The sequence below is a fragment of the Adiantum capillus-veneris genome, chromosome 28, assembly GCF_014529385.1.
Source record: "Adiantum capillus-veneris isolate H3 chromosome 28, ASM1452938v2, whole genome shotgun sequence".
Taxonomy (NCBI): Eukaryota; Viridiplantae; Streptophyta; class Polypodiopsida; order Polypodiales; family Pteridaceae; genus Adiantum; species Adiantum capillus-veneris.
Genome location: NC_140958.1, coordinates 87,987,050 through 88,131,228, shown reverse-complemented (window position 1 = coordinate 88,131,228; position 144,179 = coordinate 87,987,050). Strand labels below are relative to the sequence as shown.

Here is a 144,179-nt window from a genome sequence, read left to right as displayed (position 1 = left end):
GTCAGCAGATTTATGCATAGCCCAGGGTCTAAGCATTGGCAGGCTGTCAAGAGGATTTTCCGCTACCTTAGTGGCACTTTACATCTTGGCTTGTTTTATCCCAAGGGGGGATCATTGCCGCAAGACTTACATGCTTTTTTGGACTTAGATTGGGCTGGTTGTTTTGACATGCAAGTGTCCACAAGTGGTTTTTGTTTCATGATTGGCAGTTCATGTATATCATGGTTGATCAAGAAGCAACCTGGCCACTTCGAGTTGTGAGGCTGAGTACAAGGCAGTCTTCACAGCTACGGTTGAGTGTGTATGGCTCAGACGCCTTATGGATGATTTGGGTGTTGGACAGGACACTGCCAACACTATCTACACTGACAGTCAGAGTGCATTGACAGTTGCGAGGAACCAATTTTTCATGCTCGCACAAAGAACATTGAGGTGCATTACCACTATGTCAGGGAGAGGCTCTCAATAGGAGAGATCAGCTTGGCTTATGTGCCAACACAGGACAACCTTGCAGATCTTTTCACAAAGGCATTGTCTCGTGAGAAGCTTGAATCTTTCCGCAAAGCTTTGGGCTTACTCCCCTTTGTGGACTGATCATGTCCTCAGGGAATGGCACTTCCATTTACTCATGTGCTAGCTCTCGTTCACCGCATCACTCCAAGGGGGATTTGTTACCATATACATGTGGTAGTGATGTGTGTGAACACACTAGGACCGCTGGGGCATTTTTTCCCTCTTTAGAAGGTTTTTTCCCCCGAGCATTGTATATACGCCCATCACTCTAGGGCTATCTAACTTTCCATTGTACGCTAAGTTATACCTTCTCTATTGTGTGCCTTGAGCTTCCTTCGTCTTCTCCAAGTTGTGTGTGTTTCTCTGCAACCCTAATTCCAACACTGATTAGCAGGAACTATCCATCCATGCGCACTAAAACGTTTAGAAAACTTCTTGACTTGGAAGAGGAGTCCACCAGCGGCTATGCCCTCACATCTGTTAGGGAGAAAAAAGCGTTGGTTGAGGATACCTTAGCCCAATTGTGGCAGTTATAGGGCCAAAATAGTTTTTTGGACTTTTAATACATTGTCCCATTTCCGCTGTGAGACAGGACTACGTCTTCTTCTAAGGCTATAGACCCAAGCCATTGTCAATGGTAAAGGTCTATTCCTTGGATTTTTCTTGTTTAGAGACTCTGATTTTTATCAGACCTAGAGACCTGTCAAGGATCCCATCCCGATCTTGGTATTGGCGGGTTGGGGACCTTACAAGTGGTATGAGAGCGTGTGTTAATTAAAGTCTTGGACCTAGGGAAAAGTTAAGGTGTTAGGTTGAAATAAGTGATCTTGATGAATTCCAGTAAAGAGATATTTGATTAAAAAGAGGGAGAGAAAGAAAGAAAGAGAATTATCCCCCATCTTTGCAGGAAGATTTCCATCAGGCCTATTGCAAATCCATGGATTTGTTACGGCAATAGCCGCACATGCGGTCTTGCGGTCCTCTGGACACTGCGGATCGGGAGTCAGGAGTCATGCAGTATGCGGTGGCCGGAGCGGCAATTCTTCATAGGATATCATGGGACAGGAGTGTGTGCACCGTTCCCGATCTGCGCTGGAGCAGCGGTTGTATATGGAGGGGCATACCTGTCTTTTGATGTAACTTAACCAATCTCTATGATATTCATGGCATCATCTATTGTACTTTGTGTCTAGATTATAGATGAATGAAGCAAGGGTTGTTCTATGTCTGTGTACTTTGTACTTCCTTCTCTTGTCATTCTGTGCGTTGATGTTCATATAATGTAGCTGCGGGTAATCATTCCCGTAATGCCTATTGCTCCTGTGTGGGCAATAGCCATTACATCTGGCGACCACGATGCGTGATGAACGGCCTGCGATGAATATGCATGCGCACTAGGCCGCAGGGTCCGCCTGACCCTGTGGTTCCAATTGTAGGAAGACGTCGGAGGAGAGGCGGTTCAGATGAATTTGTTTTTTCTTCACCGTAGATTGAGGAATCTGTATCTCCATCACCAAGCCCAGTGCGTGGTAGGAGGTTGCGGCGAGCGAGACGTACTCCGCGCAGTCATTCATGTCCTCCTGTCGTACGTTCACCCTCACCCACACAGCTTGCTCCACCACCGTCTCCGGTAAGCAGTCCGGGAGTATCTCCGCCACTGTCCCCACCTCCTAGTGCTCGTCATCTTTTTCCGGGGGGAGGAGGAACAGTTGGGCAAGGAGTGATGGCTCATCCTTAGATTAAGTATAGTCGGTTTTGAGGTCTTTCGAGTGAAGACCCGGATGCACATTTACGCCAATTAAATAAAGCTTATGGATTGAATCATCCTGGGGTGGTGATTTCTCTCCATCAACAGTCAGTTTTTGAATCTACACTCTCAGGGAAAGCTGCAAAATGGTTGTCCAAATATCCTGATGATCATTTCCAGACCTATGCTGACGGATCCATAGCGTTTCTACAAAGGTTTTGAACGGAAAAGACAGTCCCTCAACATTTGGAGAAGCTTCGAATGCTCCGGCAGAAGTCATTGCCAGTGGAGGATTACGCTGCAAAATTTCGGATGCTTTTGCAGAGGGTACCTTAGGCACAAAGACCGGCAGCAGAAGTACTGAATGACTATTTTTTACGGGGGCTCAACAAGGATCTCAGAACGGCTATGGCGACAGTGGATAAGGTAACTACTCCACTGAATACTGTAATTGCTAGGGCTGTAGTAGCAGGAGAGGCTTTAGAGGATACGGAACATCCAAAGAAGTCAAAGAAGAAAGATAGAAAGAAATCTCATCGGAAGTCACAGGACAGTGGCAGTGATAGTTCGGAGTCAGAATCCGCAGGATCTGATTCCTCGGACTCAGGCAACAGCGATTCAGGAAAAGAATCGGAAGAGACACCACGGAAAAAATCCCAGCGTCACGGGAAAGGTGTATCCTCCGGATCGACGGAATCGGCTGCAGTGGCTAAAAGTCTGAAGGAAATCTGGTATACCCAATGTCGGAATCCGGGCCATGCTGCTCAGGAATGTGCAATGAATCAGAAGTGGTGTGCGATTTGCACGACCAATACTCATAATACAGTGGAATGTTATTTCAATGGCCGGGGTCATCGGAGACGAGGGGACTCTTCTACTTGGCAACAACCACAGATAGGGCAGGGACAAGAGCCTGCTGTGGCAATGGCTCATGCTCATACACCAGAGCCGCCTCTGCAAGGTCAAGCAGGAGGACGGGGTCAAGGGGGAGGACGAGGCCGCGGAAGAGGTGGTCGAGATCCTAATCGCCCCAAGACATGCCTTTTCTGTTTGGGGGATGGTCATTGACGATCTGTGTGTACTGAAGCTATGGAATATGATCGGAAAAAGCAGGAACGCGCTGTAGGGAAACAACCTAGTGTGGCTATGGTTCAGATTGAAGGATTGGAGGAGTCTGACCCAGCGGTTTCATTAATCACGCGATCGGGTAAAAATGTGGTTCCAACTCCCGATGTGAAAATTCCGGATTGGACGGCTCAGGAAGAGGTGCGGAAAAAGACTGTGTCCTGGTTGCCACAATCCGCACCATCAGTAAAGACAGCAAGACCATCGACTATGCCAACCACTGTAGGCCTGGAAATAAGGGAAGGGAAAGCTGGAATTAAGGGTGATATTAAAGAACAGGAGGAGTGGAATTCAGTTTGGAAAGAGGTTCTTGTTGGGGTATAAAGCCCGATGTGGTCGCCCAGGTAAGTGGGCGGGCCGCCAGGTATGTACACATATTCTTTTGTTAAAACCTAATAAGAACTCACTATGCTCTACACATTACAGTAGAGCGAGTTCACCATATCGTCGTGCTCTTCTTCTCGCACTCTCTCTCGCGTCACACTTCCGCTCGTACTCCTTCAACTGGTATCAGAGCTCAGATCAAGGCTCGGGGCAGCACTGCAGAAGGTAGAGTCACCAGCTCAGATTGGAGTGAAATTTGACAGGCGAAGACACGGCCCCAAATCTCGTGGACGAGCTCGAAGGGCTCGATGTTGTCAGAATTTCATTCTGAGGTCATCTCGGCCACCGTTCGGCTTCGACAAAGGTCTGCGCAGGCCATTTTCGACTACGTGGTCTCGACGGGTACAGATCCAACTTTGCAAATTTGGGATTTTCGGCCTACGACTGCAGGTGCTGAGGATATCGACACTCCCAGAGTGTTGATTTGTGGCTATCTACACATCGAAGGACGGCTCACAATTCTTGGAGGCGTGTCACATAGGACACGGGCGCATCTACACACAGACTGTAGGCGACATCCACTAGTTCATCAGGTAGCTTGTGTTTGCTGCTTGATATTCCAGATTTCATCCTGACATTGCAGGTACTTCCACATGGGATGTATTGTCAGAGATGATGTATGTATGTTGAGGGTTTGCTGGCTGTGAGTCACGCAGCAAACAACCGCCGTAGCGGCTACAGCATACAGTGGGAAATTTGTAAATGTATGACTTTGTGGGAAGTCTATGTACTGTCAGATTTACTGCAGCCTTTGTTGAGGGTCGAGTGAGGTTTTATTGAGGTGGGGGATTCTCGAATGTTGAGATCCTTTCGGTGATACAGGTCTTGGAGCAATCCCTCGAGCACCCTTAGATAGGCAGCTAGGATGTATTGACTGTGAGTTAGACAGTTGGGATTGCATCTTTGATTTACTGCCGTTGAGGCATTGTCACAGTCTATGCTTATAGGACAGTGACAGGACAGTCAAAGACAGTACAGGTGCAGGACAGGTTTACCCACAGCTTACAGTGTCAGAGAGACAGTGTTTTTTGAGTTGTTTTTTGGTCTGTTTTTTAGTACACCAAATCCATTTTACAAAGGAGACTCTGCCAAAATTTATGCAGAATCTGAAGCTTTCTTGGTTCATTTGACATGTTGATATTGGTTCAGAGGTCAGTTTACAGGGGAAACTCTGTCAAATTTTTCCCAGGAAAGTAAACCACTGTGAAGCGTAGCTATGGCCGGATCACAGGACACTGCTCTTTACAATATCAAGAAGCTGGATGGAACCAATTTCCCATTGTGGAAGAAGCAGATTTGACACGTGTTGGTACAAAAGAAGCAGATAAAACCTATAAAGCTCAAGGGGATAAAACTAGAAGATATGGACGAAGATGAATGGAACGAAATGGATGAATTGGCACTTTCTACCATTATGCTAACTTTGGCAGAAAGCGTTTACTTCAATGTAGCAGACGAGATGTCGGCTTATCAAGCATGGTTAAAGCTGAGTGATCTTTATGAGAAGCAGAGTGCAGCTTCACAGGTATACTGGCTTAAGAAGCTTGTTGACTTGAAGATGAAAGAAGGGACACCCATGTCCAATCATCTGAATGAATTCAACACAATCTATAATCAGTTGTCAGCTCAAGGTGTCAAGTTTGATGAACCTGTTAGAGCTATGTTCCTGTTGATCACATTGCCGGAAAGTTGGGACACTTTTCGCACAGCTTTGAGTAATTCTGCACCTCCAGATGGTTTGAACATAGCAGGTGTAGAAGGAATTCTGCTTACTGAAGAAACCAATAGAAAGACAATGGACAAAGGCAAAGGAACAGCCTTAGTTGTCAGGGGAAGGACCAAAGAAAAGTACAAAGGTGGAAAGAGGAATCAGTCTCGTAGCAAGTCCCGCAGTGCTAAAGGCAAGAGTGACATAGAATGCTACCATTGTGGCAAGAAGGGTCACATGAAAAGAGACTGCAGAGAATGGAAAGCAGAAAAAGGCAAAGAGAAAGCTGAAGCTGATGGTGAGAAGAACAAGTCCTCAGTGAAGATTCAAGAAATAAATTTGACAAACACTGTTGCAGAGGATGACAGTCTAGTGTCAGGAGACATCTACTTCTTGAAGAATACAATGGACTCAGCTCTTCTTACAGCATCTGATGGAAATGCACTGAGTGACTGGATTATAGACTCAGGGGCATCACTTCATGTGTCTCCAAACAAGGAGTGGTTTACCTCTTATGTGACCACTAAAGATCATGGGCAGACATGTGAGATCTTAGGTGTTGGAGATGTTCAATTGAAGTTTCAGAATGGCTCTTCTTTCACGCTGAAGAATGTGAGACATGTTTCCGCAATTACAAAGAGCTTGATCAGCACAAGTTTACTTGATGATGCTGGCTACGTCACCACTTTTGGACAGAACATGTGGAAGATATCCAAGGGTTCTATGACAGTAGCACATGGAGTAAAGTCTGGAGTACTTTACATGATTTATGTATCAAATGTCTCTAAAAATGTAATCAATGTAACCGAGCAGCCGAACGTTTCTTTGTGGCATAGCCGGTTAGGACATATGTCCAAGAAGGGAATGGAAATCTTGTATCGTTCTGGTTATTTGCCTGGCTTTTCATTTAATGATTTTGAATTCTGTGAACATTGTCTGTATGGTAAGCAAACACAACAGCCACATAAGCATAGAAGCAGTAGAAGAGATACACAGTTGGCACTTGTTCATAGTGATTTGTGTGGACCTATGCCTAACCTATCTCTAGGGGGTGCTTCTTACTTTATGACATTTATAGATGATTACTCGAGACAAGTATGGGTTTACTTTCTCAAGCACAAGGATGAAGCGTTTAGTGTTTTCAAAACGTTTGTGACACTTGTGGAGAATCAGAGTGGCAAGAAGCTTAAATGCTTACGCACTGACAATGGTGGAGAGTATGTTTCAAAGGCCTTTCAGGACTTTTGTGAGTCAAAAGGTATAAAAAGTGAACTTACTGCTCCTTACAATCCTCCTCAAAATGGTGTTGCTGAGAGGATGAATAGGACCATACAAGAGAAGGTCAGAAGTCTATTGTCTAATGCACAGCTGCCAAATGGGTTTTGGGCTGAAGCTGTATCAACAGCTGTTCATCTTGTAAATAGATCTCCTAGCAAGGTTTTGCAGAAGGATTCAATGCCAGAGATGGTATGGTCAGGATAAATGCCCTCATACAAGCATCTCAGAGTCTTTGGCTCTGAGGCATATACTCACGTTCCAAAGGAATTTAGGAACAAACTTGAGCCAAAGAGTAGAAAGTGAATCTTTCTAGGCTATGGTAATTCTGGTGAGATGGGGTACAGACTTTGGGATCCCGAATCCAGAAAGGTTGTCCGCAACAATGATTGTTAACCCTCACGGCTCACGGACACCCATCACCTACGATGGACGCGTATTATGTATTTGGTAGAGTCAGGTACCGGGCTTGTCGGTCCAATAGGGAAAGGTAGAGTGATCGCCGATGAGAGGCGCACTTTAACTTGGACATTCAAGGGATTAGTTGGTTAAGCATGGGCGCCCAAGTGTGAATGGGGTGAGCTCCTATAAAAGCCAACTAAACCTAATTTTTACTCATTCTCTCATTTGTGCAATTGAAGAGTGCTCTTGCTCCATCTCCATCTTCTTCTTCTTCACCTCCTTGTGTGTGTGTGTGTGAGAGAGAGAGAGAGGGAGAGTGTGTGTGCGATCGAGCATTACGAAGGCACGACGGCGGCGAAGCGGTTGAGCGCGGCACGACTGCAGCTTCTTCTTCATCGCGGCGAGGAATCCACCACGAAGGCGAGCGTAGAGCGGTGAGTGACACACCCTTTGTTTCCTTGAGCTTGCTAGTTTAGGCTTGTTGTGTGCTTGGAGCCGTTTGTGGCTCGCATACGGTGTATTGGCAAGTCCCTTGCTTCGACAGTGCGGCAAGGAGCGCACATTTTTGGCGCCGCTGCCGGGGATATGCAATACACTAAGCTCTGTTAGCACTTTACGCTTCCTTGTGGTGCAATTTCTATCATAGGAAAGGCAGGGAAGGAGTGTGTGGAGATTTCTGTTTTTTGCGTTTTCTGCAATTGCTGTCAAGTTTCAATTTCTGCTATTGTCTGCGTTTTTTCAATTTCTGCAATTTCTGCATTTTCAAGTTCGGCGTTTTCAATTTCTGCAATTTTCTGCATTTCTGTCAATTTGCTGCAATTTCTGCGTTTTTTCTGCATTTTCTGCAATTTCTGCAATTTCTGCATTTTTTCCAATTTCTGTATTTTCTGCATTAAAAAAAAAAAAAAATTGGAAAAAAAAAAGTTTTTTGAGGAAAAAAAAATAAATAATTCTGAGAAAAAAAATAATAATAATAATTTTGGAAAAAAAAAATTTTAAAAGGAAAAAAATTCGGAAATTAAAAACGCGAGCGAGTGGGCGGCGATATTTTTCGAAACTAAAAAACGTGACTCTTAAAACGGACGGGTTGGTTTGTATAAAAGATAGATCGGGATCGGGATCATTTTCCCAAGCCCAAGCCCAAGCCCAAGCCCAGGCCCAGGCCCAGGCCTCAATCCTCAGTCCTATGATATATACTAGACTCACTCTTATATATATACCCTACTCCCTCAAGAGAGAATGAGAGCATGTGGGACAAGTCCTCCACTCTCCTCCTTTCTCTTCCCACTTGCACCCTTAGACTTTCTAGTTTGGGCCTAGTTCCCTACTGGAAATTGACAGTTTTAGGGATTCCGAGGGCATAGAGTGACCAAACGGAGGGCTGTAAAGCACGGCACGACCCTCTGACCGATACGCTCGTTTTGAGCTATCACACGGCCCATTCCACGACACGCTCTAAAAAATCTAGCAAAAAAACAAACAAAAAACACGCTAAAAACTAGTCACAAGGCCTCCTAGAGCAGCTTTTTGACACCTTAGGGTATCAAAAGCACATGCACTTACGCTCTGGGCGGGTGCTAGAACACGAGCATATTGAGAGTGCCTCTGTTCATACGGACACCCATTACCCATCCACGATAAGCTCTAGACCCTCAGCGGGGACACAAGGTAGCACCACCCAAGACCCTAAAATAGCCGCTAGTGATTCCTCCTCCGACTCAGAAATCATGGAAGCATACCCTACCCAAAACACCGAGAGAGAAGGCCATGCACCTCCCGAAGCTCCACAGCCTAGTACTAGTATGTTTAGCCGTTTCATGGAAACATTAGGTAGAGCTACTCGCTCGGAACCTGAGGCAAATGAAGCACACAAAGGGGGTGGGGAAGTGGACTCTCCTTTCACATCGCACGTGGACCCCACACCCCCAAAGAGTGTCCATGTGGATATCCTACCAACTTCTTACCAAGAAGGCCCTGTTGAGCTGCCTCCTTCAGAAGTTCCCTCTAGAGTACCGTTGGTGACAAGTAAAACCATGGGGAGCAACATTGCTTCTACCTCACAAGAAACCGTTAACACGTCGACTCTAGAAGGATTGTTCATTAATGATCATTGGACATACGACCTCCACACTGAGGTGTTGACGGATCTACACTCTGGCCACGCCTACCATGTAGGATGGATAGAGATTGTACAATCCACCTCTAGTGCCACGAGCATCGAAGATCAACAGAAAATGATCTGTAATGTTATCCATGGCATTATTCAATCAGAAAGGCAAAACCGAGGGGTAAATATACTCTCAACTGGCCCCATGAGATTTCTGGATACGAGCAAGGCTCAACAGCCTACTCTATCTCAAATGGAGACTCCTCTAATGAGCCCCATGGACCCATCTTACGTCATTTCACCTGGGGTCTCTATGCAATCTGAGCCTCCGAGCAAAAACTTTAGCTTCCCTAACTTGGCTCAACCCTCTATCAAGGAAAACACAGTGCTCACTCCAGGGATAAGCCTGACAGAGAATGTACCGATGACATCTACGGTTAGCGCAGTGCCACTACCTAGTGTCGTAGTACCTAATATGGGGCCTCGACCATATGTGCCTCTAGCCCCTTATGCACACATGGCCCCCACACCTCCAATAGTACCACTTGCTTATGCTCCTCGAGTGCCACTCCCTAGCTCTTATCCGAGTGGACCTATGCCCGGTTATGTTCCATATCCTGCATCATCTATACATATGCCGAGACCGGTACCCGTTCCTCTCCCACATATGATTCCAAGAGTACCTCCACCGGCCCTACCTCCTCACATAGGTGACTTGGCAGTGTTTGCTCAAACCATAGGTCGATCTATCGCGGAAAATATGCGTCATGCATCTGATAGAGAGCCTAGAAGTAAGGCAGTACAAATTGCCAAACTCACGCAAAAATTCAATGGGGACGAAGATGCTAGGAAACACATTGAAGTGTTTGAACAAGTATGTGATTCCTTAGGGGAACGCAACGAACTACATAAGTGCAATGCCTTAAGCTTGACATTAAGTGGGAAGGCTGGAGATTGGTATAGGACCCTAAGGGTGGACGAGAAAACAATCTACCCTACCCTTCGAAGGTTGTTTCTAAAGGAGTACATACGAGAAGGTGTGCTTTGGGGTGTAGCATCTCAGCTACAGAAGGCCGAACGTAAGGAAGGAGAGTCAGTAAGGGACTTCATTAGTCGTCTAAAGCACTTAAACTCTCGCTGCCCTGTAAATCAGCGCTTCAACAATAACCAACTGCTTGATCGATTCATTCGAGGGTTGAGAAATGAAGGAATCTATAATGGACTAGTGATTAGAGGTATCACAACCTGGGAAGATGTCACTGCCAATGCAATCCAATTAGAGGACAACTTGATGATAGCAGGCATGAGGGTGTCTACTGACACGAGATCCACTAGCTCACAAGCCATTGAGTATGAACCCATGACTGCAAAGCCCATTTCCAATGAGCCAAAGGTATTTGAGACATTCTTGACAGACCTCACCAAGGCAATCCAAGAGTCTCTTAAGGATAATCGACCCCCTCAAAATAGTCACATGTATCCAAGAAGGGAGCAACAATGGTGTTCCATTTGCTTAGGTCCACATAGCACTAGTGAGTGCCCTACGTTTAGAGTAAAATTTAATGGAACTTGCAACGCATGTGGTAGGTATGGTCACCAAGCTAAGGATTGTTTAATGATCAAACGTATGATGGCAAATAGACCACCTGTAGCCTGGACGGATGCGCCTCGAGCTCCTGTATTGATGCCTACTCCACCTGTTGAGCAACTACCGCAACACATGGTCCCTAGACCTCAAAATGTTGTACAAGCTACACCGCTACCACCTCCTGTGCTAGGACCGCAGCCCCCGCATCCAAGAGTCGCCCCTATGAACCAAGTGGGTTGCGAGCCATCAAATGCTTATGCAGATGGTTGTGAGGAGGAAATAGACACTAGTATTGCCTACGGACTTGATACATTGGAAGAGTGTCCTATATACTACATGGAAGATTGTTGGGGACAAGTCAAGCCGGTTTATCAAGTTGCTGCTCTCGCATCCAGAGCTCAAAATATCAACACCCAGGCTAGGAGGCCACCTCTTCAATGCTACGAGTGTGGTGGACCACATCGAGTAGCGGAGTGCCCTATTAGGCTGCAAAAGAATGCTGCACAGATGCAAATGAATCAAGGGAGCACGTCTGCAATGCCAATACTCACATGTAATCGTTGTGGCATAGATCACTTGATTGCCCAATGTCCCTATAACCCAAATGCGCCTAAAATCACACCCCTGAATTTGGTCGAAATTGCTAGTGTGACGTCGCCAATACCACCCGTCGCACCCGCTTATGCGATTACACGGTCCATGCTTCAAGGGCCAGGACATATCCTCGAAGAGAGAGATACCGCGTCAGTTATCCAAGCAAAGAAAAAGAAGACACGAAGGAAGAAGTCGCAGAATACGGAAAATTCAAAGCCAAGTTCCAAAACAAACATAGGAACAGGAGATGACCCCGTGTATATGAATGACCTCGAGGATGATTCAGATTCAGTCGAGACAATGGAGACTAGAACCAATACCACAAAGGGAAAGACCGACAAAGAAAACCGTAACATGGAACCAAATGAAAACCGAATAAGAGAAAACCATAAAGAGCCTCTGAAAACACCACAAGTGTTTCCAAATCCAATCCACGACCCCCAAGATAAATCGCAGGGGCAAAAAGGGAAAAATCGTAAAAAGAAGATTGGGACGTACCCAAACCCAGTAGATGAGATTAAGCAGGTGAAACATCTAAGAGGTTTAGTGGAGGAGACTCAAAGGAAACTAGAACCAGAACCCATGCATGTAAAAATTCATGACACAGTGTTTCCCACGCAAGTTCATCCACCCCACATGAACCATAGACCGTTAGCCATATCTAGTATCATCCAAGAAGGGAGTGAGGACAGGACATCAGAAAGTGAGCATACACCCTTCTTGTTGGAAAGGATGTTTAACGAAGGAATACCTGATCCCATTGAGGAATATGAGATTCCATCCTCACCAGCTCCTAGTCAAGGACCTACACCCTGCAAAACGCCAATGAATGTTGCCAAACTAGTGGACTTCATGTCTTCTGAGGTCCGAACCACGATCATAGCAAAGCTGTATGGAGATCCTGAGTTATTCCTTGCACTTCGAGCATTCCTTAACGGAGAGCTACGAACGGGATTACCGCAGTTTGCGCAACCAAATAGGCCTGACTCGATTATGATTGATGAGGAAAATCATGTGCAATCACTTGACTTAGATGGACACGAGTCTGTGATCGAGGTACCCATTAACGAATTAGGGCAGTATTTTGAAGGCGACGAGTTTAATGCGACCCTACCCATCACTACCAAGGGATTCACTATAAAGGGAATTCTTGATGGTGGTGCGGGAGTTAGCATCGTTACAAAAGATTGTTGGGAATCCATGGGAAAACCCCGCCTCAGTGTTACTAACATTGTGGTAAAGATGGCAAATGGTACCATAGCCAAACCTATGGGGATGCTCAAGGATCTTAAGATCAAAGTTCTAGGACACAAGGTTCGACATACGTTCATTGTAATGGATTTCTCTAAACACCTTATGTCATATGAAATGATTTTAGGACGACCATTCATGAGGGAAGCACAAATGGTTCACGATTGGTCTAAAAATCATGTCTATTTGCAATTCCAAGACTCTGTCCTTAGAGTGGATTTGGTGACTGGTAAGGTACACCCCTTAGGGAGTAAAACCATTATTGATCATCGCTCTGACACCACAGTTCACTCGACCCCACTACAATATTGTTACACTTGTAAGAAGGATACAGACATTGGCCAAGATTCTCCTTACATGGATGTGTTACCGGGTATGACGGAATCAGAAAATGTGGATTGGGTCCACCTAGCATCAACCATAGACACTTGGGGAAATAGGGGGACGACCTGGGTAACACCTGAGGGGGATGAAATGCCTATACCCTTAAATATGCTACAAGCAATGTATATCGCTTCTGACAAGACTCATCCTAATGTAACGAAGAAAACATACAAGTGGGTCCCTAAAGCTTCTTTAGTGACCATAGCTAGTGCTAAAAAACAGAAGCCTTGTAAGAAACGTACCACTCGCTCCAAGAAAAGTAAGAAAATGTTGCGATGGATCCCTAAACGACTATTGGAAGCCCAAGGATACTATGAAGGAAATGATCAAATCTGGGTGCCCAAACGTAAAGTGTACTCTTACCTGTCACCTGGCCCATGTAAACCCAATCCTGTGGCTCCAAAACAAATTGAAAATCGCGGAAAGGAAAAAATCATGGAATGTTACACACCCGTTCTAGAGCTAGTTTGGGTACCAAAGAAAGAACGATTTGTTCCACCTAGCTCAGGAACAGGGAAATCAAATGAATCTTCTTGCTCTTCATGTAGTTCCTATATGCAAATAGAAGCTTCGACACAACCTCCACCTACCACTGTACATATCCATCCAAGCACGAAAGAGTTTGCACCTTCCGGGGTAAGTTCACCACCTACAACAACGTTGCAAATAAAATCCTGGGAGAGTACCTTACCACCCTTGCAGCTTGACGAGGCACCTAGGGTAATAGAAAACTACTGGCAAAAATCCTCACCTATTACCAACTGGAACAATTGGTTTCAAAGGGTGACAAGCTCATTTCAAACGGTATGATCTACCCAAGGAAGGGGGGAGTGTTTGCTGACAGTCATCATTCATTTGTTTCCCTCTCAACCTTTTTCCCTGACCTCTCAATCTCCGATCTTAGGGAATGTATATATATAGCCTTATACTCACAAAAAAACAAAAATAGTAAAGAGCAAGAGCGCCTAGCAATGAGAGAGCACCCTATCAGATCTTACATATAAGTCCAAATTCACCGTGTCAAGTCAAGCAACACACAAAAAAAACTCTTATGTTTTAAAGGCCTAACCAAATCTATCTGTCTTGTCAGAAATGGCTACTTCACCAGAGGCATGCACTTCTATTTTTGATGAAAGGTACCCCTTGTCTTTTCAACAAGTGTTCTACGTATGCTACCCTATACTTTCTTGCGAATGGGATTTGATAGAGAGCCTTGCATGTGAGAGAAATTTTGAGGAGTTAGAATGGCTGATACGTCTATGGCTAACTAGTGATCCCTACCCAGTAGCGAATGTGTCTCCAATGGCACATGCTTATTCTTTTGCACAAGATGAGTATCCACGCATCACGAGGTTCTTGATTAGCATGCTTGCACAAGAGGATGATGAAGAGGAACTAATAGAGACCGAGGAAGACTATGGCCTCACGGACAACGATTTTATTTATCTAGATGATGAGGATAGAGGCCTAGCCTTAGGGTGGCCACCCGGTTTATATAATATCCTCTTTCCTTGATTCTAAAAGGGGTGACAGATAGGTAGGTTAGGGGTCTAGATTGTGTTTTGAGTTTGTTTTTTAGGAGTTTTAATTTTTCCCACTGATGTGCCTCCTGGAGGTATTCCTTTAGTTTCCTAGTGTGTACAGGAGCGTGTTGCTATTGATAGGATTTGGACCTTCATGGAACCTTCAAATCAAGCGCGACCATCAACACAAACAGGTATTTCTTGTCCATTAGCATTGCCCTTATCTTTTTGCATCTATGTTTGTCTGCTTTGATTGTGATTGGTAGCATAATATTCAGTGCATTTGCTTAGTATCAAACATTTAATTCAATGTAATTTTTTGTCATAATCACTTGTCTAGGTTTAAAAATCAAGCAGTCCGACTAAGCTAGTTTGACTAAGCTAGGTATTAGAAATCTTCTCTTAATACCATGGGGAATGCCTTCCTAATAAACAATGGTTACTTAGGTTCTTAATCCGATTTAGGCAGCATTGTATGAAATGTACTAGGGCTTTCTAGTGGGCTTAACCCTATTGACCTTTAGCGTAAGTATTATAAAGGGAGTTTACTAATGTGATGAGCCTCGGGAGGGTAACAATGTTTTATGACCCCCCAAAGTTACAAAATTAAAATGCTGAAAATGAACAAACAAAAAATCAAAGTGCCACAATGTAAAATTTTAAGCTGGAAGAGAAATCTCAGCTTGATTTGGTACTTCACTCACATGTATCGCCTATGGTACTAGAGCCCTAGAGGTTCCCAGTGTGGGCGCTTTTCCTTGAAAAGCAAAAAACCCAAGGCATACAAAATAAGCACACACATCATAATTGAATCACTGTGAAAAGACCTTGGGGGGTCAAAGAAAAAGTAATCAGTCAGGTGATGATTTCATGAGAAATTCCTTTTATGGTAGCTTAACTACAAGGTTTTCTAGATATAGCCTCTAGTCAGCCCTCGAACATGAATACTTGGCTCTCGCGATTAAACAACTTAATTGACCACTGAAAATTAAGAAGCTTACCCATGGTATTAATACTTGATCTCTAGTGCTTTTCGACCGTCAAATTAGCGACCCCAGACTCGTTTAATTTTCTACCTTTACATCTGTTTATGCATTTGATTACATTGCAATTTAATGTTCATTGCTACCAAATTGTTTGAAATTCTTTGACCAATCAATGTGTCTACCTAAAAATGCATATGCTTTTTAAGAGAATGCAATTACTGTGCCAATGTTGTTTGATTTTGCAGTGACTGAAGAAGGCTAAGGACATTCATCTCAAATGCTCTTCCACCTCGACGATCCAGCTTCAACTCAATAGCTTCCGAGGACGGAATCTACATCAGGAAGGGGGGCATGTTAACCCTCACGGCTCACGGACACCCATCACCTACGATGGACGCGTATTATGTATTTGGTAGAGTCAGGTACCGGGCTTGTCGGTCCAATAGGGAAAGGTAGAGTGATCGCCGATGAGAGGCGCACTTTAACTTGGACATTCAAGGGATTAGTTGGTTAAGCATGGGCGCCCAAGTGTGAATGGGGTGAGCTCCTATAAAAGCCAACTAAACCTAATTTTTACTCATTCTCTCATTTGTGCAATTGAAGAGTGCTCTTGCTCCATCTCCATCTTCTTCTTCTTCACCTCCTTGTGTGTGTGTGTGTGTGAGAGAGAGAGAGGGAGAGTGTGTGTGCGATCGAGCATTACGAAGGCACGACGGCGGCGAAGCGGTTGAGCGCGGCACGACTGCAGCTTCTTCTTCATCGCGGCGAGGAATCCACCACGAAGGCGAGCGTAGAGCGGTGAGTGACACACCCTTTGTTTCCTTGAGCTTGCTAGTTTAGGCTTGTTGTGTGCTTGGAGCCGTTTGTGGCTCGCATACGGTGTATTGGCAAGTCCCTTGCTTCGACAGTGCGGCAAGGAGCGCACAATGATGTTGACTTTAATGAATCCAAATATCATTCTAAACCAGAGAGGGTTGAGGAGATTAGAAGAGTTGTCTTCCAAGAAGATGGACCTGCACGTGCAAGACAAAATGTCAGGGCTCAGAGGAGCAAGGACAAGATAGAGTGGAACCACAGGTTGTGGCTGAGCCTGAGCCACCTATTGTGCATAGATCTGGACGTATCACGCGACCTCCTGATAGGTTTGTTCCATCTATGAATTATGTCATGTTGACTGGTTGCAATGAGCCTTCATGTTACAAGGAAGCAGTGCAAATGAAGGACTCCGGGAATTGGCAATTGGCCATGCAGTCAGAGATGATAGCTCTGCATAAAAAAAAGACATGGAAGCTAGTTAAATTACCACAGGGCAAAAAGGCTCTACCTTGTAAATGGGTTTACAGGTATAAGATCACCGCTCATGATAGTCAGTCAAAGTACAAAGCAAGGCTTGTTTCCAAGGGGTTTAAGCAAGAACAAGGCATTGACTTTGATGAAGTCTTCTCTCCGGTGGTCAAGATGACTACATTGAGATGCTTTCTTGCATTGGTTGCCATATTAGATTTGGTGTTGCACCAAATGGATGTCAAGACAGCGTTCTTGCATGGTGATTTAGATGTGGAAATTTACATTCAGCAGCCAGAAGGGTTTGTTGAGAAAGGCAAGGAAGATTGGGTATGCCAGTTGTTAAAGAGTCTTTATGGCTTAAAACAATCACCGAGGCCATGGTACCATAAATTCCACAAGTTTATGATTTCTCAAGGCTACAAACGTAGTGAGTTCGATCACTGTCTATATACAAAGAAGGCTAAGGATGGTAGTTGGTTGATCCTTATTTTGTATGTGGATGACATGTTGATTGCTGGCAAGCACTTGGAAGAAATTTCAGCTTTGAAGTCAAAGATGGCAAAATCGTTTGACATGAAAGACATGGGTGAGGCAAGTCATATACTCGGTATGCGCATTGAGAGAGACAGATCAAAGAAGTTGATTTGGTTATCTCAAACAGAGTATATTGACAAGTTTTTGCAAAGTTTCAATATGGAGAAGGGAAAGGCATTGAGTGTTCCATTGCCACCATATGTGAAACTTAGCAAACAAGATTGTCCTGTGTCTGAGGAAGAACAGGCTGAAATGGATAAGATTCCATAGCGTTTGCAGTGGGTAGTTTGATGTATGCAATGATTGCTACTCGCCCACACATTGCATTTGCAGTGGGAGTAGTAAGTCGATACATGTCAAACCCAGGCAAGAAACATTGGGAGGCAATGAAAGGAATATTGAGATACCTGAAAGCTACAAAGAGTATGCGTATATGCTATGGGAGTCAGGAGCTAAGTGTAAAGGGTTTTACAGACTCAGATTGTGCAGGTGACTTAGACAACCGAAGGTCTACGTCAGGGTATGTCTTTACATTGGCTGGTGGAGCAGTATCATGGCGTTCTAGATTACAAGATTGTGTTACTCAATCTACTATAGAGGTTGAATATGTTGCAGCATCAGAGGCATGCAAAGAATCAATTGGCTTAATCGACTAGTAACAGATTTGGGAATCAAAGAAGAGATACCTGTGTTATATTGTGATAGTCAAAGTGCTATACAATTGGCTCGCAATCCAATTTATCACTCAAAGACAAAGCATGTGGATGTGAAGTATCATTTCATCAGGGAAATGCTCGAGGATAAGAAACTTCAGCTTGTCAGAGTTCACACCACAGAAAATTGTGCTGATCTACTTACAAAAGGACTTCCCTCAGAGAGCTTTGCGCATTTTCGCAAGCAGTTAGGTGTAGGGTAGTACATCACTTCTCTACATCTCTTGTATATTAGCTTGTATAGTAGCTTCTCTCACACTTAAAGTACCACATTGGACTTTAAGTGGGAGGTTGTTGGGGTATAAAGCCCAATGTGGTCGCCCAGGTAAGTGGGCGGGCCGTCAGGTATGTACACATATTCTTTTGTTAAAACCTAATAAGAACTCACTATGCTCTACACATTACAGTAGAGCGAGTTCACCATATCGTCGTGCTCTTCTTCTCGCACTCTCTCTCGCGTCACACTTCCGCTTGTACTCCTTCAGTTCTCACGTCACCAATTCAAGTACCTCTGGGTTCATTGTTGAAATTGGTCCCGAATTTCCATAATGCATTGCTGCGACAAACGGCCACTGAGCTGAGGGAAGTCGCCATTGGGAAGGTTGAAAGCGAGGATCATGATTCAGCCCCGTTGCCAACCAATAGGATCACGGATAGCCGTATTCCGGAACTTTCAGTTCGATACCATGGCACATACATTGACAAGGTACTCTTGGATGGAGGAGCGGGGGTAGACATTATCACCCAAGCAGCATGTGAGCGTTTTGGTCGCAGTGATTGGGAGCCTGCACCTTTGTAGTCCGCATGGCAGATCAGCGAAGAGTGCAACCAGTGGATTTACTTTGGGGTATTGTTTTGGATGTAGCGGGCTTTTCCTTTGTTGTTTCCTTAGTAGTTTTGAATATTGAAGATCATAATCAGGATTATCACATTATCTTGGGGAGACCCTGGTTACGACAAGCGAGGGTAAAACATAATTGGGAAGAAAATATGCTTACAGTAAAGAAGGATAAAAGAAAAGTGCGTGTGATGTTGGGAACATGCCGACAACCAGTTCAGGCAGCATGGCCGGTGATAGCAGAAACAGTTAATATGGTGGAAGGATTAGAAGAGGATGAAGAGGAACAATTTCTCAAAGCGAATCCGGATTTGGTTTCTCTATACCTTGCGGATATTTCTCTGATTCCGAAAGGGCATTCGGTGGGGGTTTCAGGAACTCCAGGAGGAATAGGGAAGCCCCAACAACAGGTGCTTCCAAGTCCTAAGTCACTAGAGGACGTGATGCAGCAAGAACGAGCGTTTGAGGCGCAAATGGAAAGAATTACAAGGGTTAAGGAAGATGAATTAGAGAAGGTTTTTCTTGGGGAGCAAGCGGAGTCGCAGCCCATATACATTAATAAGCAGTTGGAAGCAAGTTTTAGAGATGATTTGATCAAATTACTGACAAAGTTTAAGGATGTTTTCGCATGGGAATATGCGGACATGCAGGGATTGGATCCTAAGTTTTATCAGCATACGATCAATCTAAAACCGGATGCGGTGCCCGCGAAGCAGCATTCGTATAGGATGAATCCGAATGTGGCAAAGCAAGTTAAATTGGAAATTGATCGCCTGTTGGAAGTGGGTTTTATTACCCTTATTGATAATCCGGAATGGATTTCTCCAATTGTGGTAGTACCAAAGAAAAATAAGCAAATCCGAATTTGTGTGGATTACCGGAAATTGAATGCCGCTACTGTTCCAGATCCTTTTCCTCTCCCGTTTTTGGATTCCATTTTGGATGATGTAGTAGGACATGAGATGTATACTTTTCTGGATGGCTTTAGTGGATATAATCAAATCAGAATGGCATTGCGGGATCAACCAAAAACAGCTTTTATTACCGCACGGGGAGTATTTGCCTGCACAATAATGTGGTTTGGATTGCGGAATGCACCTTCCACTTTTCAACGGGATATGTTTCAAATCTTTGGGCCTTACTTGACGGATTTTATGCGGATTTTTTTGGATGATCTCAGTGTTTTTGGAGCACAATTGGAGTATTTGCAACAATTACGGTTATGCTTTACGAAATGCAGAGAGGTAAAATTCAATTTGAATCCTTTAAAGTGTGCATTTGTTGTTCGCAGTGGCAGGCTCCTGGGGGATATCATCTCTGAAGACGGCATTTCTGTGGATCCGGATACAGTTGCTGCAATTATGGAAGCGCATGCACCGCGGAATCAGAAACAGTGCCAGATTTTCCTGGGTCAAGCCCGATGGCATGGGAGGCATTTACGGTTTTTCGCGCATTTGGCAATCCCGATTACTCAGGCAGCTCATGCTATAGATTTCGAATGGACACAGGAATGTGATTTGGCTTTTCAAAGATTAAAGCTGCAGCTCTCCAAAGCTCTGATTATGCTGGAACCGAATTGGGGGCAGGATTTTCATGTGTTCGTGGATGCTTCGGATCGCGCTATTGGCAGTGTGTTGATGCAGGAACAAAGTCAAGGATGGTTCCGACCCATCTATTATGCCAGTAGACGATTATCATCTGCAGAAAGAAATTATTCAGTAACGGAAAGGGAATGTTTAGGGATGATTTATTTCAGTGAAGAAATTCTGGCACTATCTGTTGGGCTGACGGTTTTTCTTCCATGTGGACCATTCGGCTCTGTTATACCTGGTAAGGCAATAGAATTTGACGGGAAGATTGGACCGATGGGTGCTTCTGTTGCAGGAATTTGACTTTGAGGTCATACACAGGCCAGGGGCTCAGCATGCGGTGGCTGACTACCTATCCCGGCTAGACTCTAGAGAGCCACCGACGGGGGTCGCTGATGAATTTTCGGATGCATCTTTGTTTCTAACAAGAGTCGCTGCAGAAGATATTACCGTCCCGAGTCACGTAAGGGTCATTCCGAGCATTCCATGGACATGGTATGAGGAGATGTTTCGGTACTGCAGGATCTACAGTCTAGGCGGAAAAAATGGCTGGATCGCCCGAAAGCATGGCAATTTGTTCGAGGACAGCTGGTCCTTGTCTTCAATTCCTCTCTCGGGAAGATGCCGGGGAAGCTTAAATTAAGGTGGTCAGGACCATTTTGGATTTTTCAAGCATGCGGGCCTATTTCTTTTTATTTGGCGGATTTGCGGGGGGAGGTTATTTCTATGCCGGTCAATGGTTTGAGACTGCGCCATTATGTTTCACCTACCACGATTCAATGCCCCTTTGCTGCGGTACAAGAGCCGGAAGCTGCCTTAATCATGATTGGGGATTCTTTTGCATGTAATCTTGGGAAGCGGGAAAAGATCTATGATGGTTGCGACACCGTGGATCGCCCTATTTTGGGAACTCATTGTGGAAGGGTTACTATTGGATGCAGATGTTTTTTATTGTGGTTCTCTAGTTTCGTGTATCGCGCGCTCTTAGTGTTTTATTCTCTGCTCCTGCATCTCATCGCCACCATGATAGCTTCTCTTCTGCAATGTGTCCCTTTCACTCCCGTGCAGCAGCTTGCGCTTCGACGATTGGACCCATGGCTGCAAGACTTGTGGCTGCGTGTGTTTGCCAACCTAGACTGGCAAGGAATCCCAGTGCACCTGCAGGCAGCACGTTTGATCGAGCAACTCGCGGCTGGTGATATGGTGGTCCTCAACAATCAACAGATACAGTTGACAGCAGAAAGAATCTCAAGATGTTGTTGTTTACCCAACGATGGTATGGTGCGAGCTTCCCATGTGATCCCTGCTACAGATGTGGAGAAGGAATTTGGCTTGAAGGTCAAAGGGGAGTATAAACTGTCAGGGTTGTCAGATGTGGCAACCAGGGATGCATATCGGTGGTTCCTTGAGGCGATTTGGCTACAGGCCAAAACGTATACTATTTCGACCAGAGCTAGAAATGTGTTGCATTCGGCCAACTTTGGGCCAGTAGCTTGGGCAGCAGTGGTCAGAGAGCGACTGCTGGCGGAGTGACAACGAGTGATGGCACAGTTGGGGAGGGGTACCCCAACCAATACAAAGGTGGGCCAACTGCTCACATTGATTGATCTTTCCTTTGAGAGAAGTGTTTCCTCTCGCCCTGCGTCCTCTTTGCCACTTTGAAGATGATCGCTTGGTGGTCCAAGGCACTAATCCTCCTTTGTTGCAAACACAAAGCTTGGTAGTGCCGGCGGAGAGGGAAACACAGCAGCAACAGGTGGGTACTGTGGAATTGCTTGGTTCATCGACGGCGGTGGTATCCTCTGGAGCCCAGGAGATGGCCACTGCAGGTGTAGGATCAGCAAGCCGTAAGCGCGGCCGTGAGGAGCAACAATTTTCAACACCACCTCCAACAACTGCATCTCCTGTTGCGGAAGATTCTGCGGTGGCTCACTGGCGCCGCCAAATGTAGGAAAGAGTTAGCAGTACCACTCCCTTGAGGATGAGCTCTGCAATTGCGGACGTCCCCGCTCAACCGAAAACGTCGGGTATTACGAATGCGGCTGCCTCGACGGGAGGTATTCTCCTCGCAGCGCTACCCTGGGAGGCTATGGAAACAGCGACCCCTGCTGACCAATTACAGGCACGCGGCACCTTTTTTAGCAGACTTGCAGAGTCTATTCGTGCGGCCTGGCCAGCCCCAGCCACAGAGGGACGAGTCAATGAGCTGGAAGCGCAGGTAGCGACTTCGCAGACTCGGATTGACGATTTAAACACTCAGAATGAACAGCTGACTGCCACTACTCGCCAGCAAGGGGCAGAAATACAAAGATTAAGAGGGGCTAATGTTGAGTTTGTAAGGTCTATTCAACAAGAACTTCTTCAGTTGAGAACACAGCATAGCCCAGCTTCTTACTTAACCTCGCACCCTGGCGATGTAATGATCAACATGACTGATTTGGATGCATTGGCAGTGGAGATGCAAGAGGATCTCCGAACTTTTTTAGATAATCAAATACAAAGCTGGAGCACACGCTTGGCTGCGGAGGTGGGAGCACAGCCACCCGCTCAGCAGGTTGTGGTGCACCAACCCGAGTCATCCAACACTTACAGAGGTAAGAGTGTTGTTCCAGAGGGTTTTGATGTTGTTGATTGGGCACAAGCTACAGAGGATTGTGCTGAACCCCAGGCTCATGTCTCTCGTTTGCAGAAAATGATTCATCGATTTCGTAAGGAGAGGTGCAGGGTCTGTTTTTGGGTGGAGACCTTAGTTCATTCCTTTTCTCTCAGTCTCCCACCTTGCCCTCCATTTTGGGATGCTCTTAATCGCTACCTTACTCGTTATTATCCATTGCATACACCTCTTGCTGAAGGAGTATGAGCGGAAGTGCGACGCGAGAGAGAGTGCGAGAAGAAGAGCACGACGATATGGTGAACTCGCTCTACTGTAATGTGTAGAGCATAGTGAGTTCTTATTAGGTTTTTACAAAAGAATATGTGTACATACCTGGCGGCCCGCCCACTTACCTGGGCGACCACATTGGGATTTATACCCCAACAACCTCCCACATAAAGTCCAATGTGGTACATTAAGTGTGAGAGAAGCTACTATACAAGCTAATATATAAGAGATGTAGAGAAGTGATGTACTACCCTACACCTAACTGCTTGTGAAAATGCGCAAAGCTCTCTGAGGGAAGTCCTTTTGTAAGTAGATCAGCAGGGTTTTCTGTGGTGTGAACTTTGACAAGCTGAAGTTGCTTATCCTCAAGCATTTCCCTAATGAAATGATACTTCACATCCACATGCTTTGTCTTTGAGTGATAAACTAGATTGCGAGCCAATTGTATAGCACTTTGACTATCACAATATAACACAGGCATCTCTTCTTTGATTCCCAAATCTGTTACTAGTTGATTAAGCCAAATTGATTCTTTGCATGAATCTGATGCTGCAACATATTCAGCCTCTGTAGTAGACTGAGTAACACAATCTTGTAATTTAGAACTCCATGATATTGCTCCACCAGCCAATGTAAAGACATACCCTGACGTAGACCTTCGGTTGTCTAAGTCACCTGCACAATTTGAGTCTGTAAAACCCTTTACACTTAGCTCCTGACTTCCATAGCATATACGCATACTCTTTGTAGCTTTCAGGTATCTCAATATTCCTTTCATTGCCTCCCAATGTTTCTTGCCTGGGTTTGACATGTATCGACTTACTACTCCCACTGCAAATGCAATGTGTGGGCGAGTAGCAATCATTGCATACATCAAACTACCCACTGCAAACGCTATGGAATCTTATCCATTTCAGCCTGTTCTTCCTCAGACACAGGACAATCTTGTTTGCTAAGTTTCACATATGGTGGCAATGGAACACTCAATGCCTTTCCCTTCTCCATATTGAAACGTTGCAAAACCTTGTCAATATACTCTGTTTGAGATAACCAAATCAACTTCTTTGATCTGTCTCTCTCAATGCGCATACCAAGTATATGACTTGACTCACCCATGTCTTTCATGTCAAACGATTTTGCCATCTTTGACTTCAAAGCTGAAATTTCTTCCAAGTGCTTGCCAGCAATCAACATGTCATCCACATACAAAATAAGGATCAACCAACTACCATCGTTAGCCTTCTTTGTATATAGACACTGATCGAACTCACTACGTTTGTAGCCTTGAGAAAGCATAAACTTGTGGAATTTATGGTACCATGCCCTCGATGATTTTTTTAAGCCATAAAGACTCTTTAACAACTAGAATACCCAATCTTCCTTTCCTTTCTCAACAAACCCTTATGGCTGCTGCATGTAAATTTCCACATCTAAATCACCATGCAAGAACGCTGTCTTGACATCCATTTGGTGCAACACCAAATCTAATATGGCAACCAATGCAAGAAAGCATCTCAATGTAGTCATTTTGACCACCGGAGAGAAGACTTCATCAAAGTCAATGCCTTGTTCTTGCTTAAAGCCCTTGGCAACAAGCCTTGCTTTGTACTTTGGCTGACTATCATGAGCGGTGATCTTATACCTGTAAACCCATTTACAGGGTAGAGCCTTTTTGACCCGTGGTTATTTAACTAGCTTCCATGTCTGGTGTTTATGCAGAGCTGTCATCTCTGACTGCATGGCCAATTGCCAATTCCTGGAGTCCTTCATTTGCACTTCTTCCTTGTAACATGAAGGATCATTGCAATCAGTCAACATGACATAGTTCATAGATGGAACAAACCTATCAGGAGGTCGCGTGACACGTCCAGATCTACGCACAATAGGTGGCTCAGGCTCAGCCACAACCTGTGGTTCCACTCTATCTTGTCCTTGCTCCTCTTGAGCCCTCACATTTTGTATTGCACGTGCAGGTCCATCTTCTTGGAAGACAACTCTTCTAATCTGTAATGGAATTTTCCTATTCAATTTGAGAGTAGCGGAATTTAATGAGAGTACTTTCAAGAAATGATTTTGTGAGAATAGCGGGTTGACATAATTGAAGATAGCAACATAATCATAGCAATTAGTTAACTTGGCATAGACAATACTTTTGCAAGAGAGATAATTTACAGAACATGACAACAGTTGAGGACCGGATTTATGTGGAGCCGGTCCCCCCTCCAATAGGCATTTGTATTATGATTTCTCCCATAAAGAGAGACTTGTTACAATACATTCTTTGTGTTCCTTGTGACCTAGGTGAAGCAATGAAGATGGAAAGCTTCATGCATCACCATCATAGCATAACCTAAACTTGAAGAAAGCTTTAACTATACCAAGCCTCAGTCCCAAGACCTCAAACACCTTCGAAGGTGGAGAGAGATAGCAGGGAATGAGGGTAGGGAAGAGGAAGAAGAAACATTTCGTAGGAGAAAGAATTAGTTCCTCACTTATCATACTCTTGTTGCTAGCATACATAATAGCATAGTAATGAAGAAGAAGGAGATGGCAAGCTTAAGCATTGAAGCATGGCTCTTGGATGGATTTGCACTCCATAGCCAAGAGTGTTGGTGTAGGCTCTCAACCTCTACTTGTTTGGAGAAGGAGAGGGAGCTCTTGCACTTTGTATAGTACACAATGAGAGTGTTTGTGAGTGTGTGTGGGTGAGTATACCCCCTAAGCACCCCCCTAGCTTGCTTGGGTTGACCCCCCCTTGTAGCTCATGCTTGAAGCTCATTGGACCCCTCCAGGCCTAGCCAATCACAAGCAGGAGCCATTACAAGCAACATGGGTAGCCTTGGGACAAGTGTCCCCCTTTCCCCTTTGAGAGAGAGGACTTGATAAATGCAAAAACAATTAGATAATTCAAGTAATTTATCATTGGACCCCTTTGAAGCCTAGCCAATAGGCTTCAAGCAACACATGAAGGTAACATGGGTAGGGACCTGACATGTGTCCTTGCTTCCTCTTCAAGCTGGGGCTTCCCTCGTGAGTGTGAGTGTGTGTTCTCTCTCTAATCCCTAGGAAAAGGGCTCGCCCCCCCTCTTGTAGGGATGCTTTTGACTTTAGGAGCTCAAGCACCTTAGTCATCAAGCATGACAAAGCACTTGGACTAGGGGGTATTCCCACAAGCATCTCAGGAAAGCATGTCAAGGCACCTCAAGCACCTTAATCAAGCGGCAAGTCAAGCACCTCAAGCATGGAGTAAGTCAAGCACCTCAAGTAGGACAAACACCTCGAGCTTGGGCCGGGTTCCCACCTCAAGCTCAGCCCTAGCTTACCTAAGGTCAAAGGACTTTTACACACATTATGGGAGGTCTTCAATGAAGCTAACCCTAAGGTCTTATGCTCCATTGGTTAGCCTTGCTCTTGATAGACCATCTCCCATTTGGGCCCCTTTACTATTGGCCCCGTGTTGAGATAGATCTATAAGCACATATCTATATCTTAACACTTGTTCCCATTTATTATCCCACATTAAGTGATCAATTTAATATGAGAAAATCATTTGGGTTGGTTAGATATTAGATTTTATGACATTACCGCTCTCTTGAAATCATAGTCGTCCTCTACTATGAGGTAGAAGAGATAAAGCCTTAGTCATTAGTCAATCGTACTTAGCGGGTAGAGGATCCCTTTTTTACCCTACGACATCTTTCCAAGATGGATGACTAATCCATTTGGTGCTTGGGAGACATAGCTGCCGCAAGCATGTCTGCTCTTTAGTCCATTTCATTCTCCCAAAGTAGAGTGACAAATTCTACTTGGTGTTTGAGAGACGTCGTCATCACAAACATGATTCTAAGCATGCATACTAGTTAAATTTGTGCACAATTAAAAAGAGGATTAGTCTTACAAGACAAAAACATGAGTCATTTAAAAGAGAGTTGTACATTTGCTTACTCTAATGTAGCATTGTAAGCATTGACAAGGTTCATACTATCCTTAAGTTGTACTCCTTGCATCCATTTAGCATCTTCAAAAGGATAATTTTTGAACTTAATAAGATACCGTCATATTATCTTACCATGTCGTAGTACCTTATCTTCATGCCAAAGGACAGCTTCGGGTTGTAGCACCTCTTCTTGGTCTTCAATTTCGGGAGGGTCTTCAATAATTGGTTCAATTGGTGGCTCTCCTTTGTAAGGCTTAAGTAGGCTTACATGAAAGGCATTGTGTATAAGCCAATGGTTGGGCAACATGAGTTGATAAGCCATCTCATTGATAGGCTTCAAGATTTGGAAAGGACCATAGTATCTTTTTGCTAGTTTAGCATAATACTTTTGATGGCCCGTAGGATTTTTGCCCGTTGTTTGCCTTAATCAAGCCTTAGGAAACTTGAGTAAGACCCAATCATTTTCGTTGAACATTAAGGCTCTTCTGTGCTTATCAGCAGCAGCTTTTTTCCTTTGTTGAGAGATGGCTATAGCCTCCCTAATCTTTTGAAAAGATTCTTGTAGGTCACGGCTATATTCATCGGCGGCGAAGATCTTCCCATGTACTTTGAGTAGCAAGGGACTTTTAGGTCTTCCCTCTATGATCTCGAAAGGTGCTTTCCCGGTAGAAGTATGGACAATATTATTGTAGGCATACTCTACTAGAGGTAAATACTTTTCCCATTGTGAGAGTTGATCTACTTTGGTAACATAAGTCTTGAGTAGATTGAGTATCGTAAGATTGGCTATCTCACTTTGGCCATCCGTTTGTGGGTGATATGCCGAAGAGAAATTCAATCTTGTTCCTAGATTTTCAAAGAGACCTTTCCAGAAATTACTAGTCATTCTAGGATCTCTATCTGACACGATGGATGTGGGTAATCCATGGTGCTTGAAAATCTGAGATATGAAGAGAGTTGCCATTTGATGTGCCTTAATAGTCTTTTTGACAGGAATAAAATGTGCTTGCTTGATAAACCTGTCGACTATTGTCCATATTCCTGTGTTCCCATGGATAGACTTGGGTAATCCAAAGATGAAATGCATGGATATACTCTCCCATGGTGAATTTGGAATAGGCAATGGCTAGAGTAATCCAGGTTGCTTCCCTCTATCATACTTGGTCTTTTGGCATACTACACATTTTGAAACATACTCTTGTATGTCCCCTTTCAGGGTAGGCCAATAGAAATACGTCTCTACTCCTCGGAGAGTAGGTTGAATACCTCTATGCCCTGCATATGGAGGAGCATGGGATTCATACATAACCTTCTCATGAAGGGAATGGGTAACACATAGCCTATTTCCGTGGAGAAGATAACCATCCTGCAAGGTGAATGGTTCCTCTTTCTTCCCCAAAGCAAGGGCTGACATTATGTCTCTAAAGTCAGGGTCAGTAGCATACTCATCTATCATAGAGGATAGATCATTGTGAGTAGCTATAGACACCGCATTAACTTTTGGTCGTTGTGAAAGTGCATCGGCAACTTGATTGTGCTTACCAGCTATGTGAGCAATATGGAAATTAAATTGCGAAAGAAAATTTGCCCACCTCATTTGTTTGTCAGAAAGCTTGGTTTGCGTCATGAAATAATTGAGACTTTGGTGATCAATTCGTAGGATAAATGGAGTCCCCAATAGGTAGTGCTTCCATGTATCTAGGGCATGTAGAATAGCTAAAAGCTCTTTCTCATAAATGCCCAAGACTCGTTCATCACTATTGAGCCTTCGGCTCTCATATGCTATGGCATGCCCTTCTTGAAGCAAAACCGCTCCAAGGCAATCACCACACGCATCACATTGGACCTCAAATGGCTTTGAGAGATCCTGAAGCATGAGGACTGGTTGGGAAGTAAGCTTCTCTTTGAGTTTTTCAAAAGCATTTTGCTCCTTAGCAGTCCATACAAACTTAACGTTCTTCTTTGTTAAGTCGTGTAGTGGTCCTGCTACTTGAGAGAATTTTGCTATGAAGCGTCTATAGTATGCACACATACCAATAAAGCTTCTTAGCTCATGTAGATTCCTTGGGTTAGGCCATGATTTTATTACCTCTAACTTTGATGGATCCATACGAATACCATCGTGAGAGATAATATGACCTAGATATTGAATCTCCTGAAGGAAGAATTCACTTTTCTTTTGGTTGAGAAAAAGTTTGTTCTCCCTCAAGGCTTGAAAAATCACTTGGAGATGTTGCTTATGTTCCTCCAAAGACTTGGAGTAGATGATGATATCATCAAAGAACACTCCAGTGAATTTACGATATGGTCGAAAAAATTTCTCCATGAGACGATTGAAAGTAGCTGGTGCATTAGTCAAGCCAAAAAGGCATGACTAGATATTCATAAAGACCAAATGTTGTGCGAAACGCGGTCTTTAGGATATCTTCATCCACTATCCTTATTTGATGATAGCCACTCTTAAGGTCAATCCTACTGAAGTAGGTAGAGCCTTGTAGCTTATCAAACAGATCTTCTACCCGAGGCACGGGAAATCTGTTTTTGATAGTGATATGGTTTAGTGCTCGATAGTCCACACACATACGGTATGTACCATCTTTATTTTGCACTAAAAGGACTGGAGAACAAAAGGGAGAGGAACTAGGCCTCACCATCCCTTTGTCTACCAATTCCTGTACTTGCCTCATAATCTCCTCTTGTTGAGCTTGTGAGACTCGATAAGGAGGTTTGTTAGGCGGTGAGCTTCCTGGAAGGAGCTCAATACGATGGTCATCATCCCCTCGTTTTGGAGGTAGGTCCATAGGGATATCATCGATGAACACATCTTGGAATCCTTTAGAAAAGTAGACAAGTCTCACTCTTCTTGATTCCTATCATTTTCATTTGATGAAACATTATTAGCTTTTAGAGACTCTTTGACACAAATCATGTACGCAGAAACTGAGCTCTTCATTGATTTATCAAAAGAAAGAGGATTTACAAGTGGAATAGTGCGACCACGCTCACTAGCATCTATATACATGTTCTTTCCCCTGTAGGTGAAGTAAATTCTGCTTTCAGGGAACTTCATGTTGGCAGCCATGCGATCAAACCATGGTTCCCCTAGGATAACATCCTGATGTTGGAGAGGAGAGATGAAGAAGTCTTCGTTGTCGACATAGCTTTGGACATGAAGCCTCAACTTCCCAATCAAGGGAGTAACGAAGGCTTGTTGTCCCTTGAAAGCTGCATCAGTTGTTACTATATCTCCCATCTCAAAAGCTTGAATGCCCAACTTGGTGGCCAACTCTATTGATATGAATTTGAGAGTAGAGCCAAGGTCAAACAAGATGAAGGCATCATGATCTCTTACCTTTCCCCAAGCATAGGAGAGTGATGATCCTTTGCAATGAGCATCCTCTTTTGGAGCTTCGATGGTGGAAGCCCTAGGAGTTTCATTGCGAGTATTCTTCTTGGGGCAAGAACGATAGCCATGTCCTTGCTCCCCACACTTGAAACATTTATGGTCCTTGCGAAAAGCTTCAAGCTCTTCAGGAGAGAGTTTGTTTTTACCTTTGTAAAATCCCTTCTCCTTGGACCGATTGTTGTTGTTGTTGGAAGTGCCTTGGGAATTATTTTGTGCATTGGATTTCCCCTTTGCATCATTTTTATCTTTGTTTTCCATGGGCTTGACATTACGTCTAGCCCCTTGATGGAAATTGATGCGTGAAGCAACCATGGTGTGATGGATTACTTCGGTAATAGTATCAGGCCGTTGAGAGTTGATGTATTCGGCCATCTCTTCAGGTAATCCCGCACAGAATTGTTGTCTTTGCTCAGCAAAGTCTATCTTTTGAAAGACAGTAGCTTTGAGATGTAAATCCCAAAACTTGTCTACATACTTGTTGATAGACTCATGAGAGAGAAGCTTCAAGCCGCGCCATTCGGTAAGAACTTTATCTTTAGTATCGCTTGGAAGAAATTGCTTCATGATGGAAACTCGTAGACTTTTCCATGTCTTTGGGGCTTCTCCATTGCCACGAAGGCTAGCCCACCATTGACGAGCTGATTTTTGGAAGTGCATAGCTACATGGCGTAGCTTGGAGGACTCTGTGAAGCCCTCGTCCCCAAAGGCCGCATCTAATTGTTGGATGAAGGCCAACACTTTGTCGGTAGCACCAAAGGTGCCATCGTAGGTGAGAAAAGAGATACTCTTTCCTCCCTCCTTGAACTTCTTTAGCTTTTGTGACCTTCGCCATGCAGGAAATGATTTGCGATGTCCTCCCCTCTTGTATTCTCTAGGAGAATAGCCATAACTTTCATCGGAAGAGGAGGAAGGTGAAGAAGAAGGAGAAGAGGGTGACCTCTCCCTAGCCCTTTTCTTCCTTTGTTTCCTCTCTTGCCTTTCAGAGTGATGAGGAGAAGGACTATAGGTTGCTCTTTTCCTCTCGGGAGGAGTAGGCGATCGTCTAGACCGCCGTCTTTGTGGAGCCACCTCTTCAGAAGAACTTAGACTTTCATTGCTTTCTTTCTCTTTGGATTCCTCCTCTCGAATGGGAGAGAGTCTTCTTTTGGGGGTCTCTTCAAGAGGCCTCCTAAGCTCTCTCTCCTCTGGGAGAGGAAGGGAAATTCCATAAGCACGAAGTTGTTGAGTAACTTCGGCTTGCAAAGCAGGGTTGCCCATAGCTTACTGCAACCTAGCGACGAGATAATTCACAAACATGGGAGCATCATCATTAGCACCTTCATGTGCAAAATCAAAGCTATCAATGTTCATTCTACTCTCTTGATTATTGTCAGCCATGTTAACAAAATTTATGTTTATACTTAGTGTATGCTTTGGCAGTTCAAAACCTTAGTTGCCACTCCTCTTAGCCTTTGAAAATCTGCTCTTAAGTATCTACACCCACGGCTCAAAGTGGTTAATTATAGAGAGTAGAGGAGTAGGTCTAACATAGCACAGTTGCCAAGGGCTAGCTCCTTTCGGACTTCTTATGGCTCAATAATGGTAAAGCCGTAGGCAAGTCTAAAAAGACTCCATTATTAAGTCCAAAGCTCCCGAGGTGTGCACCATCCCCCACATAGTGGGCTTAACAAAACCGATATTAGATCCCAGTTCCACTTACTCTATTATAATTAACAGCATCAACCATTTATAAGCTACTTAAGGACGTCTCTTCTTAAGCAAGAAAAGAGAAACCAAATGCTCTGATACCAATGTAATGGAATTTGCATATTCAATTCGAGAGTAGCGGAGTTTAATGAGAGTACTTTCAAGAAATGATTTTGTGAGCATAGCGGGTTGACATAATTGAAGATATCAACATAATCATAGCAATTAGTTAACTTGGCATAGACAATACTTTTGCAAGAGAGAGAATTTAGAGAACATGACAACAGTTGAGGACCGGATTTATGTGGAGCCGGTCCCCCCTCCAATAGGCATTTGTATTATGATTTCTTCCATAAAGAGAGACTTGTTACAATACATTCTTTGTGTTCCTTGTGACCTAGGTGAAGCAATGAAGATGGAAAGCTTCATGCATCACCATCATAGCATAACCTAAACTTGAAGAAAGCTTTAACTATACCAAGCCTCAGTCCCAAGACCTCGAACACCTTTGAAGGTGGAGAGAGATAGCAGGGAATGAGGGTACGGAAGAGGAAGAAGAAACATTTCGTAGGAGAAAGAATTAGTTCCTCACTTATCATACTCTTGTTGCTAGCATACATAATAGCATAGTAATGAAGAATAAGGAGATGGCAAGCTTAAGCATTGAAGCATGGCTCTTGGATGGATTTGCACTCCATAGCCAAGAGTGTTGGTGTAGGCTCTCAACCTCTACTTGCTTGGAGAAGGAGAGGGAGCTCTTGCACTTTGCATAGTACACAATGAGAGTGTTTGTGAGTGTGTGTGGGTGAGTATACCCCCTAAGCACCCCCCTATCTTGCTTGGGTCGACCCCCCCTTGTAGCTCATGCTTGAAGCTCATTGGACCCCTCCAGGCCTAGCCAATCACAAGCAGGAGCCATTACAAGCAACATGGGTAGCCTTGGGACAAGTGTCCCCCTTTCCCCTTTGAGAGAGAGGACTTGATAAATGCAAAAACAATTAGATAATTCAAGTAATTTATCATTGGACCCCTTTGAAGCCTAGCCAATAGGCTTCAAGAAACACATGAAGGTAACATGGGTAGGGACCTGACATGTGTCCTTGCTGCCTCTTCAAGCTGGGGCTTCCCTTGTGAGTGTGAGTGTGTGTTCTCTCTCTAATCCCTAGGAAAAGGGCTCGCCCCCCCTCTTGTAGGGATGCTTTTGACTTTAGGAGCTCAAGCACCTTAGTCATCAAGCATGACAAAGCACTTGGACTAGGGGGTATTCCCACAAGCATCTCAGGCAAGCATGTCAAGGCACCTCAAGCACCTTAATCAAGCGGCAAGTCAAGCACCTCAAGCATGGAGTAAGTCAAGCACCACAAGCACCTTAATCAAGCACCTCAAGCAAGACAAACACCTCAAGCACGACAAGCACCTCAAGCAGGACAAACACCTCGAGCTTGGGCCGGGTTCCCACCTCAAGCTCAGCCCTAGCTTACCTAAGGTCAAAGGACTTTTACACACATTATTGGAGGTCTTCAATGAAGCTAACCCTAAGGTCTCATGCTCCATTGGTTAGCCTTGCTCTTGATAGACCATCTCCCATTTGGGCCCCTTTACTATTTGCCACGTGTTGAGATAGATCTATAAGCACATATCTATATCTTAACACTTGTTCCCATTTATTCTCCCACATTAAGTGATCAATTTAATATGAGAAAATCATTTGGGTTGGTTAGATATTAGATTTTATGACAAATCTCCTCAATCCTCTCTGGTTTAGAATGATATTTGGATTCATTAAAGTGAACATCATTGCTGCGGACAACAACCTTTCTGGATTCGGGATCCCAAAGTCTGTACCCCATCTCACCAGAATTACCATAGCCTAGAAAGATGCACTTTCTACTCTTTGGCTCAAGTTTGTTCCTAAATTCCTTTGGAACGTGAGTATATACCTCACAACAAAAGACTCTGAGATGCTTGTATGAGGGAATTTTTCTTGACCATACCATCTCTGGCACGGAATTCTTCTGCAAAACCTTGCTAGGAGATCTATTTACAAGATGAACATCTGTTGATATAGCTTCAGCCCAAAACCCATTTGGCAGCTGTGCATTAGAAAACATACTTCTGACCTTCTCTTGTATGGTCCTATTCATCCTCTCAGCAACACCATTTTGAGGAGGATTGTAAGGAGCAGTAAGTTCACGTTTTATACCTTTTGACTCACAAAAGTCCTGAAAGTCCTTTGAAACATACTCTCCACCATTGTCAGTGCGTAAGCATTTAAGCTTCTTGCCACTCTAATTCTCCACAAGTGTCACAAACGTTTTGAAAACACTAAACGCTTCATCCTTGTGCTTGAGAAAGTAAACCCATAATTTCCTCGAGTAATCATCTATAAATGTCATAAAGTAAGAAGCTCCCCCTAGAGATAGGTTAGGCATAGGTCCACACAAATCACTATGAACAAGTGCCAACTGTGTATCTCTTCTACTGCTTCTGTGCTTATGTGGCTGTTGTGTTTGCTTACCATACAGACAATGTTCACAGAATTCAAAATCATTAAATGAAAATCCAGGCAAATAACCATAACGAGACAAGATTTCCATTCCCTTCTTGGACATATGTCCTAACCGGCTATGCCACAAAGAAAGGTTCGGCTGCTCGGTTACATTGATTACATTTTTAGAGACATTTGATACATAAATCATGTAAAGTCCTCCAGAATTTACTCCATGTGCTACTGTCATAGAACCCTTGGATATCTTCCACATATTCTGTCCAAAAGTGGTGACGTAGCCAGCATCATCAAGTAAACCTGTGCTAATCAAGCTCTTGGTAATTGCGGGAACATGTCTCACATTCTTCAGCGTGAAAGAAGAGCCATTCTGAAACTTCAATTGAACATCTCCAACACCTAAGATCTCACATGTCTGCCCATTGCCTAGCCGAACATGATCTTTAGTGGTCACATAAGAGGTAAACCACTCCTTGTTTGGAGACACATGAAGTGATTCCCTTGAGTCTATAATCCAGTCACTCAGTGCATTTCCATCAGATGTTGTAAGAAGAGCTGAGTCCATTGTATTCTTCAAGAAGTAAATGTCTCCTGACACTAGACTGTCATCCTCTGCAACAGTGTTTGTCACATTTATTTCTTGAATCTTCAGTAAGGACTTGTTCTTCTCACCATGGTCTTCAGCTTTTTCTTTGCCTTTTTCTGCTTTCCATTCTCTACAGTCTCTTTTCATGTGACCCTTCTTGCCACAATGGTAGCATTCTATGTCACTCTTGCCTTTAGCACTGCGGGACTTGCTACGAGACTGATTCCTCTTTCCACCTTTGTACTTTTCTTTGGTCCGTCCCCTGACAACTAAGGCTGTTCCTTTGCCTTTGTCCATTGTCTTTCTATTGGTTTCTTCAGTAAGCAGACTTCCTTCTACACCTGCTATGTTCAAACCATCTGGAGGTGCAGAATTACTCAAAGCTGTGCAAAAAGTGTCCCAACTTTCCGTCAATGTGATCAACAGGAACATAGCTCTAACAGGTTCATCAAACTTGACACCTTGAGCTGACAACTGACTATAGATTGTGTTGAATTCATTCAGATGATTGGACATAGGTGTCCCTTCTTTCATCTTCAAGTCAACAAGCTTCTTAAGCCAGTATACCTGTGAAGCTGCACTCTGCTTCTCATAAAGATCACTCAGCTTTAACCATGCTTGATAAGCCGACATCTCGTCTGCTACATTGAAGTAAACGCTTTCTGCCAAAGTCAGCATAATGGTAGAAAGTGCCAATTCATCCATTTCTCTCCATTCATCTTCGTCCATATCTTCTGGTTTTATCCCCTTGAGCTTTATAGGTTTTATTTGCTTCTTTTGTACCAACATGTGCCAAATCTGCTTCTTCCACAATGGGAAATTGGTTCCATCCAGCTTCTTGATATTGTAAAGAGCAGTGTCCTGTGATCCAGCCATAGCTACGCTTCACAGTAGTTTACTTTCCTGGGAAAAATTCGGCAGAGTTTCCCCTGTAAACTGACCTCTGAACCAATATCAACCTGTCAAATGAACCAAGAAAGCTTCAGATTCTGCAGAAATTTTGGCAGAGTCTCCTTTGTAAAATGGCTCTCATGTACTAAAAACAGACCAAAAAACACTGTCTCTCTGACACTGTAAGCTGCGGGTAAACCTGTCCTGCACCTGTACTGTCTCTCACTGTCTTTTCACTGTCCTATAAGCATAGACTGTGACAATGCCTCAACGACAGTAAAGCAAAGATGCAATCCCAACTATCTAAATCACAGTCAATACATCCTAGCTACCTATCTAAGGGTGCTCGAGGGATCGCTCCAAGACCTGTATCACCGAAAGGATCTCAACATTCGAGAATCCCCCAGCTCAATAAAACCTCACTCGACCCTCAACAAAGGCTGCAGTAAATCTAATAGTACATAGACTTCCCACAAAGTCATACATCCACAAATTTCCCACTATATGCTGTAACCGCTGCGACGGTTGTTTGCTGCATGACTCACAGTCAGTAAACCCTCAACAAACATACATCATCTCTGACAATACATCCCATGTGGAATTACCTGCAATGTCAGGATGAAATCTGGAATATCAAGCAGCAAACACAAGCTACCTGATGAACTAGTGGATTTCGCCTACAGTCTGTGTGTAGATGCGCCCGTGTCGTATGTGACACGCCTCCAAGAACTGTGAGCCGTCCTTCGATGTGTAGACAACCACAAATCAACACTCTGGGAGTGTCGATATCCTCAGCACCTGTAGTCGTAGGCCGAAAAATCCCAAATTTGCAGAGTCGGATCTGCACCCCTCGAGACCATGTAGTCGAAAATGGCCTGTGCAGACCTTTGTCGAAGCCGAACGGTGGCCGAGATGACCTCAAAATGAAATTCTGAGAACATCGAGCTCCTCTGGCTATCCCACAAGATGTGGGGCCGTGTCTTGGCCTATCTAATTTCACTCCAATCTGAGTTGGTGACTCTAGCCTCCTGCAGTGCTGCCCCGAGCCTCGATCTGAGCTCTGATACCAGTTGAAGGAGTACGAGCGGAAGTGCGACGCGAGAGAGAGTGCGAGAAGAAGAGCACGACGATATGGTGAACTCGCTCTACTGTAATGTGTAGAGCATAGTGAGTTCTTATTAGGTTTTTACAAAAGAATATGTGTACATACCTGGCGGCCCGCCCACTTACCTGGGCGACCACATTGGGCTTTATACCCCAACACTTGCTCCTCTGCCACAGCCGCCTCAATCTATCTCCTTGCCAACACAGTTTATTCCTCGGGCTGCCTGGTCGGAACAAATTGAGATAGATCCACGTCTTTTGGATGAGGTCTATCGAGTCCATACTGCAGATTTTCGGGGCTTTGGCTATATTGATGTTTCCTCTTCACCAGAGTAGGGTGCAGAGCAACCACCGAAACCTTCCAACCGGAGGGGCTGATTGTGGGTTCGCGCAATCCACCGTGCGTGCCAGGTGTTACGGCATTAGCCGCACATGTGGTCCTGCGGTCCTCTGGACACTGCGGATCGGGAGTCAGGAGTCATGCGGTATGCGGTGGCCGGAGCGGCAGTTCTTCATAGGATATCATGGGACAGGAGTGTGTGCATCGTTCCCGATCTGCGCTGGAGCAGCGGTTGTATATGGAGGGGCATACCTGTCTTTTGATGTAACTTAACCAATCTCTATGATATTCATGGCATCATCTATTGTACTCTGTGTCTGGATTACAGATGAATGAAGCAAGGGTTGTTCTGTGTCTGTGTACTTTGTACTTCCTTCTCTTTTCATTATGTGCGTTGATGTTCATATATAGTTGCGAGTAATCATTCCCGTAATGCCTATTGCTCATGTGTGGGCAATAGCCATTACAGGGTTTCAACGTAAGGTTTATGAGAGCTTGCCTATCCCGACACTATTCAAGGCGAAAAAGCGTGATGAAGTGGCTAGATAAGAGATTTTCTCCTTCCACTTGGAGGATCAGCTGGTCAGGATCTGGTGAAATTTTCTTCATTAATGCGGGAGAGTTAGAAGATTTAGAAATAAATATGAAGAGACTCAACTGGGCCGAAGATCTTCAAGTGATTGAAGTATACTTTTTCATTGGAACGGATAATCTAGAGGAAACCCTTGTAATAGGTGATGTCCAAGTATCACAAAATCAGTGGGTGTTTGATCAGGTTTCTAAAGTAATCTACCCAGGTAGAATTAGGCCCATAGGTGTAGGCCCTAGTTTTAATGGACCAAAAGATGCTGTATATTTTGATCCTTTATCTAATCCACCCAAAGTCCGCAAGATTCTAGTGTAAAACTGTCGTCACCCTTGTACATAGTAGGACCTTCATGGATGGTATTAACTCTTGTACATATTATGGTTCTCACGCGTATGCTATAATCAGTTTTGTTTATGGCTTGGTGATTGTCTTCATCCTGTGTGCAAAAGTTTTGAGTATGAGATAGGTTAAAAGCATAAGTAAGAGAGACTTCATCTGGTACTAAATTCCACTAATTCAATCTCAGGGAAATACTCGACTAAATAGCCTTTAGACTGTTAGTCAAGAGAAAAAATTAATACTAAAGCAAGTTCAACTCCCTACTTTCAAAGGAGAGGGACCCAATTTAGAGCGAGATGCCGAAGCCTGGTTAGATGCTATGGATGACTATTTCAAAGCTGCAGGAACTTCTCTAGAAAACCAAATAATGTTGGGTATGTTCCGTCTCAGTGGAGATGCCAAACTTTGGTGGAAGCAACATTGTAGAAATAATCCCACGAGTAGTCCATCTTGGGAGAAAATGAAGCAGGCAATCAAAGAACGTTATCTCCCTCCTGCACATCAGGCTATCAAGATGAACGAGTTCTTTAGTCTACACCAGCTAGGACTTTCATTAGAGGAGTACTACACCAAGTTTATGTCTTTACGATGCTATGCTCCCCAGATGACCATGGAGCAACAAATTGCCCGTTTCTGTCAAGGCCTCAACAAACCCGTGAGTACACGTCTCGAAGCCATGAGGCCTGCATCAATACAGGATGCCCTTCTCAGGGCTAAGCCTCTTGCAGCCGAAGGAACCAACTCCATAAGGAACTATAATGGATTTAATAACTTTAGGGAAAGAGCCAAGGGAACTTTCAACCAAGGATACCAACAACGTGGACTAGCTGCAATAGTAAACCTAGAGCAGACCTTCCCAAATGTTAGGTGCTATGGATACAATCAAATGGGGCACTATAGAAATAATTGTCCAAAGAGAAAAACCCTTGAACTACTGCTAGAGCCATTCCTCAAAATCATGGAGATAATGTAAGAGGAGGTAGAAATGGAGGACGAGGTAGAGGAACAGCAAGAGGAGCCAGATCTTATGCAATCATAGGAGAACCAACCTTATGAATAAGAAAGATAAAAGAGCCACTCACTTGGCCATAGTTATCAATCTTAGAGCTTTGTAAACCACTATAAATCAATAATGTAAAAACTTGAGTTACTTATATATTGTAATGGTATACATGATTTTCTTCTCCAAAAGTACTTAATCAATCTAAAGTTAAGTTAGTATTCAATCAAGAAATTAAGGGTAGATCTAGCAAATGATAAAGAGGTTCTCGTTAGGAAGGGAAAATTTGAATCTTAGAAATGAGGTAGTTATCAAGAAACCAACTCACATTTTTGTGAACACGATAACCTCCCTGGGAAAATGACCTAGATATGAAAGTATTAAGGTACGAGACTAATAGCAAGCCGAAAAGAACTCTTTTATGATACTTCTTAAAACCCTTTTACATATTGTTGGTCAACCAGGTTAGAGCACAGAGGGGGTACCTCTGGTGCAATGGTGGGAGCTTGTGCCGAATGCAGATTGCTCAGAATGGCAAGAACACGTCGAGCGTGTTCAGATTGGCAAAGCTGAAATACATGATATTTGTTGAACGTTGATTGCTCTGAATGGTCAGTTGGACCGAGCGTGTTCATGTTAACAAGGTAGATATATGGAACTTTTATGGAATTGATTTAACGTGGTTTCTAAGATAATAAGAATGGTTTGTAAAGGTTTTTAAGATGGGCTCAACACTAAGAGTTTCTTGAGGAAAAATTGGCTAGCAAGTAACTCCAACCAGAAACTAGAAAGAACTCTTAGAGTAATCAGTAACATTTGGTAAAGTGGAAAGGTTATCCCTTCGAAGATGCCACTTGGGAGGATGAATTTCTCTTCTCAAAGATTTTCCCAATTTCGGTTGAGATGAGGACATCTCAAATTCTTAAGTTGGTGTGATTGTAAGGTTTCCAGTTTCTGAAATTTTAAAGATTGTATAAAGATTAATTCAACTGATATGATTATTGAAAAAGCAATGGACAATTGTCTGACCATGGCAAATATTGGTATTTTTGGAATCTTAAGCACAACAAACCCCGGGCTAGAAATTTTCAGAATAGAATTCCGATAAAATCTGGAAAAGTTACGGGCCCTGAAAGGTTACACTAGGAATTCAATTAGTTAAGAAAAATTGGATGGTTTCAGTAATTATTATTAACAAAGACTTTCTTATTCTAAGGTTCTAGAAATTAATGATATTTCCAATTTTCAACATTAAAAATCAGTGAAAATAGTAAAAATCGATTCTGGAAGTTGAGGGGGGCTGTGTGGGGTAATGATGAACTCTCCCAGACCAGATTTAGTAGTAGGGGGCGTTTTTTGACCTATAGGGCTGCTTGGGATGCAAGTTACTGCCATTTTTCAGCCTATGAGTGCCCAGAAACCTATAAATATGACCCTTGCTTCACAATTTCGGATAGACTCGGAGCCTTGGCACACTCTCTCTCATCTAGAGATACCGCTACGCAAAAATCACTAGAGATTAAGCTCTAGTTGATTAACTTAAACGGTAATTAGCCTAATGCTTTTTAATTAGCAAGGCTAGGTTAATCTATTTTCTTATTAAATTAAAGATTAGGCCTATGTATACTCATAAATCCTCTCTTAATTAAATATTCTCTGCTGATTGTTGTAATTAAGCTTGGAAATATTAAGCTAATTAATTATCCTATCATATTAGAACTGAAATTATCTAAATTAACCATAAATTAATGGAAAATATATTAATTAAGTTTAGATTAAGCTAAGATAATTATCAAAGCTGTATTAGACAGTCATTAAGCCAAAATAAAAGGGGAGAAATAGTAAATTAATCCAAAATCCTTTAATATAATTCTCAAAGGTAGAACACACGTTGAGGAATCCATGATAAATAATCCAACCTCAGATAAATAGTTTAAATACTTATCTTCATTAAAAGTAATCGATTTTGCGTATAAAATAGAGAAAGGAACTTAGTAAATGAATTTATCTAATTACCAAATAAATACCTTAGGTTCAAAATCATTATTGAAGGTTGGGAAAATTACCTCAGCATCAATGGTTAGTATACCAAATTACTATCAGAAAAATTTTGCCTAAATTAGACCATAAGTATAGGAGGGAAAGGTTATAGATCAAATTTATGAAAATTCCTAAAGATAGAACATATTCAATTACAATTTAGGGTGAGTAATCCATTAGCCAATAGAAATTTATAAATTACTAAGGCTAAAATGGAATATAGATTAAGGATAAACCTAGTTAAAGGGCTTCCCAAATTTAATGGTAATTATGGAAAATTACTTATAGTACAAGGAAGTTACTGGAGGAATATCTCATCCGATTAACTATCAAGGATACTTACTTACTCCAAAAATCCTTATTTTTGGATAAAAAGGAAGAAAAGAAATTGTTCAATTAAACCTCTAATTGATTAAGTCTTTTTATAAGGCTGTCGAAATGGTTCCAAAGAGAATCAGAGGAAATCCTCTTGCCAAGGAAGAGGATATTAGCAACAAAAGAAATAAAGGCACTAATGACCATGAGCTTGGGCCTAGCCATAGGCCGATGGAGGAAAGTTTGCAGGCTCCAGCGCAGCAGCAGATGGCTGAGCAGTCCCAGGTGGATTTCTATTTTGTTCAATTAAATCTTTTAAAGTTCATTTTACATTTAGCATTGCATACGTAAGGAGTGAGTACGAATAAGAAAATAAATAATTGACCAAAACTGGAGGGTAACTTCCAACGTGCATTGTTTATAATGTAGGAAAGAATGGTTTGGGTTAAAATTGGTTGAATTAGCAAAAATATGATTGATCATCCTTAAGAGCTTCTCTCAAGACACCTCCGACTCCTTGGTATATTTTGATGATAATGATTGGCTTTTCAACCATGGATAAGTCGGTTACCCCCATGAACGTTGAGTTTCTACTCCGTGTCAAGTTTTGATGTTTCTACATAAGTTAGGATACCGTTTTTTATCCTAGGGGAGCCGCCCGGTTGTATAAGCAACTGGTTTGGTGTATGGGCACCCGGAACCTTGGGTGGGGGTTTATCCACTCCAGATTATGAATAAGGAATGGGTGCCATTTTTTTCACCCTTAGGTGGTCTTGAGACAAGACGAGTACTGGTCATGATTATTATGGACAATGTTTTGATTGACAATACCCTATCTTAAGTTTAAAGATGTCTGTTTGATAAAAGAATGTTTTCAATACTGTTTTCAAAGGCTGTTTTAATAAAATCCTGTTATGAAAGATAAAAGAAATCATTATTTTAATTGTGATAAGAACATGGTAGTAATTAAATAACAAAAGAATCATGTGTGAGTGTGGGGTGGTAAGTGGGGATTGACTAAGGTTGTCAATCATGGACGGGGGTGGACCTGATTAGTCAGGTAACTATCCATCTCTGCGCACTAAAACGTTTAGAAAACTTCTTCACTTGGAAGAGGAGTCCACCAGCGGCTATGCCCTCACATCTGTTAGGGGGGAAAAAGCGTTGGTTGAGGATACCTTAGCCCAATTGTGGAAGTTATAGGGCCGAAATAGTTTTTTGGACTTTTAATACGTTGTCCCGTTTCCGCTGCGAGATAGGACTACGTCTTCTTCTGAAGCTATAGACCCAAGCCATTGTCAATGGTAAAGGTCTATTCCTTGGATTTTTCTTGTTTAGAGACTCTGATTTTTATCAGACCTAGAGACCTGTCAAGGATCCCATCCCGATCTTGGTATTGGCGGGTTGGGGACCTTACACATACAAAGTTCCGTTTATGGTAGATTCAAAGAGGAAATTTTTCACAATGACCGGCATTGTTTGCAATTTAAATCTACTTTCTCAAATTTTCCTAGCGGATTTTCCCCTTTTCCCTCTCCCTTCAATCGGTTGTTTTGATTTTTTCATCCGGCTCAAGGCTTAGCTGAGGCCACCTGAATATAGATATGAATGTAGTCTCATCATACATTAAAGGGTGAATGTATCGATGTCTTCCTGAGATGTCAAATTACCCTGCTAATTATGGTCACGCCCATTGCCACCTCTACCAGCTCAGCAGTACTCTCATACTCATGTCCTGGGTGCAGGTGTGGGGTCCTATGTCAGCAACCGTTCTCAGAATCTCATCCCCTCAACTCACGCATGCCCTGCCAAATTAATTGAGTTGCAGTAGCCATTTACGATAGGCAACATCATGATGTACTCATAGCAACAATCAAGAGTACAAATCCTACTCTCTGCTTTTATGCTTTGTAGGTCAAACTCAAAGGCTGCTCAATGGTCATCAGTGTTCGAGAAAAACCATTTTCCCAAACATACAAAATTCCTTTCCTTGAATTTGCCAAGATGAAAATTTTAAAAATTACGTTGGTTTTTAAGGTTTTTACACTATCTTTCTTTATTTTGGGGGGGAATTTCTCCCTTTCCCCGTGCCCTCAACGGACATTTTGAAATTGAAAACACGCGATATTAAGCTGAGACACATTCTTTACCAAACACTAATGCTCATGCAGCCGGTCATCCTTATCCTCAGAAGCTATCTCTAATTTTTTGCGAACCAGCCCCTTTTTCTTAGTAGATGAGTGCGGGACAAACTTGGCCATCAATTCATCTCAACTCTCGCTCTGGCTCTCTCTCTCTCTCTCTCTCTCTCTCTCTCTCTCTCTCTCTCTCACACACACACACACACACACACACACACACACACACACACACACTCACACACACACACACACACAATTTCCCCTAGCCGTTTTAAAGAAGGCATCCAATGGCTGCTCTTTACCGAAACAGGTAACTCGTGCCTTGTGTGTGTGTGTGTGTGTGTGTGTGTGTGTGTGTGAGAGAGCACTGAGCACGTTTTTCGCCTGTGTCGCCAAGCTGTACGACACACTCGCCGTTCGTGTAGGGTACACTTGCCTGGAGTGGCCGGATCAAGCACATTCTACCATGTGGCCGAGGGGAGGGGCTGGAATCCCTTCCCCCATTATAATAGTATAGATTATTCAAGTTTTTCTAATCTTAATTCCCTCTTGACAATTGAGATCCGTTTTTGCAATCTTAGCATGTAGTTTGTTACAAATCACCTCGCAAAAAAAAGGTAGTTGTGTAAAGATAATGAAGCAATTCATCTCCAAAGCCTACATAACCAACTAAAATTCTAGATTTAGCATCTTGTATTGATAGACAATTACTCTTCTTATGAAAAGCTACAAATTTTTTTATCTTTAAAGAAATTTAATCTCACAACCATGGGCATTTTACTAATTTTGAAAAATTTGAAGGGCATTTTGGGAATTTATGACAAAATATTGGGAGTGTTTTGGGAATTTTTTTTGTAATTTGAGGGGAATTTTGGAAATTTTTACAAATTAGAGGGGTACGTACTATGGTAAATTTCCCTTAAATTATTCAAAGAAATATATGTTAAAATTTTATGCGCTTCTATGAGGGTGCACCGCTAATTCTGGAATCTGAAGCAGGTATTTCCCACTGCAACCACTCCACTATATTCACTCCTCTCTCTCTCTCTCTCTCTCTCTCTCTCTCTCTCTCTCTCTCTCTCTCTCTCTCTCTCTACTGTACGCTCGTGAGTCATGGCTCACCGGCCCGCTTGCCTTGGAGTTTGCAGAGTCAATGGGAGCTAGTCTACGACCGGGGAGTCGCATAGGTTAAACAATGCCCTACTGCATGCACATCGCACATGCTAAGACTGGGTTCACAATGGGCGGCGGCAACAAACGGGACCTTGCTAGCAACCAATCATGGAAGCGCACGTCAGATGACCTGTTTGCGCGGCGGAAAATAAGTCTACAAGCTACCAGCGCATGGAAAAAAAACGATGCTCTGCTTCCCCCCCCCCCCCCCCCCCCCCCCCCCCCCCCCCGCGGCAATACCACTTCCGCCCTTCACGTTGGCAGCCCACCCTTCCATTTCACCAGTCAGCTTTAATCCTTAACATTGGAAAAAATAAAAAAAGCATATAACCCCTCCCAAAATACCCTCAATATTTTCTCATAAACTCCCAAAGTGCCTTAAAATTTTTCAAAATTCCCAAAACACGTCTAGTTGTGAGATTAAATATTTTTAAAATTTTTGAAAATACCCTCAATATTTCCTCATAAATTCCCAAAATGCCCTTCAAATTTTTCAAAATTCTCAGAACACCTGTAGGCGTGAGATTAAATATTTCCAAAAATAAAAAATTTATAGATGAATTGCTTTATAATTTTTAAATATACTTGCCTCAATTTAATAGAATTTTATGCTATGGTTTATTGATGCAATTGGTAAATAGTACTTCTTCCTTTCACTCTTTGTTCCACCGCCGCCCACTGTTCATACTAGACGGCGGAAGAAAATAGAGTCACTTTTTCTTCCACCCTCTATGTGAACAAATGGGTGGCGGAAGTGTGCATTTTGTAACTCTTCCACCCGAAAAGTCACTTTTTGGAGCATTTCTTCCGCCTCCTCGATGTGAACCGAGCCTAAGTTTCTCTCTCTCTCTCTCTCTCTCTCTCTCTCTCTCTCTCTCTCTCTCTCTCTCTCTCTCTTCTACTACAGTACTACTACTACTGCACGTGTGCTGCGCGCGTTGTGTGAGGCTTGTCTCATGCTTCCGACTCCTCTTTGCACTATCCATCTATGTTGCGAGGCTCTAGGGCACACTAACCGGATTAAAGTCCTAGTGACACGTGGCCGGGGAGGGGTCTTGAATCCCTTCCCCTATTATTATTAGATACGAGCTCGTGTGACCCGCCTACAACGGGTCTCGCTCGCTCTTACCAACCCTCCTCTTCACGGTTCATTAGTGGACACTTTGCAATGTCAAAAATTATATATCCATGATTGTTATAGAATAGCCTATATCCTTGGCTATCTAGTAAGCTTCCAGCTTGAAGCACCCCACTTGTGGAGGCTACGTAAGAAGTTCTGTTATGGTTGAAGAATCCCAAGTTGAGGTGTTAGGATGACGGCCTTCTAGATGACATTTGATCGAGTGTGTCCTCGTACAAGATAATGGGTTGGCCTACATGCTTGTAGGTTGAAGCAAAGACCGGGTATGTCAACAAATTTGACATGCAGGATGCCATATCATGCTTGTTCACCACATGATAGCTCATAGCACTATCCGTCACCAATTGCTTCTCAAAGTCCAACATAGACGGGTGGGAGGTAAAGAGGCACAACCTCTTGGGGGGGGGGAGAGAGAGAGAGAGAGAGAGAGCAGGCATGCATGCTCGGCTTCGTCTTTCCTGCTTGTTCACCTCCTAGACCTATTGTGCATCCACTCATCACCTCCACTCGCCTATTGCCAACCATGTGGACAGCCTAAATAAGGCTTGCCACAATAGCTCTCTCTCTCTCTCTCTCTCTCTCTCTCTCTCTCTCTCTCTCTCTCTCTCTCTCTCTCTCTCTCTCTCTCTCTCTCTCTCTCTCTCTCTCTCTCTCTCTCTCTCAACAACAAAAAAAGAGCAAAATTATCTCCAAAAGCTACGATCACAAAAATTTACAAAATTGCATGGAGGTGAGCGTCTTCATGGCTACGAGTTTCTCCGTTCCTCTCACAACAACAGACTCCTCCTCTCCTCTTAGCTTCTGCAAATTGTGCCTCTCTCTCTCTCTCTCTACAACAAAAAAAGAGCAAAATTATCTCCAAAAGCTACGATCACAAAAATTTACAATGCAAAATTGCATGCAGGTGAGCGTCTTCATGGCTATGGGTTTCTTCGTTCCTCTTACAACAACAGACTCCTCTCCCCTTAGCTTTTGCAAATTGTGCCTCTCTCTCTCTCTCTCTCTCTCTCTCTCTCTCTCTCTCTCTCTCTCTCTCTCTCTCTCTCTCTCTCTCTCTCTCTCAATCTTTGGCTTGAACTACTCAACGAGCTGACTCAATCTTTGCCTTGAGCACTTCGCTCACTTTACCCCTATCTATTTTCTCAAGAAGAGAATGTGAAGTGCTACAATTTTTGTAATCATAGCACGTCATTTATCCTCTCCGCTATCCATTTTTGTATTCTTGATTTAAAATTTTATTGTATCTAGCTGTAATTATGACTCTTATTTGAAAAGTAAGTTGAGAGAGAGAGAGACAAAGAGAGAGAGAGAGAGAGAGAGAGAGAGAGAGAGAGAGAAAGAAAGAGGTGAACACCAAGTACTGTAGAATGGCGATCTTTCATAATTTTCACGTAATCACACCGAAAAAACTTATAGAGCTTTAGTCACACATCTTCGTCTCCATCAAACACACCAACCATATCATCTACTTCATCCATACCAGAGCATTATGAAGCTATCTCCCATTCCATATCATCTTCATCGTCAACTTCTGCAGCTATAGCTTCATGGGTTTGAAATACACCAGAGTGCTTTTGTGCTGCTCTTGTTGCAATGTTCATTGGCTTTTGGATAAGTCTCATGTTGCAGAAAAAATACACCAAATCAACATCCTGTTTATAGTGAAGAGAGTTTCATTTCTTGGTATGCATAAATTCAAATGCCAACCAATTTCTCTCACAACTTCCACTTGATGCTGCAACAGATAGAACCCTAACTACAATGTGTTGCAACTCCACTTTCTCCCCACCATACTCCTTCCACCATAGAGGAACAATAGTGTGTGCAATGGCATCTATATGGCATGGATCCTGGAACATGCCAATTCTATTAGCATAATCAACTCGCTTACAAAAAGTTTTCCCATCCTCCTATCCCAATAGTTGAGAGCACACTGTTTTGAAGTTGGTCATGACTTCTTTATTGGCCGATTCTTGATGCATTTGAAATTTGGATCCAATACAAATGCAGCACCATGCAATGGCGTATGCAAATACACCCATCGCTTGTTGGCAGTTGTGATTATGGCAGCTTTGTTCTTTGCACCAAAGCCAACATGATCTCTTACTTTGCGTAATACCTTTGACATATATCAATAAACTTGACCAAAGACGAAAGGGTCTTTGCCAACTATCTGCAAAATATCTACAAATGGTTTGGCTAGGGTGAAAATCCTCTCTCCATTGTGCCAAACAACTGGCAAGTTCACAAGTTGTGCACATCTTGTAGCTACCTCTTGGTATCTAGGATACTTGCTAAGACAAGAATCCCATCGTCTATTGGCTACCATTTCAATCAAAGCAAGCTTTACTTCTTGCAAGGTGGCAAGAACATAGTATGCGGTTGCGAACCTGGTCGCACAAAGTAATTGTAAAGTTTTATTGGGTGATTTTGTTTGAAAAAGATCATACAAAAGTTGATGCTCTCTAATAAATTTCACCATATGATTTGCATCCGGTAGCGTTTATTTCATGACGGTCATTTTACCAGTGTCTTTTAATATAAAATTAAGAGTATGCATTGCACATGGTACCCAAGTAATCTCTAGGTACTTAACTTTGATAGACCTCCCTGAAACCTTGTAATTGGATGCATTATCTATGACAATCTCAATCACACTCTTTGGTCCACTTTCCTTTGCTATGGTGCACTTGTATATCCTTGCTAGATAATCGTTGGTCCTCTCTTTTAAAGAAGTGTCAATGGCTTCTATGAACATGGACCCTCTAGGGTTGATAAGCATCACATTGATGAGCGGCTTCTTCTGACAATTGGTCCATCCATCCAACACTATGGTGTCTGTGTGCATCTTATTATAATCAAGAAGCACAAACCCTTTTCTAGTTGTGCTCATTAAAGTATCTTGAAATATGGGATTGCACATAGCATTGAATGGTATACCGCACGCCACAAAAGCTTACCCATTTCAAGTGTAACTCAAGCAACCATTGCTTATCTAACACTTCATACAGTGTTTGTCCATTGGATGATGCTCTACTAACTTTAGTTGATCTAGGATCTACTGTTGCTGATGTTGAAGCATGTCCATGAAAACAAGTTGACTAGGGGGTGTGATCATTTTCTTTCGTAGGCACATGCTCTCTCCTCTCATTGACAGTAGACATTTCAAAATTTGTTGTAACTTCTTTGCAATATAACTTTTCTTAGCTGCAAGAATTTGCTCTGCTATGTCAACGTACTTTGGCAATCTAGCATGAATATCTCTTGGCGGAGCCGTATGACACATTACTAAGGACTTTAAACATATGCTCTTTGATTATGGTCGCATTACCACTGAACTCGTGGCCGCAGATCTTGCATTTCAATCGAGATGTATTCTTCCGGGCACGCAACTCATGGATGTAATTCCACTCATGTCCTTTCACCATGCTGTCAGATGAATTTAATCTGCTAGAAACAACAAATCCAGTTGTCAATTTTTTGAGGTAAAAACAATTCAAAGCAACAAACTACACAAGAAATGCTCTATCGATCAATATAGTGATCAAAATCTGTCCACATTATCAATTAGACTCACACTACATTATCAATTAGTCTCACACTACATTGTCAATTAACAATAAGCAATGATCTTTTCAAAAAGATTTTCAACCACAATGCTCACATTTCATTATATCGATTCATCTAGAGTGCAAGCTTTTGGCTTTCACACATTACGATAATCGATAATCTTAATCACTTATTTAAAACAATACAAATAAATATCATCATCACGTTGCACTACGACTTTGATGTTTGTCTATCTATCTGAAGTGCGAACAATAAGTTCTCATATTCCACGGTGGATCTTTAAGATATTATCTATCTGCAGTTGTTGCATGTGTACGATCACACAGTATGGTAGACGTAGCAATCAAATAAAGATAATTTAATATCAATGTATTTGGACATGAGATTCTTAAATTTTAATTTCAGTGGAGCATAGTTGATGGCTCTACACAGGACAAAAAAAATTCTATCTATGTTCACTTTGAGGTGAGAAAATATCTGCACGTCAAAATCGAACATACCTAAATAAAATTGACCTCTATTCTATTATATTTTGGAGAATGGTTCCTCATGTGAGAGTACACTCTGTACACAACGACAATCTCTAAATTATATCACTAATTCACTTCCACATGTCAGTAAACTGAGCACATAGCAAGTGACTCCTAAATAAAATTGACCTCTATTCTATTATATTTTGGAGAATGGTTACCTCATGTGAGAGTACACTTTGTACACAACGACAATCTTTAAATTATATCACTAATTCACTTCCACATGTCAGTAAACTGAGCACGTAGCAAGTGACTCCTAAAAATAAACACCTTGTATGAGTGAGAGTTTGAGCTCTACATATAAATCTTACACAATTCGAATCTAAAAAAAAGAATCAATTAAATTTTAATAAAAAATTAGATTGATTTTAAACAAAAGAATATTAAAACTATTCTAAATATCATTGATTTTTGAATTATAAGTTTTTTTATTTTTCTCTAATAATGACATAGAATACATTTTGTGATGAATACTAGTCTCAACAAGGCGCGTTGCCGCTATATATACTTTTTTCGATCAGTGTATTCCTTGATCAAAAAATACTTTGTACAAAGTATTTTTCTCGAAGTTTCTTTCGATCAAAAAACCAAGTTAATCTACGGTTGCCCATTTTTGTTGACGTGGCACCGTATAATATGCCCGTATAATATGAGGTCATGTAAAATACACCTATATATGACATATTATACGGACATTGTTATTGCTTTCTTGAATGGTGACCTATTTGAGGAAGTTTATGTAACGCAGCCTCACGGTTTTGTCATTAAAGGACAAGAGGATAAAGTGTGCATATGTAAGAAAGCTTTGTATGGGATTGAAGCAATCTCCTCGTGCTTGGTATGAGAAGGCTGACACTCATTTGGTCAAACGAGGCTTTCATAATAGTCCAACAGAAAGAACTTTGTATGTAAAGCATGAGGGTGATGTACTTCTCATTGTGGTTCTTTATGTGGATGATTTGCTAATTGCTGGACCAAATGAAAGACATATTGCTGAATTTAAGGCCGATTTGAATGCTACTTTCAAGATGAAAGATTTGGGGATGTTGCTCATTACTTGGGTATAAAATTTAAGCACTGTGATGGTGGTATTGCCTTGTGTCAAAAAAGTTACATAGAGACATTGCTATGTAAGTTTGGACTTGAGGATTGCAAACCTATTGCCACTCCCATGGAAACAGGTTTGAAATTGAGTCTTCATGATGCTAGTGATCTTGCAGATGTCACTATTTATCAAACTGTTGTTGGATGCCTCATTTATGTATGCAACACGAGGCCGAATATTCAGTTTGCAGTCTCACAGGTCAGCAAATTTATGCATAACCAAGGGTCTAAGCATTGGCAGGCTATCAAGAGGATTTTCCGCTACTTGGGTGGCACTTTACATCTTGGCTTGTTTTATCCCAAGGGGGATCATTTCGCCAGACTTACATGCTTTTTTGGACTCAGACTGGGGCTAGTTGTTTTGGCAATGTGGGCATAGGCAAAAAATAGAGTGGTCCCCGTAGAGATTTGTGGGCCCTATTTTTGTGTGTCTCTAGGGGGAGAACTCTATTTCTTGAGATTCATAGATGACTCTACTCGGAAGGTGTGGGTCTACCTCTTGAAGAGGAAAGGCAAAGTGTTTGCTACATTCCAAAAATTCTTAGCCATGGTTGAGAATCAATCTGATAGAAAGCCAAAAGCTTTTCAAATTGACAATGGTGGAGAGTATGTCTTCATTGATTTCAAAGAGTTTCTGTAAGGGGGGAAATAATTGGGCACCCCAATGGCTGCACATGAAAAACTTAGCAGGCATGATTGCCCCAAATCGGATGCTGAAAAGACAGAGATGAAAAAGGTGACATATTCTTTGGCAATTGAGAGTCTCATGCTCACCGGTTAGTACACAACCAAACATTGCATTTGCAGTGGGAATGGTCAACGGGTATATGCTAAATCCAGGCAAAAAGCATTGGGAAGCAGTGAAGCATACCTTAAGATACATCAACGGTTCAACCAGCAAGTGCTTACACTTTGGGAATAGTGATGCATCCATAGTCAGATACACTGATTCGGATTATGCGGATTGACGGTGGACACTAGGACACATCTGGCTACAATTTCTTGTTTGCTAGATTGGTAGCCTCTTGGAGATTATGTCTCTAAAATTACACTTCATCTTCCACTACTAAGGCTAAAGATGTTGCAATTTCCAGCGCCATCAAGGAAGCTGTGTGGTTGTCTCATCTAGTGGTAGACCTTGGTATACACCAAATTCTAGTGTTACTTTGTGACAGCCAGAGTGCGATTGCATTAGAAAAGAACCGTGTCTCATTCAAAGTCAAAACACATCGAGGTCAGCTATCATGTGATACGGGATATTTTGGCTAGAAAACACATTGAGTTAGCTAAAGTTCACACTGATGACAACTCTGCATATGCTCTTACAAAGAGCTTAGCCAAAGAGCGGTTCACACATTGCATTGAGATGATAGGCTTAGGGTGAAACCTCATGATGCTTCACATTTGTACAAATTTGTACTAACATAGGCCACTTGGGCCACTATGGCCTTCAAGTGGGAGATTGTAAGGGTGCACGCCATACTAGCCAGGCATCGCCCATTACTAACATCCTTATTCATTACATAATATAAATTATAAGGGGTTGTAGATGATTATCCACTATGAAAAAGCTTTGTATGGGTTGAATCAATCTCCTCGTGCTTGGTATGAGAAAGCTGACACTCAATTGGTCAAAAGAGTCTTTCGTAACAATCCAACAGAAAGCACTTTGTATGTAAAGCATGAGGGTGATGTGCTTCTCGTTGTCGTTCTCTATATGGATGATTTGTTGATCACTGGACCAATTGAGAGACATATTACTGAAATTAAGGCTGATTTGAATGTTACTTTCAAGATGAAAGTTTGGGGCTTTTGCATCATTACTTGGACATACAGTTTAAGTAGTGTGATGGTGGTATTGCCTTGTGTCAAACAAGTTACATAGAGACATTACTATTATATTTGGACTTGAGGATTGCAAACCTATTGCTACTACCATGGAAACAGGTTTGAAATTGAGTCTTCATGATTCTCATAATCATGTTCATATCACTCTTTACCAAACTATTGTTGGCTGCCTTATTTATGTATGCAACACGAGGCTAGATACTTACATTGCAGTCTCACAGGTCAACAGATTAATGCATAGCCTAGGGTCCAATCATTGGCAGACTATCAAGAGGATTTTTTTCTACTTGAGTGGCACTTTACATCTTGGCTTTTTTTATCCCAAGGGAGGATCATTGCCGCCAAATTTACATGCTTTTTCAAACTCGGATTGGACTGATTATTTTGACACACGAGTGTCCACAAGTGGTTTTTGTTTCATGCCCAAAAGCTCATGTATCTCATGGTTGAGCAAGAAGCAACCTATTGTGGCCAATTCTAGTTGTGAGGCATTACAAGAGGTCCTTCAGTGTAGCGACGCTCGTAGTGCGACGCTCAAATGGGAAAAAGTTCGACGTCACTATAAGCGTCACTATGTAACAAAGACTATAGAGATGCTCATAGAGACCCTTATAGCGACACTCATAGCAAGGCCGACCCTGTAGAAATAATTTGAGAGCACCAAAAACTCAAATCTGTAGATCTGAGTTTCGACGCTCTCTACAAAATAGGTATACTTGCCCCCCTCCTCTCTCTCTCTCTCTCTCTCTCTCTCTCCACACACACACACACGAGAAGAGGAGGGAGACCTAGGTATGCTCCCTCCTTCTCCTCTCTCTCTCATGTTCCCTTCCTCTCTCTCTCTCTCTCTCTCTCTCTCTCTCTCTCTCACACACACACACACACACACACACACACACGAGGAGAGGAGGGAGAGCCAGGTATGCTCCCTCCCTCTCCTCTTTTTTATGTTTCGTTCCCCTCTTTCTCTCTCTCTCTCTCTCTCTCTCTCTCTCTCTCATACACACACACACACACACACATACACACACACACACACACATTGCACAGAAACACACTATGTGTGTGAAATGTGTGCGAGTGTGAGTGTGTGTGTGTGTGTGTGTGTGCAATGTGTGTGTATGTGTATATGTGAGAGAAAGAGAGAGAGAGAGAGAGTGTGTGTGTGTGTGTACACACACATGCATAAACAAAGAACACACATACACACACATTGAGAGAGAGAGAGAGAGAAAGAAATGAAATGAATGATATATTAAACGTCTTCAAAATGCCAAAATGACTTATGATACCAATCCGATAAACTCCTTGTGGATCTAATCTAATGTCTCGGTACAAACATAAAAGTGAAGTAAAGCGAAAGACTAAAATCATCATCATTATCATTTATTTCCAACATTGGGTGTTGTCTAAGAAAGCAGTGCATCGGTTGGTGAAGAGCTTCGTAAATGTTTGCCTTTATATATAGACGTAATGGCATCTCCCATATTGCGCCAAATTAGTCATGATCCTCTTATGGAGCCTCTATAGTGTCGTGGACATCTAGCTCTCCCAAGCTCAATGGCTCTTTCAGCTAAGATATCTTTAGTATGAGAGAGAGAGAGAGAGAGAGAGAGAGAGAGAGAGAGAGAGATACACACATGCAGACACACACATATACATTCAAAGAGAGAAGGAGAAAGAAAGAGAGAGAATGAGAGATAGGGAAACATATATAGATAAAGAGAGAGAGAGAGAGAGTCATAGGTTTAGAATTTAGTTTTTATATTTAAGTTAGACTTTAATTTAAACACCATATTAGAGAGTTTGAAACTTCAGAGCCAATTTGGGAATCACCAATGTCTTGAAGATTTGGCCATATGGACAAATCTCAATTTTTTTTTTAAGACCAAAGCATTACACAAGGTAGTGCTTGAAAATCTCTTCCAAGCCATGCTCTCAAAAATTTGGCTAAGATTTGGCCATGTGGTTAAATCATAAGCTTGTTTTGAAAGTGGGAATTGGGAGCTTCCCAAATTTACTAATATGGTGTTTTTAGATTTAATGTTAGAGCTTTGGGTTCAGGTTTAGGTATGTAGTTGTCTGCAAGCTCACATGCGCAAACGGCTCACAGACAAGTCGTTTGCGCATGTGAGCTTGCAAGTAAGTAAAGAGAAATGGTTGTAAGTGAATCCAACGTTTTTTGGGGTGTGCAATGCGAGACTACTCCTGCTTCTATAGAGTGCTTTGAAAAAGAACTTCTTTACGAGAAAAAGATGGAGTTCAAAAATGACTTTCTACTCTCTTCTCTCTACCTTCTGTATTTTTTCTCTCTCTTTCTGTCTATCTCTCTCTTCTCTCCATGGATGCGGCATTAGGTTGAAAAGCTTTCAATGACACAATATCTCAGAATGGAGGCATGCATGTCAATGTGCACAATAATCCCTCGGAGCTTCGATGAAGAGATGTTGAGCAAGAAGCATAATAAAGAAGCTCTTCTTCAAAGCACTCTAGAGAAGCAAGAGCACTCTCGCACTACGCACACCACAAAACGGTGGCTTCACTTACGGCCATAGGTCTTCAGGTAGTTTACACAAGGGAATGGCTAGAGCTAAACAAGAGGGAAAGACGTTATTATAACCTGATGGTTCTGATCTTTGTGCACCTCTAGACCGAGTTGTGCAGGGATCGGACATGGCTAGAGAATTTGAGGTAGTTTACAGTGTGATCTATGGTTTCTTTATTGCACAAATTGAGTGGATACGGGGAAGACGACCATCGATGCATTATCGGACGGGTCTTGAGAGCCTACCGCCGACATTCATGAGTTTAAGATGGGTGCACAACCAATTGAAAAGCGTACAACAACGTGGCGAATAGGTGACTGAGGAGGAGTGGGAGTAATCACAGGGTTGCAGCCCCAAGGTATGTTTGCAATGTTTGACTCATGTCTTTCTAGATGTTTAGACGGCCACTCATAATCATTATTGATTGTAGTATAAGTCATACACGGTAACATGGTGTAAAGGTCGATATTTTTGGATAGAACGGATTGACAAAAAGGATTTTACACAAGATTATGGAGTCATGGAAAAATTCAAACAATCTAGTCGACGATGATCCTCTCCTGATGCAAATCCTGTGGTGGCGGAACTCACTTACTTCCACATGCTACAAGAAATTTTGAGGATAGACTATCGTGGTTTTTTTGTGGACTTGTTTGACGTGCAATGGTTGAGGATAGACAAAAGTGGGAGATCACTCGATCACTAAGTGAACGCCAAAATGACAACAAAAGTGGGAGATCACTTGCCCACTACACAATTATGAAAAACCATGACTTATCGCAGCATAATCGATGCTCGCATATGCATAAAACAGCTCCACAATCTGCTATTTGCAAGCATATAATCTGGGACAAACTGCTCAATTGAGTGTAAAGTGCATAACCATATATGCAAGTAGAGAGCAAACTAGCTCAAAACGCATCCCACAAGAGAAACTGTGTGCAAAAATCTGCAAAAAACCTATGAAACGTGTGACTTTCTTTCTGTAGCCACACAAGCATACACACAATCCTCACTCTTACGAGAGTGGGTACAAGAACACTAAACCATGTCCAAACTGACAAAACCTATCAAAATATGTTAGAGTAAACACTCGATCATTGTCAAAGTGAGAGTCTAGCTCGACCACTATACCATCAGAGAGCAAATTGTAGACACGCATAAACCATGGCGAGAAATCTTGGAAAAAATCCGGTAGAGTTTTCCCTGGAAACGGAGCAAACATTCAAAAAAGTCTCACCAAATTGCATAAAGAACAGGCTCTCAACGTCTCAACAGATCCACAAATGGTCTACATGCAATGCCAGAAGCCTGGCAAACTGGCTCACTCCTGACCGAGTTCTATGGTTGTGTATCTGTCCAAAAATGTTGCAAACCTGTAAAGCTACTGCTTGCGAGCTACCCCTAGCTCAAGCGATATCCACAAAATACGAACATAGCATGAAATTGCACAAAACCGTGCTAGAAAAAAACTCTTTGGAATGCCCCACATAGTCAAACAATGCGCATAAAACCGCATCCGGATGTGTAAAGATCCGAAAGTCACGTCCCAAAGCATCACTTCCATATGCAAAAACAAGGTAAATTCTCTCTCAAATAGCACCACATTGTGCTATACATAGCCAAAAATGCAAACCACATCACTCTCTACAATATAGGAGTCAAACTGTGAAAGTTTGATATGTTGAGATTGCTAACAGGCTGCTTCAAAAAATTCAGTGCTCAGAATTTCAAAATTTTGATATGACCAACGCATCCAAAATGTACCAAAACCCCATAATAGACTCCTAGATCACATATATCCGAGTCTAAATGTGAGAAATATGTCAAAAACATCCATTTTGGCCCAAAAAACGCAGCATAAATTTATTGTTGTTGCACTTGCTATAATTCTGATCAGAATTTCAAAATAATCACCATCATGTTTGTAATGTGCCAAAATCCCAACCTAGATTCCTTGATTGTATTCATCCGACTTCGTGTGACGAAGATATGAAAAAGACACTGTTTTGAGAGCCAAAAACAGCAAAAACGAATTACAGTACTTGTTGTTCCTGCTCTTTCTTTGGAAAATTCAGCAATGGCCTTGCTACACAAGCTTTATACAAGTTGAATATACATGCCTAAGATGAGATCTGACGTTGTCGAGCCGTATCCACCACCGCCGAGCTCAAGCCGTTATAACCGAGCTTCGTCGCTTCCGTCTCGTCGGAAAGCCATCGCGCTCCGATACCACTTGTAAGTGCGCGTGTATGCGGATGTGTGAGGGGAAGGGAAAGAGCACAAGAAACCGTGTGGGTGGAGCAACCATAGGAAGTAACTCAAGTGAGTGAGGCGCTCCTTATTCTTATGTACAAAAGAAAATAAGGAAGTGTGTACACAGTGGGCGGGCAGCCGGACACCGGGTGGCTGGCCCCGGGCAAAGGTGTAGCGCCTTTACCCAAACACACGCGTCACACGGAAGAGGGCTTGCCATACTCGATCGACATCAGCGGTAGTATCATCTTGAATGACAAAGGCAAGAAGGTGATCTCGCCCATGCGCAGCCTTTGCTCTCAGGTGTTTTGACACTACATACAAACACTTGGAGTGAACTATCGAATGAATTAAAAGATAGAGTTATCAGCATGCTGTATGAAGAGTTTCCTATGTCAAATTGGGATGAGTGAAGATGCAAATGCGTGAGTACTGCAATCACACAAGCTCTCTGAAGTGCAAAAAGCAATAAAGCATTGGTGGAGCAGGTCAGATTGGTTGGCCAAAGAATATTGATAGAATGCAAAGCAAGCAGCACGTGAGAATCTCAACAAGTGGAAGCAACAAAAGGAGGTAGCTAGAGTGCGAGTATTAGTAGGGAGCTCACACCACTTGGGGAGTGGCGGATGGGCGTCATTTGAGCCTAACTTTGTAAGTGTTATTGCATCGCCCTTTAGGTTTGGTAGTTATGGGTATTTATAATTTTAAATTATAGCGTAACATTTCTTTGTATGTTTTGAACAGTGGTTGATGGTTGGACGTGACCCCATACCGTACGAGCGTGAGTATGTGGACAGAAAGGGCTTAAATGTCCTTATCGACATTCTATGTTTTCTCTCCGGCTAGGTTGGTATTTAACTTTACACTCTTATATTTGTTATATTTTAATTATAAGCTAAAAGTTAGATTGTTTTGTAATTATATATTTATAATTACCAAAAGTCTTATTGTTTTTTCACAGAATCCGACAGATACGCCGTTGCGACGTGATGAGACGTCAGATTAGTTGACGTCAAAGTAGTCTTGGCTAGATAATACTAGTTTTATTTTTTCATAGCATGTATTATGAGATGATGTGTGTATGTCACTTTTGTAACTATTGGCCAACAATGTATTTTTCCAATAATGAAAGTTGATACATTTTGATCAAAGCTTAACAATGAAGTGATTTTGCCTAAGATGTGTATAATTTTGTCAATCTATTACTTTTGTCAATTCACTTTTGCCGATATACTTTTGTCAGTTTTGCATCTTCATTTTAAAAACTTTATATTCAAAATGGTTGATGGGATATGCCCTGCCACCAAAAAAATTATTCTTGAGCGTCGCTATATACGTCGCTATTTTTGGACTTACAACGTCGCTATTTAGGTCTTTATTTGCATCGCTATATGCACCCCTATTTGCATCGTTATATGCGTCTCTATATTTGTCTCTATATAGCGACGTTCTCTTTGCGATGTGTATAGCGACGCTTACAGTGACACCGGGGATAAAAATATCCCCGTGTATTTTCGTCGCTAAGGCCGTCACAAGTGTGAAGAACCTCTTATAGTGAGGCTGAGTACAAGGTAGTCTTTACAACTACGGTTGAGTGTGTATGGCTCAGACGCCTTAAGACTGATTTGGGTGTTGGACATGACACTGCCAAAATCATCTACCTTGAGAATCTTTCCACAAAGACATTCCAACACAGGAAAACCTTGCAGATCTTTTTACAAAGGCATTGTCACATGAGAAGTTCAAAGCTTTGGGCTTACTCCCCTTTGTGACTGATCCTTTCCTCCAGGCATGGTACTTTCCTTTACTCTATGTGCCATCTCTCATTCACCGCATCATTCCCAAGGGGGATTTGTTACCATATACATGTGGTAGTGATGTGTGTGAGCACACTTAGGCCTGCCAAGGGCATTACTAAGAGGTTTTTTCCCCCGTGCATTGTATAAACGTCTGTCACTCCAGGGATATCTTATCTTTCCATTGCACACTAAGTAATACTACTCTCTCTTGTGTGCCTTGAGCTTCCTTCGTCTTCTCCAAGCTGTGTGCATTTCCTTGCAATCCTGTTTCCAACAACGGGCATGAGTTGACCTAGACTACCTGTGTGAGAGTAGGATTTGCACAGGTAGCAGTAGCATGGAAAACTTAAATGCAGTCTTCCCAATCTCCACTCTCCCGAAAGCAGTAGAGCTGCACTTCAACTTCCTCATTAACCGGCTGCGTAGGCAGGGCCCACCTTTGCATTCATGTCAACCAACTCCATGCTAGAGCTGTGGGTACTTTCTCTGCGACATACATTGTTGCCTAGCCAATGATCTTTGGCTTCTCTTGCATGGCTCTCCCACAAGGAGAGGATAGCAGGCGGTTGCGGATGTTGCCATGTGGAAGTACACTGCTCCATGCAAACATTCTCCTTTGCATTTGCTACGTTAGCAACATGGTTGGGAAGCAGTAGCCAAGGCAGAGGTATCACCCCCCTATCCGAATGCACCCTAACTAGGTTTTGTTGATGGTAGTGTTTCTTGGAGGGTGTCATGTAGACGTGGAGGCTATCAAGTGTTGTACACAGTTTTTAGGCTTTTATGGTCATGCAAGGCTTATTAGTTATCAATAATAGATAACTAAGCCAACTATGCCCAAGCATAACATTATAGGAATAACTAAGCCCTGTCATGGTCACATAAGGCTTGGTTATTCATTTAACCTCCCAAGTATGCCTTGAACTTCACAACTATGCCAAAATTGGCATAATTACAAAGGGTAGGCATAATTATTCCTTTAATACTCCTTTCCACATGTGACCAAGAATGAGGCTTAGAGCTGCGTTCCACCAAGTGCATGGAGTGGTTTCAAGCAATTGAGTGAAGCATGTACTAGAAGCGCTAAAAGTAGCCATTCCTACAACCCCCAAGACTTCTCACCCAAACTTTCTCCTCAGTTTATGCAGGCAAACCTTGAACTTCTTTTTGAAATCAATAGGCCACCCATTTTAGATTTCCATATACATATGTGCGACCTCTTATATCTAGTTATTCACAGCTTGCACTGTAAAAATCTCGATTATGGTGACACTTTCCAATGGCTATAGTGCACGTCACTTAATTGCCCCTCGATGTGCTAGAAGTTCTCTACATGACTGCATTCTCCAATGCGAGGAGTGAATCAAGCCCCTGCAAGAGCTATGTGGGACGGAGATCTTAGTTATCATTAAAAATAAATGATAACTAAGCATGGCATGACCACCACCTAAGATGCTTGTGTGTGTGTGTGTGTGTGTGTGTGTGTGTCCGTGTGTGTGTGTGTGTGTGTGTGTGTGCGTGTATAGCTGGTCAGCGTGATGATGATGGACCACTGCCCAAAACTACAAAATTTGAAAGTGCATGCGGGAGTGGACGAGGGCCACGTCTTTATTTGACACCCTCAATTTTTAGAGGGGATTCAAGGTCCCAAATCATTGTTGATCGTGGCTATCAGTTTATTTGGAGGAAAAATTAAATTGGGTGGGATTCAACCTCACAACCTCCCCGTCCCAAGACCAACGCGTTACCACTACACTATCGCACGCATTTTGATATGTATGTAGAACGGTAGCATTATATTGCGTAGATTTGGCCCGTTGCAATCTTAGTTCACATCGATTTTACCTCGGGTTCACATCGAGTTTACACACAATACTATATTGCACATACTTGCAGAGTTCACATCTAGTTTACATGCAAGTTTACAACTAGTTCCCATTTGTCCGAGTTTACCTCAAGTTCACATTTGGGATCAATGGTTGTGATCTACTAGTTTATGTCCCTTGGCTCTTTCCGCCAGGCTGTTTCAAATGACTAGCACTAGCTTGCAAACGTACTGGACTAAAGCTTCCTCAAAGATTGTGACATAAACTAGTATACCTTGATTGATTCTCTATGGAAATGGTGTGAATTAAACAAGAAGAGCAGTGTTGTACCTTTCACCTCATATCGTCTCTTATTCTGAAGGCTTTGTAGCATCTCTCCTCAAAGCTTTTGCCAAAAACTCTATGACCTCGTATCACAAACGATATTTTTCATTCAAAGATGTATGGAGGGAAAATATACACATTATAATAAAGATAGAGAGAGATGCATTTCGTGCATTTGCGATGCTTGTGCCCATAGAAAGAAAAAAAAGAAAAGACCATACGTATGTATGGTGTGGAGTTGGCACAATTCTCCACATTTATAATAATACCATAGGGAACATGCCCTTCCCTTACCACTTTTATCCCCTCCAGTGTTGAAGAGGGGGACTTATGCTTCTCCTCCAATGTTAAAAGGACTTTCTTATTGTAAGTTGGCACCATTCTCCACATTTATAATAATACCATAGGGAACGTGCCCTTCCCCTGCCACTTTTATCCCCTCCAGTGTTGAAGAGGGGGACGTATGCTTCTCCTCCAATGTTGAAGGGACTTTCTTATTGTAAACATACTACAATTGTACAAGGAATAACTCATTACCGATGCTTTATGAAGACATGTATCATTCCACATTGCCATGCCGTGGTGTATCGTCTGTGTCCCTTTGTTGGGCATCACAAAAATTCTTCAACCCTTGTCACCTTCATCTAAATCTTTAGAATGGAGATTATGTGAATTAATTGCTTTAATGTGTACATGGTGTAATCTAGTACTTTTGAGATCACATAAAGAAAATCAAAGTCAAAATATAAGTGTACCTTTGGTATTGGTCGTGTGGATCGACGCACAATTGTGGATGGATCGGGTTTTAGATCTTCCTTACATTGGTTCGCCACCTTGCCACCAAAATAAGTTATGTTATCGTCATCCAGTCTATGACTTTTGTGGACTATTGCATTCACTTTTGCTATCATGCCTACCATTACCTGCACTACTTTTGATGTTCTTAGTTTCAAGGGTATGTTGAATCTACCTTACTGTCTATTCGTAGGCTCAGATGCACACATATACACAAAGTTGCAGTCTCTGGGGCACCCCATCTAGCATACATATCATCAAAACATTGTCAAGCATGACATATTTCTCCAAGAGCCCTTGCTTCGCGTTTGCTGAAAATATCCTAGAGCTTTTTGGCGCTGCCCTTTTGGAGCAAATCCTGCAATTAAGAGAGAGTCCATCACTTCACATCTGCTGAAAATAGAGTAGAGCTTTCTAGCCTTTCCCTTGTGGGGAAAATCTTGCAAGCAGTGCGTTATAAGAGTCCACACTCCAGACAGGAAGCTTTTTGAGAAGTTCTGGTGCTCTTTGAAGTGCACCACACTTACCAAACATGTCAACCATGGCATTTGCCAAGTATGACATCTTTTTCAACAACCCTTGACTAACAATATCAACGTGAGTTTTATGCGCATATCAGCATCTTGCGTAGAGCCACATGCCTTCAAGATCCACGCGCATGTGATTGCATCAGGACATGTAAGCGATAGCATCAAGATGGAGGCGTGTAAGTGATTGCATCAGGAGAGAGACCCTCACTTTGCATCTACTCAAAACAACCTAGAGATTTTTGGACCTGCTCCTACTGCCCATATCCTACAATCAGTGAACTCCAAGAGAGGACATTTCGGACAGGAAGCTCCTCAAGCACTTTCTGTGCTTTCTGAAGTGCACCACATTTGGCATACATACTGACCAAGGCATTGCCAAGCACGAAACTTTTTTGCAACAACCCTGTACTAACAACATTAGAGTGAATTTTTAAAGTGCACCACATTTAGCATACATATTGACCAAGGCAGTGCCAAGGGACCCTCACTTCGCATCTGCTGAAAACATATAAGAATTTTTGTGCCCTGCCCCTCTCAGGAAAATGTTGCAATCAGTGCATTCCAAGAGTCCATACTCCGGATAGGAAGCTCCTAAAGCACTTTTTGTGCTCTCTGAAGTGCACCGCATTTAGTAGACATGTCAACCAAGGCATTGCCAAGCACGTCTTTTTTCAGCAGCCTCTGGCTAACAATATCAGCATGATGTTTTAAGCTCATATCAGCATCTTGCGTAGAGCCGCATGCCTTCAAGACGCACTCGTATGTGATTGCATCTAGAGAGATTCCCTCACTTTGCATCTATTGAAAACAGCTTGAAGCTTTCTGGCCTGCTCCCGTTGTACGTATCCCAAAAACAATGAACTCTAAAAGACAACATTAGACAACAACCCTGACTAACAATATCAAAATGAATTTTTAAGCCCATATCAGCATTTTGCACAGAGTCACATGCCTTCAAGATGCATGCATAGGTGATTGCATCGGGATAAAGGCCCTTACCTTGTATTTGTTGAAATCATCTTAGAACTTTCTGGCCATGTCCTCCCTGTTGTACGTATCTCGCAATCACTGTACGTCGTTTTGAAAAGTAAGCTCCTCTAGCCTTTGTATTTTTTGAAGTGCACTACATTTGACATTCATATCAACAAAGGCAGTGCCAAGCACGATTTCTCTTTTCAATAGCATCTTGCATAGAGCCACATGCCTTCAAGATGCATGCGTAGGTGATAGCATTCAGAGAAAGGCCCTGACTATGCTAAAAATAACCCAAATCTTGTCAAGGACTTAGTGCTCTCAGACAAGTCCACCACGCTTGACGTACATACTAACTAATGTGTTGGCTAAGTATGCTATAGGCGGAGGCGTGGAGATCCCTGCAAAATACTCGAAATAGCATACTAAAAACCATAAAACAGACTAATCAATATACCTGGCAACCACATAGACGCATAATCGCGAGATACACGAACAAAGAGAGAAAGAGTGCGAGAGAGAGCAATAGGACGCGTGCAGACGCACCTCCTAGAATGGAGTGCTACGTCGGCACGGCGAGAGAAAAGTGAGGAGAGGTGAGAAGAATAACACGGACACTGGGTGCAATCTCCCCCGTGCAAGAGTGACCATTTCCCTCTTGCACGTATTTCATTTATAGATTTCTTGAATGGTAAAAAATGAGTACAAACTGGCCGGCCAGACATAAATGGCCAAAACTCCTAAAGAGCACTTGAATACATAAAATATAATATCCTTTTTTCAATAGCCTAGCTTGGTCAAGCCTTTTCCACCTATCAACTGCAATAAATAGTAAAATATGAATTCCATAACATACCTCTCCGTTGGAAAGCAACTGTCCTCATTTGCGAAGATAAAAATCTGCAAACATTACTTGTCAAAAACAATGATTAGAAAATTGGGGTCAAATATTAAAAGATGTTGGGGTTCATCAACACACACAGAACTTAGGTGTTGACAACATGTCACACACACCAAAGACAGAGTTAGAAAAGGCCAAACACATTCAACTCATCAGCATTTCACCATTTACCAATCTCGACACAGCAAACTAAAGAACAAACATGAATCATAGAGCAAGAGACTACACATTTTGATTCATCTTGGTCCAAGGATAACTTCCATTTCAGCCAAAAATTACATACTCGCGTGAGCCAGTATGACCTTTAAATAGGAACTTCTGACAGTTATAACAGTTACATCCGATTGACCAAAATCCGACTTATCAAAACTCCGACTCACTAACATCCGACTGATAAGTGTTGATTGATCAAACATAAGTGCAAGTAATGATCTGGTGCAGGGTCAACACCTAGCACATTCCGGTGGTGGATTTCCTTGAAATCTAACTTGGATCCACAATCCCTTGATCTGCATATTCTGCACCATCAACATTACTCTCTACACTGGTTCAGCTTCATTATGAGCCTTCACATCCAACTCAGCAATACCTTGCTCTTCAACTACTGACTCAGGTGCCACTATCCCAACAGGTACAGTTTCCACTGCTTCAAGCAATTCCTCCTGCTGATTCTTCTCTGCATCATCCCTCAAATCTTGACCTTCTTCGATAGGTTCCTCCAACTGAACATCAGCCATATCCTTCTGCAATTCTTTTAGCTTTAAATCCTGAGCTATTTTGAACCACATGTCTCTGTTCTTTTTCACATGCTCTAACTCCTACAGTAATTCACCCTCATGCTCACTTACAAATCCCTGCTTCATCATCTCATATGGATGCTTTATTGCTAAAGCAAGTCGGTTCTTCATAGACTTCCAAACTTCCTGAACTGCTTGCAACAGCTGATCTTTCAAGACAAAAATTTCTCCCTTTGACATAAGCACTGCATTGACATCCACATCCTCACCTTTTACTTGCTTCTCCAACTCTTGCAAAGGAATCAACCTCTGATGTAGCATTTGAACCTGAACCTGTAAATCAGCATTAGTTTTGACAAATGCTCCATTTCCTCATTCAATCTGGTATCTAGCTTCATTGTCCAATCTCTGAATACTCCCAAAGACATTTTTATTCTTGAAACTTCTGCATGATGCTTTTTCATCATATCCTCCAGCTCTTTCTGATGTACTTCTTGAATCTGACTCAGCTGCAAAGTCATAGCTTCTAACTCCATGTCCTTCTCCTTCAATAGCACTTTACCTACTGCTGAATCTGCAACCTCTTTAAGCTTCTCCTCCATTTGTACTTGTTGACCCAACACAAACTCTTGCACCAACTTAAGCATCCTTACAACACTGTCACATTCTTCACATCCCCCTTCAGCTTTAAAAGATGTACTTGGTGTAGCAAATGCAAAATCTAAAGCTTTAGCAACACCCTGCTCACCAGCATTTACCTTTCTCTTCTTGGACAAAGTAAATGTTTTGCCCAACCTTACTGGTTTTTGAACATCTGCAGAGACTTTTGTGAGAAAACAGATAACTCACCAAAGTCTTGAAATAAATCTGGGCTAGCCACAGCTTTTCTAGCCTCCTCCTCTGTGTAACCAGCCTCCATCAGATCTTGAAACTGCTTTCTCTTCTTTGGTTGGTTCTCCAGCAGACAGCTTCTCTGGTTCATCAACCTGCCCTTCACTTTTGTTCTTCTGAACTTTCGACTCAGCAGCAGTAGCAGAGATATTTGGCACCACAGTTTCTCCCACTATCACCATCCCAGCATACTTGAATAATGCAGCTAGGAATGGAGCCAATCTACTGCTACATTGACGCTTCCTCTTATCTGGAGTGAAAACCTCTGCATGAACTTTGTCATGGACCCAATGGGCACAGCTGAAACAACCTCCCTGCTCTGCAAACACCAATTGAGTATTGTTTTCTTTTGACATATAGTCAAATTTAGCCAGAAAACAAACCCTCTCAAGATACCACTTTAAATGTTCCCTGCGGCCATACTCCACATTTTTAAGCATGTAATACAATCTTGTCCCTTCTTTGGACCCAAAATCCTTCTTCAAACAATCATCTAAACACTTTGGTGGAATAGTAAGTGATGTGAATGGAAGCTTGAAAACCACAGCAATAACATGTGGGCACAACATGACCTTGTCAGATATTGCTCCTCTCGTCTTTCTCAGCAAATCTGCTTGTGACTTGGCATAAAAATTTCCGTTCCATTCTTTCCATGGCAACATTGCATACTGATAAAGCCCCAACTGTCTAAGCCATTTCTCATTCTTCTCTGTAGTAGCTTCTATCTCAATCTTGAGATCTGTGTACGGGTCCATCAGACTCTGAAGCATCTTGTTCACAGACAAAGGTGGCACTTCCTCCTCTGAGAACTCCTCTTCCTCCTCATCACTTACATCCACCCGCAGCTTGAGTCCCTTTCTCCTCAGCCTGGTTGCGACAGGCTCTGCGAACTTAGTTTCAGCCTCCGGCCTCATGGCTACTGCAAGCTTTGCTTTAGGGGCCATAGTGCTAGATGAAGGAGTAGATGAAGAAGGCGATGATGGGGGCTTTTCACAAGCCAAGCTCCCATACCCCTCTTCTCTCGTCCCCACCTCATGAAAACCCCCTCTTAGGGAGGGAGTGATAAAAGGCATTGGAAAAAAGTAAGAAAAAATAAAGTATGATTATGTAAGTATATAAGAAAGGTAAAATAGTCCACCTCATGCCTGCGGGGCAACCCATCCCCACCTTGCCTCCTTTTTCATTGTTTCCCCGCCGTGTGTCCCTTTTCCTCTCCTCCACTCAAAAGGTCAACCCCTCTCTCTTCCCCTTGTCCTTTCTCCTTTCTCTCTCCCCTCGAGCTACCCCACCTCTCACCAATAGTGCATTCTAACTCACCAATAATGCACCCTAACTCACATGCAACTTCTCCTATCTTCCAAAATAGTATACCCCACACCCCGTTTCTCTCTCCTATCATATCCCATGACCCAAATACCCCCCCCTCTCTCTAAAGGGCGCCATGTCTCTTGTCTTGTAGCTAAATAACCTCCCCCACACCCACACACACTCAGTTTCACTGAAAAAGGTGCCCACAGACCCATCCCCACCCGGTGGTTACCTGATTTTTCTTGTGTTCACACACATCTACACACAGATTCACCTCTGAACACACTCCCCTCTTGTAATTACTTTATTCTCCATGTCACCTCTCACTTTTTTTTCATCAACCCATCTCTCTCTCTCTTAGTCTCTCTCTCATGAGATTGTTGTTCTGGCATATATACACACAGCCAGACAAGTGGGGCCCACTGTCACATGGCCTATGTAGATAATGATTTCTTCATTTCTAAATTCTAGAATTTCTCCCCCCTCCTCCCCTATATAAAGAGGGGTCACCATCACACTAAACACACACACAACATCACCAAAGAACACACTATGGACTGTGTGTGCCTATTGCACACACACACACCCACACCATCACCATCACCGCAATCACCATGCTTGTCTTGAGCATGACCTCGACACCCTTGGATATGTAAGATGAAGGGCAACTAAATGAAGGATGATGGCCATAACCCTCGTGCGCGTCTTCGCCATCAACTCCCACCTATCCGCCATGTGCTCTACCACTCTCTCCCTTCTCATTCCCCTACCCTATGCTCCCCATTTCATCGCCTTATTCTCTAAATAAATCTTGAGGTTTTGTGAGTATGTTTTCTTGCAATGTTTTGCCCATGTGAGGTGTGCGGAATCGCCACCTAATCTTGTGTTTGGAGTGAGCTTGTGTATGTGTGAAGGGTGTGCGGATTCGCCATCCTTTTGCGGTGCCTAAGTACTAAGCCGTTATACCCCCTCCCTCACTCTCTCTCTCTCTCTCTCTCTCTCTCTCTCTCTCTCTCACTTGATCTCATTCCCTTTCCTCTTCATCATTACTCCCAAGCATCCATCTCTCTTGGATGAAAACTTTGTTATGGTGGTGTGTTGTTTGCGTCCTAGCCGCTGAAGCTAGGTGGTGCCCCTGTTTGCTTTACCATGACAGGCTCGAGGCGCGCCATTCGGTCCCCGGTGTTTTAGAGGCCGTCGGGGTTCGGGGTTTGCTTTGCTCCCGTCAACGACTGCAAGAAGTAATCAGCAGAGAGGTACTTGCACGGCGAAGAGACGAACATTTCATAAGAATCGCACTGCATGCATCCTCTGAGTGACCTCCTTGACAGCTCCCGCACCCCAATGATTACAGCTAGTGGCGAATAATCTTCCCGCAAACCCAAATATTGTTGAATGTTAAACCATTTACTTTCAGGTTTAAAAATTCCGATCCAGTTAATTCCGATGCACCAAAGTCCGATCAAACAACATCCGATGCACTAAATTAGAAGACTGCATACTGGATCATGTTTATCTGAAGTGAATTTCCACCCATCAGAACCTTGCCAAGCACTCCTCCTTCCTTCCTCCATCACCTGTTCTCTGTTGAAACCCTTATCAACATTGCTTCTAATACCATGCTCACTTGATAGCACTGCTAGCTGACTCTGAAAACCTGGTAATTCAACTGCCTCACACAAAGCAGCACCTACCACTTTTGGTGTCAACCAGCCAAGGTGAGGTGGCTTACCTTGAAATTTCTTCAACCTGAATCCATTAACTGGTTTTTCCACTCTGGTTCCAAATACATCAGCAACTATAAATGTGCCTTGGCCTAAATCTTCAACAATTTGGTAAGGACCCTTGTACCTCAAAGTCAATTTCCCTAGGAATGGACCAAGCCTAGATTATACAGCATCACCCAATCTCCCACTTTGAACAATTTAAACTTGACACTCATAGCTACCCAAGCTTGTCTTCTCCTCTGGATGATCTCAGTGATGTAAGAACTCACCGGCCTATCCTCTTCTAGCTGCATCAAATACTTACATCTGTGCTTTACTGACAATATAGGAGACATTTTCTGAGCAGATACTCTCAAGCTTGGTACCACAAATTTCATAGGTACTATAGCCTCCAACCCATAGACCAACTTGAAAGGTGTCATCCCTGTGGTGACTTTGAAAGCAGTCCTACATGACCACAGAGCTGAATCCAACTTCAGGTCCCAATCCTTATGATCATCCTGCACAATCTTTTTCAGAATTTTCACCAGAATTTTGTTGCTACTTTCTGCCTGTCCATTGGCCTGGGGATGATATGGGGTAGACTTCTTGTGTAATATCACATGAGTTTTAGTCAGTTCCTATATGACCTCATTCAAAAAATGTGTCCCCCTATCACTCACCAACTCAACTGGACACCCAAATCTTGTCATAATGTTATGATACAAAAACTTTGCAACACTGGTTGCTTTGTTATCCTTCAGCGCCACAGCTTCCACCCACTTAGTACAATAATCTATACCAACCAAAATGTACTTGTTCCCCCTAGAGCTAGTGGGCTTCACTGGTCCTACAAAGTCCATACCCCATTTTTGAAAAGTTTCCAAGGGTAGAATAGGTTGGTCTGACATCCTGTCCCTATTGTCTGGCTGACCAAGCTTTTGACACAGCACACATCTTTTGGCATACTCATGTGCATCCTTTGACAAAGTAGGCCACCATAAACTAGCCTGCAAAATTTTCGTACTGAAGCGGTCCGGGCCGGGCAACAAGAAGAGCAACCTCTAGACACCCTTCAAGGCTCCCGTGCTGCTCAATGGGGCTGGGGCACAACACAACACAAACTAAAACAACAAACCCCCAGCCAAATCCCAACTACACAAGGGGCACCACCTAGTTTAAGAGCGAACTAGGATGCAAAAGAGGAGAATCGTTAGAGCAACCCACAAACAAGCAAGGAATTTACACTAACCCTAACACCAATGGAACACTCTCACACACTAAAACACGAGAGAGAGAGAGAGAGAGAGAGAGAGAGAGAGAGAGAGAGAGAGAGAGAGAGAGAGAGAGAGAGAGAGAGAGAGAGAGATGGTGCTCGGGCTTCTTTGAAGTGTATCGTTAATGATCAAGCAAACATAAATATATATATGTAAGAAAGAGAGAGAAGGGGGAAGGGGGTGCTTGTTGCACTAATGCCTTCTTACAAATCTGTCATGACCAATCAAAGTGAGATTAGTATTTGTTCAACATAGCCTGAGTAAATTACACCACAACACATCACAAGAAAAAAGCCACCCCAATCACTGTCTTAAGGCCAGGGGAGTCCTCTCCACCCTATCGCCCTCTTACAGCATGTGGGATTTATGGCTAAATTGATAACAATACCCGGAGACAAGCTATCAAGAACTTAAATAAAACACCAAGACACTTACACATCATTATTGTCCATGACTTCACGTTGGATGGGAGACAAGGTATCCATGCTTAGTCCAAATTCACCCTCCTTGATTGAGCAAATGTTGGGCTTCCACTAGTAGAAGAAATGATAGATTTCCTACTCTCAATTTAATGATCACTCTCTCTTACAATGTCATAGAGTTCCCTTGCTAATCACCCCTAATACAACACATACATATGCCTAATGCCAATGAGATTCCACTCAAGAGCTCCCTCTCAAGAGGTTGAGCTTGGCTTCTCAGGCTATAGCATAGTGCTCTTTCTTCTCCCCCTTTTGTGCTAGCTACACCCTCCTTTTATAGCAATTTTGAAGGCTAGGGTTACTCCTCTAACCATGGTTGGGTTAGATTTTTAGCAATTTACCTAATTTCTTTTGCTTGGAATTATCAAGAAGTTGGTGGGGAAAGAGAGAGGAGAGAAATGGAGGTGATAGGACTTTTCATAGTGGGTTAGTGTTAGTAGAGTTAGTATTAATTTACAAATGGAATTGGATATTTACAATGGAAGTATCCATGTAGGATACAAATAAGGAAGAAAAACTGTTAAGAGGTAAGAAAAGGTGGATTTCTTACAAGGTTGATGCTCCAAGTGTCTTGAGTAGGGCCAATTTTGACGCTTGTTGACGGTCCACTAGCTTTGACGGTACATTTTTTCTCCACTCTTGACCTTCCTTGAGAGACAAGGTAATTGAAGCTGAGTAATCAACCACCATGATGCTGTCTTTTAAGAGAAGAGGCTGAATTTTGTGTTTTTTTTTATAGATATGGGTAATTTGGAGGAGGAAAAATGAGACTAGGTGGTCAATTTTGGAATGGAATTGTGTGTGGGAGGTATGAGTTCACCATGGTTTCTCTTATTCTTCAAGGTTGAGGAGAAGGTGAGTAGGGTGCAGAGAGGAGTGGTGAGAGAGGTGGGGATGATGAGTGGAGAAGTGTGTGTGAAAGAGGAAAATGATAAAGTGGAAGAGAGAGTGTGGCTGCATAGCATGGAAAACTGGGGTCCACTAATAAAATCATAGCTCACAGCTCGTAGCTCAAAAACATATGAAAAAATTTGAGGCAAAAGTTCAACCCACGAGATACAACATTTGTTTGTATCATCTTTTCAAATTCGGAGAGCAAGGGAACTTTAAAAATTCAGCAAAACCGACTGTTTTTTTCCACTGCACAAAGTCCTTGTGGGGTCCTTCTTTGGATGATTCTTTTGAATACCTCCAAGAGTGAGCCCTCCATAGTGCATGTATGCATGCCACCTACCCTTTACCTTATTTGGTAGGTCTATAATTGAAGATATTGTTGAGATTATGATATAAGTGAATAGTACAACTAAGAAAATCAAATATTGAGGGGTCTAAAAAATATGTACATGTCAAATATAAATAATATAAGTGGAAAAAATATAAAGGGGTCAAAAGAAATCTCTCTCATTATGAGGCTACCATAAAAAGACAAATATTTTTGGTGTTCTAATTTTTTAGAAAAAAACAAAATAGATGTAGGAAGGAAAAAATCACAATAGTGAAAAAATATACACATAAATAAAACTAGTTTTTTTGGATTTTTGTTGAGGTGGAGTTACACCAAATATAAGAGAAGCTTACATGAAAATATTTCTATATGGAATAAAGAGTATGAAAAATGGTAAGAAAAATTGTGGTAATGGTGAGGCAATGTACAGAGCATAAATAACACACACCTAGGTAGAAATATTTAAATAAATACCAAAATAATTATGAAAAAATCTTTTATTTAGGCCCTATATACAAAGAAATATTTACATACGCATGGGCCATAATATACTTATATTTTTTATTGTTTTTGGCTCAACTAGCCCAATGACTAGCTAATTGAGGGTTTTTTATTTCAGTAAGGAGATATGGGAAAAGTCCCCTAACTCACACGCACCTATATACAGTGAAAGGGTGAGGGTAACCACAGTGTTTGAGTGATTTGATATGGTGAGATAACTCACTATGGCAATTACAGAGAGACGAAAAACGGCTATCATTAGCCCTCCCCCAGGATGATGGTATATTCATGTACCATCATAAAGAATCTTTTCCAAAGAGAGTGCTTCAGAGTCCTTGACAAGATCTTCATTGTTTGGCCCCTTGGAATTTTGGTTTGTGTTACACTCATGCTTCATGGAACAATACTTACATGAGATAGTTGCCTTTTGCTCTGGTAGATCCTTTGGTAGAAGGCGACTCAAGTAAGGCTTCAAGAGATAGCCATTTACCTTCCTGGAGTGCTCTTTCCCATTCAAGTCTATAAGTTGATAGTAACTTGAATTGAAAGCCTTCTTGACTATGTATGGCCCCTGCCATCTTGTTTCAAATTTGGCATCAAAATGATTATCGAGTCGATTGTCATACCTTAGCACAAGATCTCCTTCATTGATGCCTTTGTCCTTCAGTTTCTTGTCAAGCTTCTCCTTTGTCTGTGTGGCTTTCCTCTTATAGCACTCGTATGCTGCTTCTCTTTTCCACTCAAGCTCAGCTAAGGTAAGAAGTCGATCCATCCATGCTTCTTGATCATCTTGTGCTGATTTGCCATGAAGTCGCATTGTTGGAATGTTTAGCTCAATTGGCTGTAAAGCCTCTTGACCATAGACCAAGTGAAATGGTGTGAACTCCGTGGCTTCCCTATATGTGGTTCGATACGCCCACAAGGCACCATCCAAGAAGTCATCCCACAACTTTGTCTTGTTTTTCACCATCTTTCTAATGATGCCTGCAATGACACCATTAGCTTTTTCTACCAAACCATTTGATTGGGGATAGTAGGGTGTACTGTGACGATGTAGAATGTGAAGTTCTTCACAGACTTCTATGAGCAATCCCTTTCTAAACCCTGGACCATTATCAGAAACAATCTCCAAAGGTGTGCCAAATCTACAACAAATGTGAGTGTAGACGAATTTGCTCACTGTCCTCTCATTTACCTTTGCCACACTTTGTGCTTCCACCCACCTAGTCATATAGTCTACAGCCACTAGAATGTAGAGTTTACCATTTTTGTCCTAGGCAGAGGACCCATAGCATCAATGCCCCACTTTTCAAAGGGTCCATTTGCAAGCACAATTTGCCTTGGACCATAAATCAATCTTCTATTCCCATTTACCTGACAATTGTGACAACTTTTACACCAATGTTGGACATCCACATGCAGACTTGGCCAAACATACCCCGCAAGCAAAATCTTCTTCACAGTTAATTCTTGGGAAAAATGACCACCACATGCCTCTTCATGCAAACCTTTTAGAATAACTGGAATTTCCGCGATAGTTGGTACTCTTCTGCACACTTTATCCTTCCCTCTTTGATAGAGGGAGCCTTCTAGGAAGAGATACATGCTTGCCTTCTTCATGAGTCTCCTCTTCTGAGCTTTTGTGAAGTCTGGTGGAAACTCACCCTCCAAAATGTAGCCAATGATGGGAGCCAATGACTCCAATACCTGGTACCTCGGTTGCTTCACAGCAGCCGCCACCATGATGACCTGCACTTCTTTCCTTACACATGCAACGGCTTGTTGTGCAAGTAAATCAGCATCTTCATTTTGTTTCCTAGGAATATGATATAATTGCACCTCCTCAAATTGATTAAATAGCCTACGGATGGTATGAACTTTGGCCCTTAGTCTTTCATTTTTGCATGCCCAAATGCCTAAAATCTGCTTCACAATGAGAAGTGCATCCCCTTTTACCATGAGACGTTGTATACTATGGCCAATGCATATTTTTAAACCATGAAGTAGTGTGTCATATTCTGCTTCATTGTTGCTAGCTGAACTTGGTAGATTGAACTTCTCTTTCATGACCACCTCTCCACTTGGGTTAAGCAACACTAGCCCTCCCCCTGCTTTTCCTGTGGCTCGACGAAAAGCTCCATCAAAGAACAAGGTAAAAGCATTGGGAATAATTTTTGGTGGTGGCAATGGTAGGGTCTTTACTTCAGGCACCTTAATCTCCTTTTCATGCACCCTATAAGTGAGAATCCCTGCCAATTGTGCACGCACACTATCTTCTACCTTGAAAGAGTATTGAAACTCTTGCAACTCCATAATCCACTTTGAGATCCTAGTACTAAGATTCATTTGAGATGACACCCAAGGGAACAAATTCTCTGCGGTGAGGATTACAAAAGGTTTTGGGAGCAAGTAGGATCTAAACTTCCTTATCGCAAACATGAGCGAAAGCATCATGAGTTCTGCCTCCGTGTAGCCTCTCTCTAAAGCATTCATGACCCTACTAGCAAAGTAGATGGGCCGCATCCTGGTACTATAGGGATCTTGTTGTAGCAAAACTGCACCAATTGTTTCTTTCCCAGCACTAGAGCTAACAAAGAATGTGTACTCCCAACAAGGAGGCATGAGTGTTGGTAGCTCTGACAAAATGGATTTCATGTTACAAAAGTACTCTTCAAGCTCATCAGACCATGAAAATTCTACTTGTTGTGTCAACTTTTGCAAAGGGTGCAGTAACTCCGAGGCTAAGTGAATGAAGCGTGATATATACTTCACCTTTTGAATGAATGAGATGACCTCCTTAAGACTCTTGGGTGATGGTAGCTCAATAAGAGCCTTTTCCTTTGAAGGATCCACTTCAATGCCTTTGTAAGAAACTTTATGACCAAGCAAGATTACTTCATCCTCACCTATATGGCACTTGTCGGGGTTGAGTTGACCTCCCATGTCGTAGAGCTTCTTTAAACCTTCTTCTACCCTTTGTAGATGCAATGATTTTGAGCTATAAATACAGAAATCATCAATGAACACCCTAATTGACTTTCCAAAGAATTCTTGAAACACCATATTCATGAAACGTTGGAATGTTGCAGGAGCATTTGTCAGACCAAATGGCATGACTCTAAAAGCATAACAACCCCAAGGAGTGATAAAGGTTGTTTTAAATTGATCCTCCAATGCAATCCCTATTTGAAAGTAACCTGAGTAACCATCGCACATAGTGTACTTCTCATGACCAGCTACCTCATTTAGTATCTCATCCTGGAATGGGAGGGGAAAGTGATCTCTTTTTGTTGCCTCATTGAGGGGACGGTAATCCACACACACCCTCCACTTGCCATTTTTCTTAGGAGTGACAACAACAGGAGAGACCCACTCTGAATTCTCCACTGGATAAATGAAACCTGCTGCTAGAAGCTTTCTTACCTCATTGAGTAGAGCCTGCTCCTTTATAACTCCTAGCCTTCGTAGCTTCTGAGCTTTAGGTGTGGCCTCAGGCTTTAACTCAATCTTGTGTTGAACAACATCTACCCCACGCACGTCGGTGTAGTCTTTAGCAAAAAGCCTAGGAAACTTCCTTAGCACACATTTGAACTCCTCTCTTTCATCCTTTGTAAGTGTTGTTGATAGCATACCTTCCAGCATCCCTTCATCTTGAACACCTTCGTTCTCTTGAGAACCTACCTCCTCCAAGCCTTGACAAGAGGTCTCTTGGTTGCTTGGCTTAAACCTTACCCCCATGACTTCGATAGAAGACTCCTCTTCAGTAATGCTGCCGCTACTTTCTTCTTCTGAAGTGCTATCGGTCCAACCTTCTTCCGTCTCACTTTGAGATGATTCTTCATGGAGCTCCTCTTGGCGTTGCTCCTTCATGTCAAAGACAACCTTCTTATGATTGTCATTCCTGCAAATTAATTTCCCACTCTCCCAATCCTGCAAAGCTCGCATTTTCATTAGCCATGGTCTTCCTAGGATAAATGGATAACCACTTCCCTTGGTCGACATAACATAAAAATCCACCGCTTTCTTAATGCCAAAGGCCTCTACAAAGACATTTTTACAAATGCCTACACACCTAGCCTTGCTATTGATTGCCATCTTGACTTTGATTTCAGGTGTCTCATGGATGTGCATGCCTAGTCTTTGCATGAGTCCCTCTGTCATGATGGAAATTTGTGCACCCCCATCCACTAGACCTTTCCTAACCAATCTTCCTTTGATGTAACAGTCTAGCACCAGTGTAATGTCCTCATTCATTTCAGCTTGTGCAATTTTTACAACAGGCACACTCTCTTTTACCTTTCTCCTAGTGCTAACTGCCCTTGTTAAATCCATCCTAACTTGTGGACATAATGCAAGAAATTGAGGCCATGAAATATCAGGACCCTTACCTCTCATGTCTTCCAAAAAGTTGTACGGAGCCATACCATGTCCAAGAGGGAAGTCTTGGAGGTTGATACGACGTCGAGTCCTCTTGGTTTCCTTGGTTTCCTTTGTCTTCTTGCCTTGTCCATGGTCACTCTGTGATGTGACTCCTTCTTTCTCTTTACCTTTTCCTCGGCCACGCTTAATGCCATTGGCTTCCATGTCAACCTCATTTGAATTTGTCACCTCTACCACATACACATTTGGATCTGGCAAAGGTGGAACTCCTTCTACCCCTTGTGGAGGTGGTCTTGGTCCATTTGGCCTTTGTAGAAGCCTTGGTTGTTGACCAGCTCCTTCTCCTGCATTCATCACTGGGTAATTCAAGTTAGGTCTCCCTGGCTCTCCACGGGGCCAAGGACAATTATACATCCCATGTCCAGACTCTCTGCAATTCCAACATCGCAAGACTCTCCTAGTTCGTGGCTCTCTCTCTTCTAACTTCTTTGCTTGTCCCTTTGGACCTACAGCTTGTGCAAGGTGAATTGACAGGCTGCTTAAAGATTCATTTAACTTCTCAATCACTTCAGCTGTTACCTCAGGAAGCTCCCTAGATGTTGATTCTTGTGACTTACCTTTGGGTCTAAGACCTTCTATTGGAACCTCTCCCCTTAAGCACTTGAGTTTCCTATGCTTCTCAGCAGCCCTAGTTTCAGCTGCATCAAAAGTAGCAGGTGCACCCGCCTCAACTTTTACCTTAAGGTCAGAAAAGAGTCCGGCTATGAACCTCTCCTTCTTTAAAAATTCTGCACCATCACCAGGGTTAGCAACATTTCGTATCCATAGAGCCCAAAGACGTAGAAACTCTTGCTTGTACAAGTAGTAGTCATCTAAGTCTTTTTGCTTATGAGAAACAATGTCTTGCCATAGTTTTTGAGTGTTTTGGGGATCAAAGAAGTATCTCTTAAAACGATTCAAAACTTCTGTGTAATTCCCCTTAACTTCCTCAGGCAAAGAGTCAAACCAAGTACTAGCATCTTTCCTAAGGACCACCTCAAACATTTCTACACGTTCTTGATCGGTTACTATCCTCTTGATACGGCAAGACATCTTGAAATTTGCTAAAAATAATTCTGCATCCTCTCCAGGCTCTCCAAAGAAAAGAGGATATCCAGACATTTGGCGTTGGCTCTCCATTATTATGAAAGATTACAACACGAGTTACAATAAGGGATACAATAGAGATTTAGAACCACTCGCCTGCAAATGAAGAAGTAAGAAAATACCACTCTAGGTTTTCTTCTTCAGCTATCCAAGCTTCAATGAGGTCTCGATTTGTTTGATCGTAGACTATTGATGAGCTCTAAGAAGGGTTGAAATTCTTCAAAGCTAAGGCGATAAACAGAAATCTCTAGAACTTAATTTTCTAGATCCAAAAGAGAAACCACGTCCCAAGTAATAAATTGCACTTGCTCTAGAATTCCCAACGCACAAGCGGTTTGTATAAAAACTAGATCTTCATGCTCGTCGAAGGCCGTGAGAAAGTTGCAATTGACTAGGAGCTCCTTTCCTTCGAGTTCCACACAGTCGGAGTGAGGCAACCTTCTCACAATTTCATAAAGAACATCCTCATCAAGTCCAATCAAGTTTGCAAGATTTAAAGACTCCACTTGTGCTACAAAATTCCTGGACAAAAACTCCTTAGGATTATGGTTAAATCATTCAAAAGCATAAAGAGATTTACAATGTCTCTATGAACAAAGTGTCATAGAAAGTAGAGAAGGATGAGAATTTATACAAATTTGCAATCTTCTCTATGCTCTCTTTATTAAGACAAGCTCTGAATAGCTCCCTATCTCCTTTGTTGAAAGCGAAAGGAAGACTATTAATAAGACGCAAATGAGGGAACAATTCACCAAATGTGAGTCTATGAAGCATGAACTCTGGCCGCAAGTTTCCTGAAGAGTCTTCCTCAATGGTGAAATGCACTCGCCAAATGCCAAATTTCACTCTATTTACCAATCTTAGGGCACACACTAGTTGGATGAATGCGCGGTCTTCCTTAGTGCCCAACAACAAGAGGAAAATGGAATCCACACGTAGGACCTTTCGTCTTAACTTCACCACCCTCTTGTTATGAGGGAGACGCCTTACTACTTGCTCCTGCAACTCAATTGGTAATAGAGCTAGATCTCTAAGGATTGAACTTTCACTGCACACACATTCCCTGTTAGAACAAATGATCGTTTTTTGTTTCTTGTAACAACTTGGACAAAGAAAAAACAAACATACACACTATTTTGCCGGGCTACACTTCATTTTAAAATAAAATGAACTCATGTACATCAAAAGAAGTGTGGTAGTTGATGAGAGGTAGAATGACAGGGTTTGGTGAAGCAAGAATTTCTCCTACTCTTTGGGCACCAAACTTGAACACCATTCGTTGTTGAAAATGGATCTTTCTACTAATTGCAACGTTTATTCTAATGTGTGGAGTAAAATGAAAGGGAAAAACCTCTATTCCTGGGCCATTATCCATGGACTATGCATGTCCTAATGCTTAAAATAACACAAAAATATAGACGTCCAAGCTAATATCGTACCTAATGAAAGGCAAAATAAAAGGATTTACCGAAGTGTTTATCTCGGCTAACCTAAGAGGACCTAAAATCCTACGAATTACCCGTTGAAATTGCAAATTAGTACTAACAATTATGTGTATCTTTTGCCTTGCAATGGGAATGAAAGGATCATACAAACTCTCGTGATTCATGCAAACTACTTGACTATGCTAAAAGTTGATCCTACACAAAAAAATACACGAGTTGTTTTCCTCAGTGGGGGCACCAATTTGAAGCGGTCCGGGGCGGGCAACAAGAAGAGCAACCTCTAGACACCCTTCAAGGCTCCCGTGCTGCTCAATGGGGCTGGGGCACAACACAACACAAACCAAAACAACAAACCCCCAGCCAAATCCCAACTACACAAGGGGCACCACCTAGTTTAAGAGCGAACTAGGACGCAAAAGAGGAGAATCGTTAGAGCAACCCACAAACAAGCAAGGAATTTACACTAACCCTAACACCAATGGAACACTCTCACACACTAAAACACGAGAGAGAGAGATGGTGCTCAGGCTGCTTTGAAGTGTATCGTTAATGATCAAGCAAACATAAATATATATATGTAAGAAAGAGAGAGAAGGGGGAAGGGGGTGCTTGTTGCACTAATGCCTTCTTACAAATCTGTCATGACCAATCAAAGTGAGATTAGTATTTATTCAACATAGCCTGAGTAAATTACACCACAACACATCACAAGAAAAAAGCCACCCCAATCACTGTCTTAAGGCCAGGGGAGTCCTCTCCACCCTATCGCCCTCTTACAGCATGTGGGATTTATGGCTAAATTGATAACAATACCCGGAGACAAGCTATCAAGAACTTAAATAAAACACCAAGACACTTACACATCATTATTGTCCATGACTTCACGTTGGATGGGAGACAAGGTATCCATGCTTAGTCCAAATTCACCCTCCTTGATTCAGCAAATGTTGGGCTTACACTAGTAGGAGAAATGATAGATTTCCTACTCTCAATTTAATGATCACTCTCTCTTACAATGCAATAGAGTTCCCTTGCTAATCACCCCTAATACAACACATACATATGCCTAATGCCAATGATATTCCACTCAAGAGCTCCTGCTCAAGAGGTTGAGCTTGGCTTCTCAAGCTATAGCATAGTGCTCTTTCTTCTCCCCCTTTTGTGCTAGCTACACCCTCCTTTTATAGCAATTTTGAAGTCTAGGGTTACTCCTCTAACCATCGTTGGGTTAGATTTTTAGCAATTTACCTAATTTCTTTTGCTTGGAATTATCAAGAAGTTGGTGGGGAAAGAGAGAGGAGAGAAATGGAGGTGATAGGACTTTTCATAGTGGGTTAGTGTTAGTAGAGTTAGTATTAATTTACAAATGGAATTGGATATTTACAATGGGAGTATCCATGTAGGATACAAATAAGGAAGAAAAACTCTTAAGAGGTAAGAAAAGGTGGATTTCTTACAAGGTTGATGCTCCAAGTGTCTTGAGTAGAGCCAATTTTGACGCTTGTTGACGGTCCACTAGCTTTGACGGTACATTTTTTCTCCACTCTTGACCTTCCTTGAGAGACAAGGTAATTGAAGCTGAGTAATCAACCACCATGATGCTGTCTTTTAAGAGAAGAGGCTGAATTTTGTGGTTTTTTTTTATAGATATGGGTAATTTGGAGGAGGAAAAATGAGACTATGTGGTCAATTTTGGAATGGAATTGTGTGTGGGAGGTATGAGTTCACCATGGTTTCTCTTATTCTTCAAGGTTGAGGAGAAGGTGAGTAGGGTGCAGAGAGGAGTGGTGAGAGAGGTGGGGATGATGAGTGGAGAAGTGTGTGTGAAAGAGGAAAATGATAAAGTGGAAGAGAGAGTGTGGCTGCATAGCATGGAAAACTGGGGTCCACTAATAAAATCATAGCTCACAGCTCGTAGCTCAAAAACATATGAAAAAATTTGAGGCAAAAGTTCAACCCACGAGATACAACATTTGTTTGTATCATCTTTTCAAATTCGGAGAGCAAGGGAACTTTAAAAATTCAGCAAAACCGACTGTTTTTTTCCACTGCACAAAGTCCTTGTGGGGTCCTTCTTTGGATGATTCTTTTGAATACCTCCAAGAGTGAGCCCTCCATAGTGCATGTATGCATGCCACCTACCCTTTACCTTATTTGGTAGGTCTATAATTGAAGATATTGTTGAGATTATGATATAAGTGAATAGTACAACTAAGAAAATCAAATATTGAGGGGTCTAAAAAATATGTACATGTCAAATATAAATAATATAAGTGGAAAAAATATAAAGGGGTCAAAAGAAATCTCTCTCATTATGAGGCTACCATAAAAAGATAAATATTTTTGGTGTTCTAATTTTTTAGAAAAAAAACAAAATAGATGTAGGAAGGGGAAAATCACAATAGTGAAAAAATATACACATAAATAAAACTACTTTTTTTGGATTTTTGTTGGGGTGGAGTTACACCAAATATAAGAGAAGCTTACATGAAAATATTTCTATATGGAATAAAGAGTATGAAAAATGGTAAGAAAAATTGTGGTAATGGTGAGGCAATGTACAGAGCATAAATAACACACACCTAGGTAGAAATATTTAAATAAATACCAAAATAATTATGAAAAAATCTTTTATTTAGGCCCTATATACAAAGAAATATTTACATACGCATGGGCCATAATATACTTATATTTTTTATATTTTTTATTTTTTTTGGCTCAACTAGCCCAATGACTAGCTAATTGAGGGTTTTTTATTTCAGTAAGGAGATATGGGAAAAGTCCCCTAACTCACACGCACCTATATACAGTGAAAGGGTGAGGGTAACCACAATGTTTGAGTGATTTGATAGGGTGAGATAACTCACTATGGCCATTACAGAGATACGAAAAATGGCTATCAGTACCTGTAATGTCTCCTGAAAAATGTCCACCTGCTTGTCCATAATGAGCTTCCTGTAGAACTGCTAACTGTTCAAATTCTTGAACACACCTTCTTATCACTTGATCAATACCCTTCTTGTATAATGCTCCTGCAATCACCAGAAATGGTCTGCTTTTCAATGAAATTTTCTTCCTTTGATCAGGTGAAAACCCTCCTGGCATAACCCCATCAGTTAGGTACACCAACATCTGATCATACCAAGAATCTGTAACATCCTGCTAAACTGAAAATAAATATGCATCATGTAACTGATCATCCACACCTGTTGGAGATTCCCCTGTTTCTAGTCTGCTCAAATAATCTGCCACAGCATGCTCTTTCCTAGGAGTATGAATAATAGCAACATCCACCTTGCTAATCTCCCTGTAAGCATGGGATTCTTAACCAAGTACAACAAAGCTTGGTGATTAATATGAAACATTACCCTGTTACTGAGTAAGTAATGCATGAACTTATTCAATGAATATACCATGCCCAAAGCCTCTCTCTCAGTCACAGTATAATTCTTTTCTAGTGAGGTCAACATCATGCTTGCATAATACAATGGTCTATACCATCCTCTAACCTTTTCCTGCATCAACACAGCTCCAATTGCAATATCCGATGCATCAACAAAAACATGAAAAGGAAATGTCCAATCAGGAGGCTGCAATTTTGGTGCTACTGATAGCATTTTTTTTACATCTGAAAGGCTGTCTCCTGTGGTTCACCCCATTTAAAGGCAACATCTTTCTTTGTAAGATGAGTCAAAGGTGCACATATATTAGCCAAATATCTAATATACCTTGAGTGCCACTTCACCTGGCCCACAAACCTGCTAAGCTCCTTCACATTCTGAGGTGATTTGGCTGCCTGAATTGCTTCAATCTTTTTGGCATCAATGGCCATCCCATGAGCAGATACTACATGTCCCAATAAAATACCACTCCTAACTGCAAGTACACTTTTATATGGATTCAAGGCCATGTGAAACAGTCTGCATCTTTCCAAACATAACTTCAAGTGAACCAAATGCTGATCCTTCTTTCCAAATACTGAAAAGTCATCTACAAAAACCCTCATAAAATCCTGAAGATAAGGTTCAAATGTCTTATGAGCCACAAAGTTGAAGGAAGGTGGACCATTCTTCAAACCAAAACTCATCACTGTATACACAAATGCTCCCCACTCAATGATGAAGGATGTCTTGTGTTGGTCTTCTGGAGCTACCTTGATCTGATTGTAACCTGAAAAACCATCAAGAAAGCTATACATCTTATGTCTAGCTACTGCATCCAACATAGTATCACAAAATGGCATAGGGAATGGATCAGTAATAGTTGCAGCATTTAACTTCCTGTAATCCACACACACCCTCAACTTCCCATTCTTCTTTGGCACAACAATAATTGGTGACAACCATGACACTTCATTAACTGGCTTGATGAATCATACTGCCAATAACTTATCTATTTCCTGCTTTACCTGCTTTGCAAAATTGGGGTTCATTCTGTATCTCTGTTGCATGATTGATGTAGCATCCTCTCTGAGATTAATGTGATGTTGATGTAATTCAGGATCAATGCCCTTTACCTATGAATAATCCCAAGAAAATACATCTTTATACTCCTGCAACAACTGAATCAAACCTTTCAAAAATTCACCTTCAGCATGGATGTTGATTCTGACCATCCTGGGATCTTCTTCAGTTCCCAAATTAAACTCTTTGACTTCATTCTCTTTTACCCTGGTGGAGGTACCAAACCTTTTATCATAGATCTTTTCTGCTACTACTCTTGCTTCCTTCTCCTCTTTATCAATCTACTCTTTCTGAGGCACCTCTAAATTCCGATCCATCATCTGCAACACTTCAGATCCAACAATCTCCTGGCCTAGAACTATTTATACTTCATCCTCACCCTGATCTTCATCCTTTTGTATTATCTCTTCTACATCAACCTCAAAGACAGACACAATAGTGGGATTAGCTCTCAAAAATTCCTCCTCTTCATCATCTTCCACTGCATCTGCCAAGTTTATGGTCTGAGCACATAATGGTTTAGTCTTTGGAGGGATTTGTTTTCTTCCCTGCATTGATATGGTTACTGACTGCTTCCCCTTTCTCATCATGACAACATTTTCTCCCCAATCTTGCTTAACTCTAGCTTGTCTAAACCAGGGTCTTCCCAACAGCATCTTGTAGGAAGAATCTGAATCCTTCATTCTAAGTACCACAAAGTTCACAAAGAAAACCATACCTGCACTTTCAATTGCTTGTTGCTTGAGAATGCCTAAAGGCTGGACTCTCCTCTGGTCTGCCATCTTCACTTGAAATGGTGCTGGAGCTAATGTTCCTCCTAACTTTAGTCTTCTATAAACCTCCTCAGGAAGTATATTCACCCCTGATCCTCCATCCAACAACACCTCTTCAAATAGCATTCCTTGAAACATTACTTCCACAACAGGTACTACAAAATCCCCATCTGCTGGATCAATCTGCTGCAGCATTACTTGAGGATACTGGTTTGCCAACACTTGGTCTTGCTGACCCGAAGCTTCTTCAAGAATTTCTCCTTAAAGGCTGGAACTAGACATAATAATTGATCCAATGACAATTGCAAAGGAGAGTTCACAAGTGCCTCAAACCATTCTTTGTCTTCTTTTGTTGGCATCAAACTTGGCCTGTCAAGCTTATGCTGCTTCTTGGATACCTCCAACCCTTCATTCTTCTCCTCTGCATACTGAACCTGCTCCTTCTGCACTTTTTCATGAACCTTATCCCTCACATCTTTTTGCTCTCTCCAATTAATTGGTCCCTTAGCTTTTTCTCTTGTGACTGCCAATGCTTCAGCTTCTTCCACGTGACCACATTGGTAACAATCACAATACCATCCTTCTTCATGTTCCTTCTGCTCGGTCTGATGTACTATGATTGGCTCTGGTTCCTGTTGCTCCTGAATTTCCACCAAAATAACATTAGCCTTAGCTTGTTGATTATGCTGTGGTTGCTGCTGCACTCCCTGTTGGTCTGCCTGACCAGGCCTCACAATGGGTATCCCTCTTTCTCCCCTGTGTTCTAACCCATAATTCACAATTGAGACCAACCCAATGGTCTGGTGATCCACAATAGACACAAGGAATCACTCTGTCTCCTCTTCTCGGATTGTTGTTTTGCTCTCTCCAAGGAGGTCTTGGAGGTCTTGGTGGTCTATGAAATGGTTTTCTTTCTCTAAATGGAGCTACTTGATTTGCTGCAGATTCACCTCTACCTCTTCCTGCATTTGGCTGCTCCCTATTGCTGGGGTTAAACCAACACCTAGAGGTGGTATGTCCTTCTTTGTCACATATTTCACAATACAGCTTAGCTTTGGGTGGAAACACTGAATAACCAATGCTCTTTAATTTACTCACCAATTCCCCTTCCTGAGTTGCTTTATCCTTTTTGGACTTCTTCTTTGTGATTTTCTTCTTCCTCTTTGACTTTTCTTCAACATCACTTGACTCAGTATCATCATCTGAATCAGCATCTCCATCAATTTCATGAGCATCAGTGGAGTCTGACTGATCATCAGAATCATCATCTTCTTTGGACCTGCTCTTCATTTTGGGTCTGCCAAGTCTTTTCTCCACTCTGACTGATGCATCAACCAGTGCAGCAAAACCTGGACATATATGTACACTTGCCATAGCATTCTTTAAATCTTTCCTCAAATCTGTCAAAAAATATCCTGCCAACATCTCATCAGTGGGCCTCTCATTGCCCTGAAGTCTCTCAACCAAAACTCTGAACTTTTGAGCAAAATCTTCAACACCATATCCTTTTGTCTAATCACTCTAAGTTTCTTCAAAATGTCTGTAGGAGTCTTCTCCTTTCTGAATCTCTGTAAAAAGGCTGCTTTCAAAGCATTGTAGGTAGCAAAATGGGCTTGGCTAAACCAACTCATGGCTTTGCCTTCTAATGTAGCTGCAAATTGCTCCATCTTTGTTTGGTCATTATGCAAGGCCTGATAACCACTAGCCTGCCACTTTGTTTCAAACTGGGCAGCATGACAATCTGCATCTTCTTTCAACTTTCCTCTAAATTTGGCTGCTTTCACCGTAGGGTTTGGATGGGCTATGGGAGGATTTCTGGGTGGTCTCCTAGGTCTTTGTCTGGTACCCCCCTGTAGTGGGTCAAACTGAAGCCTTCTTCTTGTCCCTAGAGGTCTTCCTGTCAAGGCAAGTGCTCCAACAAATTGCTTCACATGCCTCCCATATGCTCTCACAGAACCCTCAGCCCCTTGGTTCAATAACTCCTGTTCACTGTCACCCAACTCCTCCTCTCCATCAGAGGCAACATCATAATGAAAAGGATCAATATCAGGGTTTCCTGCTCTCGCCTGTGCCCTAGTATAATAAACTCTGCCTACTCTCCTCTCTTTTTGTGACATACATGATTCTCCACAGATTCACAACAGCAGGATCGCCAAAGTGTTGGGGTTCATCAACACACACAGAACTTATGTGTTGACAACATGTTACACACACCAAAGACAGAGTTAGACAAAGCCAAACACATTCAACTCATCAGCATTTCACCATTTACCAATCTCGACACAGCAGACTAAAGAACAAACATGAATCATAGAGCAAGACACTACACAGTTTGATTCATCTTGGTCCAAGGATAACTTCCATTTCAGCCAAAAATTACATACTCGCGTGAACCAGCATGACCTTTAAATAGGAACTTTTGGCAATTATAACAGTTACATCCAATTGACCAAAATCCGACTTATCAAAACTCCGACTCACTAACATAGTGTTGATTGATCAAACATAAGTACAAGTAATGATCTGGTGCAAGGTCAACAAAAGAAAAATCCATAAAATTAGACACATTGGTTATGCCTGCCGTTATCCACATACTACCTATTCTAGTGTCCCATACCTCTAGAATAAGCAGTATATGTCATACCCTGATGAATCAAGATATCATTGGTCACACTCATCATTGTAAAAATCAATTCTCATCAATCTCAAGTTCATTTTCATAAATACTGTCGTGACAGAAAATCATCATATACCAATTCCAAATCCAAATCCAAAATATCTTTCATTTTCTATACCCGGGTAACAAAATCATACCAGTTGCAGTGGTGGCCAGCCACTGCAGCATGATTTTGTGATCAGTGTTGCCTCAACCGGCAAATATACACCAATAAGACGTGCTTCCTAGATCGGTGAATCTGCACTAATGCTGTCTATATCAACGGATCTGCATTTACCATTGTGAATTTGCAATTTGTTAGTGTGCTGCCTAAATCGACGGATTTGCACAGATAACTGGTGTCGCGTAAATCGGCGAATCTACACCAAATTAGCATTTACTCACTACCTAAATCGACAGATATGTGTGCATGTGACCAATGGACTAGACAAGACATAAAAAGATAAAACATTTACTACCTGTGTGACACGTTGGAGTATAGTTGAGTAGCAGAGTACTTACAAATTTTTGTTCACTAACTCAAAGCACCACAGCTCATATGAGTAGTTGCATAGCTTAATGTCAAATCCTCTCAATAGAAATTACATGCAGTGCAAGCACAAGCCAGAACTTTAGGGATTCTTAATTTCATATGCCATAAGAAAATGCAAAGAAGTAAAAGATCTTTTTGCTTTCAAATTGTCCAATGGTATTATCCCTATTACAAACTGTTTGACTATGTGTCCTTAAATATATGCACAACCAAAATAAACTTCCAAGCAAGTAGAGAAAGTGAGTATTATTGTAGGAGTATGATAAGGGATGTCAGTGCAGTATAGGTAGGCAAGATATGTTGCGTAATTGATGAGATCTTAAGAGATATGATAGCCATAGATATATATAGGAATGGATTCATTTAGGAGAATTAAAATACCGTGGAAAACAACGATAAATTACGTACCTGGAGGTGGTTTGAGGAAATGACTAGTATCCAAATCGTCAAATGCTAAACAATTTCTTGAAACAAAGGTCAACAGCAAAATTCATCATTTGAGTAATGTTATGCAAGTTATAACAAACCAAAGTATAAATGCCATAAAGTTCAAGTCGTACAGATGGGTGTCAGAATTCGGTGAGGTGGATTGTATATGTGAGTAAGTTTTTAAACCATTGATTGTTGTCACAAGAAAATTAGAAGCTAGTAAAATTTCACCAGTGTTATTGAAACTAGCTAAAACAGCAAAACATCGGCTAGTTTCCATGTTGCCCTTAAGTAAATCAGCAAAGTTTTAACAAGTTTTGATGTGAATACCGGAAAATCTTTGAATTTTTGACCTAAAAACAAAAGAGCTTTAGGTGTGCCCTTATTGTTTGCAGTTAGGAAAATTGTTTTTGGCAAGTCCTAACTTGATCAACAAACATTGCTATGAGTATTTTGATCCAAAGAGAATTTGTTGTGAAATTTTCATAGGAACTACTTTCGATGGTGATCTTTGAATGGATACAACAAACACTAAAATACCAAGAGACATAGCAGCCCTTATCTCCACCTTAAATATAGACACACAAATCTCACACCGCGTAGCCACGAACATTAACTCCAAGCTATGAAAGACCATATAGAACACTTACAGTATGTGTGTGTGTGTGTATGTTTATTTCAAAAGGTTAAAGAGATCAAACTGAGACAATCCTTGTGGATCTAATCCAATGCTTGAGTACAAAATAAAATTAAGTAAAGCAAAAGCCTAAAAGTCTAAAATTGGTGGAGTAAACCATTATCATCATCCTCACTGTGCCCGCCATTGTAAGCAGTCGTACTCAGAAAGAGAGAGAAAGTGAGATGCAATATTGATATTCTTTCCACTAGGGATGATCCACCTAATCGCATGGCAGTTCATCCAACAGGGCATGGTATTGTGTGCTCTTCCACACGAAGCTGCCCGCTTTTTATTTATTTATTTATTAAAGACCAGTGGGTCTGAGCCTGAGAATATGAAGCTTTAACCAATCCACATAATTGCAAACCAATGTTGCAAGACCCAAAGATGGCAGATATACAACTAAATTGCGACAAAGAGGTTGTTTGTAATAAAAAATAAAAAATAAAATCATATGAGGGACATTAAGCACCACATAGGCGATGATGATGGTGATGGCGGAAGGAGTTGCAGCTCATGTAATTGCATTAGGAGAGGTCATTGCTTTGCATCCGCTGAAAAAATCCTAGATCTTGCTCGCCCTGCTCCTGTTGTGCATGCAATTGCATCAGAAGAGGTCCTTGCTTTGCATCCTCTGAAAATAGCCTAGATCTTTCTGGCCTGCTCCTATTGTGCGTACCCTGCAATCAATGCACTCCAAGAGACGACGTTCCACACAGGAAGCTTCTCAAGAAGTGGCTTTCTGGCCTGATCCTGTTGGCCACAACTAACTCAGGGTCATTCCTAAGACCCCACTGAGCCCAAGTATGAAATATCTTTTCAGGAGCATCTTGTGTAGAGCCACATGCCTTCAAGATGCATGCGTAGGTGATAGCGTCAGTTGCTTCACATCTATTGAAACAGTCCCAAGATTCCTAGCCCTGGCCTATTGGGCATATCTTGTAATCAGTACGTTTCAAGAGACAACATCCACACAAGAGCACCACATTTGGCATACATATTGATAAAGGCATTGCTAAGCACACCAATATTTTGCAACAACCCCTCACTAACAATGTCAACGTGAATTTTTATGGCCATATCAGTGTCTTGCATAGAGCTACATGCCTTCAAGATGCACGCATATGTGATTGCACCTAGAGACAAGCCATCGCTTTGCATTTACTGATAACAACTTGGAGCTTTCTAGCCATGTTCCTATTGCACGTATCCCATAATTAATGCACTCCAAGAGATGATTCACAACATCCCGGACAAGAAGCTCCTCACACATGTTTTGTGCTTTTTGAAGTGCACCACATTTGGCATACCTATCAACTGAGGCATTACCAAGCACAACAACAGCCCACGACTAACAATAATAGAATGGATTTTTAAGCCCATATCAGCATCTTGCATAGATTCACATGCCTTCAAGATGCGTGCATAGGTGATAGCATCGGGATAGAGGCCCTCACCTTGCATTTGCTGAAATCAGCCTAGAGCTTTCTGGCCCTGCTCTTGTTGTGCATTTCCGGCAATGAGTGCACACCATTCCGAAAAGTAAGTTCCTCTAGCCTTTGTACTTTTTGAAGTGCACCACATTTGACATTCATATTGATGAAGGCATTGCCAAGCATGATTTTTCTTTTCAATAGCATCTTGCACAGAGACACATGCCTTTAAGATGCACGCGTAGGTGATAGTGTTTGGAGAAAGGATCTCGCTTCCCATCTGCTAAAACAGCCCAAAGCTCGTCAAGGACTTGGTGCTCTCAGACAAGTCCACCACATTTAGCATACATATCGACCACACATAGGCTATGGCGATTGCGAAAGGGGTAAGTCCATCGCATTTGGCATACATATCGACCACACACAGGCGATGGTGATGACGGAAGGGGTTGAAGCAACTCTCTCTCTCGCTCTCTCTCTCTCTCTCTCTCTCTCTCTCTCTCTCTCTCTCTCTCTCTCTCTCTCTCTCTCTCTCTCTCTCTCTCAACATGCATAAATGCAGCCGCTTAGACAAGTCCAAAGGCCCAAAGCTCGTCAAGGACTTGGTGCGCTCAGACAAGTACACCACATTTAGAATACATATCGACCACACATAGGCTATGGTGATGGCGGAAGGGGAAAGTCCACTGCATTTGGCATACATATCGACCACACAAAGGCAATGGTGATGGCTCTCTCTCTCTCTCTCTCTCTCTCTCTCTCTCTCTCTCTCTCTCTCTCTCTCTCTGTCTCTCTGGCTACATGCATAAATGCAACCGCTCAGACAAGTCCGCCACATTTGGCATGCATATCGACCACGCATATCAGCACTTCATCTTGTGCAAGTCCGAAGACATGCTTTGTGGCACTACCATCGCTTTTGTTGCCCCTTATATGGGCGCAACAGCTCTCTCTCTCTCTCTCTCTCTCTCTCTCTCTCTCTCCTTTTTTCCTTTAATATAAACCCCAACCCCAATGAGCTGTTGCCAAGTGGCACAGCTCTCCTTGCAAAAAACGCTTCTACAAAATGAAGGTAAAACTAGAGTGCTTCGTTAGCCTGCATAACCGGAAGTGGATAACAAATTGGTGTAAGGGTACAAGCCTTCAAGGCGATTGCAATTAGAGACAACTTCCCTTTGGTACTTGCATGTGTATGGAAATGAATGGAGAGCAAGGGCAGTATTGTAATTACTATTTTGTTCTCATCAAAGCATTGAAGAAGAGTATACATAAGTAAAAAGAACATAGAAGTGAAAGCTGAGAGAGAGACAGAGTGCATGCGCTTATTATTTTTTTCAACAAATCTTGTTAGCCTAAGTGAGTAGAAGTCACGCATACATGTAGGAATGTATATACTGTTTTGTTCTCATGGAAGCACTGAATAAGAGTATACATCGTAAAGAAGAATGTAGAAATGAAAGGTGAGAGAGAGAGAGAGAGAGAGAGAGAGAGAGAGAGAGAGAGAGAGATCGGTTATTAGTTGTTTTGCACAAATCTTGTTACTACAAGTGAGTGTAAGCGACTGAAACGATTTGATGTAAAGAGTATGCAAAAAAGTTGATTAATTAAGAACGGAACTAAACAAACGAGAGTAGGGAAGACGTTCAATGTAGCATGGAATGACTGCTTTACAATGAAATGGACAAAACTTTTGTGGAGAAGAGGAGGAGGACTAGGTAACAACACATATCAGTGGGAGTTTTTGATGCAAGAAGAAAGGGCTACATCGGTAAGATGCTCTTCAAAGTTGCGCGTGTGGCTAACTGGTTGACAAAAAAGTAGCGCGAAACGAATTGTTTAGCTGACTGAAGGTGGTTGGGGACCACATTAGAGTATTTTAATTCTATAGTCTTGAGTAGGCCGAGCACATCTGCAATCTGCAAGAACAACATACAATGGTGTTTTGTGGAGCAACTAGCCAGCACGGCGATGTCGATGGTGATTTGTCGACCGAGTGTATTCCAAGTGATGTAATGTGGATGCCATGGGGTAGGTGGTTGAACTGGCCATGGAATGAACTCACTCCATTTATGCATGTAGTGTTTGAGCACCCGCTCTTGCAAATTTGGATAAAGATAGTATTGCAACTTACACATTGCAGTCTCAAATTTTGGCTGCTGCTCAATCGGATCTGTTGGAATTGGCCTACCCATTCTAAACTGAAAAGAAAAAGCATTTAAATCAAAGCAGTTGATAACGTGTCATGTCTGTCATAGTTTGAATGGAAACAAGAAGACATTGTTGTAGCCAGTCATGAAAGTTATGTGACAAAAACAGTGAACAAAACAATGAAATAAAGACGGTAGAAGCTCGCAGCTATATTTTCTTGTGTTTTTTCAAAAAATAATATTTTCTCAACCTTGGTGGATGTCCAGAACAAACGTTATAACCTAATGCAGTTGTTGTTTTGTGTTGTTTAATTTAGAAATGTTCTAAGTTTCTAGTTTTATGTAAATTGGTACTAGTTGCTAAAGTGGTAATTTCTAAACTGTCCTCGAAAGGACTATGTGCTTGCATGTCCGCTCGCATTCTCTTTGAAGGATTGTGCTTATGCTAGTCAACGCATTTACGGATGTTATTTGTAACTCCGATATATCTCCTATCGTTTTTCGTGCATCTTATACTGTAGACTATGTGTTCTTCCCGCGACATTGCTTTTTCTGGGGTGGAAGGCCGATACTTGTCTCTGGTTGTTGATGAGTGTCTAAATCTGCAGTCTATGCAGATTGGTTAGGTCAATAAAAAAATGATGGTGCTACGGAGAAATGAATGGAAGGTAGTGATACTTGTTATCCATACTTGCCTTGGTCTGTTGCAACTGGCTCGTATCGGAAGGCTGGTTGGCCGTAATTTAGTGCCTTGTGTTCGTTGTAGTGCCATGCTACCTTCTGGATTGTGATAGGTGGATTAGTTGCGCCGTGCGTGTGGTTTGCCGAAGTCATGAAATTAGTGGCACAGTTTTCTTGAGTAGCTTTTGAAAGTTCAGACAAATCAATGTTGTAAACAAACCGCAAATGCTCCATCCTGTATAATGTAATTCCTTCAGTTTTTGTGTCGAGGAGTTGTTGTGCTTCAACATTATGCAACATGCTCTCATCATCCTCGTAGTGGATATCAAGCTCTTCAAGTATTTGCTTCATGAGACCTGCAGGATGTAGGAGCAAGCTGGTTAGCACAACAGACAGAAGGCATTATATTTTTCTTTTCTAATAGTACCTGTTGTCATCCTGTCTGTGTTTGGTGTGGCCATCGTTTGGTTTAGAGCTTTATATCTTGCATCGCACTTATTCATGAAGCTGCGATGCTCTCGAAAAGTATGGAACCCCTCAATATATGCATGGGGTTTCTCGCCCACTGAGTTAGCCAATCTCATTTGCTTAGTCATGAGGTAAAATCTCTTAGGTTGTATCATTGGTGTCGTTTCCTTTGCATTGTTTGTGTATTGCTTGAAGAGCTGCACAATAAGATGAGTGATTGATTCACATGTGTATACATAGGCAGATGCAAGATCAAACAAGCGTGCAAAATGTACCGTGTTGTGATCCATTGTTTAATTCAGTTTCCTGCACGTAAAAATAATTATTTTGATGATTTGTTACAGTATTTGAAGCATAAGATCCGACAAACGTTTAAACACAAATGAATGAATTAAGGAAAGGAGGAGCAGTAAATTTACAAAAGGTGGATGAGAGTGAGCAGGGGTGATAGGGAAGATGTCTCAGCAATGCAACATATTGAACATGACAAGTCGACAGAAGAGAAGATGAGCAGTTGAAAAAAAATCTCTGCTTTGTACACAAGGCAGTTACAAGGCGACTCAATCAGTTTAATAGAGAGAGGAATTGATACTAAAGAGGGGGAAGGAAACTTTCACGTTTAGATGGTCAAAAATCTAGATGGTGTGAACATCTCTAGCGTAGGGAGCTCTAGTAAATGTAGCCGGGTTCGCTCAATGACGCGTGATAGCATCAAGTATAGAAGGCCAAGGGCGAAAACTTCTTTTACAATGAGCAAGACGTTGGTGTTGATTGTTGCGCCTTGGGACTTGAGAGCTACTGGGAATGTGGATTTATGGTACCAGTGCCCATTGAATGTCCGCCTGCTATGGTTTGACCGTCGAAGTGTAAGTTCCTGTTTGGATGTGTCCAGTGTGACTTTGATTGCTTTGACGCCGCCATCTTCATCTTGGAGGATTTCGTCTACGCGACATAATGATCCATTGGTTGCTCCAATTGTTAAGTCTATGTTCTCTGTTATAAGCGCCTTTGCTCCTTCTGCTATTCTATCAACTGCATGGAAGCCGGGATCTTCAAGCCATGCTTGGAGCTCAGGACGTTGTGTGCATTTGTCTTGAGGCCGATTTGGATGATGTGACTATGCCGATGGAAGCGTTCCAAGAGCAGGTTATTATAATATCGAACGTCACTCTTGTGTGTGCAAATGATTGTCATGTTCCTATCCATGTGTTGCTCTCTTTCTTTGTCGGGAGCCTGACTCTTATTGTATTGAGGAACTCTATGAAAGAGATATCTTTTGCATGGCGCACTGAGCAAGACATAATGTACGTAGTAGCAGTGGACCAATAAGTGGAGCTTGTGATGTGGCATGAGTAGCACTAATCACTTTGATGCCTGCATATTGGCGGCAACTGTGCTAAATCACCGAACAAGAAGACCTTTTAATTTATCTTTGAATGGGTCTAGCAGTGTGCCGTTGGTGACATTCACAATTTGTCGTACTATGAGATCGAAAGTTTGCTTTATTAACATAGAAATCTCTTCTATGATAATAGTGTCTGCTTCTTTAATACTGACGTATCTGTCATCAGTTTCGGAGATTGACAGGGGATACTATTGTGTGCGCACTGGTATCTTGAATTGGTAATGGACAGTTGTTGCGATGTTGCTTAACCTCGTGGCTGCTGCATTAGTCGAAGCAGCGAGTGTGATAGTTTTCCCTTGCATTGGGAGTTGTCTTGTGATGTATCTTATGAGGAAGCTTTTGCCACTCCCAGGAGTGCCTGTGATCTCATGCAGTCCACCCTTTGCTGCCGTGAGCTTCTTGTAGGTGTCTGCTTGTTCAGATGTCAGTGACGCATTTTGGACATTTTGAAGCTCGTTTAGAAGGGCAGAGATACGAGATGACGTGTCCTGTTGCTCGTAGTCGATTTGCACATCTGGAGATTGAAATGAGACAGCCTTTGTTGAGGATGTCTTCTGTAGTATCATGTAATGAAATTGGTGTGTTTGATCTGTCATGAGCATATTTCGTTGTGTGTACTCTGTGATGTACATCTCAAGGTCCTCATCTGTCAGTATCAAATTTCTAAGTTTGCACTCTAGATAGTATGACCTGGACGTGTTCTCTGGTGAGAGCAGCCGGGATTCGTTTCTAAGGTGATGCTCTTTAGCAGCACGTTGTAAAAGAAAGCCTCCGGATGATGTCTCGGGTGAAAGTCTGTGAAACGGACTAGTCGGTGTTGCCGCTGCAGCGATTGGCCGTAGGTATTCTCCTCTGAAATACTTTTTTTCTTTTCTTTTCCCTTCGTCACTATGTAATTCTTGTGGAAGTCGTAGAATGTTAGCTTCTCTAGAGTTTGTGGTCGTGCATAATACAGATCAAAAGGGTGTAGCACAACATCATTGTTGTGAGAAATGATTCGTTGTTGTAGTGTCGGGGGTGATGAGTCGACATACTGGACGCTATCGCTCTTTGAAACGATTGGGATTTGCAAGCAATTTAATGCCACTTCTATTGCTGAGATAAGTTTCGACAGTACTAAAGAGGCTGAGATCAGCTTCAGTTTTACAGTGTCAAGGACACCTAGGCCTAAGTGCTCTGCATCTTCTGAGCGGATGTTGAAATTGCCCATTGGTTCAGTTTTGAGTGCATACTTCAATAGGTAGTAGGACAGCGATGAATTGGTGACCCGCTGTATATTCATATGTGCACCCCATAGCAAGAGCAGTGTAGGGTGGTATGGTACGACATTTTTTTCTTCATGCCGGGACCTGAAGTATTGCCATATGTGATTTTGTTCGTTGAAGACTGGGTTTGGATTTGGCTGCACATGAAATGGAAACCCGTGTTTACATATTCCATCTCTTTGACCGTGGTAACAACTTGTACGGCACTTGTGAAGTTGTTTCCTGAGTACGAGTTCTCAGAGCCGGCTTACTTCTGGCAAAACCACAGAGCCAATTTCTGTCGGGATGTATGCAGCGATTTTAGCAGATAGTTTCTCTTTGTCTTCTTCATGCATCCACAGTATGACATGAGCATGCAATGATCCTCTATTTTGGACCTCGTATCTAACCAAGTGGTGTTGTACACGGCCCAACACACCTTTCGCAAGTATATATTTGGACATAAGCATTTGGAACTTCGAGTGGAAGGTGAGGGCGCATTCAACTGAGCAGTCTGTCCAAGTGAAGGAGGCGTTTAACTGACGTGCAATTAGCTCGATCATGTCAATCTGAGGCCATCTTGTGTCTGTGACCTCATCGACAGTGAAAGTCAAGAAGAAATCAGGCATTCCCCATTCGTCCACCATTGCTATCAAGTCCTTTAGGTTCTTGCGGTGCCACGAGCAGGAACCTGGCATGCTGGAAGGAGTGCTGTATCGAAGCACATGTCTCACAGTATCTTCGTCAGTTGCTGTACGATTGGCCCTCTTGTAGTTATCAATGTCCTTTTGCAACAAGCTCATGTGTGTATTGTTAGCCAACATAAGTGCCTGCTTTAGTTGGTACATTATGAGCAGGTATGGCTTGTACAGGGTGTAAACGGAGAACAGAGTCGATGCACGTATCTTTACATATATATTGAAGTTGATTTTACCATCATACTGGCCTTTCCCAAAAGGGAACATGAATGGAAACGCTGTCGACTCTATTGTGATGTCGTTCACAGAGCTTGATGCGGCAGGCATGCCGTTGGGCTTGAAAGTAATTGTTCTCTCAAGCAATTGTTGACGGCCATGGAGCTGCAAAGAAGCAAATTCGTAAGTATCTCTAGCGGTGAATGCTCTTCTCCTGGCTGGCTCAACGATGTTTTCGATGATACCAAACATCAAACTTGTGTCAAGCTGCGCCATCAATGCAAATGGTACGTTGTCTTGTTGTTGTTGAATGATCTTGCTCACACTATCTTGACTTAGTATGTAGAGGCCAAGCTTCTTATTCGGTCGTTCATCCATCCACATGTACTTCTGTAGTACGAAGTTGTTCTCAAGATTGAATGCAAGTATGTCTGCCACTTGTGATGTAGCTAGGTCTTGCTTTGTGAAGGTTGTTCTATGCTCTTTACTCCATGATAGCAGAGGGTTATCTAATATTGAACGTCTGTCTAGTGTACCTCATGCAATTGTTGTCACTGTTGAGATGGCATTGACAGATATGTCAATGACGCTCAATAGCTGTATGTGAAGCTGATTTCCGTTCAATATTCTTCTTGCGTAGTCTAGAAGTAAGGGCACACAATATCTGCGACGTGCACTTGAGTTCTCACAAGTGGAGCATTGCACCCATTGCGTTTCTATATGTGTAGCCTCTAAGCTGGATACCAATAGACTGCTAGCAAACATTGCAATCGATGTCTCGTCTGAATCTTGAGTACAATCAAAAGAGGCACTTCTTTGGATGAAAACTACACCACAAACAAAGCATATGCTTAAAGGTCTGAATATTGCTGCAACGTCTGAACTCCATTGGTATACTAAATTGACGATATCAATCCATGATTGTGAGCATGGTAGAAATCTAGCCTTCTTCTTGATTGAAGTGCGATGTCTCGCTTTCGATCTGCTGAGGTGTATCCTACGCTTTCGGTGATGGTCCATTGAAGGCGTAAGTTGTACTCAATCTTAATGATTCAATGCGAAGATAACCTTGTGATATTTACTTACTAGTCACGTCTAAGCAACGAACAGTTTGAAACAACCATGTACCTGGTGCTGGATTGAGCTGTTGTTGGGTTTTGAACTGGGAAGAGGTAAGCGATAGCTGATTTCTTGAATGTCCCTTGTAGAGAATAAGTACGAAGTGTTAGAAAAGTAATAGCACAATGTTGAAGATTCTGAAAGTAATCTCATTATTTGTATGTGTTCATTACTTCTTATGTTATAGAAAAAAAAGAAAACGTGCTAGTGTCCCTGCACGGGGGAGTTTGCACAGTCCTCCCCGATTTTTATAATACGAGGGAACGTGCCAGTCCCACAACAGCATGTGATTTTCGGTGTGTTCCTTTTTACTGTGTCCTCAACGTTCAAGATTAAAATGTGGCACTTCTTACTCACCGCACGCTGGAATATGTCGTCGTTGCAAATGAAGAGGAGATGTGTTCAAGTTTCTCTTGGTCTGTTTGCAGTGAAACACGGTAGAGTTAGGCCATAACTAGTTGTGCCTGCAGAAACGAGCTGAGTAAAGTAGTTGAAGGTGGACATACTATTCAACTAGCCACTGGGTCTTGTTACACACAAAGCTGCTATGATTGCTACCTCGGGAAGGCGCAGACGCTTTACTGCAGAAGAAGGTCAATTTCAATATGCCGACGAGACAAACATTGACATTGTCGACCTTCTACTACTGGAATGAAAAGGGAGGAGCTTGGTCTACAAAATCTGTGATATTGAAGAATGCTCTCGCCATGTCGACGAGGTAGGCTTTTTCTCATGGCTCTTTTCTTAATGCATAAAAACCTCACTAAACAGTTCATTACAAAGGGGCCTTCTTCAAAACCCTATTACTTTGTTAGGTTAGGCAAAGGCTCTTTTTTCGTTATCAGGATGCACAAGCCACCACGTGGCAATTGCATTAAATTAAAATTAAAAAGAAACATTGCAGCGTCGTAAATAATCAACGTGCAAAAGTAACGCGCCATGAAAATCTTCTGCGCTCGGAAGCAATAGTTCGGTGTAGAAACAACCGGTTCAGAAGCAACATACCGGAGTTTGTTTTGTTCGAACTTCCGCACGTTTGTCTCTGGCCAAGATTTTCTTATTAAGGTCGTAGGAACAATCTCAAGAGTCTTGCTGACAGAGAGCTGTTACAGATGCTATAAACAACCGGTTCAAAAACAACATGCAGGAGGTTGTTCATGCAGAAGATTGTTCATACAGGAGGTTGTTTTTGTGCGCTCTTGCGAATATACTATCCCTTGTGATTGTCCCTCGCGCCCCTCATTGTTTTCAAGTTGCGTACATGCGTTGTGTCCCCGTTGTGTGATTTTCAGGTTTTGGCTCACCACGCATGCAGCTCGGCTGAGCTCAGCTCGGCACACGGGACTAGGTGTAGACTTGCAAGACAATCAAAGTCACTAGGAAACAATCTTTGAATTCAAAATAGATGATAAATAAAAATCGTATTAAGGTCTTAGGAACAATCTCACGTGCAGTGGGCTGCCCTTCTGTGTGGGTCGTGATCGTGGGAGACTTCATGCACGCAGCTGTCTTATTACTGTGCTTTGACTAATTTCCCTTGAAAGTTGCAAACGTTGCGAATCCCATGAAAGTTTGATTTGGAGTTTTGCGCGCAACAAGACATGCTGAGAGAGAGCTGTTACAGATCAAGGCTAGAAAAATACATTTTTCCTAACCGAAGAAAATAAGGGCAAACTTGAAATTCTATTGGTTTGTAGGTCAAAATTTGAAGCTTTGGCCGGTATACACTAAAACTTGTGTACATTTGACAGTTTTCTTCAAGGCAAGCTCAAAATGTAACCGGGATTTTGTGATTTTAGCAGGTTAAAATACATTGTACCCCGGTTTTTTTCTAACACTGTTACAGATGCCATGATCAGAGAGAGAGAGAGAGAGAGAGAGAGAGAGAGAACCTGCGAACTGCTTGTCGAGAAGGTGGTATGGCCAATCGAGGGAACCTGCGAGGAACTGCTTCTGTTGCGAGCTGCTTCTGCTATTTGTTTACGGCGTAGCTTTTACAGCGCTGACACGGCGTAGCTTTTTTTAGTGCTGTAAAGCGCTGGCCACGTGGGTCATTGACAGGCGAACTACGCTAACGAAGTAAAGAAAAGCCCTCGATGCTCGCGACGCCCAACGATGTATGAGTCTGTGGTAGGTATATGCCCTCAACCTGCAATCGCGCAGTAGAAGCTTGCCCAGCTAGCAGGACTGAGCGGCAGCAGCCCATCCTTGAACCAGCGGTGATGCTCGGATCAGGGTGGCGGCAGGTGTGGGAGGAGAAGGCCGGTGCTCCGGATGTTGTCGTCAAGTGGGAAAAAGCTTTGAAGGCCCTCAATGCTTTCAACGGCGAGATCTTTACCCAGGGCACTAGCGAAGCCTTGTATATTAATAGAGTGGTGCACAATCTATGCAAAGTGCTGCCAAGCCCCCTTACTGAGGATCTCTCCCCAATTAAAGGGCTTCACCGTCTAGCGAAGGTACTTCCCTTCCTCAAGGGTAATGTTAGTGAAATACTCCCATGATGAAGTTTTTTCCATACAGATTCCCTTGTTTATTGATGCTGTGCCTCCATGGTATTTCTCTCTTGAATGGTTAATCATGACAACATCATGCACGCACATGACGTAGAAAAGTTCTGGCTATAATTCACACATTGCTAATCATGTCATTATCATGAGCGTCTGCACAGGAAAATGCAGCTCAATGCTGTTTGGGAGGGGAAATGGGCCCAGCAGTACTGTCCCCCCCCCAATGCATGCTGGATCTGTACTCCCTCTTCTTTGCGTGTGCAAACACACAATTCTTTATCATTTTTTAAAGCATACTTCACACACATATCGCTAGTAAAATTAGTGTCACCATCAATGTGCTTTCTTATCTGCACCATTTGTTGCTTTCTGGCTGGCCTGCTCTTGGATCCGATCCCACCATCGTTCTTTTTTTCGAATCTACAGGAGGTATCAGGGCAATTTAACAACTAGAGGCAATGTGAGGAAGCATGCTTAATGGGGCTGCATGGATCAGGTGGGTTAGGAAAGACAACCATGTGCAAAATCATGGTCAACTTTTACAGTGCAGAGTATCCTGGGCGATGCCATCACCTCGAGTTTCCCAGCGATGGTAAGGACATGCCACAGATCGTGCATGCGTGCAAGAAGGCCCTCAAGAAACTCACCAACTTGAGCGAAGAGCTCGTCTTGAATAAAGCAGACAATTTTGACCAGGTGAGGTAGTGAATACTTATGCAATATTTCGCTAAGAGCTGGGGAGCCAGCAGTTTGTTTTCCTTCCAATGGGTTGGTTTCTCATTGTCTTCCTTCCAAGTCATTCAACTGATGAAAGGACATTTGAGCCAGCACGATGTGTTTCTCGCTATTGACAATGTTTGGGGGAGCTCTTGGGAAGCGGCTCAGAGAATCTTGGGGGCGGGCTTTAGCGCCAACAGTAAGATTCTTCTGACGAGCCGGAGTGAGCAAGTTCTCAAGGACTTACTACGGCGCCACCGCAATGCATGTGTACGTCCATTACCTGCTCTTGAGCACGACGAAGCTTTTCAAATCTTTCAAGAGGCCTTTGGAGGGGATGAAATTAAATCCCTAGAAAACTGCAGAGATCAGGTGGAACGCATCATGGAGGGATTTAAGTTTGATGGCAACTACCATGCGCTAGCCTTGAAGGCATTTGGCCGGCATGTGAGGAAAGGGTGCTCGCCCGGGGACTCGAAGCAGAATGAGGACCTCTTGTCTCGCATTCTTCAACAGATCAGGAATAAAGATCTGAAAACGCTTGATGATGCGATCAGACTCAACTATGACATCATCTCTGAGGATAAGAAACACTTTTTCCTTGATATTGCAGTTTTGATACCCCTGTGGAGTGACGGTGGTGAAATCACGTTTGCCGAAGCTCACCAATGGTTAAGAGTTCTCTTCAACGATCACTTTTCCGAGACGCTTGTAAGAATCGGGCACCTTTAATTAAATCAAATAGAATTGTATATATTCTGCTGACAAATTATTAGGTACTAATATGTGTACACTGTTTTGGGTAACTCTGATGACAGATTTCTGAGCTGGCTCTGGACGGGCTCCTGCAACTCGAGACAGATGGACACGGTGAAAGCATAAGCACACTATGGGCCAGGGAATTATCACTACCGGGAAAGGGGGGTGATCAGAGGATAGTAAGAGTGCACGACCTATATTCTGACCTTGCTCAGAGAGAAGCTGTAACTAGATCCAGATTCTTCATCAGTGGAAGATCGAGCAAGCCATTGGAAGAATTTGAGGGGGCGAAGTCAGAAAGAGTGATTTTAATGGGTCCAGGTGGGCTGGACAAGATGGACATGACACGGCTTCATGCATGTCCAAAGCTTCAAGTTTTACATACTACTGACATAGATTTCCTCGCAGGGATTGATATGCGTCGGATGCCATCCTTGCGTGTTTTGTATCTTGAAAAAGTGACCCTGAGGAGAATAAAGAATTGGTCTGCCGCTAATTCAAGGCTGGGGATTATGTCCTTATCACGCGTAAGTGCTGGAGGTACATTTTCGGCCTTGCATAAATCATCGACCGTGAGGGTCTTTGATCTGAATGACCTAATCCAGCTACAAGTGCTGCATGTGGAATACTGCTTCGATCTTCAAAGAATTGAGGGGCTGGATACTCTGAAGAACCTTCAAAGTCTATCGGTTTGGGGCTGCGTCCGCCTGGAGAATCTGGATGGTTTGAGTGTCTTGCCTCAGCTGAAGGCTCTGCATGTTGTACTTTGTGAAAGGCTGAATAGAATGCCTGACATTAGTAGGCTGACTTGCTTACAAGAGTTGGTGTTGGAAGGAGTTCTCAGTCATTTCAAGCTGAGCACAACTGATTTCAGTGATTTCACTCGCCTTGAGAGGCTGCGGCTAAATGGTGATTGTTGGATGGAAGAGTTGGGTGGCCTCAGCTCTTCTATTAGAGTATTGCAGGTCTTCTACTGTCCGGCTCTAAAGAGAATGCCTGATCTTAGTGGCCTGACGTGCCTAGTGAGCCTGCAGCTGCGACATAATAGCAAATTAATGGAGGAGGTGGGATGTTTAAGCTCCACTGTCAAGGACGTAGAAATTGTTGGTTGTGAGGCTCTGAGGAAAATGCCGGATCTGAGTGGGTTGCCCTCATGTCTGCGCCGCTCCAGACACAGTTGCTGTTGTTGCCCTCATGTCACACGATGCGACTTCGAGGAGGCAAGTGGCTGTCCAGTACAAGCTGTGAGCAGTGGAAAGGCCTCACCCCACTAATTAAAGAGCTCGTGGTGGATTCCGTTGATATTGAAGGGGGAGTATTAGATCTGGGGTGTCTCAGCCCTCTTATCAACTTGAAGTCTCTCACGGTTTTTAATTGTGACTTGGAGGAGATTGCAAATTCGGGCGAGCTGCAGGGGCTTGAGCGCCTGAAGCTCCATTGGTGTCTACAAGTTGGACGGTTTCAAGGAGTACATCCAAACCTACTACGTCTTACACTTGCAACGTTGTCCATCCGGCGAGGGTATTCACTGGAGCACTATCGATATTGACTCGACGGCCCGTCCAAGGAGGAGGGATCAAAGGCTGTGGAGGAGGGCTCTCTCCTTTCTCAATAATTGCCCCATATGACTGTATACCATGCGTAGGTTTCATGTACACCAGTGAGACGATTTCCACTCTTTTGCACCTTATGGTTATTTTTTAATTCCATGTATCATATTTTTCTTTCGAGAATAAATCTCTTGTAAAATAAGGTAATGACATAAAAAATGGTTAACTCTAGGGTTGTGTGAGCATGAGATACTTTTGTGGCTATAAGAAACTTTTTTGTAAATTCTTGTTCTCATTAACCACAAAAAATTTCATCAAACCCTTTCAGGGATTGGTTCTCAACGCATGTAGGGAGTTGAAAAAATTAAGAAATAAATATTTTCATGTAAAATTATTATTCTTTCAGAGTCATCTTCTAGGTACAATCGAACAAAAATCACTCAAAAGTTTTGTTACCCCATCTAGATCCCTTAAAAACCTTCAAAGCACATTGAAACTTTTTTGAAAAATACATGGATATATATACAATGAGAATCTATGCATATGTATATGTATATGTATATGTATATCTATACAATGAGAATCTATGCATATGCAAAATACATGGATATGTATACAATGAGAATCTATGCATACACTATTTTTAGGGAAAAAAAATGCCAACTTATTTAAGGCTTCAAATGTGTATGTTGTTAAATTTAAAAGTCGGTTTTGTGGCTTTCAGACTATTTTTAGAAAATTAAATTTTTTACTTTTACACATTTTTTGGGATAAATGGTATACTAGAATTTTCCTCTATGTCATAGGATCTTGATGGTATCCTAGAATCATGGTTTCTTGAAAAATAGACAGTCTTAAGGCCAATTTTATAGAATAAGGTGCCAAGCCACTATTATGGCTCAAGCCACTTAAGTGGCTCCAACACAAACCTAGTGTTAAGCTCATAATTATTATTATTCTTCTTCAATCCATAATAGAAAAAATTGTTAAACACATCATATTTTTTTGTCCTATGGAGTGAGAAAACAAAGACATGTTACGAAAATAATTTCCACTCAAGACAATGGAAGTTCTCTGTGGATTTTTCCTAATCCTTCTCTTAAAGATTGTGTCACAAAGTAGGTAAAAATTTAACACCTCGATTTTTTTTTCATTCTACATTTCATATTGCTAGTGCAAATATTTTTCACTCACATCTCATAATGAAATATTTTCACTCCTATTCGAGATAATTATTAGTCTCGAGTACTTTTAAATGAATTCTACTTTTGATATTGAAATTTTTTCAGTTTTAAGTTGAAAATTTGTATGCGCTAATAAATACACTACTTACATAGAAAACTAGTGAAATTTTTTCTAGTTGAAGCTTTGCCTTCATTTTTATGTATATCAATGGTTAAGCAAAAGGGTTTCTATTCTCGCATGTATTTTCTTTTGCAGTGATATCATTGACTCATCTCTATTCTGTACACATAAAAGTATCCAAAGTATGAGATAACCTCTGTTTAATAACCATTTTCTATGGTTAGTTTGGTACTTTTGATATTGAAATTTTAGATGAATTCTACTTTTCATATTGAAATGGTTTCAGTTTTAAGTTGAATATTTGTACACGCTAATAAAAACACTACTCACATAAAAAACTAGTGAATTTTTTTTCTAGTTGAAGCTTTGCCTTCATTTTTATGTAAATCAACGGTTAAGCGAAAGGGTTTCTATTCTCGCATGTATTTTCTTTTGCAGTGATATCGTTGACTCTTGAAAAGTTTACATGTTAGAAACATTCACTCCTCTAATATATTTTCATAGGAAAAAAAGCACACTAGAAAAAAAATCTCTATTTTGTACACATAAAAGTATCCAAAGTATGAGATAATCTCTGTTTAATACCCTTTTCTATGGTTAGTTTGGTACTTCTGATATTGAAATTTTTTCAGTTGTAAGTTGAAAATTTGTACACGCTAATAAATATACTACTGACATAAAAAACTAGTGAATTTTTTTTCTAGTTGAAGCTTTGCCTTCATTTTTATGTAAATCAACGGTTAAGCAAAAGGGTTTCTATTCTTGCGTGTAATTTCTTTTGCAGTGATATCATTGACTCTTGAGAAGTTTACATGTTAGAAACATTCACCCCTCTAATGTATTTTCATAGAAAAAAATTTATCACACTAGAAAAAAATCTCTATTCTGTACACATAAAAGTATCCAAAGTATGAGATAACCTCTGTTTAATAACCATTTTCTATGGTTAGTTTGGTACTTTTGATATTGAAATTTTAGATGAATTCTACTTTTGATATTGAAATTTTTTTAGTTTTAAGTCGAAAATTTGTACACGCTAATAAATACACTGCTTACATAGAAAACTAGTGATTTTTTTTTCTAGTTGAAGCTTTGCTCTCATTTTTATGTAAATCAACGGTTAAGCAAAACGGTTGCAGTGATATCATTGACTCTTGAATTGTTTACATGTTAGAAACATTCACCCCTCTAATGTATTTTCATTGGCTCTCCTCCTGAGTAGGTTTCATGCACACCAATGAGACGATTTCCACTCTTTTGCACCTTATGGTTATTTTTTAAATCCATGTATCATATTTTTCTTTCGAGAATAAATCTCTTGTAAAATAAGGTAATGACATAAAAAATGGTCAAGCTCATAATTATTATTCTTCTTCTTCAATCCATAATAGAAAAAATTGTTAAACACATCATATTTTTTGTCCTATGGAGTGACAAAACAAAGACATGTTACGAAAATAATTTCCACTCAAGACAATGTACGTTCTCAGTGGATTTTTTCTAATCCTTCTCTTAAAGATTGTATCACAAAGTAGGTAAAAATTAACACCTCGATTTTTTTTTCATTCTACATTTCATATTGCTAGTGCAAATATTTTTCACTCCTATTCGAGATAATTATTAGTGTCGAGTTTAAATGAATTCTACTTTTGATATTGAAATTTTTTCAGTTTTAAGTTGAAAATTTGTATGCGCTAATAAATACACTACTTACATAGAAAACTAGGGAAATTTTTTTCTAGTTGAAGCTTTGCCTTCATTTTTATTTAAATCAACGGTTAAGCAAAAGGTTTTCTATTCTCGCATGTAATTTCTTTTGTAGTGATATTATTGACTCTTGAAAAGTTTACACGTTAGAAACATTCACCCCTCTAATGTATTTTCATTGAATTTTTTTTTTATCACATTAGAACAAAATCTCTATTCTGTACGCATAAAAGTAGCCAAAGTATGAGATAACCTCTATTTAATAACCATTTTCTATGGTTAGTTTAGTACGAAAGCCGTTAATAGTGATAAATCAACTATCATACAAGCATTCAAAACTGTATCAAGAGCAATATGCCTTGAGTTTATATTGAAATCGACTATAACTTGTCCCCACAAAATTTTTTAGCTTTATGACTCGCATATACTTGCACAATACATGTCAAACTACCCAAAAAGATGTCAAAAATTGAACCAATGGATATTATCAAAGTTCCACACTGGACTTAATTTTAAACAAGTTCAACTTCATCTTGACCGATATCTTTATCATTAGTGTCTTTGAGCTTAATTTTGTTTTGCACAATGGCCTAAGACCAATATAATATCCAATTTTGTTTCGTCTCTGAGTCCTGGCATTCTTTCTTGAAATCAAATGATTCTTTCGAAGTAGTCCATTGCAACTCCTTTAAAAAATCAGCTAGTGGCCTATACATGAGGTCTATGCTTGCTCTCTCATAAGCTTAAAAGCTATGGCTTCTTTTATCGTCTTCTTAAGTGTCTTCTCGAGTGCTCTATCCTACAAAAAGTATGTTACATTCATGTAAGAACCTTAATAGAAAAGCGTTCATTTAAGAACCGAAAGATGTTAGTAGCAATACATGAGTAGATATTGCGACTAGCATGCGAAGAATTCATATTTTGTCTTTTTAAACTTGCAAACCTACAACAAAATAGAAACAATTCACAACAATCAACTGTACGAATTACGCCCTCATGCTACCTCATGGTTGCCTCTTACCATACAATGGCATGCATTTTGGCTATTGATGACATGAAAGTCACATCTAGTCACGCCATCCTTCTCCTCAATGCTAGGGCAGGTCACTGCCATGACCTAGACTTGATTCTTGAATATATGTGGCACTATGCAAAACGTTGATAGCACAATATGCTCACCAAAAACAAAATATAAAAGAAACATCCAATTTAATGAACAGGCTCCCCACACTTCTGTAATCGGCTCTGCTTTGTTCGAAAGCCGCTCGAGATGGTGTCTCTATTGGAGATAGATGTTGCACAAGGCTTTGGAAAGCACATCCTCATTCCAAAATACAGCTGTCAGAGTTGCTCGCCCACCTCTAAACTGGCTCCTTTACCCCAGGGCAAGAGTTGGAATGTCGTGAGTAACACGTGGATCCTACCGGCAAGGAATAAAGGAAGGTGTAAGCAGGAACTAGTAAAAAGCCTGATATTATATAATTAGAGATCAACAACGTCAGCCATTGTTGCCTCGCTAACAAATGAATAGCAAACATTGACGTATGACCTAATGTTCTGCAACGTAACTAGGTCAGCACCTGCCTGATGACAACAAACGAATTTGGTTAGATATTGAGTCCCCAACTAGTTTCCAGTCACGCGAAACGGGGAGCATTTTGGAGGTAATGTATTCAAATGACAGTAATTAGTTGGACCACTTCCGATGCTTGGGCTTGTGTTCTTACTACCAACGGTTCATTCGTAAGTTTGTAGAGATAGCTTCACCTTTGCACTTATTAAAGGAGTCCTTTTTTTGTAAGGACTGACAAAGGTGACTACTTGTTATGCACTTAAGGAAAATTCACTATTGGACCAGTGTTGGCTTTGCCAGACATGCAAAATCCATCGAAGTTTATTGTGACGCTTGTGGTCGTAGTATGGGAGCGATCTTGATGCAAGAAGGCCATGTCATTGCTTATGAAAGCAGAACGTTTTCAAGGCCAGAATTGGTAGCATAGATATATGAGAAAGAGCTATTGGCCACTAGTGATCCATGCTCTTACACATTTCACGGTCTTTACTGATCATAAAAGTCTATGCTACTTCTTGTCATAGAAGCAACTTTCGAAAAAGCACATGCAGTGGGCTAACATCTTGTCATAGTTTCACTTCCAGATGATCCATGTTCAGGGACAAAAAAACTTAGTGGCAGATGTATTGTCTCAAAAGCTCCTTGTTTTGGCTATTTTCGTGATACATCACATAAGCTTTGAGGATATGGTTGACTAGTATGTGATCGATCCGGACTTTACCGATGTTTTTACTCAGATATAGAATGGGGAGCTAGTGCCAGGATATTCCATCCGAGATGGATTCTTGATGAAGAAAACAATGTTGTGTGTTATACATCCTTTGAGGGAAAATGTTTTGACAGAGTGCCAATGTCCACCATTTACGGGTCACCACTGTATCAACACCACCTTGAAGGGGGTGGAGGGTTATTTCTTTTGTCTGAGACTCAAGAAGGATATGGACTACTTTCTTTGCAATTGTTTAGGGTGTCAAATGGTCAAGTTTGACATGCAAGGCACAAGGATTACTACAACCTTTACCCGTTCCCACCCGCCCCTGGGAAAGTATTGCAATGGATTTCACCTTTGATCTCCCAAAGACAAAGAGTGGGCACAATGGTATTTGGACTGTCATTGACAGATTTAGCAAGCAAGCTCACTTTATTCCAGTGAAGAAAACAGTCAAGATGGACCATTTAGCAAGACTGTTCATTGCACAGATATTTTGACTGCATGGCATGCCTGAGACAATCGTCTTCGACAAAGATCCCCAATTCACGAGTTTGTTTTGGAGGGCTATTAGGGAGAACATTGGCACATTGTAAAGCCTAGGGAACTGCCTAACCTGGATTCACCGCCTAGCCTCCCTTATATAGCCCCTGGCTATTGAATCCCCTGTTCCACACTGGCAGTTGGCCACTTACTGGTCCAGGTCCGTGACCTCCCCTGGATATGCCCTTGGCATGACATTACTCCTCCCTCGGAGAAGTGTTTTTGTCCTAAAAAACAAGAGTGATGATACACTAATGTTTTTCACTGTGGCATCCTTCATGGATCCAGGTGTTTGCTTGATCGGTTCAGTAGGAGGTTCAATGAAACCAAGAGTAACATCTTGATATTCCACAGTGTTGTCCATTTGTAACCATCTTGTGTTACCAGTTCCTATCCAATCAGAGTGTGTAGACTCCATTTAGAATGCACATGAGCATGCTAAATGAGTTAGCACAACAAAGATGTACCCGAAAGAGTAATGCTTTCACTTTTCATGAAAGTAACTTGCTGACATAACTCATCATCCAAGTTTGAGTTCTTACCTTGTTCGTAAATTTCATCAGTAAACAACCCCACCATAACTAGTGTTCAAAGTTGAGAACCAACTAAAACATGAAGGGACTAAACTGAGTCACAAACATGCTCTAACTTATGGTACGCAAACTCCAAGTAGAGCAATAAATGCTTACTAATCGGATTGCATGTTGCTAAAGTACGCACTTTGCATTTCTTTTAGCGCCAGATTACCTTTGTAATCTGCCTATCCCCTTGGGCAACTGACAGTACTGAGGTGTGTTTCCCCCACGTTTTACAGACAGTCGTCTCAGATGACGAGTAAACGGGGGTCACAATATCGTATAACATTGTTGAGGAATCAACAATTTTCTGAATAACCACCGTGGTTAACTTGTAAGATCCACAAGCACTCAAACCGAGCCATGAACTCTCTTGGTGATTGGTAGACCCAAAAGTAATCTAATAGAGATACTGTACATAGAGTGCAAAATGCTTCATAAGCAACAACTTGATGAACACGCATGCCATTCTAAATCAGCTTTTGCTAAACACTAGCGCCCATAACACCTAGTGTGCATGCATTTAACAAAAAACAGATCCGAACCTATATATCCATAATCGTCATTGTCAATACTTATGTTGAATGTGATGCTCCTAGCACACATTGAAGAGGAGTGTAAATAGTTGCAAAAAGCAACTAATTACTTTCTATTGCAATCATTTGCAAGCCTTGCTGAAACGTTTGAACCATAATAGAAGGTGAAACAAAAGTCACTTCTAGGTACAAACAATGAAACTTTTTCATTAACAACTCATAGCCTTGCTATATGTGGAAACAACCATCTGTAATGTTGTTTAGTAGCACTTGTATCGTAACAAGTCATTCGAAGTATCCGACAATTTTTGGCCACTGAAATTTTTCCTGATACATCCTGCTGAAAATGGTCTAAAAAACAGATATGACCAGCACCTAGGGACATCGTCGCGACACATAATTGAAGTAGTGGCACGAGTGTCTGTCCCAGAGACTCATATTCTTCACATGTGGAATATGTCTCAAATAAGGATGTCTAAAAAAACGTCCTTTAAGTACAAGATGTACTTAGGTGTGGAGGTAACTGTAAACACGTATGCAACGTGCATGAGAGAGACCCTCATTATCCATGCTCCACACTGGCTAAACTGAAATCCTTGAGTTCCTAGACCATGTTGCATCCCATGTGACAACATGTGCCAAATAAACCCTACAAGTGGGTCTATAACTGCATAATGCAAAAAATGTATTTTGGATATCACAACCCAAATTGCTTGGCTCTTACATGAACTTGTCATTTTTCTTAAGAGAAAACATAGTTTATACATCCTACATAAAAAATAAACAAAACCAAAACAAATGCGTACCTGTAGCGGAGTGAAGAGCACCTGCCCAAAGTTCACGCTTGCAAAGGCCTAGGAACACTAACTGAAAATTAGTGAAATGCAAGTAGTATTGCACATGTAACCATGGGTGTTGCCTTTGCAAACTAGACCCATTGGGTAAAATCAACATTGTCAAATCCTTGGGTTAAATGTTGCTGGAAAATTGCTCAACTAGCGGCCGATAATATCTTAATTCAACTTTGGAAGTTGAAATTATCCACGAGCCCTTGGCAGCTGATGGACTGCTTTCCTTGAAAGTGCAAGTGTGAAGATTCCAAGAATTGACAATAATCACGAGCTGGGTCTTACCCGAAAGTGTACTCATAGAGGCACTCTTAGTGATAATATGAGCTCCACTGAAGTTGGATTTGTCACAACTAAATCTTGTTCACACCCAAAAATCCATGATCTTGGTTGTTTGTGAACAATCGTGTTGTCGAAAATGCTGGCTTCATCTAGACACCTTGGTAGAAATAAGCCCTTACGAGGTTCACAACTCAAGTTGAGTTGCACACATAAAGTGTGTAGCTTGAAAAGAATACCCCACAATTTGCTAAGGGAAAGACTCGTGCTTGTCCATCAGAATCGATGGGTACTCAACAAAATAGAATTGTTCCATCACTAATGGATTACAAACGGATGTCTCTTAGACATTCCAAAGTAGGTGGCAATATATGGCTCGTAGTCCTTCCTGTTGGCTTGTAGCCCTTCTTGTTGGCTCGTAGCCCTCTTGTTACCGTATTGTCAAGAAAGATTTCAATAAAATCAAGTCTATGTTCACCTTTTCCGCATGGAATTTGGGGAGAGAGAGAGAGAGAGAGAGAGAGAGAGAGAGAGAGAGAGAGAGAGAGAGAGAGAGAGAGAATGCTGGGCTGAGGAAAATCCCTTATTTGAATGTGGTGTATGCCCCGTGCATATGATACCATGTAGACCATGTTTGTGTCTTATTGTATCTTACAAGCGTAGAACTACACACCCTTGTAGAGAAAGGCTTAGCTTATCCTATAAGCGGCCAACTGTGTACTTGTACCATGTCCTCGTAGAGAGAAGTGCTATAAATCACATCTTGACGCACTTACCGTATATGTGATTGTGGGGTGCATATGTATGGCCCGTTGCCTATGAATAGACTTAAAAACAAAATATTTTCAAACATCAATAGTTGAGCTCATCCGTGCTAGAGTAGCTAGTGCTATAGCGGACGCGTATGCAATGATGGGTGTTGTATGGCCATCGTACGAGTATGCCATGCATACCAAACTAAAAATAAAATAATAAGCCCTTGGCTTCAATGATAGTCTCAACCCTGTGAGCCCCTGGTATACATGCCGTACACAATTACACTAGTATGGATACATCACAGTGCGCCGTTGCGTAGACTGTAAGCTTACGTCCATATAGGGCCAAAGATGTGTGCCAGTAGTAGTGATCTAAAGTCAATCGGACACATAAGAGAAGCCATGCTTCACATGAAGACCAGCAAGGCCCTGTGCTTTGTACAATGGCTTCTTATGGAGTCTGCCCAAGAACTTTGCTTTGGACAACAGAGAGATTTTCCTCAAAATGAAAAGTAAAACATAAACAATCATAACTTGAAATTGACTAACCTTGTCATCCACCTGTGGGCAGATTTTTGGTAGTGCGCTCCAATCCGACACAAAGCCATATATGCGACTAATTTGAGAGATGTTGTATGTCCCGCACATGCCTTCGTGGCTTGCTTTAATGCGATCTATGCTTGGCTTGATTACGGTTGTACTTGACCATCTATCTTTGTCGCGAGTGACGCAACCGTTGTAAACTTTGCCTAGGAACCATGTCCTAGCAAAAATGCAAATCCAAAATACGACATAGAGAAACCCCTATCGGCTTCTCAAGCTCATGAGTGAGTCGTACCCATGAGCCATATTTTCAGAAAACTTGAATGAAGTGCAATGAAGAAAAGATCCTTGTGAACTCCATAAATTTTATGTACCATACCAACGAGAGAGAGACCTTGCAAGTCCGTTGGATCATGACCATTGCTGACTACTTGGGTTTCTTTACAAGCCACATGCCTTGCATGTACCCGGAGGCCATTAATGTTAGGCAACCTACCTAGGAGACATGCCCTAGAAAACTGAAGCCTTGTTTCTGTTGTTGCTTCTACTTTTGCTTCTGCTTTCTGCTTCTGCGTTTGCTTCTGCTTCCCCCCTCCTCTTGAGAGTAGGGAAGAGATACTTGTGAATCAACATTGATTACCAAGTAAGCGTATGGAGCCGTGCTCCTCTGGGGAACTCGGAATGTGAGAGAAAGAAGCCGTGCTTCATAAGAGAGTCCACATGCCATGCATGAGAAATATCGTGCCTAATTGTGAACGACTTGTAACGGTATAAATCGTTGGCGTACCTTGAGCTACTCGTTGTGAGTAACAATGGACGCCCATGTCCTCACAAATATTTGATGACCTTTTTCGAACTCATGGATGCTGCTATGCTTCCCCCGCATGCCTTGCATGCCCTTGCATGTAGCTCGAACCCCTTGGTGCTCATGCTCGCAATATGTCGAAGCCCACAACCTCCACAAACTTGTTGCATGGTAGGGTGGGAACTACCCGGTACGTACACGAACCCTAGGAAATTGGAGTCAAAGCAATTGTCCTTGGGCGCCTAAGGTATGAAAATACCTACCTTCAAAGTGAGCCATGGCGATAACAAACCTACGGAGACTGCAGAAGGTGATGCAGCTCCCAGTACAGAGGTCGGATTTGAGCGCAAATGAAATGGGAGTTTCTCCCTGTTGCCGTGTGACCCTAACGAGCCTATCTGTGCATGCGTTTGATGTAGTCGACAATCGACTGTCTCCTTCTCCTCCCGCTAAGAGGGCTTGCCAACGTGCCTCTGCATGGTTGTGGTTTCGCCCCCCCCCCCCCCCCCCCCCCCCCCCCCTCCCCCCAGCCTAGCAAGAGCCTCTGCACACGCGGGGTGTCTCCGCCCTGACCTCCTACTTAGATGTTGTGCACGCCATGGCTTGCATGAGCATGCATGTCTTGCTCCTCAAAATGAGAGAGCGAGAGAGAGGAAGAAGTCCAAGAGAGAAACCTGAGATCAAGAGAGAAACCGAGAGAGTCCTTTCCCTTCCATGGTTGCTCTCCTCCATGCTCTGATACCAGTGTAAAGCCTAGGGAATTGCCTAACCTGGATTCACTGCCCAACCTCCCTTATATAGCCCTTGGCTACTGAATCCCCTATTCCACACTAGCAGCTGGCCACTTACTGGCCCAGGTTCATGACCTCCCCTAGTGGATATGCCCTTGGCATGACACACGTGGTTGTAGTTCTCGTCATCTTTCCACCCGCATACAGATGGGCAATTTGAAATCACAAATTCAGTTGTTTTGGATTTGTTGAAGTCTTACATCTCTTATCAGAAGATTCAATGGGATTTTTTTTTCTTTGGTAGAGTTTGCCTACAATAACACGGTTAAATTTTCGACGAGGAAAGCCCCATTTAAAATAATTGAAGGTGCTCTGAAGGTTCCACCCTTTCTCAACACGAAAGACAAGATTTTTGAAGCCAACCAGTACATGAGGGACTTGGACACTGCTTTTGCCAAGGTTCGTGAGGCTTTAGAGAAGTCTCAAGTATGACATAAGAACCCAACCAATACATGAGGGACTTGGACATTGCTTTTGCCAAGGTTCGTGAGGCTTTAGAGAAGTCTCAAGTATGACATAAGTAGCCGACCAGTACATGAGGGACTTGGACACTGCTTTTGCCAAGGTTCGTGAGGCTTTAGAGAAGTCTCAAGTATGACATAAGAAGGCAATAGATCGACATCGACGCGACTTGAATTTAAAGGAAGATGATTGGGTGATGCCTAAGGAAACGAAAGGGAAAGGGGCAGCTTTTTCCAAAGCTTAGCATGAGGTATTATGGCCCTTTCCAGATTAAAGAAAAGATAAATGATGTCTCCTTTTGACTTAAGCTGCCAGATTCTTGAAAGATTCACAATGCATTCCATGTGAGTCTCTTGAAACCTTTTAAAGGTGAGGTGCGAGTTGATGAGGAGTCAGATGAGCAACCCGAAGTGGAAGAGAGCGAGGAGGTACTTGTTTCTGAATAGATTTTGGCACACAAGGAAAGAAAAATGAAAGGTAAATTGATTTGACGGTTCTTAGTTAAATTCAAGAACTATCCGACATTAAATGCAAAGTGGATGGAGGAGGAATACCTAGCAGATACTCCTCAGATTTTGGAACTTTACCTTGAAGCATTGGGTTTAGCTACGTCTACTCCGAGAGATCCTGCAAATCAATAGGGTTGAACCTGGTGCAGAGGATTGCACAAGAGGAGAGTCATTATGCTCCTTTGTCAATGTTAACCCTTACGGACACCCTATCACCTTCGACGGACGCCGTATTACTTATTTGAGTCATGGACCGGGCTTGTTGGTCCAATAGGTGTGTAGGTGATCACCGATGAGAGGTGCACCACATATCTCATTTGATATTATTTTTACTTTGACTGGCCACTGTGGACGCCCATGTGTGAATGGGTGACATTGTTATAAAAGGTCTATTTTGACCTAAAATCCTTATTCTGGGAAGTGCATGCTAAGAAATGTGTATGCTTGAGAGAGAGAGAGAGAGAGAGAGAGAGAGAGAGAGAGTGATCGAGCATTACGATGGCATCGACGGTTGAGCACGGCGGTGGCGGCGGCTTCTTCTTCTTCGTGGCACAGGATCCTTCACAACGGAAGCATTGAGCGGTGAGTGATACACCATCGCCCCTTTGAGCTTGCTAGGACGGTCTAGTTATGTGCTTGCAGCCATTCGTGGCCCCCACAGGGTGTTTTGGCAAGTTCCCAACCTCCGACACGTGCAGAAAAGCATACATTTTTGGCGTCGTTGCCGGGGACTGCCTTGCACTAAGATTGAGGAGCGCTCGGTGCTACCTCATGAAGTCATTTGCTTCTGTCATTTCTAGTTGTCTGAGTTTGTGTTAGATCCGTTAGTGGTTGTAATGTGCACTAGACAGTGAGCAATAGACAATGAGAAGGTTGACTGTTCTATGAGTGTGTAGTGTGATGTGTTAAACAGTGTGTGTGCAGTGTCAATTAGTGTTGTTTAGTTGTAGAAAGCTTAGCAAAGCTGCCAGAGGTGCAGTAGTGTGCGCGCTTGAGACATGCTCTGTGCGTGAGCTCGGTGCCACACAATTGAGCATTATCCACAGAAAAGTACCAGTACCAGTACTAGTACCATTACCAATACAAAAAAAGAGAGTGTACGAGTACATTACCACTACCACTATGCTAGTGCCAGAAAACTAGCTTTAAACTTACCAGTACTAGTATACTAGTATACCAATACCAATATAGTAGTATAGCTGTACCAGTACCAGTACTACCATTGAAAATTTGAGGCTAGTACTAGTATACTAGTACCAGTATTAGTACTACTAGTACCAGTATTAGTACTACTAGTACTAGTACAACATTGAAAATTTGAGACCAGTACCAGGGAAAGCTATCAGTACTAGGAAAAGCTACCAATACCAGTAAAGTATAGTATAATAGAAAATCTGAAACCAAAAAAAGAAAGGAGGGTAAATTTGGGTTGCAAACACCCAGAAAACTAGGTGAGCGGTCTTCACGGGCACTCACCAACACTTCTAGAGTGTTGAGGTCACATGCAGCTACGCTTTGGTCGTGTGCTAGAGGACGATCACATAGAGAGTGTATTCGTTTACGCGGGCACTCATTATTCCTCCACATTAGGCTCTAGGCCCTCAACGGGAACCCAAGGTAGTACCACTCAGGACCCACATATTGCATCCAATGAATCTTCCTCTGACTACCACGTCATGGAAGGTTACTCGATGTCTAATCTCGATAGTTCAAGCCAAGACATGCAGGCCATGGGCCCACAGTCCAGCATGCTTAGTCGCTCTAAACATGGAGCTAACGATGTGAATGAAGGGGTGGGGAAGTAAATTCACCATTCTTGACCAACATAGACTCCATGCTCCTGGAGAGTGTGTATGTGAATACTCCATTCATTGCACCCCTAACTCTTCAAAGCTATTCCCCTCCGAGGTTATATTACTTGATGGGAGAAGCCTTGCCGAAGTGCAAGTGGTTGAACAATATATCATAGCGGCTAGGGAAAAGGAAATCGAGAGCCTATAGAAGGCAGAGCAAAGGAGAGAGTTAAAAGTGAAAGACCCTATGTCAACATCCATGCTAGGCGAGCAATCAAGTGCTCCTGAATTAGCAACCACTAAGGGTCAACCCATAGAGAGCCACATTGCATCTAGTTCAAAGGACACCCCTAGCACCTCAATTCTAAATGGAGCGTTTCTAAATGAAAATTGGGAGTATGAACTACAAACAGAGACTTTAACCGACCTATACACACATCACACCTATCACGTGGGTTGGTTAGATGTCCTACAATCCACAATGGGTGCTAGTAGCGTAAAGGAGCAACAACAAAGAGTTTGTGATGTCGTCCATATGGTTATTGAGTTGGAGAGGCAGAACAAGGGGATCCACATGCCTTCAACAGGTCTTATGAAATTCTTGGATACAGGGAAGGCTAGGCAACCAACTTTATCGCAAATTGAGACTCCCTCGGTAAGCCCGATGGATCCTCCATATGTTGTTTCGCCAGGGGTCTCAGTACAATCTGAGCCCACAAGTGATAGCTTTACCTTTCCAAGTTTAGCTCATCTTTCTCTTGATAACACCACGGCTACCATGCCTATCCTAATGATGGGTATGACAAAAAACACGCCATGGACCTCATTCATTAGTAATGCACCGCTACATGGTGGCCCAATGCCTACAACAGTACCTACAAGTGTGTATCAATCATATGCACCTATGGACCCTTGTGCTCATGTAGCTCCTACCTCTCCCATTGTTTCAACAACTTATGCTCCACGACCACAACATCCAAGCTCTCATTTCAATGGGACCATACCAGCTAGCGTTAGTATGTCACATCCGACGTCTGTTATGCTAGGGCCACACATATGAACTTTGGGCCATCACATGGCACAACATTGTACCCCACTTGGAACCCAAGGGATGCATATACACCAAACCCAATGCCAACCCCCATTCCACATGTAGTCCCGAGAACATCTGTCCCCACTACACTTGCTCACTTGGGCGAATTGGAAACATTTACTCAAGCTACTAGTCGATCCATTTCTGAAAATATGTGTAACACGCCTGATAGAGAGCCTAGAAGTAAGGCAGTACAAATAGCCAAGCTCACACAAAAAATTAGTGGAGACGGGGATGTGAGAAAGCATATCAAAGTGTTTGGACAAATATATGATTGCCTAGGAGAACACAATGACCTGCATAAGAGTAATGCTTTAAGCCTGACCTTAAGTGGAAAGGCTGGGGATTCGTATAGAACCCTAAGAATGAAAGAGAAAATGATTTACCTTACTCTTAGGAGACCGTTCTTGAAAGAGTACATACGAGAGGGAGTACTTTGGGGTGTAGCATCTCAGCTCCAGAAAGCCCAAAGAGAGGAAGAAGAGCCCGTGAGAGACTTTATTAGTCGCTTGAAGCATTTGAATTCTCATTTTAATCTAAATGAGGGCTTCAATAATAACCAATTTCTCGATCGATTTATTAGGGGACTAAGACATGAGGATATCTACAATGGCCTAGTCATTAAAGGTATCACCACTTTCGGAAGCAGTCACCACCAATGCAATCCAATTGGAGGAAAATTTAATGATTCAAGAAGAAAGAGTGTCTGTTGAGCCTAAATCTACTAGCTCTCAACAATCAGGGCATGAGCCAATCACCCTAAAGCCTATTGCTAAAGAGCCAAAGATATTTGAGATGACTTTAGCAGATCTCACCAAGGTCATTCAAGAGAGTCTTAGAGACAATTGTGCTCCACAAAAAAATCATATATATCCAAGAAGGGAGCAACAATGGTGCTCAGTTTTCTATGGTCCTCATAGTATCAGTAGATACTCTACATTTAGAGTAAAATTTAATGGGAATTGCAATGCATGTGGAAGATATGGTCATCAAGCCAAGGATTGCATAATATTTAAAGGTGCGATGGCCAATAGACCAACCTTAGCATGGACGGACACACCTCGAGTGTCTGCATTGATGCCGACCCCACCGCTTGAACAACCGTCACAACACATGGTCCCTAGGGCCCAAAATGTTGTTTAAACAACACCCTTACCACCTCCAGTGCTAGGATCTCAACCACCACATCCGAGAATCACTTCAGTGAATAAAAGTGGGTTATGAGTCATCCATTGCTTGTTTGGAAGGCTGAGGAAGATATAGACCCTAAAAATACCTATGGGATTGATGCACTTGAAGAAAGTTCACAATACTACATGGAGGACTATTGGGGACAAGTCAAACATGTCTATCAAGTAGTTTCTCTTGTAGCAAGAGGCACGAATATCAATTTCGCTGCCAAGAGACCACTTCTTCAATGCTATGAGTGTGGAGGTCCACATCGTGTAGCGGAATTTCCCATTAGACTACAAAAGAATGTGACACTAAAGCAAACCAATCAAGCGAGCACATCTACAATGTCGATATTTATGTGTAATCCATGTGGCATAGATTATTTGATTGTCCAATATCTGAATAATCCAAATGTGCCAAAGATAACGCCATTGAATTTAATTGAGGTTACCGAGGAGCCAACACAAAGTAAACATGTGGTACCAGTAAATGTACTCACACGATCGATGCTCCAAAATCAAAATTATATCCTTGAAGAAAGAGACACATCAATTGTCCAATTTCAGAAGAAGAAGAAAACACGAAGGAAGAGATCACAAAAAGCAGCGAAGTCAGACCCCAGCTCGAAGACCAACATAGGGACTGGTGACGACCTCGTATATACGAACGACGCTGAAGAGGATTCTGATTCAGGTGAAACCATGAAGACTAACATGACCACAAGGAAAGAAACAAACAAGAAAGATTGTCATGATCCACAATGGCCAGGACCCAAGAAGAAGATAGGAACTTACCCAAACCTTACAGAGGAGATCGAGAGAGTGAAGCAATTAATGAGTTTTGTAGAAGAGACTCAAAGGGCTCTAGAGCCAGCACCTAGACATACCCAAATTACAAACATACCTTATGAAAAAATGTTGAATTTTTTTTTGCTGAGATTTGAGCAGTGGATAGCTGAGATATAAACAAACACTTTTCCCAAAAGAACCAAATGCAAAAAAGTTGTGAAAAGTGGTCAAAAGAGCCAAAAACAAAACATTCTCTAAACTGCCATAACAGATTGTAGAAGTCAGTTTTGGTTGGGTAAAATTGATCCAAATTCAAAAAGATTTGTGGAGCAAGCAACAAACATCATAATTTATCAGCACACCAAAAATTCAGATCCAAAAGTGGTGGAACATGGATCGCGATCCATGTACCCCAGATAAATTTTTGGACAGAAACTTTTCCAGCCTATAGCAGAGACCATTGTGAACAAAAGTCCCCAAAGAAATTTTGCCAAAAAAGAAAAGAGCAAAAACATTGCAAAGAGGAAGACCCTAAAACAAACCCTGGGATTGACTTTTACCTGACCTAAACAAGTCCAAATCACACAAAAACCATATAGCAGGGATCAATGGACCAAGGGGAAGCTCTGTGCCAAGGTTCAATACAATCTGACACAAAGGTACATGGATCGCGATCCATGTTCCTTTGTCACAGACTGTTACCAAACTTGCACCATAGGTAGAGGACATCACAAGGAATCCAGTGGTCTTCTCAAAACTAAATTTGGATATCAAAAACCTGTCCAAAAGCACAAAACTGTCAAGCATTCTAACAAAGTGCCAGAACTGACCTAATTTTCAATTTAGAGGTCCATTTTCAAAAAAGTTGATACCATAGGACCTCCTAAGCATGGTGAATCTGATTATACCAAGAGAAGTCGATTTGGGCTCCAAACATGGATCACGATCCATGTACCCATAGTGGCAACTTGACCTGAAATTTTCCAGATCAGTAGGGCATACACAAGGAAACATATCCCCAAGTCCAGCTTTGGTAAAAATTGAGTGAATTTGGGTCAAAAGGGAGCAGAACAGGTGACAGACTGAAAACCATTGTGCAGAACTAATGTTGGCTATTTGACCTATGAAACCAAGTCCAAATCCAAAAATATTTGAGATTTAGCTTGTGGACATAGTTAGGAAAAAACCCCTAAGAGAACAAGTCCAGATGTGGTTGAACATGGATCGCGATCCATGTACCTCAACCTCAGAATTTGATGAAAATTGGTATATAGCTTGCATATGACCTTGTCTACACACAGTAAAAATTTGGAGAAAAAAGTCTGACAGGGAACATGGATCGCGATCCATGTACCTCTGAGCATAGTGGGGGTATCTGACTTGGTGATCTTGTAGACATACTTGAGAACATCCCAAATCTGAAGTTTGAGCTAAAAATAGCGTCTGGAGACCAAGATACAAGCCAAAGTTCCCGTTTTCTAGTCCTGAGACTGTTTTGAGTGCTGTTTCAAGTGCAGTTCACCAAAAGTGCTCTAACTTTTGATAGACAACTCCAAATTGAGTCAGGTATAGCTAGGAAGAAAGATTCCTAAATCCAAACTTTTAGGGTACCCCAAGACCAGTTTCTAGAGACAAAAAAGTCACAAATTCTTGACTTTTGAGAGACCTTATCAAGGGCAAAAGGGGATAGGTTGCACTAAGCCAAAGTGGGATTGTCAAGGACTATCTTGAGAGATCCTTAATCATGACAAATCATTCACCACCAGGGTTTTCTACTGCACTCAGAGACATGAAAAACACTGCAATGCCAACAACAGGGGGATTGGGAGAATACCTAGAGGAGAGGCATCCTCTAATCGAAAAACCAAACGTGAGATTCATCAAAGCCAATGAATCCATGAGAGTTTTTACGGATTACACTCATGATGGCTTATATAGGTTCACAAATGGGGAGTCATACATCTTCTACAGGTGTGTAGAGCCCAATGCTAGAGAGTTGACCATAAGAACCTTAATGCCTTCACATATATAGATGCCAACGAAGTGCAAGTTTTGAGGGTAGATAAGTATGGATGTGAGTACAAACTTGTCGATCCAATTGACTTATAATGATACACATACAAGGGTACTCCGATCTCTACTTACTTTCAACCAAAAACGATGCCAGAGTGCATATCAAAGAGGATTCCGCCATGATTTTCTCCAAGACTAGAGGAGAAGACGAGAGATGTCTTTCCAAGAGACCACAAATTGGTTAAATTGGTGACTGAACCACAACGATTAAGACCATATCAAGTGGCTCAATGTGTCAAGGAAAAATACGATGGGTCGAAGGATCCATATGCTCATGTCTCACTCTTCAAACAAGTGTTGAGAGCTGAACGAATTGTGGATTTCCATACTCACTATGAGGGATTTGGGTTGACATTAGAAGGGACAGCTTTGACTTGGTTCCAACCACTAAATAGAGATGATTTTCCCAACATAGCACAACTTTTGCAAGAGTTTATAGAGGAGTTCTCGAAAAGGGGGATCAAACACAACACATTATCCCAAATCTATGCTTTCAAACAAAAACCAAACGAAAACGTGAAGGAAGCTCTGCTTCGCTTCAAACAATACATTGATAGATGTTTTGCGAGAGAGTTATCGCAAGATGAGAGATTGTGAGTTCTCTTCATAGAGGGATTGAGGAATGAAACTCTAAAAAAGGACCTACATTTGAAAGGATGCACAACGTTTGAGCAAGTCCCTAGAGAAGCTCTATATCTAGTTGACAATTGCAAGGCCTACGGAGAGGTAAGTGAAGATACAGACAATGCGACTAGTAGTGCCTCATCTCTGAAGAGCAAATCAATAACAAGTAGAGATGTTCAAACTCCTTGGAAACCAATCATTAATCAAGTGGTCGAGGGGGTGATTAGCAGAATAAACGATGGCTACAAACAGAATCTGAATGTGCAACAACCTCAATTGAGGAGATGTCATACTTGTGGAGGGGATCATCCCACTCCATGGTGTAACACTCAGCCAAAGCCACAATGTGTGCTAGGGCAACAACCGCATCTTTTGAACGATGGGAGAGTAGTAGTCAACTACGCTCAACCAAAATATGTTCCACAACCCATGAGAAATCAGTACTCCATGGATACAAATACGCTCATGTTCATAGCCAATCATCATGAGTATGGTTCAAATACATCCTCACAAGGCAAGAACAACCATCGGCTGGATCACCAGCTATGAAACAAGAAGGTCCATCCTATGAGTGTGGACGTGATCATTGGGCACAAAGTTGTCCAAAAAAGGATCCACAAATATAATTGTTTGTGTTTTGTGAACGTTGTGGTATAGACCATCTATGCCAACACTGTGCTAAAATTCCAGACTACAAAGGGAAAGCAACAATGAATGTTGTAGGCGTGATGCCTTCTTCAAGCAGATCCAAGGTAGAACCTACCATTCCTTTAAACGTGATGACTCAAGCTCAAGCTCAAGCTCAAGAAGCTGCCAAAAACAAACCAACTAAAAAAGCCACATTGCCAGTTCAAACAGAATTTGAGAACAAATCGGTGAGAACCTTCGGAAGAAGATCATGGAAAGTCAGACGAGACAAAATAAAATTGAAGAGATTGAAGGAGAAAGCGGCTTTGGAAACTAAAGTGAATCAAACAAGAGAGCAGCTTAGACAAGAGCAAGAAAGGAACAAAAACTCAAAGGGACCTAAAGAGTCAAAGACTAACTCAGGAGGTTTAGTCTTGGTCGACAAAGTGAATGAACCTTTGGATGCGATCTTAAAAGCTTATAAAGCTAGGCTAAAACCCAACCAAACCCAAGAGGATAGATGGCTAACGTACCCTCATCTAGGCTATGAAAAAGAGAGGTTGCAAATGTGCAAGGAGCTCATCCAAAAGGCCCAAGCTCTTATGAAATCACATGTTCCAGATGCTCCCAAAACAGAGGTGCTAATCCGTGAAAAAGTCCACGAATTGGAAAGTCATGGTATTGTAAACAAAGACCAGGAAGAGCCAAAATTTAAGGCACCTTTAGATACAATGGAAGTAGCCAATACCACAGATGGGGTGGGATCACTAGTAGTGATGCCTACTCCAGTCTCACCAGTAGTGATGCCTATTCCGGAGGTAGAAGAATCGTGGCCACAATCCTTGTGGGAATCAATCAGAAACCAAAAAGATGGTAGTGCTACCTTACAATCAGCACCTATCCCTGAGATAAACATGGATCACGAAATTTTTCCCAGGAGATATACTATCTCTATATACGGGGATGTCGGGTCTGTCGCATCTGAAGAGAGTAGGGGAAAGCCTTCTCTTAGGAAAACTCGAATGAAACTGCAATTAGCGGATGGATACACTGAGAAACCGATTGGAATATTAGAACAAATCATTGTATCCTTGTGTGGCATGGAGTATGAGCATACCTTTGCCATAATGGATTTTGACAAGAGTAGCAACTTTGACATCATATTGGGCAGACCATTCATGTGTCAGCTCAAAATGGTACAAGATTGGGGCTATGACTATATCTACTTGAGACACAAAGAGGTCACAACGAAAATCAGTGTCAAAGATCATAGTTATAAAGATGTAGTACGAACCCCGGGGGAAGATTTAAACTCCACAACTGATTTGGAAAGCAAAGCCCATATTTGGATGTGCGGAGCTCCTAAGAGTGGAAGTCTTAGAAAGCAGGATTGCATCCTAGAGCGCTCAGTAGAAGATGAGGCGTATGTACCAGAGCCATTTCCATAGGAGTTATTTGAACCCTTTGGATGGGATCAAATACTGGCGACTCTTGATGTCTTCGTGAATGAGGTGACCCTTACGAAGTTTTGCGATGAAGATGGGTATGATGTAGCTCCCTTGTTTACGATAAAGGTGTTGAAGGAAGATAACGAGATTTGTGAGTGTGAAAGCAGAAAAGGTGAGACATATAGCTACATCATGGAGCATGATGCCAAAGTGCACATAAAGGAAGCAGAGCAACAACGAGAATCTGTCATCATTGACATACCTGAAGAATCGAAAAAAGCTATTTCAAAGAAGCAGACTCCAAAAAAGTGAAAATGAAAGCAAATGAAGGAGAAAAGATTCCAAGTTCAACGACAAATCTTCAACAAGCGCAAGATCAAGACAAGAACAGGGACAGAGAAGAAGATCGACTGTCTCCTACGATGATCAAATTCAGCATACGCGGAGAAACAGGACTCAAAATCACATGTTCAGCTGTGATAGATCCAAAAGAGACAAAAAATCTAATGACTTATGGAACGTGGATCATGATGGGAAAGCCGCCAATCACTGAGCTAGGGGTGATAGTATACACAGGTTCAAAAATACCAACTCCTAGCTTTGGCATGGCAGAAGCTGTACTCAAATTGAGTATCGGGGAGTATAAGGATACGTTCCACATAATCGACTCCCATCACATCAAAGAGAGTCTGATCCTCACAGAAAGCTGGAGGAACATCTTCTTTCGACAACACTCAAAAGCTTCAACAATGACAACGGTAAGACTCCATGAAGCTTCTCAAATCCATGCAAAGAAGAAATCGCCAACCATCATGGAAAAAGGTAAAGCAAAGGTAAACACTGAAGTATATTAACCTTGCTAGACGACTTTACCTTCAACGAGCTTCCATCAAATTTCTCGCGAAGCCTCTACATCAAGAGCCACATCACCAACAATACAATGGAAACCAAAGCAAAAAGTCTATCAGCCAAAGTTTCCATCACAAAAAATCATCCAAAAGAAGCCGAAGAATGTCAACCAAGTGTTGGTATCCAAAGAGCACATCCAAGTCAAAGACCCAGTTTGGATACATGAAACACAGGTTCAACCACAACAACAAAAGGTGACAGGGTGGGTAGCATCAAATGAGTCAATCACTACTAAGCGCTACTTTCAAGGAAACGCTAATGTTTGGGCCAAAAAGCCTAAAGTAACAGCTTGGACCTACCCACCTCAACCAACGAGTTCTACGAAGAACAAGATGTGCTATCAATAGAAGACAAACAACTCAACCAGGAGAAAGAACTACCACAAAAGGCAAAAGCAAACATCAAAGTAGCAAACAATGCGACAAATTTGGTACCAAATTCAGACCTCGACCAAGCTACCCAAGACAAACAAGTGAAGCAACGGATGATTCCAGTCAAGCTACTCAAAGCACAAGGATTTTATGAAGGTAACAATCAAATATGGTTACCAAAAATTGTAGCTCAGTCTGGAACAACCAAGAAAAATCATGCAGCACAAGCTTCTACCCCAAAGCAAGCAAAGACAACCAACATCCGACAGAAGACAATTACAAGCAAGGCTGCTGCAATCTACCGATGGTGGGATACCTTGTCATCAATTACAAAAGCAAGGCTTTTACAACGGAAATCATCAGGTTTGGATACCGAAGCCTAGTGTCCATCAAATTATAGAAGAAGATAAAATGCCCAAGACGGTCACACAAGGACCAAAAACAAGATGGGTTCCAAAATTGCTAATGGAAACTCAATCACAGAGAACCCACACATCTCGACAATCGCTTCTCATGGAAATTAACGCAAAGGCTACAACAAGTCCTATTAGAGCTGAAGGACTTGTTTTACAAAGCAGTGTGAACATACGACAAGCAAGTCAAGAGGAGCCAAAATATGCCAACCTACACGACAAATGGTGACATCCAAAGACCAACACAATGGAATAGGCCTAAATTTCCAGAACTTATGGAAGTGGTTTTCTGGCCTTGAATAGGTAAGTCCAAGTCGCCATTAAAAATACATGGCATAAAAGTCAGATTCTGGCAGCTAAGCCACTAAATGAGTGAGGCGTTAGTCCCAAACCTTCATATAATATTCTCTGTGGTCTAAGCGTCTTAGTTATTCTAGGTACTGCTCAAGCTAGAAGAGTTGGGCATAATTATGTTGTGTCGCTCATGCTGGTATAGGTGAGCATAAGAGTCAAAGTCATTGTAGTATAGTGGTAAGTGAAGGAGGAAGTCCAAAAGACACTCACGCACTCAGCACAGTGAGGAGTGAGTGGAAAAGCTTCTACATCGAAAACCCTTCTTGGAAACGTGGAAGCTATTGAGACGTCCTTTGATGTCACATGTGCTACATTTGTTCCTTGAAGCACCCATCAACTCCATCTCTTACACTACATGCTTTTGTTTGAAAAATTCTCATAAGCATATAGAGTGTCTCATAATTGGCACTTGTATTAGGCACTCTTCCTTTGTTTCTCCCAAGCACTCACCTTGCATGATAGGTACTTCAAGTCCAAATGCTCAACTCCAATAAGAGCATATACCAAATGCACTTTTTTCCCACCGGGTTTTTTCCCTTTGGTCATCCAGGTTTTAAGACCCTAATCTAGAAACCCTCATCATCAACTCCTTGTATATATTCCTTCTACATTAACAATAAGGAAGTAGCTACCCAAAACAAAAGACAACGACTTGGAGCAAACACAAAAGGTCTCCATATTCTTATCAAGAGCATCTTTTATCTTCAAGGTTGACAACAAAGCTCCATCAAACAATGGCAAGTCAAAGAATGGCCTACAACACCAAGCAATGAAAAATTTAGCAAGCGAGCTATCCACAACAATCATATGTAGCTCACTCAGTGCTTCCACATTGTGGCTATCTATTGTGGAAAACTCAAATTGCACTAGACCTTGAAAGAAAATCCATCATAAAGTCCACGCCACAAAGAGGATCAGTTCCACAAGATCAAACACATCAACATCCATCATGGTGGCGATGACTGGCAACAAAGAGGAGAATGAGTAACAAGAAGAAAAGTTGCCTCAACAATCACGCTCAAATCGAATCACTCAAGGAAGAGGGGAGTGTCATCAACAACAAAGCACTTCCCAAGCCAAAGACCAACCTTGAAGACAAAGCTGAAGACAACCCTGTGACAAGACTGCACAAGGTCGTGTCAAGGGACGACACGAATTAGGAAGGGGGGAATGTTTGAGGATAAATCAAACAGACGTCCAACTGGTCGGACACGTAGCCGGACACCACATTTGTAGTCTATTATTTTGCCGAGCTAGTGTAGTAATACTCTATGTAAATCCTAATTCCAGAGTAGTAGTCAATCCCCTGAGTTGTAATTCTGTCAATTGACCATTTAGAATGCCCTAGGTATAAAGGTCAATAATTGTAATGTGAAAGGGGGATTATTTTTAGAAGAAGTGGGAGCTCAAAAACGTACGCTCAAACTACGAGCTGCTCCGAACTTGTAATCATCGCAGCTAATGATTTGGTAATCCGTTTTCAAATCCGAAACTTGCATTGTGTTCCTCTCTCTTTGCTCTTTAATTTAAGTGTAAGCATTGTCAATTTTTTTGTGGTTCGCGACTACGTGTTTGTGAGCTATAATTGCAGATTTGTGTGCTTAAATCGTTGTTTTTAGTCGTTTTCACCATAGGAGAGTGTTCTTAGACCATAGGACAACAGTTCTGGATAGTTCTGTTGCAGTTTTCAGGACCTTTTTCATGATGGATCGTGATTTTGATACCTTGTTAGATTGCATCGAAATTTGCTAGGGTAGTGCCCCTAGGTGTCTTAGACCTCCTCCTAAAGTTTTGTTGCATTTCGAGTCCGCTCAAGTGCCAAAATGGCGTGATGACCTAGAGCTGTGAGAAAGGACATAGGCAGATTTTCCTGATCATTGAGTGTTGGTTTGCTTGTAGAGTTGTCGTGTTTGCTTGTTAAGGTTCACTTCGTGAGATTGACGATCTCATAGAGTCTCCGTGCCCCATCCGAGTCACTTTCCCTGAGTATTGACATTATGTTAGTGCCAGAAAGCTATGCTACAGACGTCCGTCGCGGCGACCCGCTAACAAGGATGGTGATGCTAATGCATCTAAATAATTTGACGTTCAATGCAAACACTATATCCAAAGAAGGATACCAGCTCTCTATTAGTCTATTTAGAGGGCCACTACCACTCACCAGGGTCCCATATAAATTGTGTGAGGGGGATGTCTCTAGCCTAATCGCAAATTTACTGCCTCATTAGAGAGTAACATAGGATGTTAAGACAAGATATCATGTGAAGGGAGCCCATTACTTAATTCATTCCCAAGAGACCTCAAATTGACTTGATAATTCTTGAACTCAACACACACACACACACACACACACACACACACACACACAGATAGAGACAATTGGGGGGGGGGGGGACACACTTTCCATGATTAGGAGGAGTATGTTGGAGCTTGTAATGACCAACTAGAAGGAGATTTGTCCTTGGTCAATCCACAAGAATGTGGAGAGTAACTACACTTCATTAGTTATTCAATCTTACACTAAAAAAGGTAGACATATTGTTGATCCAAAAGATAGATTTGTGCTTGATTGATGTGAATGTGGAGGGCGGCACTTAGACCTTGTGTGTTGTCATACATTGTCATCTAGAAAGTAGTTACAGTGGTGGTTGATGCACAAGTGTATTAAAGAGCTATAAAATCTTACATGAGAATCATAGGTATTTGTCTACATTTGACCTCCCTGTGAAGGGAAGGAGAACAATGGTTGCTTCAATTGACGCACATGTAGCCACGGCAATGTGCATGTCACATACTAGTTTCTTCAAATAGAAAAGAAGGATGAACGTGGGATCACCTATCACCTAGATATAAGGAGAATTTTAAGGTTTGTATTCTCATTGGATAGTCATTCTTTTAGCTTCTTAATACAAAGAACAACGTATGTATTACAAGGCTTTCACGCGATACATTCCGAAAAGGAACAAAGGAGCTTTTTGCTTGCATTTTACCTTCACATGGTGATCTTATGAATGAATCCCAAATAAGTAGGAGGCTAGCGCTCCTTTTGATAAAAAGTTAAGAAAGACTTGGAATAGTTTCACCTATCTACTTACGCTAAAAGGTCAGCAAGATTATTTTTCGTGTTTTTATTCCACACAACCTATTGTAGAGGTCAAAACCACTTGATGGAACAACTAGTGTGAAGGCGACCCCATTTTCAAGGGTACCTTTTAGCACAATTTGGTTAGCTTGGCGGTGAGTTTTGAAACTCACCGTGTACAGGCCTCTTAGTAGCACCACTATTTTCAAGGTATTTGTCCCCCTTCATCCCACTAAATAAAAAGAATGCGTGACGCTTACTTTACAATTTAAACTTAGTACCACAAATACCACTAGTCCATAGCGGGACTCGGCTCTAAGAAGATTTAAAATACAAAAAAGAGGGTAGGATCTATATTACTCTATTATGGGGAAGGCAATTCAGGCATGCCAGGTGGCATAGAAAGAGAACTCGGGGGTGCTCAGAGGATCCCCATGGGAGCTACATGAATTGCCTTTTTATTTATGCAACTGCAAATGGGAGATGAACACGCTGTGTGTGTGTGTGTGTGTGTGTGTGTGTGTGTGTGTGAGAGAGAGAGAGAGAGAGAGAGAGAGAGAGAGAGAGAGAGAGAGAGGAGGAGGAGGAGGGCAGCATTGATTGTAGGTTCGAACTGAGGGCCCATATTGTCTATGTCGAAGCGTCCGCTCTGAATTGCAGGAGTGCGAGAATATTGGCGTGCAGAATGGCAAGGAGGGGCATGGTTACACGAGCTCATGTGTTGTGATCCCTATGAGGCTAAGTGGAAAATCATGTCTTTTTGCAAGGATAGTTGCAGGGCCTTGTCCACCATCATGCACATGTACATTCTGGACGAGACCATTTCCCCTGTTGAACTGCGCTCCAAGATAGCTTCTCACCTCGGCAAGCATGAGAACCCGATTGTGGTTAAACCTCGATCGACATGCTTGTGTTCAAAGGACACGAATAGCTACATAATATTCTGACACATTCAAAGCAACGGTATTATATTCTATCCGAGTATATCGTGGGGCAAGAGAAACAACCTTTGAAATTGGGGATTGCAGACCATTGTGAGTCACATTTTGTCAACAAGTTTTACATAAGCGACCGCACATAACTACGAATACGTTTGTTTATGCATGGAACATCATGCTCATGAAAAGCATGTTTACATAACAAATGAATGGCATGGACCTCTTTCACGCAGAGTGGTAAGGATGATTTAAAGTAAGTGCTTTGTGAGTGAATGTAGGACTTGACAGATCTCATAGAGTAATTTTTCAAATAATATTCTCAATGCTAACAAAAAAAGGGGAGAGAGAGAGAGAGAGAGAGAGAGAGAGAGAGAGAGAGAGAGAGAGAGAGAGAGAGAGAGAGAGAGAGAGAGAGAGAGAGAGAGAGAGAGAGAGAGAGAGAGAGAGAGAGGCTTGGCCCCATGGGATTGACCAGAGAGAGAGAGCATGGGGCCAAGCCTCTCTCTGGCCAAGCCCATGGGGCCAAGAGACTCTCTCTCTCTCTCTCTCTCTCTCTCCCCCCCCCCCCCCCCCCCCCCCAAATAGACTCCAGAAACAAGCGAGTGTGCGTGAGGGCACGTATGCATACAAAGCTAGAGACGGAGAGAGGTTTTTTCTCTGCATTGCCTCTGGTTAGACCTTCTGTTGTAGGTCTTCCACGTCCCTTGAGTCTAAGGATGAGGACAGAGAGGTAGAGAATTGGGGCATAAGGATGTGGAGCGACAGTGAGGGGGAGGGCTGCTTAGAGACGTGGAGTGCAAGGCTAGGGAGCGATGGCAAAGTGCATGCAAGAAGGGGGGGGGGGGGGGGTGTGATGGCGAGATGTTGGATTGTTTGCCTTCCAATTCTGAGATTCGGTGAGGATCTGGCCAGTTAATCAACTTTTAGACAAATTTGACCCATTAATTAAGTAGTTCATATGAATATTAAGATTGTGGTTTTTTTTTCCATACTCACAATCTATTTGTCTAATCTATTATGGAGAGCCATATTTAAGCAAAGCCACGTGGATCAAGGAGAGAGAGGTATACAAGCTAGAGGAGGTGAGCAAGCATCTTGACCACCAGCTTGATGGGAGGTGAAGAGAGAGAGAGAGAGAGAGAGAGAGAGAGAGAGAGAGAGAGAGAGAGAGAGAGAGAGAGAGAGAGAGAGAGAGAGAGAGAGAGAGAGAGAGAGAGAGAGAGAGAGAGAGAGAGAGAGAGGTATACAAGCTAGAGGAGGTGAGCAAGCATCTTGACCACCAGCTTGACGGGAGGCAAAGAGGCACCACAGAGAGAGAGAGAGAGAGAGAGAGAGAGAGAGAGAGAGAGAGAGAGAGAGAGAGAGAGAGAGAGAGAGAGAGAGAGAGAGAGAGAGAGAGAGAGAGAGAGAGAGAGAGAGAGAGAGAGAGAGAGAGAGAGATTGGGGGTGGCCCAAATGGTAACTTTCCCTAATATCATACCACCATTGTAGACAACAACAATGAGCTTTGATAGCCTTTTTGTCGCGACAGGTGGCCACTCTCCATGAGGCGGAGGGAGTTAGAAAGAAAAAGTCTAGATGCTCCTCTTGGAGTGGACATGACGAATAAAAAGAGATCTGACTGGCTCTTGACCAAAGTTAACAACAAAATGAGAAGATGGATGTTTAGGCTCCTCCCCTTCCATAGCAGAGTCATGGTGATTAATGCTTTCATGATACCGTACATTTCATTTGTATCGCCACTGCTAATAATGAGAAAATCTAATTGGAAAGAATTATTGAAGCCTCTCAAGCAGTTTTTATGGAAAAGCAACATGAAAGCCACAACCCCTTGCCAGTGGGGGAAATGGGAATGGGTAGCAAGACCTAAGAAGCAGGGTCAAATAGGGATTGCTGACCCCATGCTGCATGCGGAAGCTTCGCGTGCCAAACCTGTTGTCTCTCTAACGAACCAAAAACAGGAAAGGGCTATTATGCATTGGGATATGATTAATGACGCAAAGCTTGCCTCAAAAGGGGGAATATGGAAGATGGCCACTGTGTCGGACAAGATTTTAGCACCTTGTTGGACATCACTCAAGCTTGGTGGTTGCACAGGGGAGCTAGCATGAAAGTGTAACAAAGCAGCTTCAACTCTTGAATGGGTAGAGAATCTCAGATACTTCAAGGACTCCTCCCGCAATTGGTCCCCTTGCCTCTCTAAACTTGGAAGGGGCTCCTTGGACCCCTTTTGGAGGGAGGTTGCATGGCTAGTGAGCAACAAAGGAATCTCTAAACTTCGCATCTTTGGGACGATGGAAGCTTTTGCGAAGGATGTGGAGCTCATGGTGATGCACCATAAATTGGGGTTATACGAAAGGCTTCTGATTAGTAGACTCTTGGAAGTGCTGGCTTCCTCACTTTCATTTGTACGTGGATCATAAATAGATTGGAGAGCCTAGCACAGGCCAAAAGACAAGGTGTTCTCGCTTCCCAAGACCTGGAGTACCTACTATGTGATATTGTACAAAGCGGATTGGTTTGCCCCACTCAAGAAAAACTGAAAAAAAACCTGGTCAAAAGAACGCTGGCAAAAGAGGGTTACTACCATATGGGAGATTGAAGGGCCGGATTACATAAAGGTATTTATTTGGAAGGTGCTCTAGGGAGCCTTGCCCACTGGGATTAAGGTGCAAGCTAGAGGGCTCTGCTCTGACACTTGCTCTTGCTACAATTCAGCCTCGGGAGACTTACTTCACGCAGACTTGTCGCTAGGGTTTGCAAGTGGGTACGAAGGACTTGGAAGATAATCTTTTTTATGGATGACTTAATCTTGGGAAATCTTGGTATCCAAAGCCAAGCAGTTTTGATGTGCACTCAAATGATCAGATTCTGCTACCTGAACTAGATATGGAAGTCGAGGAACCTTCGAGAATTTGAGGACAAATTGGATGTTGCCCTATTTGATGATATTGTGAGACTGAGCACTGAGCTCATATAGATGGTTGGGGAAAGAAGAGGGGCTGTTGGCAAAGATGAAGGATGGGTGCAAGCTTTGAGCTGCTTAGAACACTCAAGAGGGTAGGAGTAACATCTCGTGCTAGTCGATCTCTTGTGGAACCCTAGCCCCCTCAAGGCACATGTAGTGCTTGAGGGCAATTGTATTCTTGTCGAGTTAATATAAATTCTCTCAACTCACAATTGTGAGTATGGAAAAAAAAAGAAAAAGAAATAAAGATCCTTTTCACAATGGAAAGTCAAAAGACTTTATATAAGATAAATGTACCGATTTAAGTGCACATATCACAATGTAGTGAGTTCACCCATAGGGGTTTTTTATATACCAAAGAGTTACAGAATTACATGTACAAGAAGGGTATAAAACTAGAAAAATGAAAAAAAGTTACAGGTTCATGAAGAAAGAGGGGCTTTTAATTCATAATGAAATGTGTGTGTAGAGGGGTTTTAAAAATACCTCTTGAATGCACTTGCTACAGGTATTTTTGAAAGGTGGACCCTCTGGGTCAGTATTAACGACTTTTGATTTGGTCGCTTTAAATTGGTTTAGTGTCACATTAGTTTAGCCATTTCAATAATTCGCTTATGGTTAGCCGCTTAAGGTAAGCGATTAGACTGTTTCAGTCCGCTTAGGGTTAGTGACGTTTGCTTTGTCCACTTGGAGCTGGCCTTATAAAGGATCTTAGGTCTAGTCATATGAAGATGCTCTAAACCGATTTAGAAAACCTTGAGGCCATTTCAGTTTGCAGTTGTAGCAGGCTACAGTGTCACTTTCATAGGACACACAGTTAGTTCAGTTGGTCTGGTCTGGTTCACACTAGATGGACTGTCTGGGCTGGGCAGTGACACATGGCAAGGATACGGACGGTGGTCTATTAGACATTGTGTCCAGGTCCCCACCACCACTCAGTTTGGAGATAAACTTAGATGGCTGACCTTTATGAGACTTTGGTGGCTCTTTATGGTGGTACATGTGAGTAGTAGCTGAGGGGTCATGATTATCACCTTCTTCATATATGGTCCAACATCGTCGTCTGGAGCAACGAGTCTATACACACAGCACGTTTGCAATATCCCTGCACATCTGAGCCTCGACACCCCCATTTGTACCTGTGTTTTTTGGGCTGGAGCTGAGTGTACTGCCACGCGAGACTGTATCGGTTCTTGGAGATAGTCAAGTTCATATGTTCTGGTCTACTACTGTGTTGCTGTGTCTCTGTGTTCATCAACTATTATCTATTGTTTCCTTTGTTTTCATTCTGTTTTGAGTGAGATGTCATGCACATTGCACTGAGAAGCACCCACTGTAGAGAGCACGACACACTATCCGTGCTACAGGTGCTCTCATTTTTGGCACGCCTGGTGGGACCTCAACCGAAGTCTCACTCTCTGTTGAAGTACAAATCGAGGAGCTAGGTGGTTTTTACGTAGCTTCACCTACTTTGCCCTGTACTGTGCAGCCTACTGGTCTGGTCCTCTCTAGCCCTGGTCCAACCATATCTCATCCTGGTCTAGGCCTTCCTCGTCCCTGGTCCAGCCTGGTGGTCTAGTCACTTGCCTTGGTCTAGTAGAGTCTAGACCTGTGTTCAGCCAATTAAAAGTCTTCTTGCCCAAAGCTTAGTTGGGTTTGTGGTCACTGCATGACACATACAAGGCGGTCATTAGAGCGTCAAAGCGCACTGCTAAGTCATTTGAAGTACTACAACATAAGACATTGTTAGCGTGCAAACAAGAAGGAAAACAAGAATCTCTATATCCTTGCACACACCACACTGTCGGAAGGAAACACTATTAAGCTGCGGAAAACACCTATGTCGAACACCTATAAAGTTGGGTGGGAAACAGACCCAACCCAAACCATGATTAAAATTGCTGAAAACCAAGATCATAAAGACAAAGCTCGTGTCGTATAGACCTCCGTAGAGTATCCATATGCTTGATTCCAACAATAGACGAGAGAGTTACAAGCTTTTGAACTTGGGGTATCTCTCAAGAGCTCCAAAAAAGCTAGTCTCTGTAAGCAAAAAAGATGTGCAGAGAATTGCAACTATTAAAAGGGGAATTTTTGGCTCTTATCCCAAGGGATTCTCTCTCCCCTCTTAGCCGACATCATTTCCCCCTTTGGGCACCTTTTAATTGGTCCATTTTAGGCCTTTTTTGGGTGAAAAATCAGCTGTCGGCCACTTTTTGACCAAGGCAAGTAGGGAGATGTCCAGTGGACCAAAAAGGTGGCCATGCGCCTGGGCAGCAGTGGGAACTGAAATAGGGCGCCCCCTCTCTCCCCCAACACCCACGAGCCCTCATTAGCAAGGTAAGGAGGCTTCATTTTCTCCTTTGATACACCCTTAGAGGGTACCCACTCCCCCCCTTATACCCTCCAATTTCCACTTGCTCCCCCCCATGTGGGATTACTCCATTGCCACTTGGCACCATCCTCCCACCTCCCCACTTAATCCAATAATTTTTTTGTTTTGCTCCCCACACCGAGCAATCTTGGCGGAGGCGTGGCGGGTGACTCCAAGCACCGAATGCGACGCTGTAAAGCCCGGCTCGGAGCTTATAACTTTGGCTATTTCTAGAAATCCTCGGCCACACATTTTCTAATTAAATCCATCAAATCATCCCACTTGCCTTTCCTCGCATGCATTCGCACCCATTTTCTAAGTAAGGAACCGCCCACTTCCAATGCATGTAACTTATGATGTATGAGTCCGATTCACCGACTATCAAGCATGATTGAAAGTACTCATTAAAAACCACATTTTAAGAGTTCCACCAACCCAAAAATCTTGCAAAGGACTAAGCAGAACCAAGCCTTTATACATAATTTTTACAAGAGCACTCTAAAAACTCAAAGCATTATGTACATCTATGTACTCGAGGCTAGTGAGCGAGCTTTTTAGCATGGATTAGTGACTTTATCTTCGTCCAAAAAATGCATGACAACCTCAACCCTTAGTACCTAGTAGAAGTACACCAACCTCATCACCCATACCTCCACATACGGCATCATTCATTCCTAATTCCGGTTCTACATTTTCCAGGTCACCTTCCCAAGTAAAGCTCTCTCCCATTTTGTTACAGCAAGCTATTGAGCAACGGGCTCCTGAGCAAGCGGCCATGGAGGCATTGACCAGTGTTTTGGCCAAGGTAAACATCAAGTTTCCTACCTTCAAGGACTCTCCTCAGAAGATGTAGACGACCATGCAAGGAGGTTTGTATTTCTCTGTAGAGGTCTTGGTCTTAATAGAGAAGATGCTTATTTGGTACTCTTTCCATCTACCTTGGATGGCTTAGTAGACAAGTGGTACAATCAGTTTGCAGAGAAACATTTTGCAACTTGGAAGCTTTAAGACAACAATTCTGCGCAGCATTCAAGCCAGGTGACTACCAGGAAAAGGTTTTGGATGATTTGGCTAACATGGTGCTCCAGCCAGAGGAGAATTTTGCAGAAGTCATGACTAAAACCAAGTCTTTGGTTGCCAAGCTTCCTCAGCAACCAGGGGAATTTATGGTTAAGAAGTGGGTGGAGAAGGCTCTTCGCAAAACTTTCCAACAAAAATTCCAAGAGAGTCTCCGACCTGACGCCACTATGGAGGAGTTTGTCATGGCTGCTACTAGGATAGAGGGAGCTAGGAAGCTTTTTCACCAAATCTCCTCAAGTAGAGACCCCCTCAATGTCTTTAGAAAGTCCTTCTAATCCTTTAACTTCTTTACACAGGGAACCGGAAGCCCTAAAGTTATAGCGATCTCTTCAAGAGGAGAGGTCATTCTCTCTTAGACAGGAGAAGCCTCCACATCACGAGGCATTGGAACATATCAAGCGCGAGCTAGAAGAGCTCAAGTCTCAGTAGGAGACTAAGGCTATGGTTTGGTGTAGCTCATGCCGCTTTCTAGGGCACCCTCCACAGGAATGCGCCCTTCGGATTTACTGTCACTTCTGTGAAAAGTCTGGACATAAGGACAAGGACTGCTACTACCTCAAGGAATTGTGACAAATACAACAAAGTCTTGGTCCTACTCCTCAACAAGGGTCAACACCTGCATCCAACATGGTTTCTCCCTGTGGCCATCCACATCACATGCCACCTTTATTGTCAGCCCCTCCTGTGCAAGGTATGCAGAGTATTTTTCCCTCTGAGAGCTTTTATCATAACCATGATCCCTCACCACGTCACAGCTTCTATACCTCCACCTCCAACTCCATGCACCAAGAGCAAGGACCACCTCGCCCTTTGACTCGTCCATTGAATCGGCCCATTTTGTGCTACAGATGTGGGGAATATGGTCATTACCAAAGCAAATTCCCTATGCTAGAAGGGTCCCCTCCCTGACGTCATTGTCGTGAAACAAAGGATCACTACAATAAGGATTTCCCTAAAATTTGTGCATCCACGGCTTCGAACCCAAGTCAAAGCCAGAATGAGTTTCCCTTTCCCAAGCTCAATTTTGATAGTAGTTAGCACCGTTCCTCAGCCACTCCCTTCTACCCACGTGGTTACCCCTCAAAATAAGCTGTAGTTGGTAGAGGAGCCATCGGGTGTCCTCACTTGGGCCCAGAGAGCCGCTCTCGGTCTTAGCATTCTAGCAAGTTCAACTCCCCCACACATTCTCACACCAGTGAATACCCTGCCTTCAGCCATGAAAGAATCCAAATCTTTGCTCTCCCATATTGATGAATCTTTCTTGGAAGCAATTTACGATCCACAGAAGATCAAGGTACCAGAGAAACCACTGGTAGAACAAGAAAAGCTTACATCCTTCCAACAAGTGTCCTCTATGACATGCTACGACTAGATGCGAGTTTTAGAAGTGATACCCTTACTGTTATTCAGTCACTTTACCCCGGAGCAATTCCTAATGGCGGGCACCTCCCAATGCGACCATCAGAGTCATATATGATATCCAATCCCACTGCTCCCCTCACTGATTATAGAAGCCCTCACCTGACAGTGTCCGTCTTCAGTCGGCAATTTTCAAGAGTAATTGTGGATGGTGGATCTGGGATCAATATGATGCCTGAGTTCACTATGATGGCTTTAGGCCCGTAGCCTACTCAACCTGCCCCCTTCACAGTAAGATTGGCGGACCAGAGGATAGTATACCCTGTGGGCATAGTGGAAAAGGTGCCTTTGCAGGTACAAGATTTCACTTTTAGTTTGGATTTTGTTGTGGTTGTCTTCCACACGTGGAGGGCGGATTTCCCTTGCTCATTCGGAGACCATGGCTGCGACACACTAAAGCACTTCATGATTGGGGAAACGATGCCATGTGGATACATACTCCTAGCTCCCCGATGCAACCCATTCGCCTAGAAGGAGGCATGGATCCCGTCGTGCAACATAGTTCTTTGTCTCTAGAAACCAGCCTTGAATTGGAACAACCTAATCCACCTGACGGGTCAGATGAGGATCTGCTGGAGTGGTTGGATGCTACCAAATCTATGCCCTGTAATGGAGTCCCTATTCACTCTTTGCCTGAAGGTACACCCTCTTCCAATGTTTCCATAGTAACTAAACCTAGTGAGTCACCTGAGCCAACTCAAAGGTTGAAGGTCATAGAAGCTACTCCTGATTTGCCCTTGGTGAAAGCCTTTGAAGTTGGTGCACCTATGAAGAATCATAGAAGCGGACAAAAATCTCCCATACATGAGTTCACCCCCTCAACATCACCCCCATTGGTGTTTGCCTCTCCCATCAGGACAAAGCTCTCCTTTGTGTCTAGTGAAATCCCTTCACAAAGCTTCCTCAATACAAGACACAAAAAAAACAATGTTGATTTCAATCTTGATGAATTACCTGATCATGATATCTATCTGCTGGATGGCCATCTCCCCTCACTACCCCCTCCCTCCCTCCTCGCCCTTACTCACACCCACTCCTCTCGCCCCTAGCCACCCCTCTCTCTCCCTCACCCCCCCTACCCACCCCCTCCCTCGGCCCCCTACCCACCTTGCCTTGCCCCCCCTACCCCCTACTCACCCCTCGTCCCCCTACCCACTCACCCTCGCCCCTACACTCTTACCCCCTACCCACCCCTCACCCCCTACCTAGCCCTCGCCCTACCCACCCCCTACCTAGGCCTCGTGCCCCTACCCACTCACCCTCACCCCTACACTCTTTCCCTTACCCCCTACCCACCCCTCGCCCCCTACCTAGCCCTCGCCCCTACCCACCCTTTACCTAGGCCCCCTACCCACCCCTCCCCCCCTATGCACCCCCTACCTAGGTCTCGCCCCCCTACCCACCCCCTACCTAGGCCTCGCCCCTACCCACCCCCTATGTAGCCCCCCCCCCCCCCCCCCCCCCCCCCCCCCCCCCCCACCCAATCTCCCCGTCTCGCCCGTATCTAGCCCCCTCGCCCCTTCCACTCTGTTCTGCCAGGGCTGCTAGCTTTGGAGTTTCTGAAGCAGGTGTTTTGGTGTTTCACAGTAGACGAGCAAGATGAAGAGCCTTTTGGCTGTTTCCTTGTGGCTTTCAAGCATTCACCTGGTTGACATCTCGTTGCTGTTACTGCTTTTTTTTCTGCCATCACGATGGAGCTTAACCTTATTTGCAGTGTTACTCCACCTTATGGTCATCCCTCTTTTCGAGAAGAGTTTTGTGTAGAAAGTGTTGCAAGGTTCATCTGCAAGCATGGACCATGTCATTTTCCTCTCACTATGATTATGGAGGGTAAAGATGCACTGGAGCCTCATTTTGTTTCACCAATTGGGATTCTTGGACTGTGCAATCATACTAGGTTCTTGCCTATTCAAAGGCTTAAGGCGTTTGCAAGCAGTGCAATGTTTTTAACTCCACTTTTGAGGCATGTAAGGTCATGGTTGGGCCTAACACCTCTTCACGAAAGATGTACGGATGCGGTACCGAGTGGTTTTCTTTCATTGTTTTTCAGTATTCCTCTCAGTGAGATGGTGAGCGGTCTTGTGGCAGGCAACCTGTAGCAGGCTACAATGTCACTTTCACAGGACACACAGTTAGTTCAGTTGGTCTGGTCTAGTCTGGGCTAGGCACTGACATGTGGCAAGGATATGGACAATGGTCTATTAGAAATCATGGCCAAGTCGCCACCACCACTCAGTTTGGAGATAGACTTAGATGGCTGACCTTTATGAGCCGTTGGTGGCTCTTTATGGTGGTACATGTGAGTAGTAGTGGAGGGGTCATGATTATCATCTTCTTCATATATGGTCCAACATCATCGTCTGGAGGAGCGAGTCTATACACATAGCACGTTTGCACTATCCTTGCACATATGAGCCTCGACACCCCCATTTGTACCTGTGAGTTTTGGGCTTTAGCTGAGTGTGCTGCCATGCCAAAGTCTGTACCGGCTCTTTGAGATAGTCGAGTTCATATGTTCTAGTCTGTTGCTGTGTCTCTGTGTTCATCAATTGTTCTCTATTGTTTCCTTTGTTTTCATTCTATTTGGAGTTAGATGTCACGCACATTGCATTGAGGAGCACCCAATGTAGATAGCACGACACACTATCCGCGCTACAGGTGCTCTTGGGTTGGCCGTGTTTGGTCGCTTAGGTTTTAGTTCTTTGCACTTTGGCTATTTCAATTTGATTAGGGTTAGCCGCTTAAAGCTAACCACTTGGGGTTAACGGCTTTTGATTTGGCCACTCTAAATCGGCTTATTATCACATTAGTTTAGCCATTTTAATATTTCTCTTAGGGTTAGCCGCTTAGAGTAAGCCATTGGACTGTTTCAGTCCACTTAGGGTAAGCGATATTTTCTTTGCCCGCTTGAAATTGGCCTTGTAAAGGTGCTTAGGGTTGACCGTATAAAGACGCTCTAAACCGATTTAGAAAATCTTTAGTTCGACCATTTCAATCTGCAGTGTTTAGTCGCTTAGGGCTGGAGGTCTTTGGCCGCTTAAAACTAGCTGCTTAGGTTTTAGTTCTTTCTAATTTGGCTGTTTCAATCCACCTAGGGCTAGCTGCTTAGGGTTAGCATCTTTTAATTTGGCCGCTCTAAATTTGCTTAGTGTTACATTGGTTTAGTCATTCCAATAATTCGCTTAGGGGTAGTCATTTAAGGTAAGCAATTGGGTCGTTTCAGTTTGCTTAGGGTTAGCGATGGTGCAGCCAAAGTTGGTCCGAGCTAGAAAGTGGTCTATGCCAGGAAAAAGCGACAACCAGGTGTAGTGTAAGGCTAGGGTAGATACCAAGGTCCTGGTTAGCCAAAGGATAGCGGAAGTGTATTCTTAAAGCGATTTTTTAGGCCAAGGAAGCTAAAGGATGGGTCTAGATGGGGTGAGAGATGAAGGTACCCGAAGTGCCAAGTCAGTGCTCGGGAATGTAGTGTTCAGTGTGCTCTAGAAGATGG

General features: G+C 42.4%; 2 protein-coding genes across 2 annotated transcripts; both read left to right on the top strand.

Moving 5' to 3' along the window:
- Positions 1-101,563: 101,563 nt before the first annotated feature.
- On the top strand, positions 101,564-102,761 carry LOC147420841 (uncharacterized). Its single transcript, XM_086504759.1, has 2 exons — positions 101,564-102,145; positions 102,623-102,761. The coding sequence occupies exons 1-2, from the start codon at positions 101,828-101,830 to the stop codon at positions 102,647-102,649; spliced, it is 345 nt and encodes a 114-aa protein (XP_086360885.1). The 5' UTR covers positions 101,564-101,827; the 3' UTR covers positions 102,650-102,761.
- A 145-nt stretch (positions 102,762-102,906) lies between these two features.
- LOC147420840 (uncharacterized) lies at positions 102,907-105,474 on the top strand. The gene is made up of 2 exons (XM_086504758.1): positions 102,907-103,624; positions 103,732-105,474. The coding sequence occupies exons 1-2, from the start codon at positions 102,911-102,913 to the stop codon at positions 104,944-104,946; spliced, it is 1,929 nt and encodes a 642-aa protein (XP_086360884.1). The 5' UTR covers positions 102,907-102,910; the 3' UTR covers positions 104,947-105,474.
- Positions 105,475-144,179: the final 38,705 nt, after the last annotated feature.

Bases quoted from the DNA above. Each gene is read 5' to 3' on its own strand.
- LOC147420841 (XM_086504759.1), top strand. From the start codon at position 101,828: ATGCCCTCAACCTGCAATCGCGCAGTAGAAGCTTGCCCAGCTAGCAGG. The intron at 102,146-102,622 runs GTACTTCCCTTC...TCGAATCTACAG, and splicing joins GGCTTCACCGTCTAGCGAAG to GAGGTATCAGGGCAATTTAA.
- LOC147420840 (XM_086504758.1), top strand. From the start codon at position 102,911: ATGCAATATTTCGCTAAGAGCTGGGGAGCCAGCAGTTTGTTTTCCTTC. The intron at 103,625-103,731 runs GTAAGAATCGGG...CTCTGATGACAG, and splicing joins ATCACTTTTCCGAGACGCTT to ATTTCTGAGCTGGCTCTGGA.